The sequence below is a fragment of the Spermophilus citellus genome, assembly GCF_964194105.1.
Source record: "Spermophilus citellus genome assembly, chromosome: 9".
NCBI classification, from domain to species: domain Eukaryota; kingdom Metazoa; phylum Chordata; class Mammalia; order Rodentia; family Sciuridae; genus Spermophilus; species Spermophilus citellus.
Window position 1 is genome coordinate 8,569,726 of NC_138191.1, and position 144,179 is coordinate 8,713,904.

Here is a 144,179-nt window from a genome sequence, read left to right on the forward strand (position 1 = left end):
AGTCTGCGACTCTCCAAATCAGAAGGAACAGGATTTTAAAGGAACTTCAAGGGTTACATTCCAGGTGTATTCTAGTAGGGGGACCCCAGGGTGCCCTGATGGCTGTTAGGATTCACTTTTTAATTTGGGAGATATTCACTTCCCAGATCCTCAGCAGGCATCTCCTTCCTGTAGTGGGTGTGTTCAAGGGCAATTAACTAGGGGAAGAAAAGGTAGCACTGTCTCCCCAATCTTGTTAGGGAGGGGAGAGGGGAGAAGAGAGAAAAAAAAACCATTTTTTTTTTTTTTTAAAACAGGCCTTAGAGCAATGAGGAAGGTGAAGGCACATCCAGAAGGTGAAGGCACCACTGTTCCTCCCAACTTCCCAGTGGCCCAAGCCTGCTCCCAGGCTTGTATTACTTCTCAGGGGATCCAAATCTCAGACCCAAATAATTCTCTTTTTAATCAAGAACTTAGATCGCCTACACCAGGTTCCCAGCCTAGGCTTCTCCTCTGGGCTCATGCTGCCCTTGGGCTTGGCTCCCAGTCACTGTGGGTACATCTGACCTGCCGCCCCAGTTATCGACCTGCCATCCTTCCCAGGTTCTCTGGCTTTACCACTCTCATCTTCCCCTGCGGGCACACCGCGAGCGGAAAAAAGAGAATCCTGCGCTGCTGGGGTGCCACCTGCCGCCCGCAGGCCGCTCCTGCCCACTATTGCCACCTGGCGGCTGAAGACCAAACTGCCGGTAGGGATTTCCCGACCTTCCTCCATCGGGGCCACCAACTCCGACAAACTGTCATGAGCCCAGACTGCATGCTGGCGCCTCTGGAGCACAGTGACAGAAGCAGAAATCCCATCGGTGCCGGGTGTGAGCGCTACTCTACAGGAGGCATTTGCCTTCGGAGAGCAGCCCCCGTGAAACCTAAATAAGGCAGGAGGGAGTCCTGGAGGAGGAGGCAGGGGGCTGCAGAGGGCAGGAGCAGAACCACCAGGAGGTGAGGGGGCTGCAGGGAAGGGAAGGGAAGGGAGTAGCTGGGAGCCCTGAGGCCAGGTCTCTGCCCCTGACGGAGACTGTAGCAGAGGGGGCTGGAGGAGGCTGAGCCTCCCCTGACCCCGAGTGTCCTGAGGACGTGAAAGGCTGGCCAGGACAATGACCTTGAAATTGATAAAGAGAAAAAAGGGCAAATATGAGCTCGTTCTGGCTTTAAAAAAATGCCAGCTTCATACCCATCTGATGGGAAGGACAAAGAGGAAGTCACTGATCCCGTGGCCTGCCTGGCACGTCACAGATCCATCTTCACACAATCCCAGGGAGTCACACAAGGCTGGGGTCTCAGCACAAGGGATAGAAGCAAGCAGGGATGTTGAGAGAACAACCAACTCCCTCCACAGCCCCTCTCAGGTTTGCTTCAGCATCCACAGGGCTGATGGGAGCTGGGGGGACACGGGCCTCAACACCAGGAGCTGAGGGGCCGGGGCTTGGCAGCAAGGCCTGATGGAAGCAGCAGTGTCCACCCAGGGCAGACCCAGCTAGGAGGAGGGTGAGCAAGAGGGAGGAGAGCCCAGGCAGCAGGGCACCGAGCTACAGCCAAGCAGCCCGGGGTGAAGGCCAGCGGGGGCAGGATGGGACGGAGGCCCATGTCACAGGCCAGGTCAGCACCATGAAGACAGAAGAGCCAGGACGAACCCCTTCCCCCTCCTCTCAAGGACTCGGGGTCCAGGCCAGGCTGCAGGGGTGTGAGGCCTGTCCAGGGAACGAAACCCTGAGGTCAAGTTTCCCATTGGCCCTTCAGGTGGTGGGGGCCAAACACACTCATGCAGGGTGTGGGGACGATTCAGCCCCCGAAAACCTGAGGACTGAGAGGAGTGTCCTCTAGAGAAGAAGCTCCCGAGAGGGGACCAGCCCTGCGCAGGCAGGGGACTCCTGCAGCAGCGCTCACTGCAGATGGAAGGCCCAGGCTCCGGTAGCTCTTTTGAGGAGATTCCAGGCTGCAGTCCATGCGCAGAGCTCCGTCTGCTTAGAACATCTGCTCCTCTGTCTTCCAGCCGCTGCTCACAGAGGCCCACCTCTGCCCAGCCTGAGCCTTACAGAGGAGGCGCCCCACCAGCCCAGCCTGACCCCCCAGCACCTGACCCCTGCCCCATCACACTGAGACCAAGACAGGAGTCCAGGCTCAGGACTGAACAGGGGCCATGGGCCAGGGCCGTGGAGTCTCTCTCAAACCCGAGGCCACAGACTCACCCAAAACTCAGTGAACGGGCTCCCCCATCTCCCAGGCCTCCCGGGGAGCCAGGAGCAGAACTGGGCATAGATGGCACTGGAGCTCAGTCTGGTTCCCCAGCACAGTCCAACTGGTGCTGGAGTCCTTCTTCCTCCTGGGACAGTTTGCTCCCCTGGGACCATCACCTCTATCCTCTGGGCCAGAAGACTTACAGATGCCCCAAGGCCCCAGGTGCCTGGTGCTGGGCATTTGCCTCTCCCAGAGGCCTCATAAACTGCTGGCACCCAACCTGGACACTTGAGGCCAATGATCTGCCTGGTCCCTCATCGTCCGGCCTTGTCCTACAAGAAGGAGAAAGACCTGGGCAGAGGGTCCCTTCTCTGTCCACAGCCCATGCTGTGAGTGTTCAGTGAACCATGCCAGCCCAGCCCTGCCTGTCCAGGGGTGATGAGGGCCTGGATCACAGTCCTCTCCTCTTCCCGTCAATTTCTCCTGCTAAGCTTCCCTACTGAAGCCTGTTCCTGAGCCCTTAAGAGTTTTTAGGACCATTCTTGTGACTTTGGACACAATGTGACTGTTACAAAAAGACCCACTTGCAAAATGGCACAAGACACTGCAGCTGAGGACTGGGGACACAAAGGTGACTTTTGAAAGGACAGAGCATAGAAGAGAAGGGGGTTAAGTCACCCAGGCTGTTTCTCCAGGCCCCGCCCTGTCCACCTCCTGGCCCCGGGACAGCTCACCTGGCTCCACTTTCCAAATTTCATTCTCTCACCTCAACTTCTTCGAAAAAATGCCCAGAAAACCCTGAGTGTTCCTTTTTCTCTGAAATGCTGACTGAAGACGGCTGGGTATTTTAATGCAGGTCACAGACACCCCCTGAATGCTCTTCACAGCCAGAACCTCTTGAAGGCTGGGGAGGTGGGTGGTGGCGGAGGGGGCTCAGCCTGGGACAACTTTTTAATGTTCCTGGAAGAAAACCTCAGGCCCCTCCCAGGAGCAGGGCCACCGTGTGGACAGGAGAGGATGAAATGCCTACACTCTGTCCTCAGGGCCCAGGGCACCCATGCTGGTGGCAGGAAGTGCAGGGAGCAGGAAGGGAAGCTGGTGGGTGCTGGGACGGGAGTGGGGAGAATCCTGCCCCAGGAATGGAGCTGGGTCCACCCACAGAGGGAGGGCAAAGACGAGACCTGAGCTAGTGCCCACCTCGGCTGCACCCAGTGCTGGGGCTTATACTCGTGTCTAGTGCAATCCTGTGACTCAGCCACTCTGCCCCACCTGCCTCAGCCTCAGAGATGCTCCTGTGCTCAGCACCCCTGGAATAGGCTGCTGTAATGTTGAATGAAAGGAGACAGGGACAGGGACACCAATCTGGGACCAGGGATGCCGCTCAGTGGGAGAGCATTAGCCCAGCAAGCTCAAGGCCCTGGGTCCAATCCCCAGCCCCACAAAAAATAAAAAATAACACACACCAATCACACATGTGTGAGTCCCAGACTCAAGACGAACCCAGACCTTCATGCTTGTGGATGCCACGCTGAGAGGTCAAACTGTGGGAAAAACGAGGAAGTGGTTATCTCAGTGGGGAGGGGGAGGCACTTGTTTGCTGGGGACACAGATTCTCAGAGTGATGGTGCTGTTCCATCTTGTGTCATGTGGTACTTTGGTTGATTTTGCTTTATAATAATTCCTTTAGCCTGTACATGGATTTTTAAGTACTTTTCTGTTGTGTTATTTTCACAATTAAAAATGCTTTAAAAATACTGTTGAGGACTTTTATTTATTTATGTTTCAAGACGTGGTCTCTCTAAGTTGCCCGGGTTGGCCTTGAACTTGCGATCCTCTGCCTCAGCCTCTCTTGTAGTTGGGATTACAGGTGCATACCACCACAACCAGCTGTGTTGATAACTTTTGAGCATAAGTGTTTTGAAGATTTTTGTTTTCTTCCTCAGGACTTATCACAGATGTGGGTAACTAGGCACACAGTATGAATATTTTACAGTTCTTGAGACGCATTATACACAATATTGTATCTCACCATTCAGTTTGCATTTCAGTGACTGCTAGGAAGTTAGAACATTTTCCCAGGTGTCTGTTATTTTCTACTGTCTACCATTGGAGAGCCAGTCATGTCAGTAAGGTGCCTCCTCAGCATTTCGAAGGAGCAGAAAGATCCATGCAAAGGAAGATGTTAAAGATATCCAGGAAGGCCGGGTGTGGTGGCACACACCTGTAATCCCAGAGACCAGGGAGGCTGAGGCAGGAGGACTGCAAATTCAAGGTCAGCCTTAGCAATTCAGCGAAGCCCTAAGCAACTCAGTGAGACCTTGTCTGTAAATAAAATATAAAAAGGGCTGGGATGTGTCTCAGTGGTTAAGCATCCCTGGGTTCAATCCCCCATACCAATAAAACAAAACAAAACAAAAAAAGAATACAAAACCCAACAACCCAAGGAGGGCCAGGGGTAAGAGAAGGAGGCAGCCAGGCCCGGCTTCTGGAACCTGGGATCTGACCAGCTGGTATCCCTTCCCCCTCTGCAGCCACAGTGCTGTGCCCGTCTTTTCCACTGGGCTCCCTTCATCCTGGGTCAGCTGGAGCAGCAGGAGGGGCAGGCTGGAGAGGCAGAGTGAGCTGACTTCACCCCTGCTGCGGGGAGCTGGTCCAGGACCTGCAGACACAGGGTGGGGATGAAGAGCACAGCACTCAGGCCAGCTGGGGAGGGGGCCTTCAGCTGGAGCAGGGAGGAGGTTTGGGAAGGGGGGCGAGGTGTACAGAGTGAAGGAAACTGAGCAGGGAATTGCAGGGGATGCATGAAACACTGGGCAGGTCTGAAACTATCCTGGAGGGACTGGAAGAGACCAGAAGGCCCTTGAACAGCCAGGAGTTGAGCCTTATCTTCAAAATCTGTGCTGATTCAGAACACTAATTTAGCAGGACCTCGGTGGAGCTTTGGGGTAAAAAGGGAAAAGGGACATGGGATCTCATGGTCATGTGTTGTGAAACACCAGAGCAGAATTCAAGCTGGTGTCCTGCTGCATGAGGGACTCTGAGAAACTCAGAAGGAATCTGGTCTGAAGCATTTCCCAGATATATCTGACCTTTTCCCTGTCCTCCATTTTCTTCTTTTGGCACTAGGGACTGAACCCAGGGGTGCTTACCCCTGAACCACATCCTCAGCCCTTTTTATGTTTTATTTTGAGACAGCGTCTCACTAAGTTGCTTAGGACCTTGCTAAATTGCTGAGGGTGGCTTTGAACTTGCTGTCTTCCTGCTTCCGTCTCCAGAGCCCCGTCCTCCTTGTTTAAGAAGTATCTCCCAGAACTGATGTTCCATGGATTTTGCTGGAAGTTTCTCATGTAGGTAAACTGGACGGCAGTTTGTTGACATGGTGGGTGACGGGAGCTAAGCTATGCCCTGCTCTCCCCTGAGAGCCCCTTGTCTTTTCAACTCTCTTCCCCTGTGATCGCCGATTAATAATGTGGTCACCTTCAATGAGACCCTATTTCAGTCCCAAGGGCTCAGCCACATCTCCATGGGAAATAAGAGCTCCGAGGGTGAAGCTCCCTGCTCCCAGCCCAGACCCTGGCCAGTGGTTCACACACACACACACACACACACACAGCCTCCCTGTCCTCCTCGTTCTACAGTGATGAAGGCACCTCACAGTGACCACAGTGCAGAAGGAATGGTGTGGCATTTTAGGAGACAAGGGCTCTTGGAAAGGAGCAGGGAATGCAGTAGAAGGACCAGAGTTGGGGGGCTTCAGTTTTACGCTGGGGGATCAGAACTGGCTCCGTGGAGAAGGAGAACTTGAAGAGAAGAAAGGGGGGTGAAGGAGTGGCCACGCAGACATCCGGGGAACAGCTTTTCAGGTGGAGGATCCTGCCTGGCTGATGACCCTCAGTGGGGACGTACCTGGTATGTCCCAGGAAGAGGAGGCCAGTGTGATTGGAACAGATGTGAGCCCAGGAAGAGGGAAGGAAATTCTGAGGCCAGAGAGGAAATGGGAGCCAGATCAGCTCCCTCTTGATCTAGAACCTGGGGTTGCCAGAGGAGCAAAGTATATATGAAAATGGATTTTAAGTTTGGGTGATTTTATGTAAACCACATGTTAGAGAGACCAGACAGGACTTTTTTTTTTTTTTTCTCTCTGTTATGTCTTGTTAAAGTTCTACACAAGTAAAAGGCAAATCTCTAATCTTTAGAGATTAAATTTGACAGTGACTATCTATTTACCTTTGACTTTGTCTCATTTCTTTAAACTTAATAGCTGAGTCCCATCTGAATAAATATTTAAAAATTCTTAATTATTAAAGCAAGCTTCCTAGGTGCACTGACAGGCTATATAAAAACTTTACCCCACTAATATCATCAACACTAAGGTTACTGCAATCAAGTTCATTTTATAAGCATTAATTAAATTTGCCATCACAATACCACTTGATTACAATGACAGAGAATGAGTCGTTTCACTTCTAGAAAAATGACACTGAAATTTTCTTTGGAAAATTTTAGTAGTGGGATGAAATTTCTAAACATTTAAAAATGTATCCTTAAACAGAACAAAATATCCAGGATGCAATATAAATAAAAATGATAAGAATGTATCAGTAAATAGGATACCACCTTGGTCTATGAGTGATATTCTCCACATCAATTTTTAAGTTTCAGAATACCACTAAGAGGACACTGGTTGAAGTTTATCTCTGACCTATTTCTAAAAAGCCTGGCAGTACACTTATTCTTAAAATTGATTTAAGGTACTTGTGTTTTCAGTAGCATTTAGAACAATTTAGCACTTGGTAGCAATACTCCGATTGGCACACTGCACTGAAACATAATTGTGTAACATTTTGTAAACTCGCTGCAATTTTTAGTAGCTATGTTCACACACGGTGCAACAGAATTATATAATGTTCTCCTAATCCATATGCATGTCTCATAAGCACAAGTATTAATGGTTGTTTGGAATATTCTTTGCCATCTACAATAGCAGGAGAATCTGCCTGCATTATCTCTATTGGTGTTTGTAAAATGTGAGACTGAGCTCTTAGCTCCAGTTGGTCTCCCCCTGCAGCTGTGCTTACAATATCATCACAGTACTTTTCAAACTCTTCTGGAGTATGCATATTTCCTGAATTAGGATTCGTTAAAAATGGCAAAAAGTCTCCCACGTGGCTTCGCATGTATTCAGCTGTTTGACTTCTTAAGGCAGCCACAGTCCTGTTCTTTCAGTTGATCCTCTTACTCTGTGTTTGATTTCACTTGTCTTCACAGAGTTTTCTGTAAATTCAACAACTCAGTTTGCAGAGTTTTAGTCATTCTTTAACAATGTTTAAAAATTTAGTTTGTACATTACATTTTGTAAGGGAATTGATGTCAGAAGGAATATTAAGACGTCATAATAGGAAAAGAGATCCGCTAGGAGAGCTTTGGTTATTAGGTTTGGGCTACTTTGATTCATGAAATAATCTTCTGTATTTGTGTAAGATTGGATGAATGACATTAGCTGTATGAATGTCTAACAGCCTGCAAACATTTTGCATTCTTTTTGTGACCTAACTTACAAATATTCAAAGTTGTTTTGCAATTCTACTTTGCTACTTAAAAACAGCTGCTATAGAAAGACAAATGAACAAGCGACTGATCATTTTGTCAAAAGACGAGTTGCAAAGAAGCACATAAAAAGTGCTTAATCCCATTAATCATTAGAGAAATGCCAAATTAAAATCATAGTGACGTAGCGTTGTACCATCTCAGAATAACTAGCATAAGGAAACCGAAAACACCAAATGTTGGGAGAGGATTTGGAGGAACCGGAATTTTTGTGCACTGCTGGAGGTAATGTAAAATGAAACAGTTATTTTGGGAAGTTGTTTGACAGTTTCTTGTAATTTTAAGCCTACATTTGCCACATGATTTGGCAGTTCCAATCTTAGATATTGACTCAATAATCCCATTCCTAAAGAAATGAAAACCAGGGCTGGGCTTAGGTGAGGCAAGAGAACTACCCAGAGTGCAAAATTTAAGGAGGCATTCAGTCCCAGGGCTGCACTTGCAAAACCCTTAGAATAATCACTCATTTAAATTTCTATTCTAGATGCTGACCTGAGAAAACATGTCTACACAAAAACATGCATATTCATAGTTGGCTTTCTTTGCAGTTTCCAAAATGCCTATGAACTGGTAAAAGAATGATCCTATGGTGGTACATCCATGCAACAGAATAGTACTCAGCCAACAAAAGGGAATGAACTGACAATATACTTATTAGCATGAAGGACTCAAAGGAACTATGCTAAGTAAAAAAAGTCAGAGAATACATAAGTCAAAAGAATACATAATGCGTGATTCACTTGTATGGATTTCTACAAAAGGCAAAACACTAGTGTCAGAAAGCAGATCAATATTGCCTGAATTCAGGGGGATTCAAAGGGAAAGGGATTAATTACAAAGGGATACAAGGGAATTTTTTTGTAGTGAAGGAAATGTATGTATATCTATATCTTGATCATGTGGTTTTTGAATGATGTAGAAAAGAATATATCCTTCGAAGGCAAACAGAATTTGTCAGATTCCTGAGACAGACTAGAGACCCCGGTGGTTCAGAACAATATAGATTCTGATGGGAACAGACTCTGGATGCCAGGGTCTTCTTAGGGAGTGCCTCTGTTTTGTGAAATCTGAAGATTGGGTGGGAGGTAACAGTTTCTGTCCTGTGCTCAGCTAAGACAACCGTTTTCATGGAACATACCTTTAAAGAGAGAAGCACATGTAAAGAAACATGATCCTTAACTGCAAATAATAAATGCCTCAAAAGCAAGTCAATTGCTGGAGACCAGATCTAGAAGGAAGCAGCTGGGAGTCGGGAGGTGAAGGACATGACAGTCCAGGCAGAAGGAGTGACCTGTGAAAAGCCCTGAGGGACGAGGGAACAAGAGCCAGGATTCAGGGACGGACTGTTTTTTAAATTGAGGTTTAATTTACATGGAGGATAACTCAACTTTTTGAAGTATACAAGTATTTTCTTGCACTTTTTAGAGAATTTTTAAAATTTTTCTATAGCTCTGTATCAGATTCATGTTGTTTTGTTACTTCTTATGTTGGAATGGGGACAATCTGATCTGTCATATTTCTTTATTTTTTGTGGTGCTGGGGATCAAACCCAGGGCCTTGTGCATGTGAGGCAAGCGCTCTAACAAGTGAGCTATATTCCCGATATTATGAGTGAAACCACATTTTCCCTTTTTTGTTTGCATCTTCTGCTTAGCTACTCAGTTGCTGAGACAAGTTTAGAGACTGGACTGTGGGTAGCTACATTCTCGAAGATTAGTCATTTGGTTTTCCTCTGGATTGTTGGAAACCTTTACGCCTCAGGACCATGCCCTGTTTTTTGGCTCTGATCATATTGCCCAGTGACAGCAGTGCCCCTTTTGACTTCGGGGTGTGTGTGCATTTTTAGTTCTGCAAAGCCCAACGCATCCTGGGAACCATTATCACTGCTATTGTTATTTCTAGGAGCAGAGACGGGAGAAAACCATGGACTGGAAAATACCACTCACTTCGAACCCTCCTGGGAGGAATTCCTGGGTGAGGATGAAGAGGTCTGCAGAGGTTACAAAGACCTGTTTTACTGGAACAAAAGGCAGAGCAGGGTATCCTGACTGTTGTGAGCCTGAGATTCGAGTTCACTAGGGATTAAGCAATTCTTGGCTCTTGAGATACACAATGCTGCCAACTGCTCTTGCAGAACATTGAAGGGAATATTGGGATTATGGCTGGATACTTAAAAAACAAAAACTCAACCAATGCTTAACTACATTCTCATGCTTCTTGTCACGTACAGCAGCACCACAGGAAAGGCCTGGTGGCTAGCATGGGTGAGCTGACAGGACTCCTACACTTTAATTTTCAGAGGCAAAGGATGGGTGGAGCCCTGGAGTGGATATCCAAATTTCTAGTTGTATTCCCAGCATGTGTTGCTACTTTGCTTAAGACCCCTCCTGGTCCTACATCCTGAGGTCCAGAGCTGAGCTGAGCTGAGCTGGGTTGAGCTGAGCTGAGAGGGGAACCTGAATATTTGGCCTCATAAATAAGATCAAGTCTCAGCAGCTCATGGGTCTGGGGTAAGTCTTTTCTGATGCAAGAGCTGGTGGAGGCAGCTATGTTGGGGCCTCAGGAGACAAGAGGAGGACCTCCAGGGCAGGGTTGAAGTAGCTGCACATCTTGGTGCAGTTTGTACCTGTGGGCAGGGGCAGGAAGAATGGAGCAGATCTGATAGCCCTGGATCTGACTGGCTTTCACTGGCTGAAGAGCACAAGATACCTATAATGTAGTTCCTGTAATGGCTTGTACTTGTATATGACTCATTAGGGAAATATTTCAAAGGCAATCAACATTATAATAAGCATTATAATAAATTAATAATGCAAGTTGTTTTGAAAAATGTGATAAGAGTGAATTGATGGGGTTGAATTCTTCAGTTTATTGGCTCATCAAAAGGATGGGGGGATGGTTGAAAAGTTATTGCTAAAACAGGAATTTTAAGATATGACTCAAAGGACGGTCTGTTGTGTATCTAGTAAATAGATTTAAGTTCTAAACCAGTGAACCAAAAAATCTGAATGCACATTAGTCCTGCTAAATTCTAAGTCACTAATTTAGCCCCAGAATAACTGTTCACATTAATGTTTATAACAACGTTTAATGCTTTGTCTCTACTTTATGCCTTTTGATTTTATTGTTTTGAGATAAGCATAAGGCATATAGATTTTTGTGTTTGTATATCTTTGACTAATGTGATCATAAAGCAACTTAAATCATAATTGAAGTTCAAAGTGTGTGTGATCTAAAAGGGAACTCATAGCTCTTAGGCAAATACCATCTGCTACGCATAGTGCCCGCACCACCTAGTGGCGAGATGCAGAACTGCAATACCACTGCCTGGTGAATTTCCATGAAAAACACGACCTTAGTAAAATTACAATTATCTTATATTAGACAAAGGCGCCAAAAACATGCATTGGAGAAAAGATAGCCTCTTCAACAAATGGTGCTGGGAAAACTGGAAATACATATGCAACAAAATGAAATTAAACCCCTATCTCTCGCCATGCATAAAACTCAACTCAAAATGGATCAAGGAATAAGACCCCAACTTCCTTAATAAGACTCACAAGAATTCGAATCAAGAATCAATAAAACTAAAAAGTTTCTTCTCAGCAAAAGAAACAATCTGTAAGGTGAATAGAGAGCCTACATCTTGGGAGTAAATCTTTACCCTTCACACATCAGATAGAACACTAATCTCTAGGGATTATAAAGAACTCAAAAAGCTAAGCACCAAAACACCAAATACCCCAATCAATAAATGGGCCAGGGACCTGAACAGACACTTCTCAGAAGTTGATATGCAATCAATCAACAAATATATGAAAAAAATATTCATCATTGCTAGCAAATAGATAAATGCAAATCAAAACCACTTTAAGATTTCATCTCACTCCAGTCAGAATGGCAGCTATTATGAAGACAAACAACAATAAGTGTTGGTAAGGATGTGGGGAAAAAGGTACACTCATACACTGCTGGTGGGACTGCAAATTGGTGCAACCAATATGGAAAGGTGTATGGAGATTTCTTGGAAAATTGGGAATGGAACCACCATTTGACCTAGCTATCCCTCTCCTCAGTCTATAACCAAAGGACTTAAAAACAGCATACTATGGGGACATAGCCACATCAATGTTTATATTTATAGCAGCACAATTTACAATAGCTAAACTGTGGCACCAACCTAGATGTCCTTCAATAGATGAATGGATAAAAAAAAGTGGCATATATACACACTGGAATATTACTCAGCAATAAAAGAGAGTAAAAAATCCTAGCATTTGCAGGTAAATGGATGGAGTTAGAGAAGATAATGCTAAATGAAGTTAGCCAATCCCCCCCCCAAAAAATGTCAAATGTTTTCTCTGATATAAGGAAGCTGATTCATAATGGGATAGGGAGAGGGAGCATGGGAGGAATAGAAGAACTCTAGATAGAGCAGAGGGGTGGGAGGGAAGGGAGTGGGTATGGGATTAGAAATGAGGGTGGAATATGATAATCATTATTATCCAAAGTACATGTATAAAGACATGAATTTGGTGTCAAAATACTTTATATACAAACAGAGATATGAAAATTGTGGTATATATGTGTAATAAGAATTGTAATGCATTCTGTTGTCATTTATTTTTTTAAATCAATAAAAAATTACAAGAAAAAAATAATTAAAAAATGGATTTGAACAGATGGGAAGACATTTCTTCTTGATAGGGCAATTCTAATACCAGAAAGATGTCATTCTCCCCACCGCCCTCAAAAAAAGTTACCCAGGTCCTGGGGATTGGACCCAGGGCATTGTGCATGCTAAGCAAGTGCTCTTCCACTGAGCTATATTCCCAGCCCCTCAAAACAGGATCTTAGATAAGTGTCTGTCTTCTGGTGAGGTCTTGAAATGAGGGGTCACCAAGTCCACATTCTCCATATTGACCTGTTCCACCCTGTGGCTCTTCAACTATTCTGTGGAGGAGGGAATTAGTCTTCATGTGCTGGGAACAGGATGTGGAAAAAAACTGACCACTTTTAGCTGGAGAGTTTTCAAGAAGTCACTTCTACCAATTAGAGTATGCCAACAATGTCCTTAAAGTGGCCAGAATAGCCATCTTTGGTTTTGCTTTTGTTTTTTTGGTTTCTCAAACATTTCTTGACCCCAGGCCCTGTGGGCAATGAACTCCCTTCCATCAGAAGTGTTTAAATAGCAGCTAATGCCCAGGGTCACAGATGCTATGAAAAGGCCTTCCGGGTGTAGTGGGAGGATGGACTAACAGACCTCCCGGTCTCATGATAGCCTGGTGACTCCATGAGCTCAGAATTCAGTACCAATTCTGAGGTTCCATGCAGGCAGAAGGAAGAGGAGGCTTCCCCCAGAGCCAGTGGCCAGTCTTCTCTACAGCAGGATATTGGACGCAGACCCACTCAACTTCATCCCCTTCTTGAAAGTGTCCATTCAGTGGAACTGGAGACTATCATGCTAAGTGAAATAAGCCAATCCCCCAAACCACAGGCTGAACGTTCTCTCTGGTATGCAGATGCTGACTCACAATAATCAGGGAGGAGGGAAGAACAGAAGTCCACTGGATTAGATAAAGGGGGATGAAGGGAAGGGAGGAGGGATGGGGACAGGAAAGACAGTAGAATGAATGGGACATCACTTTCCTATGTTCACATATGAACACATGACCAGTGCAACCCCACATCATGTTCAACCACAGAATGGGAAGTTATACTCCATGTACATACAACATGTGAAAATATACTCTACTGTCACGTATAGCTAAAAAGAACAACTAGAATACTTTTTAAAAAGCGTCTTCCCCGTCTCTATGTCGCTGTGCTTTTATTTGGATCAGCCGATTACAACATTGCTGCTGATTCATGGTGATCCCGAGATAGGAAGGAACTGGAGTCAAAGGAAATATTAGAAACAAAACAAAGAAACTGTCCTGTTTTCTACAGATCTGGAAAACAGAGGAGAACAGGAGGATCCTCATTAAATGAAGGAGGTGGTCTTATAAATGAAGAATACAAGGGCCTCAAGCTTCCAGGATTTACAGAATTGGGAAGAGATCAGGGGAGAAGGTTTATAGATAGCTCTTCTCAGCAATCTTCCAGGCCTTTCCTTAGAGTCAGATCTCTGGCTGCAAGGTCTCCAAGTTCCAGGTCTTGAACCTGTGCTGTGTGTGGGAGGCGCTGCCCACCCTGGACTGTGCTGGGGGACCTGACCACCCTCTCCACATTTGGTGTCTTGCCTACAAACAACCAGTTGGAGACTCTACGTGACTCTATATAGACCACACGTGATTGTAGACTACATGAGACTCCATACATGAACTGCTTGGGCTCCACAGGAGTTTCCTCAGAATCAAGGGACATTGGGACCTTCTCCATGGAGCCTGAAGACTTCCCCAGGGATTTTGACCTTTGGGTTCATGGGGGAGACCCTATATATAGGCAGGTCTGATGTTCTAGAAGGATCGATGGGACTCTGTACAGCCCGGGAACGGCACAGGCTGTGCTGCCTCTGGTGACTACGACCTGGAGAAGTTGTAAGAATAGTTTTAGCACATGGCCTCTGCAGACAGCCACCCTGTTCAGTCTCCTGGGTTGTACTGGGTGAATTTGGACAAGTAACTGAAATTCCCAGAGTCTTAGTCTCTCCTTTTCTTTCTTTCTTGAATTGAACTCAAGGCCGCACATGAGCTAGGTGACTGCTTTACTACTGAGTGACCTCCCAAGCCCAGCTGGACGACTTCAGAATGAAAGGAGGGGAGCAAGAAGAGAGAAGAGGGTAGGGAAAGGGGGGACTGGGAACTGAAATGGAGTAAGTTAAATTTCGTGTATGCGTGATAATGTCAAAAATGAACCCAACTATTATGTACAGCTGTAATGCACCAATTAAAGCAACAAAACAAGCCAGGAATAACAATATACTGATTTACCTACTCCTTTTTATGGGGAGATAGCACAAGGCAGTGAGGTGCCCGGCTCAGGGCTGGCACATGGAGGAGCCTCACAGGTGTGAGCTACAGCAGCACCTGTGGATAAGACAGCAGGGCCAGAGCACCCCATCTGGTTGTACTGGGATTTCCTGAAAGGAGTTTATGGTAGAAAGTGCTCAATGTGTTGGATTATGAAGACTGCTTGGATTTATAGAATTTGGGAAACTAACAGAGACCAATCATGTGGCAGCTGCCTCACTCCTCTTCCATCCTGGTTGCAAGGAGACAATGACAAAAGGTAGTTGCAGAGGTGTTTGCTGTCTCCTGATGCTACCGACAGCTCTCTCTCTCTCTGTGTGGCCCAAGACTTGGGTAGGAAAAGTGTGCGGTGGCCAGACATCAGCGTCAGAGGAGGGAGTGTCGTGAATACTGTGATGACGTTTTCAGACGAGAAGTGACTCTCAGGTGAGAACCTTGTTTTTTGCGCTGTGGTCAAAGACATAAAGACTGTTGGCTTACAGTGCGAGGACATTCTCAGGAAACACCTGACTTAATCAAAGTGTGGTTCTGGGGCCAGGAGGAAGCCGGCCCCACGGGTTTCCTATTTGTGAGTTTGTGGGTTTTCAAAGATGTTCAGGTAGCTTTCAGCAAATCTCCAGGGTATCGTGGCTGGTTCTTGGCCTCTGGAATGAGTGAGGCCTTCTCTGCTTAGATTTTGAGGTGGCCGCATCATGGAGGGACAGGGGATAGCTACAAACTCCCAGCTACTTTTGGAAACCCGCCCTTCAGTAAACAGGGCTTGTGGTTTATCTAGTGGCGAATGACTTCCAGGGATGACCGGTGAGACAGCTTTTTTTTTTTTTTTTTCACATGTATAGTTTCGATGGACCTCTCCTGAAACGAGATCTTGACTTAGGTGTGGACGTGATGGGTTGGTGGTAAAGAAATGGCTGTCAGGGAACCTTCCTTACGTGGTGTGACCACTTCCCTTCTTGGCCCGTCCAGTCAGCATGGCTGACAGAACAAGTGTGTTAATAAAGGGAAGCTGGGAGAAACTGAACACCCGTCTTCTCTGAAGGGCACCCCTGTTCCCACAGGCCCTTGTCCCACCAGGTTGAACATCTCTCAGCTGCTGGTGGTGGGGGGACAGATCTCAGCCCCAAACCAGGGAGACAATGAAGCTGAGAAATGCTGACCACTGGGCCTCCCCTCCTGTCACACCCTACCCAGCAGTTTGCTTTCTGGAAACTTCTAGGCTTTAAGACGGACACTTGTTCAGTCTTCTTATACTTCTTTTCCTGTGAACACTGACACGCTTATACGGTGTGGACGAGTTGGTCACAGCCCCGCCTGGTACAGCTAGCGCTTGGCAGGGTGCAAGCGGACGCTCTCCTAGACATTGATACTGACGCTGAAGTCCTCACCCGGCATCGTCCTGTGGTTTTACCCAGGGATCTTTTGCGGTCACTTGTGGCTGGCCAGGCTGGAGCGATGGCCTCGTTGTTGGGGAGGAAGGGTGTAAATTCTCTACAGAGAAGCCGCAAGCCTGTTCGTGGCTCTGTGGATGTCCTCGGTCTTGAGGTCTATCTGTCAGGCTGAGGGCATTTCTCTCGTTTGTCCTGAGTTTGTGGCATGTGTGTGTGTAGAAAGAACTCATCCCTTAGATTGAAGAAATTCCCCCCCCCCCCCAGTACTGTGGCATAGGAGGATTGCAGGTTCAAGGCCAGTCTGGGCAACTTAGTGAAAATTTTTTCTTTCTTTCCTTCCTTCCTTCTTTCTTTTGCTCACCTGCCCACCTCTCTCTATCTCCCCCCACTCCCCCACCGCCGCTCTTTTTCTTTTTTAAACAAAACAAGGGATAGGACACAGGTGTTACTCCAGAAAGTATATTGAAAAAACCTTTTATAGCCAAACTGGGAGTTCAAGAGGCTTCTTATATTTAGGTCCTCAATAATAAAAAAGTTGGCATTTTCTTCTGTAAAATAGTTATTATCTCCACAATGACAGAGTAGGTGCCCCCCACAGGGGACCTTGGAGAACTGTGATGTGCATCTTTACCCAGCTGTACCGAGGGCTGCAGCATCAAGTCCACCTGACAGTATTACCATTTTTGAAGTTTGGGGTTTTAATTCTCAGTTTGTCTTTTTTTCCAAAATAGCTTCTGATGAGAGCAGGTAGAGGGGGTTGGGGTGGGGAGGGCCTGGGGCAACTGAAACCTCTGAGAAGGGTCATCATCTGTTGGGGGTCAGTACCAGGCAAGTTTTGAGATGATTGGTTGTGTGTCTCTCAGGCTTTCTTCCTTTCCTTTAGCAACTTCCTGACATGGAGAGTTCTCTCTGACGTGTACCAGCTGTCATTTGAGAGGATGCTGGATGACGAGGCCTGCTTCCAGGGCCCTCTTGGCCCCACCTTGCTCACTGCCTCCCTGCTGCCCTAAGTCCTGTATCACTTGAGTCCAGCACGGGTTGTACTTCTGTCCCTGTCTTGGTGGCCTCTGCCACTCATACTCCACTACACAAGGCTACTAACTCTCAAGGGCCTTGGATGGGGGCCCATCCTGAGGACTCTTTCCTGCTGGTCAGGGCTAGTGACCTCATGAATCTGCTCCCAGTCCCCCTGCAGATCCTCTTATTGGCATTTGGGATTGAACACACGGAGGCTTTACCCCTGAGCTACATTACTAGACTTTTTTTTTTTTTTAATTTTTAATTGTAAGACAGGGTCGTGTCTGGCCTTGCACTTGCCTCACCTCCTGGGTCACTGGGATCACAGGTCTGAGCCACTGGGCCACGCTTGCTGCGGATCCTGAGGTCCCTCCACCATCCCGCAGGGAGGACTCCCAGCCTCCCTCACTCCTTCTCTTCCCTCGCACAGGGCCCAGCTGCTCAGTTTTCTTTCCCTTTCCAGCTCTCACTGTGCATGTTAACTGAGTTTCCTTTCCCCTTGATCCTGATTTCAGACTCAGTTTCCTTATGCCTACCTATTCCCGGCCCCTTTTCAGGATTTTACGGTCTTTGCTTTGCAGATACAGACTAGGGATACGAGAATAGGCAGGTTACCCACTTGTGAGAATTCAAGATGTAATCTGAGGTTCGATAGCTGCTAAGTTTATTTCTTGCATGTGTAAAAAGGTGTCATGGGCTGCTAGGCCAGGGTTAGCTGCCCATGTGAAGAAGCCTGTGGGGGCAGGGTGAGAGGTCATGGCCAGGTCATAGGGGTACCCGTCCACTCACAGTGGGCGCTGGGAAAGGGCACAGTTTGCTTTCAATGTGGAAGACAGCAATTGTCAGAACAAGATCGCTGTCTTCAGTTTGGGTTTGAATAAAAATTAATAAATTGCTTACAAGCTTTTTATTGGAAAAGTGAAATCATTCCTTTGACACAACAATGAATTTTGCAGCATGAAAGACAAGTCCTTGAATGCTATTCCTGTTTTTAAAAGTTTGCTGTGAAATCACTTGCATCAGCATACATGATTTTTAAAATTACCATTAACTTTGCTCTATTCTCTTATGACCTAAGTAACTTATCTAAACAATGTTTCAGTCCTTCATACAAATGGAGCATAAATGGTTTGATGTGTATTATTTGGAAAAAAAATACCATGTTTCATTGGATTAGGGGAGTTCTATGTAACAAGTTTTGTTACAACTTTAAGAAGAGTAACTGTAGCAAAAGAAAGAACAAAAAATGACATAAATAATGACAAAAAGCTTTTGCTTTGAAACTTTTTCTGTAAATCTCATTACAAGAACTTTACTGGTTAGAAGTCAGCTTCATGCTTTCAAGAGAAAAGGAATTTTTTTCAGCTCTCATATTTTTTTTCTAAAGAAGGGTGCTGCTGATTTTTCTTCCAAAGGGAACCTGAGAAATAAGATTCTCTCCTTGCTGTGCCACAGGTGGAGATCTGTAGGGAGGTGTCCCAGCTGGAGGACACGGAGAGGCAGCACCAGGGACCTGAGCTCACTAGACTCTGGGTGTCCCCTGCCACTGCCTTCAAACGAGGGGAGCTGGGTGCCTCCTGTCTCTTCCTTGCACCCTGTAGCTGGAGGTGAGGAGGCCCGCGGAGGGGACATTCTGTTGACCATTGCTGGTTGAGGCTAGTAGCAGTGCCCTCAGCCAGAGGCAGAAATGGACACCTGCATGCTGATTAGTTCCTTCCCCATTTCCCAACATCTGGGTGTGGCAAGAGGAAGCTCCAGTTTGGACCAAGAAAAGTCCTGGGCTGATGGGCAGCAGCATCCATGAAAGGACAGTGGGCTAGTGGGGTTCCGTGGGAGGGAGCCCAGCAAGCTTTCCTGTCACTTTACCCCCTCAGGTTTCCTTCTGTGAAGCTGGTTACGCAGAATTCTCTCATCCTGTTCTGGCACGGTCACCATCAAAGCCTGCTCCCTCAGGCCCACTTCTGTGAGCCACCTGATCCTCTCCAGGTGACCACTGTCACCAGAGAGGGGGTGTGAATCAAATCTCAGGCAGAAGTTCTGGAACTCTGGACTTCTTCCTTCCTCTAGCTCATTGATCCTGAGTCGGATGGGCTCTTGGCTTTTGTGGCAGGTAGGGGTCAGTTCCTGAGCTGCTGTTGGGACACTCAGACGCCCTGTGCATGGTGGAGCTAGTACCCACCCACGGGCGTGACCAGTGGAAACACTGGTCCAATGGAAAAAGAGACACAGTAGGTTTTTAGAGCTGTTATTGTCACCAGAGGGAGTCCAAGGAGGTCCTAAGTAAAGGGGCCTTCATCTTGGAACCGTACAGGCTCTTGAAATTTGCTGCAGAAAGAATTGTGCATGCACCAGTAAGCAAGGCACAGGTAAAAATTTATTTAAAAAAATTTTTTAACAGTAAAGAAATTCTCTCTCAAAAGGAGTATGGGTGCACCTCACCTCTCAAAGAAGACAGAACAAGGGACATGTCCAGGTGTTCATCAGCTGTTTATTGCTGTGACCAAAATACCTGACCAGAACAACCTAGCAGAGGAAAAGGTTATTTGGGACTCATGGTTCTGCCCGTGGTCAGTGACTCCATTGCTCATCATGGTCAAGGTCATAGTGGAGGAACTCTGCTCAACTATGCAGCCAGGAAGAGGAGAGAGAGACAAGATATAATCCCCAAAGCCACACCCCAGTGACCTGCCTCCTCCAGCCATGCCCCACCTGCCTACAGTGATCCATTTTAATTATTAGTCCATCAAAGTGAGGTTGCGACTCTCAGAATCCAGTCATTTCACCACTGAACATTTCTGCCCTGGGGATCATACTTTCCAAACATGAACTTTTCCAGAGATATTTCTAGATCTGAGCCATATACCAGGGTTATAAATACATCTTGTATTTATAACACCACACACACACACACACACACACACACACACACATGATATCTTGTATATATATATATATGTTATAGACATGATTTTTAAGAATGGAGGTGTGGGATTCTAACAGGTGAGCCGTTGTTGTTAGATTTTGCTGATTTGGAAAATGTTTACAAACTCTCTCAGAGATCAAGTCTCATGGTGACCAAGTCCCATGGTGGCCACCCCATGCTTGGAGCTCAGAATATTCCTCTTTGGTCAAGCTTAGTCTAGCCATTCATTGAACACTCATGGACACATAGTGCAGGATCCTTAGGTGGGTGACATTCTAATTAATAATATTTCTCATCTCTTACAAGCACACATTGAATTTTCTGTTTAGCTTTTACAAATGGAGCAAGCTTTGTCATGTTTTGAGAGGTCTCCATTTACTAAGGATCTCTCCCCATGGACCCACTTTAGTTTACAGGACTCACTATCACAAAGTACCCATCAGCCAGGTGTGGTGGTGCCTGCTGTAATCCCAGCACCTCAGGAGGCAGAGGCAGGAGGGTTGCAAGTTCAAAGCCAGCCACAGCAACTTAGCAAGGCCCTAAGTGGCTCAGCGAGACCCTGTCTCTAAGTAACAAAAAAGGGCTAGGATGTGGCTCAATGGTTAAGTGCTACTGAGTTTAATCTCTGGTTTAAAAAACAGAAAAAAAAAAGAGGGAGGAGAGTGAAGAAGGATGGGGAGAGGACATTTTGGGCAGGGGAACTTTAAGTGAGAAAGAAAAGCTGGAGACGCTAGGAAAGGAAATATTAGAGGAAGATAGGCCAGAAGCCAGGTTGGCAAATGCAGTGTTCGTAATCATTATTCAGTGGGTTATCTGCTGAAAAGATACCAGTTATCTCATTACATGAGCCATAAGGTTCTTGTTTCACCTCAAAATATTTTGGGTAAGAGGTGGTATTTTCGTTTAAGCCTCCTTAGAGTTATAACCATTTCCTTTGCATTATTTCTCAAAACATAACTTCATTTAATCAGTTGACTTTAGCATAAGCCACAGACAATAAACTAGAACATTAAAAAAAAAATCCAACATCGGAGGTATTACTTAGTATGGGTGCAGGCTGTTTCTACCTTTTGGGATTAGAACTCTTACCTGCCATGCATGGGTATGTGTGGGTGTGGTGTGCACGTGTGTGGGTGAGGTGTGTGCACGTGTGTGGGTGAGAGGTGTGTAGAAGTTGAGGATGGACAGAAAGACCTCTGGGGCTCTGAGGCTGGAGTCAGGGCAAGAGATGAGAGCAAAGAATCAGGAGATCTAATTGCCCCATTAGGACCCTGTCCCCTCTTGGCATGGCTGAACTCTCAGTACCCAAGCAATGTCCCACTTCACAGGAGGATGGTAAGAGTTGCCCAGGATGGCGTGATGGTTTTTATAGCAACTTCTCTTGCCCTGGCTGACTAGAAAAATATGACCCATCTTTGGCTGGGCCTTTGAGACCTGTGTGGTCCTTCAGTTGGTGAAGAAAAGTCCACTGACATTATTATCTCTGTTTTGGGAAGATCTGGTGTATAAGAACAGGCCACCAGAGGAGGATGGTGCTGACAGACCAAAGGACAATGGGGAAAATCCAGGATTGCAAAAAAGGGAAATTAGGGGCTTACTGACAGAGCATGTCTTGGGTGGCAACAAGAGAGGAGGATTCTTGCACCCCAAAGCAGAAAGAGGGTGTTTTCTCCCTGAACTAGACAGAGGTGGTCCTTGGCCAACCAGAATACATCTGGGGTTTCCCAAAGACTATTAACAGTCAGAACATCAGTGGAGAAACAGCCCAGGTATCAGTGCCCAGTACGAAAGGCTCAACCAACTATCTTATAATTAAAAAAAAAACTGGTGTATAATAATTATACAGAATAGTGGGTTTTATTGTGGCATATTTATTTGAACATGTACATAACAGTTTGATCAGTTTTGGTCCCCAGTATCCTTCATTTCTCTCCCTTCCTCCTCCCCCTAATACCTTTCCTCTACCCTATTAATTTACCATCTGTTTTCAGAAGATCCTTTTTTCCCCTCTTTTTTTCTCCCTACCTTCCACTTACGAGAGAAAGCACAGGACCCCTGATTTTCTGAATCTTGTTTTACTTAACACGATGCTCTCCAGTCCCATTCATTTTCCTGCAAATGACATAATTTTGTTCTTTCCTGTGGCGGAGTAAAACTCTGTTGTGTTTATATACCACATTTTAAATACATTTATCTGTGGATGGACACCTTGGCTGGTTCTCTAACTTGGCTATGGTGAATTGTGCTGCTATGAACATGGATATACGTGTTTCTCTACAGTATGATGACTTTAATTCGTTTGTATAAATATGAAGGAGTAGCATAGATGGACCCATATAAGGTGATTCTATTCCAAGTCTTTTGAGGAACCCCACACTGATCTCCACAGTGGATGTGCTAATTTACATTTCTACAACAGCATATAAGAGTTCCTTTTCTTCCACAGCTTCTCGAGCATTATTAGTGTTTGCATTCTCAACAGCTGCTATTCTAACTGGGGTGAGATGAAATCTCAGTGTAGTTTGATTTGCATTTCCCATTTCCCTGATTGCTAAGGATGTGGACCATTTTCTCAAGTATTTATTTGAATAGGTTATTATTTTTTTCATTATTAAGTTGTTTCATGTTCTGTGTATATTCTGGCTATTAGTCACCTGTTGGAAGAGTAGCTGGCAAAGATTTCGTTCCATTCTGTAGATTCTCTCTTCGCACTCTAGTTTCCTTTGCTGTGCCGAAGAAGTTGTCCCACTTATTAGTTTTTGGTATTATTTCCTGAGCTTTGGGGAAGCTTTGAGTCCTACTGAGGAAATGGTTGCCTGCTTGACTGTTGTGACTTTATGTGTCTTAGAGGGTTTGAAACGTGTGCCAGTGTCCCCTGGTGGGCACGATGGTGGACTCAGATCAACCTGGATCCCTTCAGTCCCCAGTGCTCTTTGTCATTTTAACAAAGCATATACTATAACTCCTACCACAGTGATACATGTATGTGCTGGTGATATAGAGTGACAGAAATAGCAGTGACTATGGTTAAATGAGTTCCTTTCTTGTGTTGGCATTGGTCTAAGCATTTTATTCATTCACCATCTAGAAAATACTTTATGAGAACTGACTGTGTTACACCAAGAGGGGACGGTGCAGAGAAGGAGACAGACTCAGCCCCAGGTCGACAGCAGATAAACAAGACGCAAATCTTCATGGGGTGAGGCCATGCAGTGTCAGGTCCATGAGGAACTAAAGGCACAATAAAGGGACAGCGAGTGGAGTGCTGGCCAGTGTGTGACTGTGGGGCTGTGAGAGAACATGGCCCCTCCCTCCCTCTCTCTCTCTCTCTCTCTCTCTCTCTCTCTCTCTCTCTCTCTCTCGGAAATGGCTTCTGAGTAGAAAATTGAGTATAGCCCAGAAATGTGTTTGCAAAGCTCCAGGGAAGGAATGTTGCAGCCGAGGTCACAGCAAGGGCATAGGCCCCTGCCAGTAATAAACTTGGCTGAGAGGCAGCTCTCTCCCTATTTACAAATTTGCATTCTTTTTAGTATGGGGTCAGTGAACTCTGACAAATACACACATTCATATAACCAGCTGCGTATAGGACATCCCTCACCCCCAAGCATTCTTCTGTGTTCCTTGGTTGTGAATCTCTTCTCCCACCATAGTCTCTGGTGGCCTCTGATGTATGGCTGTTCCTGCAGTTTTGTCTTGTAAAAAAAAATCATAAAAATGGAACCACGCAAAGGGAAGGTACTAGAGAATGAGATTGATAAATTATGTTATGTACATGTAAAAATATGGCATAATGAAACTTACTATTATGTATAATCATAATGGACCAATAAAATCCCAGAATCATGCAGTTTGTAGTATTTTGAGAATGAACTCTTTCACCTAGTATAATGCACTTGAAATTCATTCATGTTGTGTGTTTCCGAATAGGACCGTTGAATAGGATTCCATTTATAGAATTTGTCCATTTTGTTCATTCATTTCCCAGTGAAGGTATATTTGGGTTGTTCCCAGTTTGGGGTGACTAAAAACAAAAAACTGCTAAAACCATACAGATATAGGTTTTTATATAAATCCAGGTTTTCGTTTCACTTGGGTAAATAACTTGGGTGGTGTTGCTGGCTGGTATAGTAAGTGTGTGCTTAACTTTACAGGAAACTGCCAACCTAGGGAAGCTACTCTTATCATTTCACCTTCAAGGTGAGGGTACTGAGCTCTCTTGGGCTAAGCAGCTTGCCAGAGGTCACAAAGCTGCTAAATGTAGATCATTTTAAGTTTTCTTTTTCCTGTAGTAATGGAAATTTGAACCTAGGGCTGCCTTACCACTGAGCTACATGATCCTGCTGCTTCAGCCTCCGGGGTCGCGGGATGACAGACTGGCGCCACCACCAGGGCGAGCAGGCACAGATCTAAAGAACTTGAGCTTCCTGAGTCTCGCTTCGTGCAATGACTTTTCTAGGACCCTCGGTTTCCGGTTGTTCCCTGCCCTTACCGACTCCATCAGGCAGTTTCTCTCCTGGTGATGCCATCTGGTGTTGCCCAGGCAGTTTTGCCTCCTGCACTTTCCGCTGTTTACCCCGAGATGACACAGGTCTGGGTGTGTGCAGAATGCCAGCTCCTGCTGCCAGCAAGCCACCCAAGAGCCCCTGTTCCCCGGTTGTCAAGGCTCCGATGAGACCGCTCTGCTCTCACGCTTGGCCCCAGGACGATGAGACAGTGACACCTCGTGGCCATTACTTAGAACTTCAGCTTTAACTTGAAGCTTTTTTGTTTTTAGGTTTTTTTTTTTTTAATTGTACATTTATTTTTATTTTTTTTTTATTGTTGGTCGTTCAAAACATTACATAGTTCTTGATATATCATATTTCACAGTTTGATTCAAGTGGGTTATGAACTCCCATTTTTACCCGGTATACAGATTGCTGAATCACATCAGTTACACTTCCATTGATTTACACATTGCCATTCTAGTGTCTGTTGTATTCTGCTGCCTTTCCTGTCCTCTACTATCCCCCCCTCCCCTCCCCTCCCCTCCCCTCTTCTCTCTCTACCCCCTCTACTGTAAATCATTTCTTCCACTTGTATTATTCTTCCCTTACCCCTCACTTCCTCTTGTATGTAATTTTGTATAACCCTGAGGATCACCTTCCATTTCCATGCAATTTCCCTTCTCTCTCCCTTTCCCTCCCACCTCTCATCCCTGTTTAATGTTAATCTTCTTCTCATACTCCTCGTCCCTACCCTGTCCTTAGTTACTCCCCTTATATCAAAGAAGACATTTGGCATTTGTTTTTTAGGGATTGGCTAGCTTCACTTAGCATAATCTGCTCTAATGCCATCCATTTCCCTCCAAATTCTATGATTTTGTCGTTTTTTAATGCAGAGTAATACTCCATTGTGTATAAATGCCACATTTTTTTATCCATTCATCTATTGAAGGGCATCTAGGTTGGTTTTTGTATTCAAAATTGAACCCCAGGGCGCTTAACCACTAAGCCACATCCCCGCAGCTCTTTATTTTGAGACAGGATCTCTCTGAATTGTTTAGGGTCTTGCTAAATGGCTGAGGCTGGCTTTGAACCTGCGATCCTCCTGCCTCCGGCACCGCTCTGGACTTGGGTTTTTCAAGTGCTGTAGTTGTATGGATTCACCTACATACTAAATCCTGTAGGCACATGTGTGTGTATAAAGGATACATGCTCATGTTTAAAAATTCAAACAGCTGATAAATACATATACTAGGAGTAAAGTTTCTCCTCCATATCTCTCCCTAAAATTCCACTTTTTATCATCCAGCCATTAGCACAGTTATAACATGATAATGTAGGTAAACTTTCAATTTATTCACTTTTGATGGTATTATTAACTACATGTGGGAAAGATAAATGACTTAGAACTTTTCCACCTTCCTGGTTTTAATCTGTAATATTACTAGGTTTCCCTAGTAGTTAGACTTATGTTTAAAAGTAATGTACTTCTGGGGATTAAAATGGAGCAAATTATGTTCTATGCTTTTATAAATAGGTCAAAATGCCTGCTACAATTACATATAACTATAATGCACTATTACTAATAAAAAATTTAAAAGTAATATACTTAAATCTCCTTCTTGATTACCATTGTTAGACAAGATCTATTGATTCTCCACTACACAAAACAAGGAAAGTATTATACGTAGACTTCGTTCCACTTTCTGCCTCCAGATTTCTGTCAGTCATATTATCACTTTCATATTGAGCATGTTTATGGTAATTAAGTGTTTTGTGCTTGGGGTTGATTTGAAAAACTGAAAACCCTTAAATGGTATTTAAGGCATTATGATTAAGTAAACACGATTCACTGAAGAACCAAGTACTGTGATTAGGCCCACAGAAAAGGAAATAAAATGCTGTGTAATTAAACCTTGGGCACTCGAAGGAGAATGTTCTATGAATGAAGGTCTCTTTTCTCCACTCCATCAATTATTCACAATTACCCCACACTTTAGTTCGCATCCAATTTGAACCACCTCTTTCTTACACTGTCTTGTTTTTCCCAGGGTCTCTACTTAACATTTTTCTTCTTATTAAAGTCTGTATTAAAATTCATATATCTTCATCTGATCACTTAGAATTGATAAGCAACAGCTTAGGATCTTTATTTTGAGTGCCTGTTTGTATAGTTCCTGTAGTGGCAGTGGTTCACCTGAACACAACCTTTAGAGTCCCCTGATTTTCTGAGGACACCTTGCTGTCTAGGGCTGCTGTGTGGCTATCACCTTGGAAGGTTTTTCACCCACATTTTTAGGGGTCTTGTGTATTTTCCTCTTAGGAATGTTATTTTATTTTGCTAAAGTTTAAATTTGCTAGAATGCAGGCTCTGTCTGTATAACAATGTGGCTGAGAGCCAGCCTCCTGGGGCTGGGGCTGTAGCTCAGTGGTAGAGAGCTTGCCTAGCACAGGTGAGGCACCAAGTTTGATCCTCAGCACCACATAAAAATAAATAGATAAATAAAGGTATAAAAAAATATTTTTAAAAAAGAAGGCTGACCTCTTGAGTTTGAAACCTAGCTTCACCCTTGATCTTTGACAAAAATGTGAACTTAGCACCATGCCATCTGAAACATGGGCATAATGTCACTCCCTCAGGGATAATTTCAGGGATCTATTGAGATAATGCATACAGTATTGTAGGACAGAGACCAGTAAATGATCAAATAATATTGTGCTGGCTTTTGAGAGGAGTAAATTGGAGTGTTCCTTTGACCCTGTTGAATTGGCAGCCAACACATGTTTCTGAAGTGGTCACAAAGGCTACCTCGGCCACTGTACCCACCATGCCTCCCTTGATGATCTCATGCTGTTTTTATGCCAGTGACTGACAGATGCATCCCCAGGCCTTTCTCCTGGACCCGGACTTAAGTGATGGACTGTCTGCTTGACAGCTCCACCTGCATGTTGTGCCTCTCCAGTGGAACTTGTTGAAAATGAACTCTGATCCTCTCTCCCAGATTTGTTCCACTCAGGCTGTTTAGCATGTTAAGATAGACTTTCCATCCTTCTAACAATAGGCCACAGAGTACTTCCCTTATCTACAACTGCTCCCCTACCTGCCTTCCTGCCCTGCCTTAAAAGAGTCCACCATCAGTGACCAACAAACTTCCTCCCTTTCTTTGTCCCTGCTACACCCTATAAAACTCAGACCCTGGGGTTGGGACTGTGGCTCAGTGGTAGAGTACTCACCTAGCATGCACCAGGCACTGGGTTTGATCTTTAGCTCACATAAATGTAAAATAAAGATATTATGTCCACCTAAAACTTAAGAATAAATATTTTTTTAAAAAATAATTTCCATCCTTCTAGGGGCCCAGGTTAAATATTTTGGAGTCATGTTGATTCTTTTTTTTCTCATGTACTTGTCATCTCATCCACCAGGAAATTCCAGTTAAAATATGGCCGGTATCCCACCCTTGCTGACTACCATCAGCGTTTTCATCTCATCTCGACCATCATCATCTCTGTCTTGGATCTCATGGTGGTTTCCTGGATGGTCTGTCTGCTTCCACTCTGTTGCTCTCTGTTGTCTGTCCTCAAACGTGTCAGGTGTGATCCTGTCTTATGGCTTGTGCCCTCTTCCCTGGGCATCCTCCCTCCGAGGCCACAGCCATCTGCAATTATAAATAAGGTAGTCAGGGAAGTGCTCACTGGGAAGTCAGCCAAGGCAAAGGTGTGAAGGGCTCAGCTGTATACATTGAGCACACAACCAGAGAACAGGCCAGCAGTGACCCTGAGGACAGAGCAGGTTCTCCCCCGCACTGGATTGCTCCCCTGGTCCAGCTGTTTGAAGAGGCCTTTTGATGAATAAGTCCAGGGAGCAGGATCTTTTTTTTTTTTTTTTACTTTTTAAATTTATTTATTTATTTATTTATTTATTTTTATTGTTGGTCGTTCAAACCATTACAAAGTTCTTAATATATCATATTTCACAGTTTGATTCAAGTGGGTTATGAACTCCCATTTTTACCCCATATACAGATTGCTGTATCACATCAGTTACACTTCCATTGATTTACATATCGCCATTCTAGTGTCTGATGTATTCTGCTGTCTATCCTATTCTCTACTATCCCCCTTCCCCTCCCCTCCCCTCCCCTCCCCTTTTCTCTCTCTACCCCCTCTACTGTAAATCATTTCTTCCACTTGTATTATTCTTCTCTTACCCCTCATTTCCTCTTATATGTAATTTTGTAAAACCCTGAGGATCACCTTCCATTTCCATGCGATTTCCCTTCTCACTCCCTTTCCCTCCCACCTCTCATGCCTGTTTAATGTTAATCTTCTTCTCAAGCTCTTCGTCCCTACCCTGTCCTTGGTTACTCCCCTTATATCAAAGCAGCCATTTGGCATTTGTTTTTTAAGGATTGGCTAGCTTCACTTAGCATAATCTGCTCTAATGCCATCCATTTCCCTCCAAATTCTATGATTTTGTCATTTTTTAATGCAGAGTAATACTCCATTGTGTATAAATGCCACATTTTTTTTATCCATTCATCTATTGAAGGGCTTCTTAATGCAGATAGACTTCAGGGTTCAAAGAGGGTAACAGGAAGTGTAAAGACTTCCCCCTCCAGCATGCACTAAAGCTGTGTCAGGGGTGTCCTTCAACTCTCACTTCCTGTGATTCCAGGCTTTTGGGGTGCTCCGGGGCTGAGGATTCCAGCACAGGCTGAGTGATGTCTCAAGGTCTCCTCTGATCATGAGAATTAAATAGCTGGCCTCTGCCTGACCATTCCTCCTCTCAAAGCCCGAGTCTCCGTCCTGGGATCCCTGACCCTGCAGGTGGGATGCAGCTGGGCTTCTCTCAGCACCTCCCCACACCCAGTCCTTTATCCTGTTTTTGGTCAGGCGAGGTGACAGTTCCTTCACTGAGAGAGGGCACCCTGGGCACATGGAAAGAGGGAGAGGCACCTGCTCTCAGGAGCAAACAACACGTTCTTTTGTCAACAAAACACCCGAAGAGTGCTCTAGGGAAGTCACCCATCTCGTCTTTAATTCCCTGGACGGTGGTCAAATAACACCCAAATCACAAAAGGTCATCTCTGAAATGCTGGGTATTCCCACACTTCCCGCCTCATTATCCCATTCCCTTCATGTTAAAAAGGATACCAGATTATTTCCTCTCATTTTCTTCCAAAGCATTTTTTTTGGGGGGGGGGCAATTAAGCAGCTGCTTCACTATAATAATGGGGGAGGGACAAATAAAGTCAAACAGAAGCCGAAGTGAACTTTGTGATAATTACCAGCACCTCTCCACCTGCTTCTGTGAACGTCTGCAGGTGTTTGCACAAACCTCCTCTCCTTGCCTATGGAGTTCAGTCAGCAGCTGTTCTTATTTTCCTTGTATTACAGGTGAGGTAATCAGAGATCAGAGAGGGTAAATAGCGAGTGGAACCAAAGCCAGACTTCCTGACTCCAAGTCTCATGTTTTTCTACTTCTTCACAAATGCTTCTGCCCCGATGGGACCCAGAAAACCCATCCAGGAACATTTGGTGAAGTAACTAAGAGCAGGTGCTGGACATTGGTGCTGGACAGTGGTAGGTCCAACTTACTCAAATGTGGCCTTGGGTTAAAACTAATTTCCTTAAGCCTCAGTTTCCTCATCTGTAAAATAGGGACTGTAATGAATTATTGCATAGGCTGGTTGTGGTAACCATTATCTATGATTTGTACAGAAAACTTAGCGTGGTGTCTGATGTTCATTAATTTTTAAAAGATACCTAGTAGCTGTTTTTAAGAGTTAGGTCTCTGTTGTATACGCTGCAGTGACCAGAAGGTATCAGAGGAGGCCAGACTGTAAGGTTGGCTAGCTGGAGTAAAATTAAATTAGGAAACATTGTGTCAGAGTCGAAAGAGAAAGACGGACTTCCAGGAGGGACAAAAGACAAATCAGGCCTAATTTTGTTAGTGGTTTTTAACCACAAAAGTGAGGGAAACAGCTCCTTACCTTTTTAATGAGCCCCCTCCCCAATAACCGCCCTCTTCCTATCAGAGTCCTGACCTAAATGAGAAACAAGCAAGAAAGATAGCAGAGTCAACAGAACACCTTGGTGATCAGGATGGTGCCTTTCAAGTTCAGCTTGACTGGGCCATGGGGCATCTCCAGGGAATCAAATATTCTGGGTGTTTCTGTGAAGACAAATCCAGATGAAATTAACGTAGGGATCCATAGACTAAATCAAGTGATTGCCCTCTGTGATGTGAGTGGGCCCCATGCAATCTGTAGAAGGTCTCAGTAGAACCAAGGACTGACCTCCTTCGAGTAAGGGGACTGACTCCTCCTGCCAGAGTGCAGGCCTTCCTGCCTTCAGACACAAACTGAAAAACGGCTCCTCTTGGTTCTTCAGCTTGCTGGCATTGGAACGGGGATCACACAATGGGCTGCCTGGGTCTCTAGTTTTCTGACTGTGGATCTTGGGGCTTGTCAATCAAAAGACCTAATCAAAAGGCCTACTTACTTCTAATGAATAGACGCTCTGTGGTTCTGTTTCTCTAGAGAACCCTGGTGAATGTGGTGGTTAACAAAGCTGAACTCTAAGAGCCAAATGGGCCCGCTAAGTGCCTACTCTCCTGGATAAAACTTGAGATAGGCGGCTTCTGGGAAGGTTCCACCTGAGGGAAGGTCTCCCCTGAGGGAGGTGCCACCTGAGTGAAAGTCCATCTGAGAGAAGGTTCTCTGGGGAGCTGGGGAACAGTAAGACGATTTTAAAGGAAAACTTCTACATTCCCCATCTTTTGGTTCTTTTGACCACGGGTACATACTACCCAGTGAGCCTGTGGCCTACCAGGGCTGTGGTGGGTAGGAAGACTCTGTACTGCTTCTCTGTCATGGAGAGCCTCCTGAGACCACTACCAGGCAGGGGACAGTTTGTCCCTTGAGAACTCTGAAATGGGTTAAAACGGAGAACCAACTCATGACAGGCCACCCAGGTCACCCCATACTCATGGCCAGAGTTTTCCCTTTGTTGTGTTATCCATTCCCAAATATTTCACCAATATTTCCTAACAGTCTATCAGAGATTCTGCAACGAGATCCAACCATTGAGTACTCCAATCATAACTCGACAATACCAAGGTACTCTGAAATAAACCTCATTCCATCATGCAATTCCCCAGGGAAGAATTGCATTTCCAAGATTAAATTCCCAAGGACATTAAAGTAAAATATTTCAAATAAAATAAACACACACACACAAAAAAACTCCAGTTATTGTCCTCAGTGTCTTGTTTGGTTCTGTCTTGGCCTGGAAGCCCATAACTGCCCAGGCCAGGGGTGGGGTGTTCTTTCCACACTCTCAGTGGACAGGGAGGGTGAAGTTCTACCAGCACCTCTGAGACTCCTAATTCAAAGCCTAGTGTCTGATGTTCTCCATTCTTCAACATCTAATATTTTATTTTAGAAAATTTGAAATCTCTCCAAAACTGAAAGAATAGCTACCATATGCCCTCTCAGTATTTACCAATTAGTGACATTTTTTTAGGGTCACATTTGCTTTTTCTTACTTTCTCTCACCCCCCTATGCACACACATGTTCATGCACAACACACACACACACACACACACACACTTTAAAAAATTTTATGTATACCACATTTTTTTATCCATTCATCTATTTAGGGATACCTAGGTAATTATGGCATTTTCCAGAAAATGGTTGGAGTTGGAGAATATCATGTTAAGCGAAATAAGCCAATCCCACAAAACCGAAGTCTGAATGTTTTCTCTAATATGTGGCTGCTAATTCACAATAAGGTGGAGGCACTAGGGAAGAATAGCATTACATTAAATTAGATAGAGGGAAGTGATGGGAGGGGAGGGAGGGGATGTGGGGATAGGAAAGACAGTAGAATGAAACAGACGTTATTATTGTATGGATATATGTGACTACATGACCAATATGATTCTGTAACATGTACACTCAGAAAAATGAGAAGTTATACCCCGTCTATGTATAATATATCAAAGTGCATAAATGTATTCATGTGTAACTAATTAAAACAAATTTTAAAAATTAAAAAAAAACATTTTTATGGGACCACTTGAAAGTATTTAAAATATTATCAAAAGTTTTTTTAAAAGTAATATGGGATTATTGACTCAATAGTACCAATATTACATAGTCCATATTTAATTTTCCTTAATTGTCGCAAAAAATTTCTTCAGTGGCTTTTTCCCCCTTGGATCCAGATCCAGTGAAGGTTCGTATTTTGTTGCCAGATCTCTTTAGGCTCCCCGAGTCTCAGTGCCTTTTTGTTTCCACCTTTCATGACATTGACAGTTTTGAGATATCTTCGAGGGGCAGGTCTTGGATTAGTTTCCTCTCAAACAATGATCCCAAGAAAATTACGTCATCAGAGTCCCATATGTGGCATTGCCAGAGACTTGAATCAGGAAGGGTGAATGGAAAAGATCTTTTTTAATGTTAGTCTGATTAGAAGGACATTGATCTGGAGTCTGTGCCCCATAACTTTAACCCGAGTGGTAGAAATCTTCCCCCAAGTTTGTTTTGCACCTGTACACTTATCATTTTGGAGACAGGGAGTAGAAGTCCACAGAGGAGGTATCTTTCTTTCCTAATGAGGGATTTTTAAATTTCCTCTCTGGAGCCTGGTGCAAAAGTCTTCTCAGCACTGTATTGGGTGTGAGCTATTTGGTGACAAGGCCTTCAGAAGAGATGGTGAGCAGATAAGTTTTTAGTCTTGAACTGCCCTTACTCTGTCCTCTCTGGGTTTTCATTTAGACCTAAGAACCCTGCCCTTTTGGAAAAAATTTCTCATGCTCCACCTTTATGGCAAACTACATTTCTGCAATCAAGACAATTGTCTCTGCTTCCTGCTCTACAAGGCACAGGCCTGTGACATGATGTGGCTTCCTTTGGAAAGGCTCAGCTTAGCTTGGGTTGGCAGACCTGGCCCTGCTGATCCAGGCCAGGCCCTTGCACCAGAAAGCTTGAACACCATGTGGCACACATGGGACTCATCTGTATTACATTGAAAGCAGGAAATACTGCTCTGAATTCCACCAGGTCAAAGACTTTAATGACAAAATTTTTTTAAATAGTTGAACCTTTGCAACAGCCTTGACTGTTTAGGGAAGCAACATCTGTTTAAGAAGTGGGCGTCTTTTCAAGACTCTTGGCTCTGCCAAGGCGTTTTCCATCTGCTCCCACTTTCTGTGGCTGCATATCTGGTTGTGACTGCTGGGCTCCATGTGACTGCCACCTGGCTGTAACTCTGTGGCTCGAAGCTGCTGTTTTAGCTCCTGATCCCTAGAAAATAGCATGAAGCAGAAGTTCATGTGTTAACCACATGATGGATGAGCCTAATCCCAGGGAGCAGGAATGAGAGAATGGGAGAGGCTAGGAAGTAAGGAAAACACATCTAAAGGTGTGTCATCCCAACTTGATCACAGCTATACCACAAGTTGATTGCCTGGTCTCAGGATGTTTCCATATCAAGCTTTTCCATCTTTGAGCAGTGCATTTGGTGGTGGTAAAGGATAGAAATCCATCTGCTGGCTCTACTATCCCATTGTCAAGATCAACCTCCAGCAGGTGGCCCAGAGTGGAGGTAGGGGCACATGGTATACATGAGGGAAGTGCCATTGGGTCATGCTCCCACGTGCCAAGAGAAACTGGGATCCTTGCCTGGCAGATGCAGCAGCCTGAATACACAGTAGCAGAACTAGTGCGACCTGTGGCTACAGTGACTCCAGCCTGAGCAGTCCAGCACCCCTGCCCAGCATTGCTTAATGGTCAGTGTGTGCATTCTCAGCACCAAAGCCCTGGGACAAAGTCTTAGTGACCTGCCAAAAACCAGTGCAGCCAGAGCCTTAGAGGCCTTCAGTAGCCAAAATCAAATTCAGCTCCAGATGACAGTTCCAAATAAATTATTGCAAATAATCATGGTAAAAACCCCACGTGGTCTATGCCAGGTAAATACCACTGATGCATAAAGCATCCGCCATGGCTGTAGCAGAAACGTCTATCCTTCCTGTGCATTTGCTCTTCTGAAGTCTCCCCTGTTTCTTAAGGTTTGAAGTCTTGCAGGCACCTATCTGTAGAGGTGGGTCCTTTCAATATTTTTTTTTTTTTGGATGGGGAGGGTGTCCAGGGATCTGACCCAGGGCCTCACTTATGCTAGGCAAGCACTCTACCACTGAGCTATATCTGCAGCCAAAAGTGGTCCTTTGGAACTTAGGACAGAGGAGAACAGAAACTCCTGTGAGATGCCCTTGGCCATGACACAGGGGGAGACAAGACTGGCCGGTCCACACATGCCCACACTCTCTTTCCAGACTCTTCAGGGAGCTAAGTAGCTGTTCCTTATCGGGGGAGTAAGGCAGAGAGGGACCAGGGGTATGGAATAATGGGCTCCCTCCCCACGGCAGGGTGGGGACATCAGGAGTGGTGAGAAATGCTTCTCCCTCAGACACCCAACTCCAGGGCACTCGTGTCAAGATCTCCTGAAAGCTCAGTGGGCAGGGCTCAGGGGCAAGCCTGTGGATTCCTGAGCTGAGTGGTGAAGGACCCTCTTCATTTCTCTAAGCAGTTATCCACGAGTCTTGTCTTCCCTGGCTGGGTCAGGAGGGCAGGTGCCCAGCACCCTCACTGGGTCACCATCTCCTTAATGAACCCTACAGGTCAGCTGATCTGGAAGTGCCGAGGGTGGGTGTGCCGTTTGTTGGTCCCGTGGGTGTGTCTAGAAGCTCCTCTTCAGAACATGGTGGGTAACTGTCAACTGCAGACCTCAGCCTTGGGGCTACGGGAGTTATTCTGAGAAAACAGGCAAAGTCCCATTCTATACATTTATCCACTAAGAGCTGAGCATCTGACTGACCAAGTCCTGTGCTGTGGGTTGCGGTGATGTGAGAATTGAGGAGGGTTTCTCTCTCTGTGTCTCTCTGTCTCTGTCTCTGCGCCCGTCTGTCTGTCTGTCACTCTCCCTTGTAAGGATGATAAGAAACATAGATGCAAAAGAGACCCAGAGGAAGAAAGTGAAGCTTCCCTGAGAGGGGAATTAGGTCTTGGAGGACAAGTGTCTTTGACAGATAAGACAAAGAGGGAGCAGTTACTGGGACAGATGTGGAAAGGTATGGCCACTTGAAATCAGGTGTGTGTGTGTGTGTGGCAGGAGTGTGGGGTGCCTGTTCCTGTGGTGATGGGGAAGGATTGGAGATGAAGCTGGAAGTTTAGGTTGGAACTAAACTGCAAAGAGGAAAGAGTGAGCTCTCTGGAAAACAAGGGAATCCCAGCAGAGGGATCAACAGGCTGGAAAATTCATCCTGATGATCCAACTGGGAATGAATGGGGGTGGAAGAGTCTGGAGGTAGGGACACCACTCTCAGGTGACTGCAATAGTCCTTGTGGTTGTTGACAAGAGCCGGTACCAAGGCAGGGGCAGAGGGAACACGATTTATGAGATACGTAAGACAAACAGCAGAATGGATTGGACTGGGTGACCAATTCAGTGTAGAGAGCTAGAGACAGCTGTGTGTCTCCTGGCTGGGGTGACTGGGACAGAGGTGTGGCTTCAGCTAAAAAAAGGAGATGAAAGGGGAAAAGGAAGGGAGGGGAGGGAAGGAGTAAGGAGAGAGAGAAAAAAAAATTTTGTGGTTCATCTGATTGGTTTTTTTCCTTGAGTTTCAGATACCTGCAGGCAATGCTGGTTTTGTTAAAAACAGTTAAAAAGTCCACTCCAGACTGACAGGTTGGTCTGATAGAAATTATTTTATTGGTATCCCCAAACATTCTGAGATCTGAGGACATGAATTGCATTCCCCTGGAATAAGAGTTAATCAGTAAAGATATGGATAAATTTGTGGAGATGATGCGGATTCATTGGGAGACTTACCCAACATTCAATTTGACAATGATTTATTGAAAGCCAGCCGTATGCCAGGCACCATGCTGGGCTCTGTGTGTACATCAACTGGAGTTGGGTTTTGCTTTTATGGCCTCTCGAAGTTGTTGGAGAACCAGAAATGCCCCCAGCCCCATGTTTCTGCAACAGAAGAGAGATGTGGAGGAAAGAATATGGTCTTGGGGGTCGGGAGTCCTGGGTTTACTTTAGTTTGGGCTTTGCTAGTACCTGGCTATGTGGTCGTCATCATCTGGTTTCCTTCCCAATTCTCAATTTCTTGCTGCAATATTAGGGTTGTCCTAATCAACTTTCAGTCCTCTCCCCACATTGACAATGGTAATTACAAATCTGTCCAAGTGCCATAGGTGCCCAAAGGAGAGACGGTGGGGTGGATACTGGTGGGGCTTAGGGAAAGGGCAGAATTACAGTAGATGGAGATGATGGGAAAGGCCTTTCAGGAGAAGGAATTGCAGAAGGGCTGAGCTAGGAAATGGAGAAGAGCACCTCCCAACTAGGGGCAGGGTCTGGAGGGCTTATTGATGCATAGGGTGTTCATTCACTCTTCACGGGAAAGTGTGGGGAAACAAAGATGGCGGCAGCCACCTTCCCCCACCCAGGGTGGCTGATGAGACCCAATATGCTGCAAGGAATTTCTGTATGCCACAGCAGCTGGCAGTGCTCTGGCTGAATGATAGCTTCAGGAACAGTGTGATCTGTGTGCAGCTGGCGGTGCTCTGGCTGAATGATAGCTTCAGGAACAGTGTGATCTGTGTGCAAGCCCCCCGTGGAGTTACATGGAGGGCAGCCAGGCCTCCTGCACCTCAGCAATCAGTATGGTTCCTGGACCTGTGGCATCAGCATCACCTGGAAGTTTGTTACAAATGGAGAATTCTAGAATCCACCCAGCCTCACGGAGCCAGGATCTGCAATTTCATAAGATCCTCAGGTATTCCGGAGGCACATTAAAGTCTGAGAAACCCTCTTTCTTGATAAGCCAAATTCCTCACCCCAGCTGCTTCCCTTTTATTTCTTGCTCAGAGGAAACAGAAGTACCTCCTGAATTTTCTCGGGAGCATGCTAGAGCTGGATCAGATGCCAGTTTGATTATCCATAGTTTCTTCTTCAGTCATTCAGTCAAATAGTAATTTGCATATATTCCAATATGCATTATAGCAGTGTCCTTGGGCATCCTGGGCTTGATTTTATGGCCTTACTTCTGGAAGATTGGGGAAGACCTGGGAACCGGAGTGCAAAGTCCACTCACTTAGATGAATAGATGTTGGCACAGGTGCAGGAGAGGAGTTAGTCTCAAGTCAGCTGCCCTTGGAGATTCAGACAGGTTGAAAAGCATGAAGTGCAGTCCCACTAGAAGGACATCCACATGGCGTCCATCATCCTTGGGGCGTGTCCTTCCCATCTGGCAGGCTACTGAGTAGTCCCAGGAGGCTGATAGCAATTGAGAAGTGTACCCACGAGGGCAGGACCTCCCTGCCGGAATTGAGGACTGTCAGGACCCCCCTCCCGAGCTGACACTCACTAAGGAAGCCTGGAGATGCAATGGGCCCCAAGTTGGGAGCAACTTATCACTAGATTAAAAAAGGAGCCACGAGGGCAACGCTGTAACCTAGGAAATAAGTGGGAATCCAGCAGGACTCTGGGCTCAGTGCAGACAGAGAGCATTTGACACAAAAGCTGCTGGATGTGGCCTGGGGTGGCTTCAATCTTCCCATTTCAATGCTCCTTCTTCCCCACGGAGAACACTGGGATTCAGAGGCTGAGACAGCAGTTGGGGAGATGTGTGGACTCATCTGTGAGGAGCTGGAGAGGCCAGCTGGTGGGGCCCGGAGGCTGGGGTGCATGCCTTCTTCACCTTGGCGTAGATGACAGAGGAGTCCTAGGAGGAAGGAACACTTAGGTGGGGGCCAGAGCTGTTGGGCCCCCAGGCGAGGCAACACAGGTCAGGAGACTCACCGTCTGATTGCTGAGGCTGTGTGCAGAGGCCGCTGTGGAAAGAAGGGGAGTGCTCAGCTGTGGAGGCCCACTCAGAGCTGTTCCTGTGCCCTGTGCTATAAGGCCAGTCCTTTCTGCCCTAGGACCTCTTCTGTCCAGCAACTGCCCATTCTGTCCTCAGCCTTGGAGCGCTGACCAGCCCCCTCCTCAGCACCACCTCACACTTTGCTCCCCACTCTGAGCTTCCAGAAGCTCTCAAAAGAAGGGCTTCACCTTTGACCTTGGTAGTCCCTTGACCCTGGAGTCATGTTACATATGATGGAGCATTGTCTGAAGCAGGCTTTAGAGAGAAGATTCCGAGTCCTGTCTCCCTGGGATGGAGCCCTGGTTCTGCCTTGCCACCCCGGTGGTCTGGGGCTAGTCACTCAACTTCTCCTGCCTCAGTTGTCACGTCTAGATGATGGGAATCGGCATGTCATCTGCCTCTGGGCTTATGGCAGAGATGTGTGCATCTATATGATACAGGCACATACTGTGCACCTGGTTTTAGATGGATAATTTCTATCATCTGTCATGTGCTGAGCAGTTTCTGTGTGCCAGGTACAGTTCTGAGTGCTCTAAAGAAAATAAACTCGGGGCTGGGGTTGTGGCTCAGTGGTAGAGTGCTCTCCTAGCACGCATGAAGCACTGGGGTCGATCCTCAGCACCACATAAAAAGGAATTAAAGATATTGTATCCACCTACAACTAAAAAAAATAAATATTGAAAAAAAAAGAAAAACTCTCTATCATATGCAAGTATACTACAGTTATGTCTTTCTATATCTATATATGCTACAGGTACAGTTCTAAGGGATATCTAAGATATTTATACATATGATAAATATATATTTATAGATATTTATTTGTATCCTAGTTCTAAGGAAATATATAGCTGAGATCTTAGATATAAATATATATCTTAGATCATATATATGTATCTCTCTCTAAGATCTCTTTCTATATATACACAATTTGTATTTACACCCCTTTAGATCCCTGTTCTAAGGGATTGATCTATCTACCAACCAATCTATCAATCATCAATCTATATCTTAAATATATGTTAGAGCATTTGTATACACACACACACACACACATATGTATCTTAGATGTATCTTAGATCTACAATGATGGGATTGGTATCCTTAGAAAATGAGACACAAGAAAGATGGTCTCTCCATCATGAGAGGATATAGCAAGAAAGCTCTTGTTTGCAAACCAGGAAGAGGAAGAGGGGAATCTGACCATGTTGGGAACTGTGAGCCATAAATGCTTATTTTGTAGGCCAACCAGTCTATAGTATTCTTATAGGAGCCCAAAATACGACAGCAGAGAATAATAGTCCTGCTCCATTTTATAAACAAACGGCTTTACAGAGGGGTTCAGTGACAACCCAAGGTGATGGTTTTATACGGAGTTAGGTTGTACTGAGGCCATCAGTTGAGGACAGAGAAAGCAGTACCATATGATGGGCTTGGGCTAACCCCAAACAGTGTAGGCACAAGTTGAGAAGCCCCAGTGAACTAGGCTGGGGGGCAGCTGGCTCTGTGTCTGGCTGGCCCAGACCTTCTGGGGAGGAGGAGATGGAGCAGTAGGCTGTCGACGTTGAAGGTTGGCCAGAACAGGTGCTTCCTCTGGTCTTACCTGAATTTCTGCTTTCCTTCTGGAGGCACGACACTTGGGTGTAAACCACGTCTTCTCCTCTAGAATTTACTTAGAGAGAAGTTGAAGTGTCAGAGGACAGGAAGGAGCTTGCCTCTTATCTGAGCCCTGTCCTCCTCCCCAGCCTGTTTATTGTTCGAAAGGACGAAACCTTCTGGGTCTGTGGGCTGTCCCTCCTCACCTCCGGTCCCAGCTCTTTCCCACACCGACCCTGCAGCCCAGCCCAAACGGCGTGTCCCTGGTCCTCACTGTTCATGTACACCGGCTGCAGCTCTATCCATCCTGGCACATTGTGGTAGGTGGGGTCCTGGGGGTTGGAGTCTGAAGAGCGCCTGTGAGACACAGGAACACTGGTATTTCCCAGGGGCCTGACACAGTGGCTATGGTGATCCCTCTCAGTGAGTTTTTACCCCAGATGGGCAGTCAAGCCTGGAATCATATTCGTGACTACGAATCATGAGGGATTCATACTATATGTTTTTTCCAGACTTTACGGCCACCAGGTATGTAACAGGCACTGTACTTGGAGCAATAGAAAGTTAGTTCTATTTTATCTCCATTCTACAGGTAAAAAAATAATGGAGGTTTTACAAGGTGAAGTGACTGACCATGACCATGTGACCAGAAAGGGGAAAAACCAAAATTCAAACCAGGCTCCAGAACCTCTACTTTCACAGAGATCAGAATCAGAAAAGGTCTTAGGAACTCTGGATGGTTTAGATACTACTCCCACTGCTACCAGGGGCTTGCCCAGGGATAGTGTTGAGCCACGGTGTGGCTACTGAAGTCAGCCTGAAAGATCCAAGACAGTGGCCCTGGCAGAATGACTTCACTGGGTGACCAAGTTATGTGGCTCTATCTTCTTGGCTGTCATCACAACAGGTCTTGATTATGTTGGCCAATTCCAGAGCTTTCCAGGTTAATTAAGCTAAGTCATCTCAAGACATGGATGGACTCAGGGGTCATAGTGGTCACTCAGACAAACAAGCCAAGAGCTAGGTGTGATTGTATAAGGATGTGAGCTGAGAAACAAAAAGAAATGGATACTTGATGTGAGAAGAAGGCCTATACAGTTAAAGTGGTGGATGGGAAGGTCCTGGGAATTGCCTTGAGGTATCCCAACAGAAGTGGCGACGTGAAGCAGGTACCACCCATCTCAGCATCATACAACAGAAATTGGGCTCTTGGTGATAATCAGGTTCGATTCCATTTATACCCCATGGGAATTTCATTAACTACATGGAAACACAGCCCATGTCTTACCTGGAGGGGTCAGAGGTGGTCCGCCCCCCTGTGAAAGAAAGCACAGAGGTATTTGATTTAGGAAAAGAGGACCTTCTTAGGGGGCCCAGTCGCAGGAGACTTACATAGAAATCACCAGGCATTGCTGTCAATAAAGTCTGAATCCTTCCCAAGGGAGGTGATATATGGGGCCCAAACTACTAAACAACTGACCCTGGCCTCCAAAGGAGTATGGTTATAATGTGAAATAGGAGTCCACAAACTGTAGACCTTTAACCTGGAGTTTTTAAAGAGTGATCTTTAAAAATGGCAGGCAGTGTAATAGCTGCAAGCAGGAAAATAGACTTTATCATCTATAAACATACTGTGCATTTAAAAAAAATCAACAAGTTACCAACTCCTATTTGGCTTCTGTTTTTCACTTCTGTTTCTCAGAGTTGATGTCCTCCTCTTCCCATCACTTAGGGGTCTTTGTAGAAACCGAGGGAGGCATGTTGCAATTTTGGGGGGTTGGATAAGCTGCATGTCACCCAGGCTTGCTCCACTAATATGGCTCTTTCAGCAGTTTCAGATTAGGTAAAGAGGACTTTGGGGGACCCAGTGGGAAAGGTGAAGAGGGATTGTGGGGTAGAAGGAGAGGGATTGCGCAGAGAAAGAAGAGGACGTTTTGAAAGCCTGGGGTACGGTCACACTGTCGGCATGAGGTTGAAGGAAGACAGAGGAGGTATGGGCTCCAGCAGAGATGAGCCAGGAGCTTCTTACCTGCTTTCCTTGAAAGCCAATGGTAGAAGAGCAGTGCGCCAGCAGCAAGGACCACCGTCCCCAGCAGCCCCCCAGTGACTCCTGGGGCCACAGGACCATTTTGGCTCTCCGTTAGCCCTGACGGGGAGACCCCATGAGTGAGCCCAAGACAGAGGCTTGTGGCCTTCAGCTGCTCTGACCCCTGAAGCTGGTGCGTGGCCTGAGAGACAGGACGAGCCTAGAGGCCCAGAATCCCTGAGGCCAAGCGGGTGTTGGTGCGGCACAGGACATGGTTCCTGGCTTTGTGAGGCAGTGCGTTACCATGATTGAGACAGGGCTGAGGGTCAGGATGGACAGTGGCCAGTGAGAGAAGAGCCAGCAGGTAAACCCTGAATTCGATGATGCTCTTTGTCCCTGCCCCCACCACAAGTGCCATCACTGGAGACACATTTGGAAATAGATCAGTTTATAGAGAGCTCCCAGCTTAGTGTCCCTGGGACGCACCCTCTTGGTAAAGCCCATGAGAATGACCAGAGGGTCCTTGGAGGAAATTTTTGGCTCACACCCGTGCCCTGGGCAAAAGAAACTTACCTGGGATGAAAAGTGCCACCGCCTCACTGCGCTGGGCCCCCAGGCTATTGTCGGCCTTGCAGGAGTAGTTTCCAGAATGTTCTGCAGTCAGGGAGAGGTTGAAGGATGCTCCTCCCCCAGAGGGCGCGGAGCTGTTCCCCAGGGTGACGTCCTCGTGATAAAACTGGTACAGGATCGGGGGAGAGCCCCTCAGGGCCTCGCAGTGAAGCTCCACCACGTCCCCCACCTCAGCCTGGGCCCTGGGAGCCCTGAGGGTGAGCACAGGGCGGGACACTGGAACTGAGACAAAACAAAATGTCCATGGCAAAAGAAAAGTGTTATAAACAAAAAAAAGTCAGAGCTCAGACTCTGAAAATGGATTAAAACAAACCATAGTTAATGACTTTGATGCATAAATACCTTTTCATGTACAGTAATATTCAACAGAAAATGTAGAAAGTGATGAAAACTTCAAATAGTCAGTAAATATAAAAAGACTTTTACCTTCATTATTAATACATTACATGTATGCAAGTAAAAACAACCTGAATACAATACAATTCCTTTTCCTTCTCACCCGATTGGCACAGCCCAAATGGATGGATAATACCTACAAGGTAAACAGGCACCTTGTTATTGACTAGGTGAGAAAGAAAATTCAAGACACTTCTTTGACAATTTGAAAATATCTACCAAATTTAAAACACTTTGAAAGCTTGGCCCAGCAAAACTACATCTAGGACCATCTCCTTTAGGGATACTGACATAATGTAGATCAAAATGGTTTGTATAAGGATTTCTACAATAGCTAAATATCAGAAATGACCCAGTGGACCAAGTAATGCAATAACGAAAGATAGCTAAGATGCATAGGTGTATTTTTAAGTGAAAAATGGAAGTTGGGTAACTATATGTGTAATATGATCCTACTTGGGTAAACAAATTCTGTGCCTCAATGTTCATAGAATATTTATGGAAAATACTCATGAAACAGTTAACAGGTAGTTATGTATAGGAAGAGAAGTTAGAAAGAGACCTTTGTGTTCACTTATACATTGCTGTTGGAACTACAAATTGGTACCACCACTCCAGAAAAAGTATGAAGATTCCTTAGGAAACTTGGGATGGAACCACTATTTGACCCAGTTATCCCACTCTTGGGTTTATATCCAAAGGACTTAAAGTCAGCATACTATAGCGATGCTGCCACACCAATGTTTACAGCAGCTCAATTCAGAATAGCCAGGCTATGGAACCAACCTAGGTTCCCTATAACAGATGAATGGATTAAAAAAACAAGTGGTATATATACACAATGGAATATTACTCAGTCATAAAGAAGAATGAAATTATGGCATATGGTAAATAGATGGAACTGGAGAATATTATGCTAAGTGAAATAAGCTGGTCCCCCCTCTCCAAAAAAAAAAAAAAAGACAGAATGTTTTCTCTGATATATGGATGCTAAGTCACAACAAGGAAGGGGAAGATTAGAAGTTCCTTGGACAGACAAAGGGGAATGAAGGGAAGGGAGGCGAGATGGGAATGGAAAAGACAATAGGATGAATCAGACTTTATCTGATTAAGTTATACTAATTCTATGTACGTATAATATGCCAAAATACACTCTACTACCATGTATATCTAGAAAGAACAAATAAATTTAAAAAGAAAGAAAGAAAGAAAGAAAGAAGTAGACCTTTGCAACGTTGGTCCTTTTGTAATACTGGATTTTTTTAACATTCAGATAAAATTTCATGATATGGATCTTGAAACTAGGACACACGTCACAGAGAAGAGAAACTGCCTCCCGATCTGCTCCTTTGGGTGGTTGCTGTTCTCCGTGACTTGGGTCCTAGCTCTGGAACTCAGACACAATATATCCAGGATGTTCAGGAAACTCTTTAGCTAGGTTGATAATAGCAGCAGAATAACAGATATTTGTGCCGGGGAATCATAGGAGCAAGGGGAGAAGGATGATCAACAGTCCCAGTTCAGAGGAAAACTGTCTGAGGCAGGTGCTACTGGGACAGGAGGTCATAGAGCAGAGAGCAAATGAACTGGCTGAACGGGAGAAACCACACCTCAAATCAGCTCACCTCCCGGTGACTTAGAGATCACTGCACTGGCTACCTCCAGTAGAGACTGGATCCTGAGCTAGCAGTCCCGAATTATCCTGTTTATTTAACTTTGTCTCTCCTCCTCAAGATACTTAGTGATTCAGCCAAGAAAGACCAAGAGTGTAGACCTATGTGTGGCTTTACCTGACTCTGGGGGTAATCGTACACCATAGCATAGTCTCCCGTTCCTGGGACGTATCCCGGAGGTAGGGACAACCCTCTTCTCCTTTTGCATGAATCTTCTAGGAAACTTTTGTGTCTTTATGTTCTATATTCCCTGTCCAGGAAATTATGGGAAATGATGACACGATTTCCATCTAGCCGGATTTCCCACTTTACGGGTGAGGAAACTGAGGTCAGTATAGGAAAGATGCTTGGTAAAGGTCATATAGGCAGTTAATCTTTAAAGCCAAGTCTGGAACATTCATCGTAACAGCCCTAAGCAGACTTTTTCTTTACCCTAGGTCTCCCTAAACAAGGTTTTAAAGGTCATCGCCAAACAGATTAAAAGCTCAAAAGAAGCAGTTTTCCTTTGGTTATTACACTTAATGGCGAGGGGTGAAAGGACAGCTTAGAGAAGACAAATTTAATTGATGGGGGCGATTTTTATCCCATGTCACCCTGTTGTCCCCTCCTCTGCCCCTGTCACCTGTGCCCTTCCTTTAAGGACCCAAAGGCTGAGAGGCTGTGCTAATGTGAGCAGAGGATTTTAATATGGAATATGGATAAAATTTCTATGCCTGGGAATGAAGTGAACTCATGAGTAGAAGCTTCTTGGAAGTCAAGGAGACAAGAACCCAGGCAAGGAAGGGTCTAATATTTGGGGGGGAGCAGAGAAACCCATCCTCAGAATTCTTGGGCATTTCCTTCGTATCATAATTTCAGGTCAGGATGGGGTCTGTGTTGTAAAAATGTCTTCTCAGGATTTTCAGAGAGAGCTTTAATCACACTGAAGGAGAACTGTGCTGTTGGGAAGGTCGGGCTTCTGGAAACTCTACCTCAGGACGGACCTCAGATGTTCAAACAGGGGCTCTGCAGGCGGGAAGAGGCTGGGAAGGCAACCAGAAAGGGGCCCGAGGTGCCAGGGACCAAAAGGGAGTTCTCCTTCAAAGAAGAGCCTGACAGTTACAAGAAACAGCCCCCTAGGAGACATCTCGCCTGGGAGACACCCTGCAGCCATCCATCTCCCTGAGACATCCTGTGGCCCTCTGTCTTCCTGAAACATCCTGTGCTATGTCACCTGGTGAAGACTTCCAGCAACTGCCCATAAGAGAGCTCCCCCATCCCCAGCCCATAAATACCCCTGTGTGAACAATAAAAGTTTGCAGCTTGATCAGAACTTTTGTCTCGCTATCACCCTTCGTGTCCCATGTCCCTTCATTCCTCCCCATCTAGGTTCGCTGCCCACGTTGATGTGTCCTGCCGGACGGGACACGGAGGAACGCTGCACCTTCATATGGTGCTGTTGGAAGGGAAGGCACCGGCAGGTCTGGCTTGTGCTGCTGGTGGGCACAGCCGGCTCACCTGTGACGATGACAGTCACCAATTCACTGCGCTGGATCTCCAGGTCATTCTCAGCCTCACAGGAGTAGTTTCCAGAATGTTTCTCCATCAAGGAGAGGTTGAAGGAGGCTCCTCCGCCAGAGGGGGCCACTGTGCTCCACAGGGTGACATCCTCATGATAAAACTTGTACAGGATCGGAGGAGAGCCGCTCAGGGCCTCACAGTGAAGTTCCATCATTTCGCCCATCACAGGCTGGACGCTGGCATCCCTGAGGGTGAGGACAGGGCGGGACACTGGAACTGAGGGAGGAAAAACAGCCATCAGCTCTTTCTGATTGAATATATTCTTCCACACTAAAGACATTTAGTGAAAGTGATTTTCTTATTTTTTAATGACCTTGAGACACGAATGAGAGCTCATCCTTCACACATTCTCAGAACCTTATTCAGACCTCAGGAAACACTGACATGTGTGCAGTTCTTACCTGTGGTTTGGAGCACTGAGATGTACAAACCCAACCATATTTGAGGAATCTGAAAACAGATGAAATTGAAACCTGTGCATCTGATAAGCATGAAGTGGGGAAGGAGAAACGACTCCAACAGAAAACGAAGGAGAGGAGAGAGCTGTTGCATATATAACCAGGGATGGAATTGAGTCTGGGCTACATTAGAAACAGGACTCACAAGAGGATGGGCATTGCAGTGTATTTGCTCATTTTTATATTTAATTATTCAGAAATTACTGAATACAGGATATCCATAAGTTCCACAATGGCTGTATCTAATGGATATTCAATGGTGAGAAAGACATAGACCCTGCTCTCAGAGCTTCCATTGCAGGGGAAATGGTAGGCAGAAACTGAACAAAACAGAAATTTAGAGTCAAAGCATTGATAATTGAGACCAAAGATCAGGTGCTAAGAAAGGATGAATACTGGGACTGGATCTAGCACAGTTGAGTCAGGGGAAGGTTCTCATGGCTTTTAAAATTAACCATGGAAAGAGGGAGGAAAGAGGAAAGAGGAAAGATGAAGCAGGTAGACAGTATGTGCAAAGGTCCTGGGTTGGGAAGAAGGTGGGCATAGGTGGGAGTCGCACTGAGGGAAGGCTGGAGAGCCAGGCAGGGCTTCCCAGGCCATGCTGAGGATTTTGATCCTTCTTCACTAAGCAATGGTATGAGAATTCTGATCTGGTTATGCAAAATGGACTGTAGTGGGGGCAGAAGTGAAATTGAGGGGTAGTTAAATGTCATTGAAGTATTTGAAATGATGAAGGCTCTTACTAGGATGGGGGCAAGAGAGATAGAGAGGATTCAAGGAACACCCCTCAGTTTCTGCCTTGTGGATTTGGATGAAGGAGGTGTGATGAGCAGTGGATGGAGCAGGATCAAGCAATGGTGTTTCTAGATGTGAGAGAAATGGAGCAAGTCAAATGCCCACGGAAGGAGCCTATGAGGAGAGATGCTGAGAGTCATGAGTGAGAAAGGGATAGTTGGTTTCATGAAGGTTCTGAGGATGCATGAGAGGATGGAATGTAGAAATCAAATGGAAATGTTCACTGACACCGGGAGAAGAATCCCCTGCTCCATGCCTGAGGGAAAGGGGGCATAGTTACTGACTGGTGGAGAGATAGACAAATACTCAATTTGATGGTAGGAGTCAGAGGTGTTCTTGGCAGATGGATGAGGGAGGGAGAAGGAGAGTGATTGAACTGGGAGTTCTGTTGAGGTCTGAGGACAGTAGTGACAGAGGAGTTGCTGGAAGGGCAGGAGGTCACGGTGAGTAGTAAGTGCTTAAAATGGTCTTTTAGGGTTGGAGGCCTGTGTTTATGTGGGGTGGATGATGGACGTGGGAAAAGGACAGGCCAAGGTGTTGGTCATGGACACAGACATGTGGTCATTAGAGTCATGGAAGGATGGTGGGATGTAAATGGCCAAGGGATCAAAATACATGGAGGTCTTTGGTGATCTTTGTGATACAACCTGGTAGCTGAGTCTTTTCTCAAATTTAGTGATGGTGAAGCAATGGGTGGAGGTGGATCAGTGAGATGTGCCCAGATGCTCAGCTCATGACAGTGGGACTTGGTGATATTGCTGAATGGAAAGGGGCATGTAAAAAAGCAAGAGTGGGAAAGTTGGGAAATTTCCTAGCAGGTGTCTTGGATGGGAGCCAAAGTTTTTCTGGCAGAAAACAGGAGAAGCTAGGGAGAAATATGTGAGGTTTTATTACAATGGCTGCAGATCATTGCTAGTAAGAAAAGTACAGCTAGAGAAAGGAAGGTACAGCTAGAGAAAGGAAAGTACAGTGAGAGAAAGGAAAGTACAGCTGGAGAAAGGAAGGTACAGTGAGAGAAAGGAAGGTACACCTGGAGAAAGGAAAGTACAGATACAGAAAGGAAAGGACAGCTGGAGAAGGAAAGTACAGCTGGAGAAAGGAAGGTACAGTGAGAAAGGAAGGTGCACACTCCTCCACCTGTAGAATCCAGGCACACCTGCTCTCCATGTGGCTGTGCAGGCAGCAGGCCTGCCATGACAGCCCCCAGGGGGTGCTTCTGTGGAAACTGAGCTCCAGTCTCGCCTACTGGGGCTGGTGGGGCAATGGTCTGTCCCTTCTGCTGCTGTTAGTGGGAAAGGCCAACTTACTTTTGACAGTGAGTGTCATTGTGTCACTGCGTTGTGTCTGAGCACTATTTCTGGCTTCACAGAAGTAGTTTCCAGAATGTTCTGGAGTCACAGAGAGACTGAGGGATGCTCCTCCTGTAGAATGGGCCTTTCTGCTCCCCAGGGTGACATCCTCATGATAAAACGTGTATGTGATTGGGAGGGAGCCTCTCAGGGCCTCGCAATGAAGCTCCATCATTTCGCCCACCACAGGCTGGACGCTGGCATCCTTGAGGGTGAGGACAGGGCGGGAAACTGGAACTGAGGGAGGAAAAATAGCCATCAGCTCTTTCTGATTGAATATATTCTTACACACTAAAGGCATTTCAAACAGGAGAGTGATTTTCTTGTTTTTTAATGACTTTATGACACAAATGAGAGCTCATCCTTCACACATTCTCAGAACCTTATTCAGACCTCAGGAAACACTGACATGTGTGCAGTTCTTACCTGTGGTTTGGAGCACTGAGATGTACAAACCCAAGCATATTTGAGGGATCTGAAGGGATGAAATTGAAACCTGTGCATCTGATAAGTCAAAGGATGAAGGGGGGAAGGAGAAACCAGCTCAACAGAAAGTGAAGGAGAGGAGAGAGCTGTTGCATATATAACCAGGGATGGAATTGAGTCTGGGCTACATTAGAAACAGGACTCACAAGAGGATGGGCATTGCAGTGTATTTGCTCATTTTTATATTTAATTATTCAGAAATTACTGAATACAGGATATCCATAAGTTCCACAATGGCTGTATCTAATGGATATTCAATGATGAGAAAGACACAGACCCTGCTCTCAGAGCTTCCATTGCAGGGGAAATGGTAGGCAGAAACTGAACAAAACAGAAATTTAGAGCCAAAGCATTGATAATTGACACCAAAGATCAGGTGCTAAGAAAGGTTTAATACTGGGACTGGATCTAGCACAGATGAGTCAGGGGAAGCTTCTCATGGCTTTTAAAATTAACCATGGGAAGAGGGAGGAAAGAGGAAAGAGGAAAGATGAAGCAGGTAGACAGTATGTGCAAAGGTCCTGGGTTGGGAAGAAGGTGGGCATAGGTGGGAGTAGCACTGAGGGAAGGCTGGAGAGCCAGGCAGGGCTTCCCAGGCCATGCTGAGGATTTTGATCCTTCTTCACTAAGCAATGGTATGAGAATTCTGATCTGGTTATGCAAAAAGGACAGTAGTGGGGGCAGAAGTGAAATTGAGGGGTAGTTAAATGTCATTGAATGACGAAGGCTCTGACTAGGATGGTGGCAAGAGAGATAGAGAGGATTCAAGGAACACCCTCAGTTTCTGCCTTGTGGATTTGGATGAAGGAGGTGTGATGAGCAGTGGATGGAGCAGGATCAAGCAATGGTGTTTCTAGATGTGAGAGAAATGGAGCAAGTCAAATGCCCACGGAAGGAGCCTATGAGGAGAGATGCTGAGAGTCATGAGTGAGAAAGGGATAGTTGGTTTCATGAAGGTTCTGAGGATGCATGAGAGGATGGAATGTAGAGATCAAACGGAAATGTTCACTGACACCGGGAGAAGAATCCCCTGCTCCATGCCTGAGGGAAAGGGGACATAGTTACTGACTGGTGGAGAGATAGACAAATACTCAATTTGATGGTAGGAGTCAGAGGTGTTCTTGGCAGATGGATGAGGGAGGGAGTAGGAGAGTGATTGAACTGGGAGTTCTGTTGAGGTCTGAGGACAGTAGTGACAGAAGGAGTTGCTGGAAGGGCAGGAGGTCACAGTGAGTAGTTTGTGCTTAAAATGGTCTTTTAGGGTTAGAGGCCTGTGTATATGTGGGGTGGATGATGGTTGTGGGAAAAGCACAGGCCACGGTGTTGGTCATGGACATAGACATGTGATCATTAGAGTCATAAAATGATGGTGGCATGAATATGGTTAAGAGATCTAAGTACGTGGAGGTCTTTGGTGATCTTTGTGATACAACCTGGTAGCTGAGTCTTTTCTCAAATTTAGCTATGGTGAAGCAATGGGTGGAGTTGGATCAAGTGAGATGTGCTCAGGTGGTCAGCTCCAGACAAGTGGGACTTGTGACATTGCTGAATGGATTGGGGCATGTAAAACAGGAAAAGTAAGAAAATTGGGAAATTTCCTAGCAAGGGTCCTGGATGAGAGCCAGGTTACTTTGGCAGAACACAAGAAAAGCTAGGGAGAAATTTGTGGGTTTTCATAACAATGGCTTCAGAGCACTGCTAGTATGAAAAAGTACAGCTAGAGAAAGAAAGGTAGAGCTGGAGAAAGGAAAGTACAGCTGGAGAAAGGACAGTACAGATAGAGAAAGGAGAATACAGGTAGAGAAAGGAGAGTATAGCTGGAGAAAGTAAAGTACAGCTAGAGAAAGGAAGGTACAGTGAGAAAGGAAGGCACACTCCTCCACCTGTAGAATCCAGGCACACCTGCTCTCCATGTGGCTGTGCAGGCAGCAGGCCTGCCATGACAGCCCCCAGGGGGTGCTTCTGTGGAAACTGAGCTCCAGTCTCACCTACTGGGGCTGGTGGGGCAATGGTCTGTCCCTTCTGCTGCTGTTAGTGGGAAAGGCCAACTTACTTTTGACAGTGAGTGTCATTGTGTCACTGCGTTGTGTCTGAGCACTATTTCTGGCTTCACAGAAGTAGTTTCCAGAATGTTCTGGAGTCACAGAGAGACTGAGGGATGCTCCTCCTGTAGAATGGGCCTTTCTGCTCCCCAGGGTGACATCCTCATGATAAAACGTGTATGTGATTGGGAGGGAGCCTCTCAGGGCCTCGCAGTGAAGCTCCATCACGTCCCCCACCACAGGCTGGACGCTGGCATCCTTGAGGGTGAGGACAGGGCGGGACAATGAAACTGGGGGAGGAAGAACAGCCATTAGCCTTTCTGATTGAATATATTCTTACACACTAAAGAAATTTCAAACAGGAGAGTGATTTTCTTGTTTTCTAATGACCTTGAGACACAAATGAGAGCTCATCCTTCACACATTCTCAGAACCTTATTCAGACCTCAGGAAACACTGACATGTGTGCAGTTCTTACCTGTGGTTTGGAGCACTGAGATGTACAAACCCAAGCATATTTGAGGGATCTGAAGGGATGAAATTGAAACCTGTGCATCTGATAAGTCAAATGATGAAGGGGGTAAGGAGAAACCAGCTCAACGGAAAGTGAAGGAGAGGAGAGAGCTGTTGCATATATAACCAGGGATGGAATTGAGTCTGGGCTACATTAGAAACAGGACTCACAAGAGGATGGGCATTGCAGTGTATTTGCTCATTTTTATATTTAATTATTCAGAAATTACTGAATACAGGATATCCATAAGTTCCACAATGGCTGTATCTAATGGATATTCAATGATGAGAAAGACACAGACCCTGCTCTCAGAGCTTCCATTGCAGGGGAAATGGTAGGCAGAAACTGAACAAAACAGAAATTTAGAGTCAAAGCATTGATAATTGAGACCAAAGATCAGGTGCTAAGAAAGGATGAATACTGGGACTGGATCTAGCACAGATGAGTCAGGGGAAGCTTCTCATGGCTTTTAAAATTAACCATGGGAAGAGGGAGGAAAGAGGAAAGAGGAAAGATGAAGCAGGTAGACAGTATGTGCAAAGGTCCTGGGTTGGGAAGAAGGTGGGCATAGGTGGGAGTAGCACTGAGGGAAGGCTGGAGAGCCAGGCAGGGCTTCCCAGGCCATGCTGAGGATTTTGATCCTTCTTCACTAAGCAATGGTATGAGAATTCTGATCTGGTTATGCAAAATGGACTGTAGTGGGGGCAGAAGTGAAATTGAGGATTAGCTAAATGTCATTGAATGACGAAGGCTCTGAGTAGGATGGTGGCAATAGAGATAGAGAGGATTCAAGGAACACCCTCAGTTTCTGCCTTGTGGATTTGGATGAAGGAGGTGTCATGAGCAGTGGATGGAGCAGGATCAAGCAATGGTGTTTCTAGATGTGAGAGAAATGGAGCAAGTCAAATGCCCACTGAAGGAGCCTATGAGGAGAGATGCTGAGAGTCATGAGTGAGAAAGGGATAGTTGGTTTCATGAAGGTTCTGAGGATGCATGAGAGGATGGAATGTAGAGATCAAATGGAAATGTTCACTGACACCGGGAGAAGAATCCCCTGCTCCATGCCTGAGGGAAAGGGGGCATAGTTACTGACTGGTGGAGAGATAGACAAATACTCAATTTGATGGTAGGAGTCAGAGGTGTTCTTGGCAGATGGATGAGGGAGGGAGAAGGAGAGTGATTGAACTGGGAGTTCTGTTGAGGTCCGAGGACAGTAGTGACAGAAGGAGTTGCTGGAAGGGCAGGAGGTCATGGTGAGTAGTAAGTGTTAAAATGGTCTTTTAGGGTTGGAGGCCTGTGTATATGTGAGGTGGATGATGGATGTGGGAAAAGGACAGGCCAAGGTGTTGGTCATGGACATAGACATGTGATCATTAGAGTCATAAAATGATGGTGGGATGGAAATGTTTAAGGGATCTAAGAACATGGATGTCTTTAGTGATCTTTGTGATACAGCCCGGTAGCTGAGTCTTTTCTCAGATTTAGCTATGGTGAAGCAATGGGTGGAGGTGGATCAGTGAGATGTGACCAGATGCTCAGCTCATGACAGTGGGACTTGGTGATATTGCTGAATGGAAAGGGGCATGTAAAAAAGCAAGAGTAGGAAAGTTGGGAAATTTCCTAGCAGGGGTCTTGGATGGGACCCAGGTTGCTCTGGCAGAGGTGCAGGAGAAGCAAGGGAGAAATTTGTGGGTTTTCATAACAATGGCTTCAGAGCACTGCTAGTAAGAAAAAGTACAGCTAGATTAAGAAAAGTATAGCTGGAGAAAATAAAGTACAGCTGGGGCAAGGAAAGTACAGATAGAGAAAGGAGAGTACAGCTGGAGAAAAAAAAGTACAACTGGAGAAAGTAAAGTACACCTGGAGAAAGTAAAGTACAGCTGGAGAAAGGAAGGTACAGCTAGAGAATAAAAGTACAGCTGGAGAAAGGGAAGAACACCTATAGCAAGTATAGTAGTGCTTCAGAAATAATTCTTCAACTAGAAAAAGGAAAGAACAGCTCGGGTAAGGAAAGTACAGCTAGAGAAAGGGAAGTAGAGGTGGAGAAAGGAAAGTATAGCTAGAGATAGAAAGGTACAGCTGGAGAAATCAAAGAACAGCTGGAGAAAGGAAAGTCCAGCTGGGAAAGGAAGGTGCACACTCCTCCACCTGTAGAATCCAGGCACACCTGCTCTCCATGTGGCTGTGAGGCAGCAGGCCTGCCATGACAGCCCCCAGTCTCGCCTACATGGTCTGGTGGGCTATGGTCTGCTGCTTCTGCTGCTGTTAGTGGGAAAGGTCAACTTACTGACAGTGAGTGTCATTGTGTCACTGTGTTGGGTCTGAGCACGATTTCTGGCTTCACAGAAGTAGTTTCCAGAATGTTGTGCAGTCACAGAGAGACTGAAAGACACTCCTCCTCTAGTGTGGGCCACTCTTCTCCCCAGGGTGATATCGTCATGGTAAAATGTGTATGTGATTGGGAGGAAGCCGCTCAGGGCCTCGCAGTGAAGCTCCATCACGTCCCCCACCACAGGCTGTGACATGGGAGCTCTGCGTGTGAGGACAGGGCGGGACAATGGAACTGAGGAGAGAAAACATGTTAGCTGACATTAGTGTCTTCTTAAAAAAAATTTCAAGCAGTTCCCCATTAAAATAATGTTAAATTCATAGAATTATATAAAATAAATAAGAAACATTCTATCGTTTATCTTATTTTTATTTTTCAGAGATTTCCTCAGTTGCGTATGTGTTAATAACTTTCTAAGCCGTTTCTATGTACAAATATACTTACATCAACACATAAATACAGTGAAAACCACAGGCAGGGGATCACAATACACACTCTTCCACAACCTGCTTTCTGCCTTAGCATCCTACCCTGAGCCTCTTTCTGTGGTATTTACCAACGATCTGCACCATTCACTTAAAAGAACCAAGTTTACATATATGTATATATTTTTTAAGAATTTTTTTAAAGGTGGACACATATCTTTACTTATTTTATTTATTTATTTTTTATGTGGTGCTGAGAATCAAACCTAGTACCTCACAAGTGCAAGGCAAGTACTCTACTGCTGAGCTATAACCCCAGCCTCAAGGTATATTTCTTTATATACATTAAAGTGCAACTCTTACGTATGTACAATTTTGTACAGATATTACCTACTTTACAAACCTCAGAATATTCCATTGTGTTTATTTACTATAATATACTTAAGCAATTCTTTCTGAATGAATGTTTAGTCATAATTTTAAAATGTTTGTGTAGTACTGCATTAAATGATCCTGTAGATATATCATTATATATTTGTGCATACATTAGGATAAATTCTTAGAAGTAGAATTTCTTGGAGGAGGTATATGAACAGTTCAAATAATGATAAATTATTCTTTAAAACGTTGGACCAATTAACACCTGCACTAGGGGCAAATAAGTATCTGTTTCCTCATACCTTTTTCAGTTAGGTTTATATTTATTATTTATTCTCTTTTTCTAGTCACTCCACTTGAATAATTCACTCATTCTCTCCTGTGTGACTCTACAGGTTGCTAGTTGGTTTTCCATGTAACTTTACTAACCCATTAATGAATTTCTAAAAATACTCAGAAATGATTTATAAAATGGAAATTTTGAAATTTGTTATTAATTTTATAAAACGTTTTCCATTTTAACTGACATACAGTAATTGTGCATATTTATGGGTACAGTGTGACATTTTGATATTGTATACAATGTATAATGATCAGATCAGGGCAATTGGTATGTTTGTCGCCTTAGATGATTATTTGTTTGGAAGCAACATTAATTTTTTAAAAAAAATTGTCAAGTCAATTCTTTTTTGTTGCCCATTATGAAATAATAGTGATCACAAGAAAATAATTGTTATTTTACTTCCTCTCCTGCTTCTGACCAGATGATTTTTCTTCATTACACATATATTTTTTAAATTTTCAGTGTTTGTAATGGTTTTCTTTCTTTTAATGGATTTTTTAGTTGTAGATGAACACAATACCTTTATCTTATTTATTTATTTTTATGTGGTGCTGAGTTTTGCCCAGTGCCTCACACGTGCTAGGCGAGCGCTCTACCACCGAGTTACAGCCCCAACCCTGGTTTTCTATTCATAACCATAGTTTTCACAATTGGTTGGCCACTGTTTCTGTATCGAAATATGTGGTTTTCAACTTTCTTGGTACAATATTCTCACCTGAATATGTGTTAAAAAATATTGTTTCTCAAGTCTTACTTGAGAAATTCTGAATTTAATATTTTTGGAGAGGAGCTTAATGAGAGGTATTTTTGCCAAGTTCCCAGGTGATTCTCATGTGGAGCCAGGGTTGGGAAACTCTGATCTACTAGGTTCAGTCTGTATTTTCATATCACGTTTCCCTCATTATATGTCCTTTATGTTGATTCACATCTTGAGGGGCTGGATTTTCTCAAGAAGTAATTTTTTTTTCAAGAATGGTTAAAGGGCACTAAATTCCCTGAGTTTCTGCATTTTTTGACAGTGACTTTTCAGTTTGATATAAAATTCTCCGTTCTCATGCCTCTCCTCGAGGCACAAGTCTGGACACCACACTTCTCTCTTTGGCATCGACTATTGTGCAAAGTCAAGGACCCACTGGATATTTTTCTTTCTGAGATGACTGCTCATTTTTTCCAAAAACCCTCTCTCTTGCTCCACCCCGCTTCCTTTCCCCTCTGCTTCTCCTCTCTCTCTCTCTTTCACACACACGTGCGAGCGCACACACACATGTGCGAGCGCACACACACACTTTAATTCTGAAGTTCAAAACCTTAATTGAGATAATCTTATGTACATGCTAATGTTTTCTTCATTTGGGGAAATTTTCAAATTACATCTTTGAGTTGTGTTTTTCTCTTCAGTTTGGTTTTCTAATCTGTTTTTGAAATCTGTTATTTATTTTTAAAAATGTTTTTAAAATGTTTTTCCACTAGAAGCATTTAATTATCCAAACATGGGGTATCTATTGTCTGATTTCCATATTATATTTTTGCCTCTTTTTCTGTTTTGCATTCTGTATTGTTTTCTCATAATGATTCTTCATTCAATTAACATTTTTTAGGGGTATCTCTTCTATTCTTATTGCCTTACATTTGGATTTTATTTCTAAAACATCTTTGTAATTTTCTTTGTTTCTCCCGAGTTCTGCTGAATGGTTTTCTTATCTCTTCTTATTATTTTATCGTCTTATCATCTCTTCTTTGACCTCTTTAATTTATTTTTTGAACTTTTTTTGAGTCCATATTTTCTCTAATTATATTGAGACTATCTAGAAGAATTTGAGAGTTTTTTTCCCTGTTTTCTGTAGCAATTCTTCTTCATAAAAGTACTATGTCATCTTCTTTTCTCCTTATAATTTTTAAAATTTTAATTGACATAGTAATCATATCTATATTTGGGGCATAGTGTGCTATTTTGATACATGTATACGGTCAGGATCATTAGTTAATCCATTACCTCAAACATTCATTATTTCTTTGTGTTAGGAACATTAAAATCTTCTCTGCTAATTATTTTGAAGTAGACAATTAGTTGTTGTCAATCATAGGTACCCTCCCAATGTGCTATAGAACATTAGAAATATCCCCCCTTTCCAAGTGCACCCCTATTAACCATCTTCTCCCCCAACCACTTCCCAGCCTCTGATAAACACTATTCTATTCTTGCACAAGAATAGAAGAGTTCCAAATGCCCAGTGTCACACACTGTTAGGCTCAGGGAGGTAGGGAAGACCTATACCATGAGGTCCTGTACTCTTAGAGCTTATATCCCATTGACATTGAGGGAGACAGACAAGGAACAGGAAGTAGAGAGGATTTAGATATTGCTAAGTGTGAGGACATAATAAAACATTATAATGGGTTAGTGGATGCATTAAGGCTGGGGGCTCTGGTTTTGGAATCGTCATATTCTTTCCTTTCACATCCAGTCCTCTGCAGACCTACTGTGAGAGCTGTAACTGCTTGAGACTTCTTTGGAGAAATTATGGTGTTGCCCAATATTTGCCCGCATGGCGGTGCTTGCAGCTGAACTACGTGTGTTAGGGAGAAACAGGTGAAGCATCTGTGCATCAAGTGAAGAAAAATTGGCTCAGAAGACGGAGGGCACAAAGTGATGATTTGTGAAAAGAAATGTGTTGGGTAAAAGCTGGGGGGGGGGTCTCTGAGCTGTCATGGGGTCAGGTTGAGCCAGGGATGGATAAGCTCTGAGGCCTAGGTTTGCTGAGAGTCGAGAAGGGTGTTAGGCTGATTGTGATAGGAAGCAGGAAGGTTCCCGCAGACTTGTGAAGGGGCCTGAGAGAGAGGGCCCTGACCGGGGATGGTCTTAGCAGGAACTCAGGGCTTACCCAAGACGGAGAGACTCACAGCCTCACTGTGCTGAGGGCCGAATCCGTTATCAGCAGTGCAGTAGTAGTTCCCAGAATGCTTTGTGGTCAGAGAGACGCCCAAGGATGCTCTTCCTGTAGAGGGGGTTGAGCTGCTCCCCAGGGAGACAGACTCATGATAAAACGTGTACAGGATCGGAGGAGAACCTCTCTGGACTTCACAGTGAAGTGTCAACCAGGTTCCTTCAAGGAGCCAGTTCTTAGCAGGGCTGAGGGTGAGGACAGGCCGAGACACAGCGGCTGAGGGAGAGAAAATGAGTCAACCGTTACTTCTGCCTCTTCCCTGTAATTCCCATCTGTGGCCAGAGAAAATGGCCAGACTCTAGTCTCTCCTGGCCCTCAGGGTGGTCCAGCAACCTCCCAGGCTTCTCTCCCCATCCCTCCCCATCCTCCATCTGGTCTGCTCCCGTCTATTCCTTCTCGGTCAGACCCCTGTCTCTTCCCTCCTGCCCCCCTTACCAGGTGACCTGTCCCCCTTTTGCAGAGATGAAGCCCTTGGGGAAGAAGTCGCTTATCTTGCTGCCACCAGACTCACATCCTTACCCCCAGCAGCTCTTGGCTTCTCCCCTCTGCTCTGTGACCTTGGAAGAGTTATTCCTTGGGTCAATCCAAATAACAGAGAGAGATTCTCTAGAGATGAAGTGTATGGGAGACCAGCAGAGCACAGCAAGGGGATACACAGGCATGAAAACTAGGAACCTATCCAAGGAGGCTGAGGCAAAGGGGAGTTTTTAGGGGTGAAAGGAGGAGAATTACACAAGATGGTTCTGAAACAGTAATCCTTGACTATACAAATGAATAATAAGGGTGGTGTCTGTCCAAGATAAAATAGTTGTTGGGCAAATGCTCACACAAAAATATTTTTTTGTGCAAGGGTACTGTGATCTTTATGCAAGGCTGTGTTTCTGGAGTCATTTTATGAATAGTTGTTGTTATCAGGCGGGCATGCATGAGTTCCCCCTCCTCATAACTTCCTGGCTTAGTTTGTTTTGCCTAGGACTTGACGAAAGTGACTCCATTTTGATTCTGACTGCCCAAGGTGGGTTCTCCTGTTTCTTGACCCTATGCACACCTGTCTCTATCCTAGATATAAATTCTCTGCCTGTATCGGCTTTCTCCAAACCTCATTTGGAGTTGTTTAATCTTGTTGGACCCTCTTCATGTTAGAAAAACAACAAAACAATATAATAGCAACCTTGCTTGCACTTAGTGTTTTCTCTCTCTTCTTTCCTGTGGACAGGCTTCTAGAAGAGATGACCTACATTTACTGGCTTTCTGCTGTACCTCAAACTCATTTCTTGTTTATTACCACTGGTGTTTATGCCAAATCTACTAAAGTTGAGGTTTCCTGTTTATGAATATAACAATAATGATGCTATTCATAATAACAAAAGATACTTGCTATTATGACAGTAGAGTTCTTTTAACTATAGATCTGGCATATATGTGTCTCTGTCATGTGTAATATGTAGATATTTACATGTGTGAAGACATTAACCATCAAAACCATTCCCTGAGGTAAGCACTGTAGCTGTTCCTATTTTACAGATGAGGAAACTGAGGCTCAACGAGGTTGTCATACAGGTAATAAGTGGTGAGGCAACAGTCAAACCCTGGTACTCCAGTTATAGCCTCTGTTCTACCAAATAGGACTCTGTGGCTAAATGCAGAGCCTGAGACTGGATTCTTGTCTTCCATCACCTCCAGCTTGGCCTCATCTGAATTGGCCCACTATCTTTTGCTTAAAGCAGGATCTTGGTTTAGTGTCTGTGTGAACCCTCTCCTAGCATCTCGTCCCTCAGCTGGGGCCCTTTTGGTGTCCTTTCTCCTCAGCTGAGACCGGCCTGGGGATTCTGCTCAACAGTACCTTCTCTTCTTGGCTTCTTACATCTGCTCCCCGTTGGTCCCCAAACTGGCTGTTCTACCATCCATTCTTCATCCTACAGCTGCGGTGATTTTGCCCAGCACTAAAACTCCTCCTGCATCCCAGGTCACCCTTTTGCATAAAGCCCACAGGCTTTCCTAGTGTGTGGGGCCAGGCGGGCCCAGCTGCCCTCCCTTCCTCATCCTCGCTCCCAGTCTTCACTCCATCCTGTGGCTAATGGGTCTGACCTCCTGCTGGCTCCCTGAGTATTGGTTCTTTAGCACATGCCTTTGCCTGGAACACAGCCTCTCACTTCTCCTCCCGCCCTCCCTTTCTTTTCCTGAAATGTTCTCTTTCATCTTAGGGTCTCAACTCACATAGAAGGGGTTTTCAAGTTGCCATAGTTCTCCTAAGAAAATGCCTCTCGTCTCCGAAGTCAGATTGGTGGGCCTTGCAGGTTTGCTTCTGCCACCTCCAGGTATTTCTGTCCCTCAGGTTGACGTTTGTCCTAGGACTCATCTGCAACTGCTATTAGACCCCAAGATGCGTCCACGTGGCACAGTCTGATGTATCCTTAGATATCAGTGCAACACACCCACAGGCAATATGAGGTGAACATATGGGCCACCACAGAGCACTTCAAACATCTCTAAACACCTTTGATAATGATATCACTGTCTCCAGTTTCCTGGTCTCTGAATGTCAAGGACACAGACTCTTTATCTCTGCCATGTGAAATCTCTCTGCAGGGTTCCCTGGTCCTTTCTTTCATAACTTGCACATCTACTGTGAGAGGGACTGGATTCTGCCTTCTCTTCCAGAATGGGTCTGTTGAATTAGAGGAGGTCAAACCGAGGCTGATTCCAGATTTCACCAAAAGTGGACTCTCTGCTATCAGTACAGTCCCAAAATCACACTGTCTCCCTAAAAATGGGGCCTGGAATTTTGTCATGTGGATGGCACAAAACTGACATTCAAGTCTTAATAGGGTCCATTTGAATTATATGAGAACTACCTTTAAGAGCCTTCAGGTCATTCGACCAAAAAAACCAAGGTCACGCTGTCTCCTGACCTGTGTCCAGCCCCTCCCTTGACTCTGCCTCCTCATACCACTGCCTAACCAACTCTTAAAAATGCTCCAACAAGAGGGACATTTTGAATAACAGGGATCCTGCCTATATCTTATGCTGCTTGATACACTGTTTGAAAAAATGTCTGATAGTAAACTAACAAGAGATACTTCTGGGCTCTGGAAACTGATTTTAGAACAACTGTCTGATTTTCCTCCCTGAGGATCCACAGGACAAGTAGAAAGAAAGGGAGAATTGGGGGTTCTTCCTGGTTAGGGGCCAGGAGAGAGAAAGCTGTGTGACATCCAGAGGTGTGATGTCACCCAGGCTGCACAAGCAGCAGCGGGGATGGCTGGTTTGGAGAGGGGAGTGGAGAGTACATCGGCTTTTCCCAAGGAAAAAGCAGAGGACACTGGGAAGTGGGAGCACATTTGTGGAGGGGTCAGAGAGAGGGGGGGGTGAATGGAGGAAACTACGGCTTACTGACGACCGACAGGCTCACAGCCTCACTGCGCTGGGGACCATATCCGTTATCAGCAGTGCAGTAGTAGTTCCCAGAATGCTTTGTGGTCAGAGAGATGCCCAAGGATGCTCTTCCTGTAGAGGGGGTTGAGCTTCTCCCCAGGGAGACAGACTCATGATAAAACTTGTACAGGATCGGAGGAGAACCTCTCTGGACTTCACAGTGAAGTGTCAACCAGGTTCCCTCACGAACTTGATTGTTAGAAGGGCTGAGGGTGAGGACAGGCCGAGACACAGCGGCTGAGGGAGAGAAAATGAGTCAACTGTTACTTCTGCCTCTTCCCTGTAATTCCCATCTGTGGCCAGAGAAAATGGCCAGACTCTAGTCTCTCCTGGCCCTCAGGGTGGTCCAGCAACCTCCCAGGCTTCTCTCCCCATCCCTCCCCATCCTCCATCTGGTCTGCTCCCGTCTATTCCTTCTCGGTCAGACCCCTGCCTCTTCCCTCCTGCCCCCTTTGTCAGGTGACCTGTCCCCCTTTTGCAGAGGAGATGATGTCCTTGGGGGCACTTCATTAGGGTTGGGCTCAGGGCTTTGCCTGTGGCCATTCTCTGACCATCTCTGTTTACATGTGTGCAGGGAGGGTCCCTGAAGATCCGTAAGTCAAGGGCCTTGTCAAGAGACGTGGCCCTAGATCAGTCCTGACTCTAACATCCTAATTGTTCTGCTTTTCATTCTTCAGAGGCACTGAACGTTGCTTAAACTGCAAAGGGATTGGTAAATTTGAAGGGTGCAGACATATTCCTCATCACTGAACGTTTTCTTTAATCTCTATGTCTGAGAGTTTCCAAAACTTCCCATGGCCCACAGCCCTTTCTGTCCTTAGCTCTTTCCTCCTAGACTCTGACTAACTCCTGGAAGGCTTCTCAGAGCATTGGATGTCAATGTCCCACCCGACTGCCTGTGGTCTGCACAGAGGCCCCCTGTGTGCAGTTTGGTAATCCATTCCTTGGAAGACACTCAGCAGCACTCACCTTTCCATGGCTTGATGGTGACCGGCCTGCTGGTAAAACTTTTGTGACTACTGTTGACTTTACAGTAATAGTCCCCAGCGTCACTGTCTTTCACCATGGAGATCTTGAATTCTGCTTCTGAGGATGTGTGAATCTTTGTTTCCTTCCCCAGCTTGACTTTATACCAGGAGAACCTGATGGGCCCCGGGAGCCTGTCTACTGAGCAGATGAGCGTCAACTTCTTCCCTTCAAACACTGGTCCTAAGGCTGGGTCAGTGCGAATTTGGACCTTGACAGTAACTCCTAAGTAAATTAAAAATGTATATACGTGAGCCTCATAGCAGTGGGGTGCTCGTGGACAGAGGAGAGTCACAGGCTGGAAATGGCAGAATCCGCTGATTCCCTATATGAGGTTAGCCTGGAGTGGAGTTACCTTGTCCTGGGGAACAGAGAGACGGTGGGAGAGGCTGTGGTCCCTGCTTGGCTAGGGAGGACCTCTACTTCCTAATGTTCTTGTGGAGAGTTCAGCCTAGGAATAGAGTTAGCCCCATCTTCTATCCTGCTCTCATGTCCACCCACACCTTGATAGAACATGGTCAGTCATCCCAGAGGTGATATCTGCTGCCAAAACAACCGAGTAAAATGACCAGGGTGTGCAGGGGGCAGGGAGAGTTGGCATCAAAGGAGATTGCCCTGGGGATTCAGTGACAGCAACAGCTGATTGGAAAGGAACACTGTTGACATGTTTAGTAGGTTTGCCCTTGAGCACACCCTTCTTAACCTGTCTAGCATGTGACACATGAGGTCAAAGGACTGGGGGCCAGGACAGTCCCGTCCAGTAGGCTCATCTGTGATGGGCTTTCGGTAGTGATGTCGGCTGAGGGCAGTGCTTTTTGAGTTATCCTCAGGGCTTTAAGAACAAAGGAAGATCATTAAACTGAGGGGGAGAAGAACCTGAGGTTGGGGAAAAACTTTGTCAGGAATTATTGTTAGACCATAAATTATTAGACCATAAATCCCCTCTCCACCTTTGCTGGACTGTTTGTCCTTAAACTAGTGACCCTAAAAAATTCTGCTTCCGGGAACTGCAAGATTAATAGGATTTAGTCAGTTCAGAAGAAAGTATCATTGAACTTTTGTTTTTCTTAGGAACAGGGATGAATTTACGGGAAATGCTATCACTTTGGTTCCCGGCTCACTCAGGAAATTGGGCACCACAGACCACGTGTCCCTTCCTAATGCTTAAATATATTTTCCATGAGACAGACCAAATTTCATAAAGGGAACCATTTGGCCATTGGATGAGAGTCATGCTTGAAAATGTCTACGATTTTAGAAACTTGGGAAAAAATGAAAATGGGCACACCACCTTTCCTAGGGACATCAAATTGGAACCGTTTATTCCCCAACCTTTTGTCCTTGGATTTCCCTGTCTTTCAGCACTCTGCTCCAGGCACCTAGTGTTCCAGGTCTGTCCATTTGGTTGAGCAGAGTCCAGTCAGCCCAGCCATCGCTTATGACTATAGACCTAGCAGGAAATACAGGGCATCAGGGAAGAGAGCTTTCAAAGAAGAGTTGTATCTAAAGGCAGCGAAAGAAAAAATGAGCCCTGTCTCTTTTCCTGAGCTTTTTTTTTTTTTCTCTAAACTCTTCTAAGATGTCCACAAGAGTTGAGGTCCTTCTGTCACACAGCTCCCATTCTCACACGGGGAAGAAGCACGTTCCACACGAACCAAACTGATGTGCGATTGCACACAACTCTCCCAGTCCCGTCCCCTGTCCATCCCAGGACCCACTGAGACTCACCCCTCACGGGGATGGAGATCTTCTGACTCTCTTTCAGAACGTGGGAATTCACTCTCTTTGCCTGGCACCAGTAGGACCCTGAGTCCTCTGTCCCCAGGGCGGGAATCTGGAGCTCTGGGGAGCTGCTCCAGCCTGACCCCAGAACCTGACCGTCTCTGAAGAAGCAGAACTGGAGCTGGGCGTCTGACCTCTCTGGAGGGAGCTGAGTCTGACAGGTCAGGGTCACTGGACTTCCCTCCGTGGGCTCAGAGGAGCTGCTGCTCAGCTCGGGACGTGGAAATAGCACTAGAAAGAAAGATCACAGCAGTCCCCAGAAGAGTGAGGCTTGGAAAGGCACTGGAGGGAAAAGTGCCTCTGTGGCACCACCACTTCTGAGTTCTGCCGTCCATCAGCACAAACAGCACAGTCGCACTTTCTCTCACGGGCACCCCAGCCCACCCTCTTCTTCCTAGTCTACCTCTGCAACCTCAGGTGCCCTCCTTCTCACCAACCCACTTACAAAACAATGAAAGCCTTACCTCGCACTTGGATGCTGACACTATTGGAAGAAGCTGTACAGCACGCGTGAGTATAGTCACCACAGTGATAGTGACCAATGTGCGCCAGATCAGCACCATCAATGTGCAGATCAGAACTATTATTAGGTAATATCAGGCGTTCACCATTCTTAAAAAATGCTACAGTATTCAGTTCAATTTTTGCTTTTGTCCGACACCTTAGAAGCACGGAGTCTCCTTCGAACACATAAGGTGGACCCTGTAGGATCAGTGGAGCTGGAGGAAAAATAAGACCAGTTATTTGGTTCAACCCACTGTTTCCTCTTTCTTTTCATTATTATTCCAAGGATTCTTAAAATTCTTATCATTTCCCCCCTGGATTTTAAAATGAACATATGCAATTGAGAAAAGCTGGAAAGTAGAAATGTAAGTAAAAAGTATCTACCATCTCACTGCCCGGAGATGCTTCCAATTGTTTTTCTTCCATGTTGAAATATGTGAGCGTCTCTGGGTATTTTTTTCTTCTTTATTGAATTGGAATAATATTTATATATTTGATAACTTGCCCTTTATTTACGAGGTCAGAATATTTTTCCCTCAGTAATTCATTACTGAGCTTGATTTTCAATGGGGGACAGTTTTCTTTTAGGGGCAGCATTGTAATTCATTTAATGAATCTTCATCTCTTGATCATTTAGGGTCTTTCATTTTGGGGGGATGTATATTTATGATCCCTTTAATAGGTAAATGTTTAAGAGGGGAATTGCTATGTTACTACACTGTTTCCTTTTTCCCTAAATTAAAGGGCATTGTAACTGGGATGATATGACTTCAACTTTATAACAGGTGGTCTTAGGACAAACAGGAAATTCTTCATCTGTAGCTATAAATGTGACAAATCATTATGCCACTTATTATTTCAAGTAAGTAATATGGCTTAAAACTACACACCTTAGTGTGTAGGAACTGTTCAAATGAATTTCAACCCAAATTTCCTTTCACCTGAGCAGCTTATAAAACATAATAATTCTTGGACTGCACTCCCATAAGTTATTTCTTTTGAAACACTGAGGAATAAACGCAGATCCCTGTACATTCTAGATAAGCACTCTACCACTGAGCAACATCCTCAGCACTTTTAAATTTTATTTTGAGACAGGATCTTGCTAAGTTTCCCAGACTGGCCTTGAATTTATGATCTTCCTGCCTCATTTTTCCAAGTAGCTGTGATTGCAGGCATGGGCCCCTGTGCCCTGCAAGTCTATACATATTGATTCAGTAAATATAAGGTAGGGCCTGAGTATGATTAAAGACCTTCCCAGACCCCAGCATGGTGGTGCATGCCTGTAATCCCAGTGGCTCTGAAGGCTGAGGCAGGAGGACTGAGAGTTCAAAGCCAGTCCTGGAAATGGTGAGGTGCTAAGCAACTCAGTGAGGCCCTGTCTCTAAATAAAATACAAAATAGAGCTGAGGATGTGGCTCAGTGGTCTAATGCCCCTGAATTCAATTCTCAGTACCGACTCCCTACGAAAACAAAGCAAAACAACACCAAAAAAAAAAAAAAAAAACACCCCAAACCCAAAACCTTCCCAGGCTTTCTGACTGAGGTCAAATTTTGAAAACCACAGGATTAGCTGGGCATGGTGGTGTATGTCTGTAATCTCAATGAATCAAGAGACCAAGGCAGGGGGAATGCAAGTTCAAGGCCAGCCGGAGCAATTCAGCAAGACACTGTCTCAAAATTAAAAATAAAAAAAAAGGATAGGGATGTGGCTCAGTAGTAGAGGGCCCTGGATTCCATTCCCTCATACCCCAAACAAACAATCCTCCCACAAAACCATGAAACCACAACACCCCCTTTCCACATCCTGCCTGGGTGTGAAGACATTAATTCACTCTGAAGAAATGGTAGTGTTTGGGTCATCCATAACCTTTAGCTGTTATGTGGCAATGATATCCTTCTGGATATACTACTCGGAGTCTCGGCCCATTGGGCTACATGAATTTTATCTGGATAGTATCAATTTTCTTAATTTTTAGGTTCAAACTTAAGAAGCTAATTCTGTTCCCTGTCTGGTTACACACAGAGCCTGTGAACGCTCTCCTTGTTTTACTATAATGTGGAACAAAAATGTCCATTCAAGAGTCCACCCAAGTGAATGGTATCAGCAGCCTGAGAGAAAATGGTCTGAAATAATATCTAAGGTTTTTATTTCTTTTACTTCTGTCTCACCTGCAGAGAATTCCAAGTGCACAGGGTCGCTTACAGGCAAGTCATCAGCCTGGCATTTGTAGTCTCCAGATTCACGAACCCTTAGGGTGCTTTTGGGGGTATTTCTTAATTCTTTTTCCTGAAAGTACCATTTTGTTGTCCTTGGGGAGTGGGAACTAGATCCTTTGCAGGTCAGATCCACGCTCTCTCCTTGGAAGAAAACGGTCCATGGAAATTGAAGGGAAATTATGGATTTGGATGGAGTTACTGAGGAGGAGGAGAGAGAAAATGAGTCTGAGGTGGCAGTGCCCACAGTCCCAGCAGCAGAGGTTCTTGTGGGATAGACGGGAGGACCTAGCTTTGGACAGCACCTAAGAGGTTCCCTGAGAGGGTCGCTGATCATTCAAAGGTGCACATCAACCCGAAGCACTCACCTCCCCAGGGGAAGAGAGAGTAGCAAGGAATAATGTGAGTTCAAGAGGATTCACTGCGATGTCTGTGGTTAGTTACCTGTGGTGGAAGTGGGTCATGGGAAAATGAACACACACACACACACACACACGCACACACCACACAGGTTTAGAGACATTAATTCACTCTGAAGAAATTGTAGTGTTTGTGTCATCTGTAGCCTTTAGCTGTTATGTGACAATTACATCCTCTGGATATGCTACTTGGAGTCACTGCCTGATGGGCTGAATGAGTTTTTATGTAGATAATTTCATTTGTCTTAATCTTAAGTTCAAAACTCAGCTAATTCCCGTTCCCTATCTGATTACAGACAGAGCTTACACAGGCATTGTTAAAATCACAATTTTGCACTTTTCCTTAAAAGAATAGATAATTCTATCGAGGGATTTTTGCTACCGAGAAAAGCTTAAGAGATCAAGTTGCCTAACAGCTTCATTTTATAAATGATAACTCAAATGTCCAGAAAACCTCCAGCATAGCTAATTATGGAAGGACAAGAAATGGATAAATTATCTATTGGAATCCAGAGATGACCTAGGGTACAGTTGAAGCAGCTGATTTGGGATGAGGAGAGGAAATGTAGGGAGTTCTTGCTATTCATGGATTCTCAAATATCCAAGACACCCTCTGGCCCCAAGAGTGATATGAGTCACAACTAAAGTAAATGTATGATGCAGGAAGTCTGTCTTCAGCCCTGGCCTGGTCCCCACACATTTCCTGGAGGACTGACTTCCAGAGCTGTGAAGGTTAGGGTATTCCTGCTGGCATCTCATAGTGGGATGTTTTCAGAGGATTTCTCCTGACTTGCTGATTAGAGAAGATCCTATCCCCAGCCCTGCATGTTGACCATGGAGTTGAAGGAGTGCCTCATGGATAAGTGGGGTCCAGCTCTAGTAGGAATAAAATCAGGGCCCAGCCGAGGTCAGTGACTGTGGATCTAACACTTCACCCAGGGAGGGGCAGAGGGTGACCATGAAGATATGCTAACCCTGGCGCAATGCCAAGAGACCAGGTGTCATTTTTTACATCTTTGCCGGCCTTGGCAAAGAAATGGAAAAGAGGAGGGGTTTTTAGGCAAATGTTTTATGTTAGAGAGGCACTCTTATCCAGACACACTGAGGAGCAAAAGAGAGAACTCACCAAGTTGTTCACTGACAGGAGCTGCAATAAATGAATAAACACATAAACACATAAGTAAGTAAGTAAATAAATAAACAATAAAAATAAAGAGCCAGAGATGAGCATAGAGCATGGATTCTTCAGTTTTTCAAGGATAATACATTTCCCCAATCCATTTATTATTTCTTCAATTAAAAGAAAATTATGTCTAAAATATTGTTATTTTTCAAATGTCTTCATATACAACATAGTGCTCAGACTTCTAACACAAATTTAAAAACGGTATCTGAGACTATCACGTTAGTGACATAAGCCAATCCCCCCAAACCAAAGGCCAGGTGTTCCCTCTGATATGAGGGTGCACATGAAGGGAGGAGAGCAGGGAAGAATAGAAATACTTTGGACTAGACAAGGGGGAATGAAAGGAAGGGAGGGGGCTGGAAGAGGAAAGACAGGACAATGAATCAATCGGGTATCACTTTCCTATGTGCGTATATGATTTCACAACCAATGTAATTCTAAGTCATGCACAACCAGAAGAATGAGAAGTTATACTCCATATATGCATAATATGTCAAAATAACATTCTACTGTCATGCATAACTAATAAGAGCAAATAAAAATGGTATCTGCTAGCAAAACGTTGAGCAGTGGGAGAAACAGAATCGTGATGCTGGGTGATATAACCCAGGGTCAAAGTACAACAACAGAATTACACGGGAGGTATTGGAGGATGGAAGGCTACCCAGCCCGGTGCGGAGAGTGTGTGTGTGTGTGTGTGTGTGTGTGTGTGTGTGTGTGTGTGTGTTGAAGAGGGTGAGTGGATCATGGAAGCGCCTGGAGGAGGAGAAAACTATGAATGAGAACGTAGGGATCAGCCAGGGGTGGGAAGAGTAATCAAAACAGGAAGGGCACAGGAGTGAAGAGTGACACTGGTCCAGGAGTTGCGGGGTAGTTGGGGAGGGACGGGGGGTGGTGGTGTCTGGAAGGCACCATGGGGAAAATAAGATTAAAAAGGAATGCAGGGCCTGAGAAGGCAGGTCCATTTTTATGACAGAAGCCACGGGAAGCCATGGAAAGTTTTCAAGGAGGATTGTGAAGGTAGAATTGGACACTTAGATGGAGCACTCTGACAGAGGGTATCCTTTGATGGGACAAGTTGTGCAGCACCTTAGAAGGCAGGGCGAGAGTGCTGATGTTTAATGTTGCCAGATTGCTTATCCAGTAAGGGACCTTTCTCTTGATTATTCAAGATTTTACAGGCCAGAAAGCTTAGCAGCTAATAGGCGACAGTATGGTGTTTTGAACCCAAAGTGCATGCCCCTGGCCATTCTCCTGTTCTATCCCTCTGTGTGGTGCCACACCAGGATGTGCTTCTGTCTCTGGAACATTCCAGCATCCCACGCACCTTCTAGCTGTAGGGTCCTCTTTTCCTCCATCATATCCACTCTGTCCCTCCTGCCTCCCCCTCCTCGTCCTGCTGTCCCTCTGAGTCTCATGAAGTCTTTATCAGCATTTGTTGTGTAGTTTATAATCTGCCTGCACCATCAGTTGGAAACTCTGCCTGCACAGTGATTTCACTGGGATCCTGTTCCGTAGCTATTTCTTGCACACTGGTTATGCTGAGAGCCCATCTAAAGCCGAGCTTCCTGAGCTCAGAAATGGTACCTCCCATGTCCTCTCCTCATTCCCCAGTACCTGGGATAGTGCTATCCACAGACAATAACTGAAATTTTGTTTTGCCAAACAAATTTATAAACATTTAATTCTGACCTTTAAACCTTGGCAAAAAAAAAAAAAAAACTACCCACTTCGTAGCTATGACTTCACAGAGACTTATGCACACGCACAATGAGAATGTCATGTGTCTGAAGTTTTGTCTACCCCTGTCCCTATTGTGTTCTTAATCTGTCAATCACTGCTGTGACTTGCCCTCTCATGCCCAGCACCACAATCTGACCTTGTCATACAAGGAACAAATGCATCTCCTTTGCAGAAAGAGGGTAGACTGTTCCCAGAATCAAACACTAAGAACAAGCAGACACAACATATCTTTCTAAGGCTTTGTGAAGTGTCTGTTTAAGAGAAATGTAAGTGAAACCTTCATAGAGCGCTATGGGTTCCTTCTCTGTAAGAGTGAAGGACTTATTTTCCATCCATGACCACTTTCTTTGAATTCACTAGAGGAAACCCTGAGCTGTACAGTAAAACATTAAAATACAGTATCTTTATGTGGGAAAGACTGAGCAGGTGCTGGGCCCCAAGAAAGGGCCAGGGCCAGGTGGAAAGAGGAGCTCCCCAGACCCCAACCCAGACTCAGGTTGAGTCATCTACTCACCCAGAACCAGTAGAGTCACCCACAGCAGCATGAAGACCGGAACCACCAAGACCTGAGAACCAAAGACAAGTTTTCTCATAAATAGCAGGTTTGGTCTTGATCTTACAGTCAGTACACTGTTCACATCAGCCTCAAGTAGCACATCTGAGAAAATGCTTTTTTGAAAAGAGCAAAATGCATTAGTAAATTAGAAACAAGGAAGTGGGAGTACCCATGGTTAACTACCAATCAGGATTTCCTGTCCTCTGATCAAATTGAGAAAATAAAGATTAGGGTTCTTAAAAAAAACCACATGCCATTGACCCCATATTTCCCTTGTTGGGAAATTACCTTAAGGAAAGTATGTGAAGATAGTTCTATAAAAAATGTTTATTGTAACATCATTCATTATTACCTGCACACTGGAAGCATGGGGCTGTTTAAGAATATTCCAATCCATCTATACAATGACAAACTATTAAGAATGAGGCAAACCTAGCTGGTGTGGTGGCTCACCTCTATAATCCCAGCAGCTTGGGAGGCTGAGGCAGGAGGATCTCAAGTTCAAAGCCAGCCTCAGCAAAAGTGAGAAGCTAAGCAACTCAGTGAGACCCTGTCTCTAAGTAAAATAATAACAAAATAGAGCCGTCCCTGCATCATGGCTTTCGTAACCAGGCAGTTCCTGCGCTCCTTGTCTTCTTCGTCCAGCGCTTCGGCCTCGGCGAAGAAAATTATCGTCCAGCATGTGACGGTCATCGGTGGTGGGCTGATGGGCGCCGGCATAGCCCAGGTTGCTGCAGCAAGTGGCCACACAGTAGTGTTGGTGGACCAAACAGAGGACATCCTGGCAAAATCCAAAAAAGTATTGAGGAAAACCTTAGGATAGTTAGTCTCTTTAATTCCCATAGCCTCAGTTTCTTCCCTTCAAGTGGGAATAGCAATAGGATTTCTGTTTATATTGCATAAAATAACCCCTTTAAAGTTTTCAACATATCACCTTGGCACATAGAAAATGTTAATTAAATACATGAATGATAATTTCTACAGATACTCCTTACATTTTGATGGAATTACCTACTCCTGAACTGATCATGAGCTGATAATATAAATAAAAGTGAAATTACTATACTTAAAAAACAATCTTAGGAAAATGTCAAAGAAGAAGTTTGCAGAAAATCCTAAGGCTGGTGATGAGTTTGTGGAGAAGACCCTGAGCAGCATATCAACCTGCACAGATGCAGCATCTGTCGTCCACAGCACAGACCTGGTGGTGGAGGCCATCGTGGAGAACCTGAAGGTGAAGAACGAGCTCTTCCAAAGGCTGGACAAGTTTGCTGCTGAACATACAATTTTTGCCAGCAACACTTCCTCTTTGCAGATCACAAGCATAGCCAATGCCACCACCAGACAAGACCGATTTGCCGGCCTTCATTTCTTCAACCCGGTGCCCCTGATGAAACTCGTAGAGGTCATTAAAATGACAAGCCAGAAGACATTTGAATCTCTGGTGGACTTGAGCAAAGCCTTGGGAAAACATCCTGTTTCTTGCAAGGACACTCCTGGGTTTATTGTGAACCGTCTCCTGGTGCCATACCTTATAGAAGCGATCAGGATGCATGAACGAGGAGATGCATCCAAGGAAGACATTGACACTGCAGTGAAGTTGGGAGCTGGATACCCTAGGGGTCCATTTGAGCTTCTTGATTATGTTGGACTGGATACTACAAAGTTCATTCTGGATGGGTGGCATGAAATGGATGCCAAGAATCCACTGTTTCAGCCCAGCACGTCACTAAATAAGCTGGTAGCAGAGAAGAAGCTGGGCAAGAAGACTGGAGAAGGATATTACAAATACAAACGATGCACAGCTTCTCTGGCTTCAGGAAGAAGTTTCGTGAGTGTGCTCTAACCAGCCCCGAGAGCCATGGGGATGCGCTTTGGTCAGGCAATCCCTCTCTGTACAGTCTGTTCAATGTGCATTTCAATGATAATCTATCTGAGGCAATTATTTCACTAGTCACAGTAATGATAGATTCTTCCATTGATAATTAACTTCTTTTTTTAGTCTGTTCATTTTTATGTATTTTCTAAAAAAACTTTACACCCTCAGTGCCTTGGAGCAAATGTTTCTTTCGAACCTTGTCTTTTATGTAATGCATTGATTGAGTCACTGAGAAAGGAGAGGCCCTTCCTCCCAGAGTGAGCTGCTGGCTTCATGTTGCTGTGCACTCCTATGAGGAGCCAGCAACGCACAGTGGGCATCTGTGAGGGACAGCAGTCTGTGATGCCTGCATCTTGCCTTTCTGAGAATATTTTGCTGCCTGCAGCTTTGAGCCTTATCCTGCATCTGGGTGTGACCTAAGATGTTATGTCTTTATTCAGCTCATCATCAAGACACTGTTGCTGGATGGGTGGGAATATCTGTGTATGTTTGGTTTCCAGGAAGACGTCTTTTCATGATCATTCATATCTACAAATCCTAATCATCAAATCCTAATCATTACTCTCTCTTTTTTTTAATAAGAAATCAGTGCTGCAAACTCCTGTAAATTGTCTTCTAAGAAAATGCAATCTATTAATCTGTGAAAATTTGGAAATAAACATGTAATTTAAAATTTTTTAAAAAAATACAAAATAGGGCAGGGATGTGGCTCAGTGGTTAAGTGTCCTGAGTTCAGTCCCTGGTTAACACCTCTCCCCCAAATGAGGCAAACCTCCACATGCTAAGATTAGACCACTCTGATTAATGGGAGAGGACAAAACATGAGGTGCTGATTGGCATTTGCAGTATTATTTCTTTGTTATAGATGGAAAAAATTGAACACATGTGTATAAATGTATTTTTATAAGTATAAATATACCTTTTCATGGAAAGCACTAATAAATGGTTATATTTGATGTATTATTGGTGGGAAAGAGCCACTTCATTGTGTGTATCTATCCTGTTTTACATGCATCATGTGTATGAATTGCTTCTATAATTTTTTAAAAGTCAGGTTTCTGTGCTGGTGCACAGGTCAACCAAGTCCCCTAAGACATTAGATGCCATAAGGAATGTCAGTTTCTCTCTTTGAAATATTTGTTTCCCCACCTTTTCTCTCTGGACTCACACCTTGATCCTCCTAAAGGGACATTTAACTTTGTATCTACTAATGCACATTGCCTTTGGCATATGATGTCACATTTAGAACTACCGTGCCCTGAGGAAAACATACAGGGTAAACAGAGACGAATCCATCTCAGTTCAGTAGGGGACCCTCAAGGGGAACAGAGTCTCTGCCTGCATTTGGAGCTAAAACAAATAGAACAGTTGTGAATATTCCTCTATAGATCTCAGTGCACGTGCATGGATTTCTATGGGGTAAATACCTGGAGTGGAATTACCGGCTCATCAGGCATGCCTAGACAGTCTTCAGGTTGGAAAATGTGGCCAGGCTATTTTCCAAAGCGATTGTGTCAATTCACACTCCACCAAGCAACATGAGAGTTCTCGATGCTCTAGTCTTTGCTAATGCAAGTATTGCCATCGTATGAATTTTAGCAATTTTGTTGGATTCATCTTAATAAGATTTTAATTTTCATGTCCCTGGTGATTTAGATATCTGTTCTCTATGTGAAATGTTTGCTCAAATATCTACCTATTTTTGGTCTTTATGTTTTATGGTTCTTTTAAACTCTAGATATGGATCCTTTGTTGGATATTGCAAATGTCTTTCTTCAGTCTGGGCTTTTATTCTTGCTCATTGATAGATCCTTCTGATTAATGATCATTCTAAACTTTTGATGGAGCCTAATTCATCAATCTTTTCCTTTATGGTTAGATATTTTTATAATCCCTTCTGATTTTGTCTACTCTAAGACCATGAAGATATTTTTGTAGATTATCATCTAGAAATATATATATATATATATATATATATATATATATATATATATATATATATATATAACTTTTTAGTGTTAAATAATTTTTCCTCTGAATTACTACACTGGCTAGAATATTCAACATAATCCTGAATGAAGTGGTGATAACAGGTATCCTTCCAGTCACACAGGGAAAGTTCTCAATATTTACCATTAAATTGTATATTTTTTTAGGTGGTTTTGGTAGAAAGTCTTCATTAGATTAAGTAAGTTTACTTCCATATTTAGTTTGTTAAGAATTTTTCTTTTTTCCTATATGATGGACATTGAGTCATAGTAAATACCTATTTTGCATTTATTGAAATGATTGTGTTTTTCTTTTTTTATGGTCAATCACATTGATGATTACAAATGTAAAATCATCTCTGCATTCAACTGGGCCATGATGAGTTGTTCTTTTTTTATGAATTACTGGATTTGACTTTTAATTCGGTTTTGGATTTTAGTATTTGTGTTCATGAGAAATGTGGATCTATACTTTTTCTTTCTTGACAAATTTTAGTATCAAAATTATGTTGGTTTCATAAAACAAGTTCCTTCATTCTCTATTGTCCTAAAGAATTTGTGTTAAGATTATTGTTATTTTTTTCCTTACCCATTTGAAGATTTTAGTGGTAAAGCTGATTGGGCATGAATTTTCTCTGGGGAATGTTTGTGTGTGTGAATGTGTGTTTAATGACAGATTTGACTTTGAAATCCAAACCGGTTTATTCAGATACTTTCTGTTTGTGCTAGTTTACATAGGTTGTATATTTCCAGGAATGTGTTCAATTACATTTCCAAACATAATGACATTACTTATAATGTCCTTCATGTTATTTTTTAATAGTTCTGAGATCTGTAGTGACATTCCCTTTTTCATTCCTAATATTGATAACTGTGCTTTTTCTTTCATCTTTTTTAAAAATTATTATTCTTGATCAGTCTTTGAAGGGATTTATCAGGGGAACTAGTCTTTTCAAAGAATTGTTGGTCTTACAGACTTTTTTTCTGCTATAGGTTTATTTTTCTGTTTCAATAATTTCTGCTCTTTTCTTTTATATTTTCTCCATTCTACCATTTTGGATTTAACTTGTCTTTAAAAAACTTATTACAGAGATATTTAGCTATTTGATTTTTATAGTTTTTTCTTTATATATATATATATATTTTTTAACCTAAATGTGGGTTTAGCTACAATATGCAGGTTTTGATATGTCATATTTCTGTGATGATTTTGTTCAAAATGATTAAATATTTTATTAGGATTTCTTTTTTGACCCATGGATTATTTTGAAATGTATTGTTTCACTTCCTAACACTTAGTGATTTCTTTTTCTTTTATCATTGATCTCTAGTTCAATCTCTCTGTAGTTCAATCTGTCTTTGAAATTTGCTTTATAGATTAGTGTCTGAAAAGTTTTACAAATATTCTACATTTTCTTTAAAAAAGAATTTGCATTATGCAAGTGTTGCTGCAGTATGTCCTTTGTCATTTAGAGTGTTCTATATTCTATACTGAATTGTTCAAATATTCTATACTCTTAATATTTCTTTATGATTTTCTATCAATTACCAAAGGAATTATGTTAACGCTTTCCATCATAATTCTGGATTTTTCTGTTTGTTCATTTTTTCTGTCAATTTTTTTTTGTTTTTATATTTTTGAAGTTATTTTATGAGATGCATTCTCCTTTAGAATTGTTACCTCTTCGTGGCAGTGTGACTCACCATTATTAAAAGTCTCTGTGTTTTTTCCCAGGAGTCACCTTGGAGGAGTCTCATCTACATTTGGGCTTTATTTAGATGGTTGGATGCTCTCCTTTAAATCTGAAACTGATGCTGGATTGAATGAGTCTGGGTATCTCTAGAGGTGATAAGTCCATTGTTTTTATAGAAGAGAATGTAAACGTTTGTGGCCAGAGAATGCACTGTCTCCTAAGATGATTAGTAACAACTCCTGTCATACTTGTGTGTGCATATTGTTTCCCTCATCAAGAAGGAAGGCTGTATCCATCGCCCTTAGATCTAGCTGGGCTTATGATTCGCTTGACCAATGGGATGTGGCAGAAATGAAGCTGGGCAAATTTCAAACCTAATTCTTCAGAAGCTTGGCAGAGTGTTTGTGTTTTCTTGGAACCCCAGATTATCATGTAAGAAATCTAATTGCCACGTCGGAGAGTCCCAGCCAGCCCCAGCTGGTGCAGCCAACTCAGATAAGACACTGACCATGTGACTTAAGCTATTTTGGATTCTCCTACACCCCGTTATATTCCCTGATGAACATAGCCACATTCATGACCCCCAGATAAGCCAGGTGCCTGGCTGAGCATGACCTATTATAGAACCATTGCTTTAAGTCACCTGGCTTTTGTGTGGTTTTTAGGCAGCAAGAGCTAACTGGGATGGGTTTGTTCTATCTTTCTTAAGAAGGTCCTTTTTATCATTAAGAAATAACCCAGCCAGGAGCAGTGGTACATGCCTGTAATCCCAATGGCTTGGAAGGCCAAGGTAGGAGGATAGTGAGTTCAAAGCCAGCCTCAGCAATTTAGTGAGGCTGTAAGCAACTCAGCAAGACCCTGTCTCTAAATAAAATACAAAAAAGGCTGAGGATGAGGCTCAGTGGTTAAATTCCCCTGGGTTCAATCCCCAGTACCCCTACCCCCAATGAACTTATTCTCTATAATGATTTTTCTCTTAAAGTCATTTTCTTCAGCTCAAGTTTGTTAATCATGTTTTTCAAATCTATATCCTTATGGATTTAGTTTACCTCAGCTATCAATTTCTTGTATGCCTTTTATGTCTCCTGGTTTTTATGCATGTATGTTTTAATTTGAGTGCATTAACAATTTTTATGATGTTTTATTTCTCCTGATGATTATTCATTGGCTGGTACTATATGGCAGAGGCATTTACTGCTCGTGGAATAGCCGTATTCTCACCGTTTCCCAGCTCCCTAATAATAGAGAACCACATGATTTGTGTGTCCAATAAACTGTGGGTGAAAGTGGTACATCCTGATTCCAGGATGAAATATACAAGAACAGGTAGGAAATGTTCATCAGCCCTTCCCTGGCTACTGGACCACAGCGTGCGCGTTTCAGAGAGTGGACTTATAAAAGGGTGAAGCCTCTCGCCGCCTGGGTCTGCTGCTGAGGCACATTGGACATGAAACTGAGATTAAAGTCAGCTTTTATGTGTTGATTCACTCAATTTTGGGGGTCGATTATTATTAACATTACACAAACTGTCCTTTCCTCAAACATACTATCAGAACAATTCTAAACTATCATACATTTCCCAGCCTTACTGGAAATTATTTTAGTATTCTTCATTCAAAGTGAATCTGACTTTTATTAAGGAAGAATCCTTCTAGTTTTATTTTTTATGTGCTCCAGGACTGCTTAAGTATCTTTGCAATTATCTTAGAATTTTAGAGCCAGAAGAATACTAGAGTTATAAAGTCAACATAGTTAATAAGTGACCACACTGAATGTGTGTTAAATTCTTCTATCCTGAAGCTAAATAAATAACACACTGTCAACTTCATTCTTCTCTTGGTTTCGTTTGAATTTCCCTCTGGTTCTTCAGAGTAAGTAGGTTGGGGATGTGGCTTTTAAAAAGTTTCATTGAAGATAAAGTTTCATTTTTCTTTTTTTGTCGTTTGTGGTTGGTTTCAGAAAAATAAAATGTGGTAGATATGCGTTTATTCTGAACTGAAAGATTCTTAGTCCAATAATAGGTACGTTGATTGGATGATTACTGTAACCACATTGGATATTTTGTAAAATTACCTTTTGAAATCTTTGCCTCCACACTAAAAAAGTTAAACAGCAAAATAACCCAGGCAGTGTTCTTTCAGGCAGATATTGCTATCCACATCTTATAAATGTATAATATATTCTTATTCTTAATAATGATTTTTTCTTAAAGTCTTTTTCTTCAGCTCAAGTTTGTTAATCATGTTATTCAAATCTATATCCTTATGATTTTTATTTACCTCAGCTCTCAATTTCTGGCTTTGTAAGACAAAGACTTGTGGACTATAATGGCAAAGCCAAGACCAGAATCCAGATCTGCCCGAGCCTTAACAAATTCAATAAAAAGATACAACAGTCACAGGCATTTGAACAGGAACTCAGATGCAATGCAAGTCCTAAAGCCGGCTATAGCGGGGACAGTTTTCATGGCTGAAGAGTTACCTCTCAAGAGCAATTGTTAAGGGCTATTTTGGTGACAGGAAATGGAAACTCAGTGTTCTGAAGTTTAAAAATGGACACTGAACTATTTACAAAACATACAGATAATACTCAAAGATGTCTGGAGGGCATATTTAAAGCAAGAGGTAGGAAATTAGCTATAGAAATCTCATAATCATTGGGTGGGGCTGGGATATCTCTTAGGGTTCTGTTCATCAATTTGGAGAAGGGCCAGAACTTCTTAGGAGCTCTTTGAGTGATGAGGAGAATTTTAAATGTTGACAAAGAAGATGCTCTGGCATAGTGGCTAGGAGACAAGTGTCATATAATACAGTGAGGGAGAGAGAGTCGATACAGAAGAGAAAATCCAGGCAGCAAAACCAAATCAGAACAAAGAAAAGGCTTTATTTCTTAAATGATGTTGCATCATTTTCTGGAGGAAAAATCTTACAGACAATGTACTATCATGGCAGAGGGGCGAAGGAACACAGGCTCCGTCACCAGGTTCTGCCACCAACCAGCTGGGTGACCTTGGACAAATTATTACAGTAATTGTCTTCATTTTAAAACAGGTGCCACATACCTACCCTCCTTGGGTAGATATGAAAATCAAAACTGGTAATGTTTTCCTTGCCTATTCGGAACCTGAATGTAGGTGACACAAAATCTGTTGCCCTTTCAAAGATCTATTTACATTTTCCTCTCTAACCTCTTTCTCTCTACCAAGTTGCCTTTACCTGGTGGTGATGGATGCTTTGTTAAAAGATAACTGGGTGAATGAATATATATTTAACAGCTCTATTGAGGTATAATTTTTAATGAGAAAAATCACTTGTTTGGGGATAGGAATGCAGCTCATCAGTGGAGCACTAGCCTAGCATGTATGCATGATGCCCTGTGTTTGATGTCCAGCATTACAAAAATAAATTAATTAATTAAAATACAGCCCCTTGATTTTATCAACACAAACCAATTTCAATTCAATTTTATTTTATTTTTCATTTTTATGTTTTTATGGTGCTGGGGATTGAACCCAAGGCCATACGCAATGCTATGAAAATGCTATACCACGGAGTTATCCCCCAGCCTACAATAATTTAATTTTAGAACATTTTTCTCTACCCCAAAAAGAACCTAGTACCCATTTGCAATCACTTTCAACCCCCACCCACAGATCCAGGAAATTAGTTACTAATAATTTACTTTCTTTCTCTGTAGATTTGCCTATTATGAGCATAGAAACGGGTTGGTACAGTATATGATTCTCTTGGGTCTGTCTTCTTTCACTTGGTGAAATGTTCCTTACTCTGTTCACGTCGGAGCAAGCCTCGGTGCTTTGTTGATGTGTATGTCGTAGTTTGAATCTTCTTGAGCAGTACAACAAGATTTATTAAAGACTAGTGGAATTGTCTTTAGGGTACTGCCCACCTCAATCGAAGGTTCATAAATAACGATAACAGAGAAAAGGAAGAAAGAAAATGTCTGATAGCCACCATCAGCAGCTGCTCTTTCCGGGCAAGCTAACTATGCTTTTGGGTCACTTTGCATTCTGGCTACTGTTTCCCTAATGACATCCAGAGGGATATTACGTCAGATTAATCTGACCCTTGACTTTTATCTCTGAATACTGGACCTGTTTTTTGTGTACTCCATCCTTGCTTAATTGCATGGGTCTCCAGGGCCCATAAGTCTCCAGCCTTCAAATTCTTTGCTAGTTCTCTGATCTGTACCCATTCCCCCACCTAAGCCAACCCCTGGATATCACCCATCACTCTGTTTGTATACAATTTTCTTCCTTATTAATTTAGCTACCTGGACTGGGCATGTAGCTCAGTTGTAGAGCACTTGCCTAGCATGTGCAAGGCCCTGGGTTCAATCCCTAGCACTGAAACCAACAAACAAAAAGATAATTTGGCTACCTGGCTGTACTTAGAAAAAAAAATTGACCCAGGCACCTATCATTAGGTTTCTCAGGCAGATTTCCCCTCCTCTTAGAATACATGCTGGACCTGCCAAGGTGGATCTCACCTAGAATCTCTAAGACCCTTCTTTTTGTAGTACTTTTGCAATTCAGCCTTTTAAGATCAGACTCTGATTCTTTGAACAAACCAGTGAGGAAGCTTGTTGTATAGGAATAACTTGGATACTTGAATTATTCAGATATGAAATAGTCTTAGCTCTGTTGCTTATCATTCTAATGACTCGGAGCAAATTTTGCAAGATTTTGAGCCCCAGTTTCCTCATTTATAAAATTGGCATTATACTTGCCTAGAGGATTAAATAATATGTGCATAAAATATACCCCAAAGAGCTGCCTAAGAGGCAGTTATGAAGTTTGTTAGCCTGCCAACACTGCTTTTAGCTGTTCTCATTCACATGACTGTTTAGTCAAAACTGCTTCTAGTCTGGGTTTTTTTGGGTCCAGTTAGCCTTCCAAACCCAGAACTAGCATACTTAAATATTCCAATGTAGGTTCAGTTAGTTATAGAATTTGTAGAGAGTGACTTTTTTGTTTGAGGGTAGATAATGCTGTGTAGAGCCTGTTGGATTCCAGAACAGTTCTCTGTTGGAGAGGCTTCTGACCAGCCTTTCATGACTTGATGAAAATGTCTAACTACAGCTAGTTTCATGGGATATGGCATGTCCCATAGGACCCCATGCTCAGGAGGACCGCAAGCTTGGTTTAATACTCTGCTGCTGCCATCTTGAAATTACTAATAGTTTTAACTTCGAAAACTTGTGTTTTGTAAATGAAATCTGCCGGGACCAGGCTGAGCGTGTGCTGAGGAGGTGCCTGCAGTATGCCTGTCTGCCTCCCCTGCTGCCAGTTTGTAAATGACATGAGTGATACTCTGTGGCCACAGAATCCCAGGTGGACCCAGCTTGCGTGGGAGTTCAAGGAGCCTCAAAACTATTCTTTGTGGAATGTGGATGATTGACAGCCCGGGGAAGTCGAACTCTCCATTGGAACTAGAACTAGCTCACCACAGAGCAAGAAGGACATGGTATTCTAGAAAACAATGAAAGATCAATTTCCTGTCCCTTTTTATGTTGCCTCTCTGCATTGGTTAATTGCTTATGACGAAAATAACACAGAAGGAAAACAGGGCAACCTGGAGTGGCTTTGCCTTTCAGTTCTTACTCATCAGAAAACTCAAGGCAAAAAGTGCTCATAGCTGTAGCTCAGTGGCAGAGCGCTTGCCTAGCATGCGTGAGGCAGTGGGTTCGATCCTCAGCACCACCTAAAAATTAACAAATAAAATAAAGACATTCTGTTCAACTACAACAAAAAAAAAAGCATTTTTAAAAAAAGTCTGGTGGGGGGAATAGGAAATATAATTTAAAAAGAAAAATGTTTCTTAACATCTTAAAGAAATGGAATATAAACAGTTGAGTATTTTTTTTTAAATCTGCAGCATTTCTACCTTTCTGATGAGAACAAAATGCGTTTTGTCTGTACAAAGTATAAAATAAGAACTAATTTTGGTGATTCCACTGCTTTGGTCTGTTTACGAGGTGCCCTCCCAAAGCTCCGGTGTTGATGCAGGAATATTCAGAGGTGACAGGACTGAACTATGAGAGCAGTAAACTAATCAGTCCCTTCTAGTTGGAGTGGACTAACTGGGTGGTTACCTGTAGGCAGTTCACGGGGGGCAGGGCTGGAGGAGGTATGTCACTGGGGCATGTCCTGGGAAGGTACATCTCCACTGTGGCTCCCCGCCCCCTGCTTCCTGGCCAGGCATGAATGGAGCAGTGCCCCTCCACCAGGCCCTTCCACCAGGGGTCTCTGAAACCATGAGCCAAAATAAACTTTTCTTCCTCTAAATTGTTCTTGTCAGGTTTTGGTCAAAGCAACTAACACATCGAACACCACTAACACAAAGCTGACTAACACATCTACATATTAATTAAAAGCTCTTATATTGGCAGGTAAAATTGGCATTGAAGGAACATTCCTGCTGATGACTTATAATTTTATTTTTTCTTTTCATAGGATGACATTAGATAGGAAATAAAAGGATTATGACAAGTCAAGGGAGGGTCTATGAAAGAAAAGGAAAAAGCTTCATATTTTATTACTTTTGTGAGTGTACAGTACTGGAGCTAGAGCCTCGTACCCCAAAGCTGCATCCTCCACCCTTTCTATTTTTTTTTACTTTGAGATAGGGTTTCACTAAGTTGACCTCAAACATGGGTTCAAGTAGCTGTTATTACAGGCATGTACCACCAGGCCCTGTTATATTTTAGTGCCTTCAATGGTACATTTATTTTCTTGCCTTTTAAACGAGGGAGTTTGCATTTTAATTTCACACCAGGCCCCATAAATTACGTAACCAGTTTTGCATCTAATTTTGTTATCTTTTCTGTAGTCCCTGGGCAGCTTCCTGGGAGGAATTGAAAGGAGGACCCTGTGCAGGTGAGCCAATCTCCTTTTCTAATGAAAATCCTGATTTTGAAACCAGAAAGTAATAGAAGCCCGTGGGTTTGAGGCTTTCCACTAAACCCTCCAGCTTATGTAAATGTTTGCGGTATTATTTTTCCATGCCTCTGGGAAGTCCGATGACCCAACACATGTTTGCATAAACATGAATGATATATTTATCTTGGGGTTCCTCTTTCTGTGGCTCTTGAACCGACGTTTGGGTGGGGGCTGTTTTTATATCTTACCTCAAGTTCATACTTGAGTTTAGAGATTTTATTAAACAGGACCAGCAAGAGTTGGGATGGAGTTTCTGGGTACAGAGGAAGGTCGTGATAAAAGGGGACCATGAAACCTAGGAACTAAAAGGATCGTAGAAATTATACAGGGAAACTTTCTACCTTGGCTCAAGAGTAAAAGGCAAGGAATTGTCAGAAGCATCCGAAAGTCTTTAAAAATTTCTCATGTGAAAGCTAGAGAGAGAAAAGGAATTAAATAAAAGGGGATCTCACAAAAACAGAAGTGAGATAACCGAGCAAAGGAAAGGGATCTAGAGGAAGGTTGAGGGTGGAAACTGGGAAGTACTGCGGGACAAAAATCTACCAAGATATGTTACATCTGGGTACGAGTACATCGCAACGAATCTCGCTTTTGTATGTGATTATAATGCACCCATTAAAACTATAATAATAGTTTGGGCGCAGGGTGCATTCCACTAATCCCAGTGACTCAGGAGGCTGAGGCGGGAGGATTGCAAGTTTAAAGCCAGCCTCAGCAACTTAGGGAGGCCCTAAGCAATTTAGTGAGACCCTGTCTCTAAATAAAAAAAATAATAAAAATAAAAAGAGCTGGGGATGTGGCTCAGTGGTTAAGTACCCCTGGGTTGGTACAAAAAAAAAAAAACTAATAGAAAGGGATCAGTAAAGAAAGTGAATCAAGGAAGAAAGGAGGAGAGGGAAATAGAAAGGGGGAATGAAATTGATCAAACGACAGTGGGTGCATGTACAAATACAGCATAATAAACCCCACTATTATGTATAATATTATGTACAAAGCACACACAAAAAAAATGAGGCCACAAAGTAACGTGCCGGGTGAAAGAAAGCTGAAGGGCATCTCAAAATTGTTGTGGGAGCTGATTGGGAAAATCTGAACCAAGCGCAAGGGCAGGGTGGCCGGTGGGTTTGGATTCTGCTTGTCTCTTTGTGTTCCCTCATTTTCCTGGTCACTCAAGACCTAGTCCAGGGAGTCATTCTAAACCCCCTCTTTCACCTCCAATCAACCAACTGCTTTTCCTGAGTTTCCCACAAAACAAGTTTTGCACCCGACCTTTCTAACAAGTCTCTGGCTCTGGTCCCCTTCAGCTAACCTGATGATAGTAATCTCTCCCTGTCACCAGCAGGTCTACCCACCCCCTTACAGTTATCTCTTACACAGCCACCAGGAGGGCCTGTCTGAAGGGCTAATCTGAATGTTGATTGACTTTAAAACTCCAGTGGCCCTGGGTAGTTACAAGCCAAAGTCCTGAATACAGCAGTATATTATGCAACTCTGCTACTCAACTGCACTGTCCTGAACACATTTTGCTCTTTTATGCCTTGATGCATTATCTATTTCACACATTTATTAAATACTGTGTTCCAGACACTGTTCTTAAAATTTCATGTGTTTCTGAGTCCACATCAATTAAATTTCTATCGTTCTTTCCATTTTTTCTGAGCTAGAAAGTAGGTCAGAATTTGAGTAACTTCAGCAAGGTCACATAGCCACTAACCAAGATTGTAGAGCTACTAACTGTGACCTAGCTTTGAACTCATATTTTCCTGTCTCCACAAGTCAGTGATTTCGGTGTCTGCTGCCTCCCCCAGGAAAATGTCCTTGAGTATTTCCCTTGGCTGAATGTGGAAACGACTAACTAGGGTGCTGATCATATCTGTATCTTCATTAGGCAGGGAATTGTGGCTAAGTTCTGGCAGAGGGAATGTGGGAGGAAGGAATGCATACCATTTTCAGGGCTGACCTGTAAAGTCCACATACTCTTTCCTTTTGCAGAGAATTTGGAACCCAGAACAGAGTGGTTCTGTGAGATACAAGGACCCTGGTTTCCAAGATGATGGTATAGAGCAGAACCATCTCCTTCAGCCTGGATGCAGAAAAAGTTGGTATTTTGTTTTAGAGAGCTCCTGAGATGTCTGAAGTCATCAGTTATAACTATTAATGTTATTTTCCCTAAATCACAGGCTAAGTACACACTAATATTACTTCTATGTTATGTGAAACTTTTTTAAAAAAATATATCTATCTCTTTCAGTACATTACTTTGGAAACTTCTTAAGAGGAGACACTTTTTCTGACCAATCTTTGTGTTTGATGCCTACTAAGTGCTAAATAAATATTTGTTGAGTTACAAAATGCGAGTGCGATAATAGTAATACTATCAATTCACATGTATTGAGTACTTATATGAGAGAAGTTCCCTATCAGGCACTTGCATTTATTGCTTTATATAATCCTCATAATTCACAAATGTTACCTAAGAGCTCGCTGTGTGTTGGTTTCTGAGAAGATGCACTGGGAATACAACAGGGAACAAAACAGATCAAAGTCCCTTTCCTTTTAGAGCACCAGTTGGTGGAGAAATCAGATAAAGAAGAAAAAAATAGAATATCAGAAGTTGAAATGTACTTGGAGAAATACGAATATGGATGAGAGGTATTGATGGGAGTTGGGCAGGTTGCTAACTAAACAGGAGGTCACAGAAGACCTCATAGAAAAGGAACAGTAGGTGCGAAAGCCTGAATGGGGCTTGTTCCCCCAAGAACTCCATGAGGCAGACATGACCTTCATTTTGCAGAGAAAGAAATGGACCCCAGAAAATTAACCTGTAACTTGTCTAAGAGCTTAAAGCGAACATGCAACACGTTATGGACTTGGAATATCTTGACTCGAAAAACTCCTGCTCGTTGAGAGGTTCATGTTAAATGAAATAAGCAAGACTCTGAGAAGTGAAGAATTATATGTTTTCTCTCATCTGTGGGAGTCAGAAAAAGGGAACAAGTGGATCTCATAAAAATCTAAGGGAGATCAGAAGGCAGAGGAAAGTCACCGCAGGAGGCAGGAGGGGATAGCTAGGGGAGATACTGGGGAGTGAAATTAATCAAATTATATTATGTGGAGGTGTGCATATGTTACAATGAATCTCACCATCATGTACCAATAAAAAATTGTAAAACAATAACTTATACAAAACAGGTGAATGGATAAAGAAAATATGGCCTGTATACATACTGGAATACTATTTACCCATACAAAGGAGAGAATCCTGTGGTTTGTAGCAACATGGGTGAGCTTGAAGGACATGGTTTTAAATGAAATATGTCAAGGCACAGAAAGAAAAATGCTGTATATTTTCCTATGTGGAAGCTAAAATAGTGATGTCCTAGAAGCAGAGAGCAGAATAGTGTTTATCAGAGGCTGGGAAGGGTGAGGGTTGGAGAGAGGATTGTTAGTGGGTACACAAGGTCTTTGGAAGGAGCATCATAACGCCATGCGCCCTAGATGCTGGCCATGAATCCACAGGACTTGTTTGCCCAACTGGACTTCAGTCTTATTCTGATCCCATCCCTTCTTTCTATGCCCCTCTTTCTCCTTTTGGAAATGGAAACGTTTACCCGTTGCCATTAAATATTAGCTATATGCAAATTGCTTTTAATCTTTTTACTTTTGTAGCTAAGAGTTTTCCTTGAGTCTCTGATGAGATCTTGGACTTTTGGGCAATGCTGGAACTGTTAAGACTATGGAGACTCTTGGAAATGGACTAATGTACTTTGCATTGTGAGATGGGCATAACTTTGGGGGGGCCAGGAGCAGAATGCTATGGTTTAGTTATGAGGGATCCTCCCAGAGCTCATGCGTGAGACAAGGCAGGAATTTTTCAGATGTGAAATGAGTGGGTTACGAGGGCCTTAAACTAATCAGTGGATTAATCCACTGATATGGATTAACTGGGTGGTATTTGTAGACATATGGGGTATGACTGGAGGAGGTAGAGAACTAGGGGTGTGTGCCTCTGGGGTTTATATTTTGTCCCTGGTGAGTGGAACGCTCTCTCTGCTTCTTGGTTGCCATGTCTTGGCTGCTTTTCTGGGCCATATCCTTCCACCATGATGTTCAGCCTCATCTCAGGTCTAGAGCTATGGAGTTGGCCATCTGTGGATGGAGACCTCTGAAACCACGAACTCCAAAAAACTTTTCCTCCTCTAAATTGTTCTTGTCAGATTTCTTGGTCACAGCTACAAAAAAGCTAACTGAAACTGTGAGTATAGGGAACCGCTGGTTAGGTGGAATAACTTGCAATGTTCAACAGCCCAGCAGGGTAGCTGTGGCTGACAACAATTCATTATCTATTTCTACAGAATGAGCAGGGAGGATTTTTAATGTGCCCAACACATAGAAATGATGAATTTTGGGGAGGAGGGGTGATAGATAGGACAATTACCTTGATTGAATCATATTACACATTTTATCCATGCATTCAATGTACAATTATTATGTGTTAACCAAAAATAATAGTAAAAATAAAAGACCATCTTGTACTTCTAAAAATTTTTATTGATGTCTTATAGTTATACATAACAGTGGGATTCGTTATGCCATATGTGTACACGGATGCATAATTCAATCAATCTTATTCCCCAGGACCTTCAATGTTCTATCTTGATATGTTTCCCTCGGTCTGCATTTTTTATTAGTCACTCCATTCTAAAAGAATCATTGTGAATTATAACTGAGGAATGGCTTTCTAAAGACCAACCCAGCCTCTTTCTAGAGTGGCTTCTTATTCAGTGGGGACTGGAAGGGTACATTCAGGGTTCCTGCATGTCTCCTCTCTTCCACTAAAGAGACCATCTACAAGACTGAGAGCCACTTTGAATATGATGTTTTGACCCAGTGGGTCTTCTGGAAGCTGGGTGATAGATGTGGGTATTTTGATTCCTCTGAGCTAATTCCTTGGTCCATCTCTAATCTTGAGGTGCTGAGCGGCAGCAGCAGCAGCAGCTTCCTGATCTGGGGACGTTCCTAGTGGCAGCAGAGGCTCTGTGGATCTTGAGTCAGCTGGTGACAGTGTCTGCTCTCTTGCCAGCCCAGTTTGGCAGTTTGTTTCTGGGAGTTTTTCTTGAGGCTCATTCAGCCTAGGACTCCACCCTCCAGCCTTTTCCTCAATGTCCCGCATTAAATCTTTTTCCTCCTCAGTCAGCTGGACTGGATTCCATTGTCTGCTGTGAACCGTGACTCATACTAATTGCCACAAAAGTGGGGTGGTCATGACTTTGATGATTCGAGCCGGGCTTTGAGTTGGTTTCCATTTATACAGATAAGACCTGCTGGTCCCTGTTGATCCCGTCATCCGACATCCTTGTCTGTCCAGTATTCTGATTGCCATCTGGGCCTTGTTTCCTATTATGGTAGCTATGCCTTGGGCCCCCTAGTCCATTTTAGTAGCAGCATCTTTAATTTTATTCCTGACCTGTTTCTGTTTTGCTTTTCAAAGAGGCTGGTATTTGATTTCTTCATCACCAAAGTATTTTTCGGGGTTGTATGGAAAGTAATGTACTCTTAGGGAACACAGGGTGTACATGAATGGGTCCTAGGTGATGGATTCACTTCAATAATCTCATCTCTATGCCAAGGAATTAGTATCTCCGCTGAATTCATCTCAGGCCACCATTGAGTACAGGTTTTGATCCACCAAGAAAGCAACTAATTAAGGTTTCTCCTAGATGCTTGAACCAGTACTAGCATTCAGAATCTTTTCCAAGTATATTGATTTATTTAACCTCAAACAGAGTTCTATTCTTCCATCCTTGGTATTTTATTCTTAGCAAAATATCCAGATTCTTGCTGCTATAAGTTAGCAAATTATTTTTTATTTCTATGTCTATTTAACCCCTTTTCTCTTAGGTTTTACTATGTAGTTGGCTCTCTACACCAGGTAGGAAAAGTGCTTTCAAAGAAAATTAAGTTGTTGTTGCCATTTTACCAAGAAAGAAACCCTACATTTGAAAGGTCTCTGGGTAACATTTGGTTGCCCTGTTCAGTCTCAACAATTGAATAACCCATAAAACTACTGTCTCTGAGTGGGCCCTTGAGCAAACAAGAGGTCTTTAGCTTGTCTAGACTACTGTGCTGCCACTTCTGTTCTTGGTTTTTATAATCTAGCATACTGAAAAGACCCAGGAGTGCAATGGCTATTCAGGATGTTGTGCAAAGTCTGCAGCAAGCTTTGAGAGGAGACCCTATAGTTTTGAAGCAAAACTGTGCCCTCTTAAAATAACTGTCTTTATTTTTTTTAAGAGAGAGTGAGAGAGAGAATTTTTTAATATTTATTTTTTAGTTTTTCGGCGGACACAAGATCTTTGTTGGTATGTGGTGCTGAGGATCGAACCCGGGCCGCAAGCATGCCAGGCGAGCGCGCTACCGCTTGAGCCACATCCCCAGTCCCAACTGTCTTTATTTTTATTTAAAAAAAGAAAGCTATTGGCTAGAATTGGGTTGTCATGATCACTGAATGCTTCACCATGATTCACCAGAGATCTGACCTGCTCATTTCAAACTGGAAGTTTCTTATCTAAAAAACAAAAAGTCACACATGTTCAAGATCATTCCATCCTTATGTGGACATAATGGGCCGGGTTCTGACATGACCCGAAAGCAACAGTAAATTGAATAAACAAATACTGGCTCATATTGTGCTGATCTCTAACCCCATAACCATGGCTTGGTGATAAATTTCCCGTGATCAGTTGACAGAGGGAAAAATATCTATCCTGGTTTAGATATGCCAGGATCAGCTGGAGGTCACCATGCAGCCCTGTGGCCCCATGCAAGGAGTCCCTGGAGGACTGTGGGGATGAGGGATGAGTCAATAAACCCTGGGGGAGGAAAGGAACAAAGAGAGGAGACCCTCACTCTTGCAGTAGAAGTGAGGGTTGCCTCAGTCAGGGATCGAATCAGGGAGTGACAAAGGAGGTGCCGTTCTGGGCATAGAGATTTTAACATTTTATTGTGGAAAATTAAAAACACAAAAAGAATGGAATAGTCTAAGTAGTAATAATAATAGTATAAACCCCACTTCCTCCCACACACAAGGGACCCATCACTCAGCTTCAGAGATGGGGCACGCATGACCGATCCTCTATCCCTGCCCTCTTCTCCCCACCCTCCCCCATCGATTCCTTCAAGTCAAATCTGTCATTTAATCCACTTCCTTAATGTGCATTGAACTTATGCTAACACCTTTCATTCAGTACTTCAACATAAGCTCTAAAAACGAGTGCCTTTTGTTTTTATAAGAATATAACCATACTATCACTTCTATCCAAAACACATGAATTTCTTAATATTAGCATCCAATTTTCTCTTCGTATTTCATAAGTGGGTTTTTTTCCCCCTTTCTTCCCTGGATTTGTTTGAATCAGGTTCCAGACAGGGCCTGCTCATTCTTTCTGGTTGATAGGTCTCAAGTCCCATTTAATTTATGTCTTTCTCCCTTTTCTCTTTATCTTGCTCTTCTTTTTCTCCTGTTCCCTCTTTTCTTCTTCCCTCCCACCCTCCCTCCCTTCCTTCCCATTTTTAGTGAGAAAACCAGGTCATTGGTCCTGTAGAATTCTCCCACAGTTTGCATTTTGTTGGTTGCAATCCCCTGATGCTATTCTAACCCGTTCCTTCGTTTCATGTATTTCCTATAAACTAGTAATTAGGTATAAAGACTTGATGGGATTCATTTTTTTTTTTTTTTTTTTGGTGCTGGGGATTGAACCCAGGTCCTTGTGCATGAGACATGAGAGGCCAGCCCTCTACCAACTGAGCTACATCCCCAACCCTGGGATTCAGTTTTGATATTTGGGGCATCGGTACTTCGTAGGTGGTACTGTACTGTATTTTTCCACCAGAAGCCACTTGATGTTTGGCTGTGGTTTTTCTTTTTCATGTTAACCAGTAGGGGCAGCATGAAACATCCACGAGAAATAGTGATTTCCTTTTTCTTTCATTGTTTTCTTAATTTTTGGAAGAATTATTCTCTCAGTAACTATTTGATAACTCAAAAACAAAACTCCTACAAGAAAGGCAGCCCTATTTTCACTTGAGGAGGAAAGGGTGTTTAGAGACTATAACCTTTGCAAGGGGTGCTTATCGCTGTTTAACTGATGATTATGTCTTTTCAGTGGATGAACCTAGAAGTGCACATTTTTTTAAAAAAATGCGGAGTTTATCATGAATTCATATTGATATTTCAAATTCAAATTTAGGTTTGCAAAGTTGCTTTTTAATTTTCTATTATATCTTTTTCTCTCTAATGTTATAAGGTTTTGTTGCAAGTGATAGTAACATAAATCCCTTTTGCTTTGGGAAGTTTAGCCTAGAGCCTGCTTCTCTAGCTCTCCTGAAGATTTTGTAAGTGTTTAAAATCTTGGGGAAAAAAATCCTTTCTCCATAAACCATTTGAAGTGGATCTTTTCATCTTCAACTGAATCCTGACAGGGCAAACTGCAGGCAGGTGGGGAGGGGCTGTTCCGGTCCCTGTAATGCAATTGCTCACAGCTACACCAAAGGACGTCAAGGGTTCTCTGCTGAAGGAATCACAAAGGCATTAAAAGGAGAACCACATTGCTCAGTCTTTTCTATCTTTGTACAAGTCCTAATTCACTAAAATGTATGTTTCTATTTTTCAAAAGCATTCCTTCTCTCTCTCTCCTTATTCTCCTTCCCAAAATCAGATTCTGGAGAACACATTAGGTCAGGCCCGGAGCAAGTGTACAGAGTCTTCTTCTAGCTCTGGACAAGAACCAGACATTTTAGCAAAGGCTGCCAGAGGCCATCCCATCATCGCTTCAGGGTGGATAATGAGGAGTCTTGGGGGTGAGTGCATGTGGTGTAAGTGTCGGAAAGCTGCATCTGTTGCTTGCTCCGAGGGCCTGGAGGAATGCACTGGGCCTGGGGCTTTGGATAGGGTCAAGTCACATGAGTACGACATTTTCATAATATCCTTCTGCATCTTCATCATTGGAACCGACTTTTCCATCTGAGTTAACTGGCAGCTGTGTCTTCACCTCAGAGTAGACAATCAAGGCATGCTGGGACGGAAAGAAGACAGCGGAGGAACTTGAAAGGGTGAGAAGGAAAGGGCTGGAGGTGGTGGTGACAGAGGGAAATGAGGCTCACCTTGTCCTCTGGAGGCATCCAGGGGGTATTACCTGTGGGGGACAAGAGAACCATAAGAATTCCCTGAGAACCCAGTCTGCCAACGTATTTCCTAGATCAGGGCGTCACTGGGCCCTCCCCATCAATGTCGTGTCTTCCCCACCCCAACATATCCTTTGATTTTCTATTTCACCTTTCTTTTTCTTTCTTTCTTTTCTTATTGGCTCATATCCTATTAGCTATGCATAGCATTAGGTATTTTACCATTTCTTTTTTTAATTTACCATTTCTCAACTAAGCCCTCTGCAAGTTCTTCTCAAGCTTCATTGATCTGTAAAACTCTTCCTCATCACATGAAGAAACTTCACTTCTTCTTCTATCAGATGTTGAGAGAATATTTTTCTCCTTGTTTAATTTGTTGTACTTTTAATTTAGAGTACATCCACCACACTGTCCTGGATGGTTTGGCAAGTTCTCATAAAACTTTCCATATGTGTTGCCCGGTGAGGAAAACTCTCACGGTAGCATGTTCTAGTTCTTGATTTTATTGCCATATTTTTTTTAGAGGTGGAGTCACAGAGAAAGAAAGTTTAGCAGATGTGATTTCTTGGATCACGGATATTGGGATTTAAGAGTCTCGGGGAAAAAAGTAGAATTGTTAAAGCACCATAATAATTTTATGGAGAACTAGAACCTGAAAAGGAGCTATATCTTGGGGCACCTGAAGTTTCTGTTTCACCGTGTTCTTACCCATACACTTTTGGGATTACAGACATTGTTAGTAAAGTGATAAAAGTGGTGCACACTTTCCTCCTGCAAATGGACAGAGCTTTGCTTATGATCTCAGGGCCTTTATGAAAATCTGAAGGAACAAGTAAAAAGGGTTTTCTACAGCTCATTAATACATCAAGTGCCTGAAATATAACCAATCCATTAATAAAAATGGTGTTTGGGCCAATATGTTAAGGATAGAGTGGAAAGATGATTGAGGAAACTGTATAAGATAGATGTACTCAACCAACCCAAACAAACTGATAGTGGTTCTAATTCTACTATTCAGAGGGTCCTGGCCAATGGCTGGCTCAGGAAGCAAAGAGACAAAGCAGATGATCAGGTGATACATTATTGGTCAAGCAGGAATTGGTTATACAAGCAGCAAATATTTAATCAAGACAGAAGACTTTGTCTTATCTTTGTGTTTCACAGGCTTTGTGACCTTGGGAAAGGACTTAACCACCACTTCATTTGCAAAACAGGTTCAGTGTTAGTTTATGAATGAAATTCCCACAAGGCACAAAGATACTAGATGAGATGAGATACCATATTTAGATTTATTAAAAAATAATAGTTTGTTTCTTTGACTCTAAGAGTCTGGGTTAATCAACCAAATTAACGAAATATGGAGAGAGATTTTTTTAAAAAAAATTGTTGAACAGATTTCTTTAGAAGGAGAGATTAGTTTCTGTGCAATGAGTTTCTACCCAGAAGCTTTATTGGGAGTGTGTGTGTGTGTGTGTGTGTGTGTGTGTGTGTGTTTAGGGAATGGGGAAATGATACTTTATAAGCCCCCAGCGTGGTGAAGGAGCCTTCAGAGATTCATCTTAGAAACTGAAAAGTGATTTCCCTGATTTGGAAAATAAATAGCGTATACCAAAAAACAAACCCAAAGTGGACTACAGGTTACAACTGACCACAGTAATGTCTAACAGCAGGTCTCCACTCATTTGAGGGTCTTGAAATGGGATCTGAATGAGATTCAAGGAAATGAAGAAGGACTGCTCATTCTGGCCAAAAGGGACTAATAGGACTGGATTCACCTTTCCATTTTCAACCACCAGAACACAAACAAACAGATAATGCAATGTTTTTCAGGCATTTGACAACAGGCAGTCCAGGACCCAGAGCCAGAAAAGAAAGCCAGTAGACAGCGGAGCCTTGCAGTTGCACAGTCTTGCCACTTGGGGGCAGTTTCTACCCTGCAGCACAGGTTGGAGAGCCCTAATAGAGACTGGTCTGCTCTCTTTGACTTCAAGTGACAGAGACCAACAGTCCTGTTAAACTTAGTAGCTAGAATTTCTAGGACAGAGTACTAGAGAGACAGCAAGCAGCAAGGCAGATCAAAAGCTCCAGAGATCTCCAGACAGGTATGTAGCCTCAAGTCTTTGGCTGAATATTAATACTACATATGAGAGAGGAAACTATCTTGGGCTGGGTAAGAACCATCAGAAAGGAACGGGCAAAATAACCCCAGATGCTCGTACAGATCTTGTGATAGATGGGGAAACTGGTGTAGAATCCTCAGAAATGTTGCTTTGGTATTAGGGATAGATTAGCCCTCCTCTAAAGGTTGTTCGGGACCTGCCATAATGAAGCTTAAAAGCAAGCCTTGAGACTGCATGACCAATGTGATTCTGCAACCTGTACACTCAGACAAATGAGAAATTATACCCCGTCTGATTCAAATGTATGATATGTCAAGATCATTGTACTGTCATGTGTAACTAATTAAAACAAATTAAAAAAAAACAAACCTTGAAAGGATCCAGTTAGTACCAAGTAACTTAACTTTGTCCAGAACAAAATTCCAAGTTCAATAGTAAATTAAGGAATATTAAATGGTAAAATTCACATTTTCAGCATCCTATAAAAAATTGCCTTCTATCTGTCATCATCTATGGGGAGGGAGGGAGGGAGGGAGGGAGAGAGAGAGAGAGAGAGAGAGAGAGAGAGAGAGACTCCTACTTACAATCATTTGACCTTACAATTGTGCACAAACCGCAGGAGAAACCATTCTTCAGATTTAAAATTTTTACCTTTTCCTGGGCTAGTGATGGTTGGTATGATACTCTCTTGTCAGCACTGGGAATTGAACCCATAGCCTTATCCATGCTAGGCAAACACTCTTCCACTGAGCCAAGACAGTTTCACCCATGATACTATCTTGTGAGGCTGGTCAGTAACAGGAAGCCACAGCTCCCATCCAGCGACGAAATCAGGAGGGTAAACAATGGGTACTTTATGGTGCACCATAGAATGATTGCTAAACTTGAGGTTTGGTAGGGTAATATTAAATAGACTTTCAACTTAAAATATTCTCCATTTATGACAGGCTTATTAGGACATAACTCCATTGTAAATTTGTATCCAATATTTTATATTTAAATGTTCTCAATGCAATGCCTATCATAGTAGTACATATGTTGCAAATATTCATTCATTCAGACCTATAGGCAACCTTAGTACACAAATCATCAAGATCACAATATTTATCAGAAGGATGCTGAATTTTTGTTCTGATCATCAGCAAAGATATAGTATGTATTTTTTAAAATTTTCTTTCAGTTGTCTATGGACCTTTGTTTTATTTATTCATTTTTATGTGGTACTGAGAATTGAACCCAGTACCTCACAGATGCTAGGCAAGTGCTCTGCCACTGAGCCACAACCTCAGCTATAGTATGTATTTTTTCATGTCTATCTTCCGTCTTTAGAATCTAAGCTCCATACTGTGGGCAATTGTTTGCTGAGCGACTCTCCACACTTATAATAGCACCTAGCACATGGGTGATGCTCCATAAATATTTGCTGAATGAATGAGTATAGTTTGTAGCTGTAATCGTTTAAAAACATACCTTCTCCTTCTTCTCCCAGGTCAGTAGTCTGTATCTCAGCATATACCAAATCTCCTTCTTTGGGGTGCATTGGAAAGAAAAGACAATATTACCAGTCTGTCTCTGTCTGTTATGTTCTGCAGATGCCTCTTCCCAAGCATTCCCTCCACTCTCTTTAGACACACAATGAAGTGATTATTCTTTGAGAATATCTGACTCCAGAGTACTGTAGGGAGATGAGTGGCGTTTCCCAGGGGACTCAAAGCCATTTATCTTTCCCTGGTGGAGTCTTAGGAGCAGCTTCTTATAGGGGAAACCTCACCATTGTCACAGGAGATGTGTGGTTCCACCTGGGCAGAGCAGATGTAATGAAAGGACTGTCCCAGGCTGGGGGTGTGAGGACTCCTATGAGACAGAAATAGGTGATAATCCTTGGAGCATTCCAACATGCCTGAGGGTGAGATGTTTAGGCAGAGAAAGTGGAGAAAGTGGGTTGGAGGGAAATCAGCAGTCCGTAGGGAACTGGGAACCCTGAAGAGTTTAATTGAAACTTCAATGGGTCCATATTAAGTTGGATTGTTGTTTTGAAAGAAACTGGGGAGCTTTGGTATGGAAGGCTACCTTGGGACAAGACCAAAGTCTTTGATATCACAGTAACAATCATTGTCTCATAGACAGGATGGAAGTAGTGGCCAAATGTCTTCACATTGTTATGTTGGGAAATTTAAGAAGGAATTAGACATGATCCTCACTCCAGTTCCTGGGTGCAACCTAAGACTGAGATACTGACAGAAGAGGACCATATTTCTCAAACTGAAATTAAGAACACGGTCTAATTAATATATTTGTATGTCTGGGAGAAAAATAAGATTAATAAAAGCATATACCTCCAGAAAATCTAGAACGTTTATAAAAAATCTAGAATCTAACCCTTGGACATATATTTAATAACGTATGGTCTAACTCTGGAGCTATTGGTACAGAAGTATTTTGTACCCACCCAAGAAAATCTATAACCTTTGGTATCATCCGTTTAAATGAATGTGTCAATTTCAAATAAGAAACCAATCCAAGTATACATAAAATCTATAATAATAACTTTTAGCTGACAGAATGGCTTTAGGAAGCTCATTTTTTACTGATTCAAGGAACATGAAAATGGAAGCATTTAGCCACAAGGTCTAAGAAAAATAACTTGACCTAATTTTGCAACCACACAGTTTTGCATATTGTGTACTTGGGAAGCAAAAAAGGCACTTGCAGAAGCTGAGGTCTCACCTGGTTTCAGCTGTCCAGAAACCACCTCCTGCAAAATAAAGCAAAGGCACATTCATGTCAGCAGAGGGAGCTCTTTCTCAAAGACTTCACATACCTGAGCTACTGCAGGGCGGCGGGTGGGGGGAGCTGTGGGGAGAGGGGAGGAGGTGTGGGGGGGAGGGGGGAGGTGTGGGGGGAGGGGGGAGGTGTGGGGAGAGGGGGAGAGGTGTGGGGGGAGGGGGGAGGTGTGGGGAGAGGGGGAGAGGTGGGGGGAGGGGGAGGGGAGGGGGAGGTGTGTAGGAGGCACCATTTAAACACCAGCCGAGTCCTGATTCTCATCAATATACTTTGAAAAAGGATGAGAATAGAGCATCAAAGGATGGAACTTGCTGGGGCCAGTACTACACATTCCTGGGTTACATTATATGAGACTTTATTAGGGTTCAAGGCTGTGTTACTGTAACTCAAGAAATATTAAATGTGACCAAATCATCACCCTCGTAGAGAAGTGGCTGAGGGTAGACTTCAAGGAACATCTGTGGCTGTGTCCAGAGGAACCTCGGGCTCTGCCTCAAGCATATTAAGGAGACTCATCAGAGGTCCAACGTTCCCCACCTCCAGCTCAATACATGGTATGTGGAAGGGCTCCCAAGGATCTGGAGAGCTCAATTGAATTAAATGAATTAAGAAAAAGAGTTGTAGAGTATGGGTAGTTTTCTAGAACTGAAAGCCTCTCTATTCTTTTTTTTTTCTTTTTGTACTGGGGATTGAACCCAGGAGGCTTTACCACTGAGCTACATCCCCAGCTCTTTTTTATTTTTTATTTTGGGACAGGGTTTCACTAAGTGCTAGGACCTTGCTAAGTTGCTGAGGCTGGCCTTGAATATGTAATCCTCCTGCCTCAGCCTCCTGAGTCCCTGTGCCCCGCTTTGCACCTATCTTTTACACCATGTTTTCTGTCATCTGAAACTAGTTTGACCTGGTCTTGAGCAAGAAGGCTTTGGGAGCACATGGTCGACAGTGCTTGGGAGAGACCTTCTCCCAAGGTAGGGGAGGCTGACCCATGGAGAGCAAGGCCAGGGCAGGTTCAAGCCAATAAGGCCCAGGAAACCTTCACAAACATTTCTCCAGAGCCTTTCAGTTTAGTTTGAAGATCCATTTATAGATTTGGGTTGGGCTGAATGATCTAGTTGGTCGACCTGTATGAACCAAAGAAACTGCCCCCCAGAGCTGTTAAGGTAGTGTTTGAAACTTTATTCATTAAAGATTCTCTCTTTTTCCTTCCTTCCACTTGACACTTAGTGAACTAGACTAGGTCTAAGCAGCCCTCACACACTGGTCTGTTTGGGGAACTGCACTGTAAGGAAGAGACCTGCAGAGTGGCTTGGTGGTTACTGAAGCTGACCAAAGCTGGGGTGTCTGATGCAAGAACAGGGAAGGGACCCTGGCAAAGGCAAGAGAAGGACACAAACCTGATTTTGTCCTGTGCCAGTGGAAAAACAGCAGGGCCCCAAGCAGGAAAAGAAAGCTGAGCAGTCCCCCAGCGGCTCCTCCGGCAATGAGGGCATTTCTGTTGCTGGGAATCACTAAGGGGAGAGAGGCTGTGTGAGCCGGGGCAGGAGAGGCTTAGGGTTTGGAATCACCACGCATTCCAATCCTGGAAACTTTCCTCAACTCGTCTGGGAGGGGAAGAGGGACGAGAAATTATGGGTCTCAAAAGTGGGGGTGGGGGAGAGAAATTATGGGCCAAGATAAGGCCAGAAAAATTCTCCCTGTGTGGTCCAGGGTGGAGTAACCCAGAAAATATGGAATTTTTCCATATTTCCATATGCAACAAAGTGAGTTGTTGGACGTTTCTGATTTTTCCTTAGGGCCCACTCTCCTACCCTGTCATCCACAGCGAGAGAGATTTCCACTCAGTTCTTCCACTCACCCAACGAACGTGCCCAGCACACGCCAGGCACTGATCTAAACCTCGAAGATACAGCAGTGAAAAAATGATAGGAAAGGTCCTGCCTCTTGGAGCTGTGGTCTAGTGAGGGAGACAGACAATAAACAAATTTATAAAGGCCACAGAACTAATGCAGGATGGAAGGACAGGAGTGGGTGGGGCTTTTCACACAGATTCTAGGTCTCTGGGGAAGTCAACTTCAGACAAGTGTCTCAGATTCAAACAGAGGACACCCTGATGTCACAACAATAGCAATGCTAATGGTAATTTCCAATTATTTCATTTATGATTCTTGGAACAAAATAAATGGCTGGCGGCCAGTGAGGGAAAATTCTGTCTCTATTTTTCCATCCTGACAAATCTAACAAACCTGCCATTGGACCGATGAGCAGTGTTCAGGGGGCAGCCAGCCCAGCCTCCTCATCCCGACCGCTAAAGATGGCTGGAGAGTGGAAGAAAGAATCTTTCCTCATTTGCCTGCCAGGGCATCTACTTGAGCAAAATCAGAATTTCAACCATACCCAGGCCTAGGATTTCAGATTTAATGGGTAGAAAGCAAATTATCCCTCCTTTCTGGTAACCCAGTTTCCTTGAAGACATGGCTACTCTTTTTTTTTTTTTTTAGTTCTCGGCGGACACAACATCTTTGTTGGTATGTGGTGCTGAGGATCGAACCCGGGCCGCACGCATGCCAGGCGAGCGCGCTACCGCCTGAGCCACATCCCCAGCCCGACATGGCTACTCTTGAGGATGTAGTTGAAATTTGTCTTAGAAAGGCACAGGATTCTAAAACCAGATTATTGGGTTAGGATTCCAGCTTTTCCATTTACCAACGGTGTGGCCAGGGAATATAATTTAATCTTCCTGCACTTCCGTTTTCTCCTTTGAAAAGATGGGGACCCTAACATCTATTTACTGTTGTTGGCGGATTAAGTGAGTTAATATTGTTGAGTGCTTTGAACAAACAGTGCCTACGATGTAAGTGCTATGTCTACCTCAGTATGAGCTCTTAACCCCACAGGTTAAGCTTACTCCCCTGTAGCACCACAGCAGCCAACCTCAATCCTTGCAGTATGTCCCCTCAAAGTTCATAGGTTGAAGCTCTAACCCCAAGGTGGTCATATTTGAACATGGGCCTTTGGAAGGTAGTTAACTTCAATGAAGTCATGTGGGTGGGGAGCCTCATGATGAATTAATACCTTTCTAAGAAGAGACATTAGAAAACTTGCTCTTGTCTCCCTCCCTCCCTCCCTCCCTCCCTCTTTCTTTGCCACTTGAGGACACAGCAAGAAGGCAGCCATCTGCAAATCAGCAATGGAACCCTCACCAGAACCCAACCCTGTTGATGCCCTCATTTCAAACTTCCAGCCTCTAAACCAGTGAGAAAATAACTTTCTGTGGTTGAAGTCACTTATGACGGGATGTTGAGTAGTAAGATCTGAACCCAGGGGCTCATGCATGTTAGGCTACTTACCACACAGACAGTTAGTAGAAAAGCTACACTGAGCTACAACCCCAGCCTCAGTGGATGGAATTTTATTATGGTGACCCGAGCTGCCCCTAGACAGCCTACCTTAAGCCTACTGAAGAATTAATGTCTTGTTATAAATTTGCCCATTTCTGAGCACAGAGATTTTTGTATTAAGTCCACAAATTTAGAAGGAAATCTCACTCCATCGAACATCAACTGCATCCTTGCCATCTGTCTAACTCTCTGAGATGATGTTTCCCTAGTATATGAAAAAGTAGCCAAGCCCACATATGCAGGGAAGCTGAGAGAGGAAAATGAAATTACCTGTGTGAAGTGACCAGCTCACTCCCTGGAGCAGAGAACCCTAATCCATCCCATTACCTTAATCCCCCAAGCAAGAAGAGTAATTTTACACTTGAGTGTCAATCGCCAAGAGATTGACGTCTACCCTCCACAGGGATCACAACCTCAGCTCCCTGGGCAAACTTTTCAGGACAGGTGGCTTCCTGGAGAAGTGGCACCTCCTGCCTTCAGAGCCACTCTGGATTTCAGGGTACCTAGGATTCTTTCGAGTGTGATCTGGTGGCTTTCGGTTTTCCTGACCTCTCTTTCCTTCTCCCAAGCTGATTCTTGAAATGCCACCTACTCCGTCTCGATCCTTTTCTGCAAGGAATTACACCCAGTGTTTCACGTCCTGAAGGTGTTCTAAGACAGAGATGCAGCTCCTTCTGTTCTGGGAAGACATCAGTCCCCTACCTGGGAGGACCCCTGCTTCATCTCAGGACTTGCCTCAAGGGAATTGCAGAGAAAACTGAGCAGCAGCTGAGCCATTAGCATAGCCACCCTTTCCTGCAGCCTGTGTCAGGTTCACGGCTCTGACTATCAGAGCTGACTGCTTATGGAGCATGGTTGACAGTGTAGGAACTCCACAGCGTGGCCTCGGGAGAACACTGATGTTGCTGTCGTCTCTCTGACAGCAGAGGTTCAAATCTGGGCTGCCAGGTCTAAACCCTGTGACTATGCACACGACAAGACCTCTCTGAGCTCCACCTTCCTTGTCGGTAGAATGCAGATGGTCATGTCTTTATTTCCTAGGACTCTTAGTACAATCAACAGAGAGGATGGATGAGAAATTCATTCATTCAGCAAGCATTTATGGAATGGCTGAGTTACCTGGCACTGTTTCCGGCATCTGGGATACTATAGTGGTCATCGGAACATGGATCTGCTGTCCTGAGGCTAAGGCCAGAGGAGGGGAGAGGACAGCAAAGAAGCGCATGATAGCTGGTGATGAGTGTGTCGGGGGAGACTCAAGAGGGACTGGAGGAGGGAGTGCTGCGGTGAAGGGCTCCCTGTTATAAAGGATGGTGGGGGAAGGACTCCTTGAGAGGACCAGAGCCCTGGAACAAATGAGGGAGCGAGCCGAGGATATCAAGGAAGAGCATTGCACAAGGCCTGAGCGGGGAGTGTTCCTGGAAAATCTGAGGAAGAAACAGAGGGTCAGGGTGGCCAGAGTGAAGGAGATGGGAGAGTATTGGGAGATGAGCTCAAAATGACAGGAAGGATAGATCATGGAGGGCCTGGGGAGTCTTTGGGATATGTTGGCTGTCATCCTGAAAGAGATGGGAAGCCAGAGGAGGATTTTGAACAGAAGAGTAATGTGATCTGATTTAAGTTCTCCTCCTGATGCTATAGACAGAATTAGACTGGACAGCAGTGACTGAAGTGGAAGAGCAATTAGAATGTTATTGCAAGAATCCAGGCTAGTGGCCTGGCCCTGGTGGTGACCACAGAAGTAGTAATAGAGTTTGTCCATATTTTGAAGGTAAAGCTTTTAAAACTTGTAGGTAGAGTACATGGAAGGGTGAAATAAAAAGAAGAGTCAAGCATGATGTCTGGATTTTTGACCTGAGAAACTAGGAGAGGAAGCTTCATGTGTCGCAGGAGGATGCTCTAAGCAGGAACCTGTTTCAGGTGAAAATCAAGAGTTTGGTTTCAGGGGTAAGTTTTTGGGTTTTGAGTTAAGTTTGAGATGCTAATTGGAACTGTGAAGTGCATGGTTTAAGTACTTGGGTAGATGGATCTTGAGGTCAGACTGAAGGTCTAGCTAAAGGTTGAGTCTGGGAGTCCTCAGTACCTGGAAGTCATAAGTGCATTTAAAGCCATGAGACTGGGTGAGATGATGGAGAGTCTGGGCACAGAGTGTCTGAGAACAGAGCCCCAGGAGGAGTCTCCAGAATGGACAAGTTGGAAATATGATGAGGCTCTGAAAAGCAATCTAAAAGGAGTGTCCGATAAAAAGCCAAGAGTTGTGCCCCAGAAGTTAAGGACAGTATTTCAAGAAAGTGGGATCATTTGAGTCAAGAGCTGGAAGAAGATCAAGTAAAATGGAAGCCGAGCGTCGCCCGGCCTCAGCATTATGGAGGTCATTGGAGGTCATTGGTGACCTTTACAAGAGTAACTCAGTGGAGTGAGCCAAGCCTGAGAGCGGAGGGTTTGAGAGAAATGGAAGAAGTGAGGAGAGCCAGTAGAGAAAACTCCTTTTGAGGAGTTTTACTGGAAAGGAAAGCAAGGAAATCGAGTTTTCCAGTAGCTTCTCGATGGATGGACGATTTATTGAAAGCCTAGGGAGGCACTGAGCCCCGGGTGGGAGAGGAGCTGAAGCCCAGGAGAAACCACATCCTTAGTGCCGAGTGTTGACCTAGGACATGGCTTGGCCCATTGTGGCTTCTTGGGCACACAAGACGACATGAACCAGACCTGGAGGATCCCAAAGCAAGGCTCGTCTGCCTAGGGGACAAGGCTGGGCTCTGGATCTGCTCACCGTACTTAGGTGTTTCCTGCATGTAATTGTGAAGCTGGGAATCCCTCAGGCCTGCGGTACAAAGCAGAGGGCTGCCTTATGACTTTGGTTCTGTCTACCTCCAGGACACGGATCGGATGTGCAATGAATCATTTACTGAAAGGAGAGGTATAGGTGACACTTAGGTGACAGAGCTACAACGCTGCCAGTGAGGTAAGGCTACTCTTTGAGATCAGCGCACAGAGGATCAGAGAACAGACACACAAAATCAGCTCCAAGAGGCAAAGATGGCTTCTGGCCAGCTTTTTACCTCACCGGATTACTTTCCACTGACCCGATTGGTTTGTTAACATTCTGATGGAAGAGATTGTCTGTCATGGGGAGACGGAAAAAGAAGTCAGATAAAGATGAGTCAGAAAGTTAATGTTGGTGAGGCCCACGCCTAGTTTGAGGAAATACGCTCAGAATAAATAGGATCAGTGGTGATTAAGACTCACCCCTCACAGTGACGTTCACCACCTGGCTCTGGACGGGGCCGTAGCTGTTGTCGGCTGTGCAGTAGAATCCCCCACCGTGGCTCCCCGTGACGACTGGGATCTCCAGCTCTGCTCTCTGGGAACGCTGAGTCTTCCTCCCCAGACTCTCCGATGTGTTCTCTCTGTGCCAGGAGAATGTGGTGACCCCTGTGCCTTCAGCCACGGAGCAGACAAGGACCAGCATCTCCCCCTCAATTGCCTGGCCTCCTGGGGGCTGGGTCTCCAAGGAGACCTGAGACACAGGGACCCCTGCGGGAACAGGAGCAGAAGCTGAGGGCCAGGTGTGGGAAGGCAGGACTGGTTTCAGACAGAGTCACTTTTCACGTGACTTAAGGTATCCTCCTTAGCGGATACTAGTGCTGTGATCAATGGACTATGGATTTTGAATCTAGAACATCACTAAATGCGCTAACCCTTCCGGCCTAACACACAAAGCCCCAGGAGAGAAAAACCGACCATTCCTCGAGAAGCATTTGAGCTCTGTCTGACCTAGCTGGTGGTCTGAATTGTTTCGAGAGATAGGTAATAGAAATAGTGGTTGTTATGGGACTCAGCTGGGCCACACCTGATTCCTGAAGTCCTGCGTTGGTACCTAAGACAAGATGATATTTTTCCTTTTGGGCTGATTGACAATTTTTATTTAATATTAGGAAAAATATAGGCCACCAATGTAAGGGATATATAAGTTTTTGGTCCCTTAAGAGAAAATTTCTTTGAGAAGGCAATGTTTAATGAAACTGGCCCTCTCATTTCTGGGTACAGTGGCACATGCCTGTAATCCCAGAAACTCAGGAGGCTGAGGCAGGAGGATTGCAAGTTCTAGCCAGCCTGGGAAACTTAGCAAGACCCTGCCTTAGAAACAAACAAAAGAACAACAACAACAAAAAAATCCTGGCCCTTTTTTTCATTCTGGCTTACTAACTCTTCTAAAGAAATACAAGTCCAATTCCAATCACCTGTAAACATAGACAAGATGGTATTTAGTGTATTTCCCTTTGTATGCATATGTCTCCCTCACCTCTGCCACACACCTCACGGACAGTATATTGTTTTTGCTATTGATTAGGAAGAGGTGGGTATTTGTCTTCTAAATAGTTTGCCCTGGGTTCTGGCACGCTGGATCTGCCAACTCAATAACAGGGAACCTCATTTTCTTGTTTTTTAACCCCAGATCTTGAATCTAACTCCATGCATCAGCTCTATCACTCCAACATAAAAGAGTTTGAAAGGAAGACTAAGTTGTTAGGGAAAAGAAGGTAGAAATGAAATCCCCTATTTCTTTTATTATATAGTTCCTCGCTTCTTAGTTTAAGCCTGATGCCCCTATCAGAATGACAAAACTAATCTCTTTTGGATAGTCCCTATACCCATGGGCCAGAAAGATGCCTCAGTCCCACCCAGCCCCCTGGCCCTGCCTACTTACTCTGTACCAGGATCTCCCGGGGGGAGCTGAGCTTCTGGATGCTGCTTGTCACAGTTGCAGCCCCACATCTATACCATCCCGAGTCTTCTCTCCAGATGGTGGGGATCTGGAGCCCTGAGAAGTTGCTCCAACTTGACAGGACAATTCTGTCATCTCTGAAGAAGATGAAATGAAGAGGGGTGTCCAATCTCTCTGGAGGAAGATGCGTTTCACAGCGCAGGTTTACAGAGTTCCCTTCTGTAGGCTGAAGGGCTGTGACTTTCAGGTTTGGACGTGGAAATAATTCTAGAGAGAAAAGGAAAATCAAGTTCTGAGCAGGAGGGTATTTAGCACTCTGGGAGGAACAGGCTTGGATTCTCTGTCCCCGGAAACTTCAGACATACAAGATTAAATGTATCAAGCTCTCGATTATGTTTTTCTTTCCTAGGATAATTCAAGTCCAATCACTCCACTTTCTCTGCCTCCGGGAGGGACTCATAAGTCTCCAGTATTCAGGGTTCCAATATTCACATATAAATCCCTCCTGACAGGCCCAGTTTCGCCACCCTGACATTACTAAATGAATCTATAGGAAATGAAGGATTTACCTTTAATTCCAATATATTCGGTAGCTGACTTATCTGCCAATTTTTGGTTCCTAAATCCAATGCATTGATAAAAGCCACTGTTATTTAAACCTGCTCTTGGGATAAAAAGATCCAAGCTTTTGTTAGAAACGAGAAGGACTTTTCTATTCCAAGTGTATTTCACGGAGGTCAGCTTCTCTTTTCCCCTTTGCTGGCATCTCAGAACCAATATGTCTCCTTCAAACACAGAATAAGGAGCCTGTAGGATTAAGGAGCCTGGAAACAACACAGAGATAAGATACCATCATTCAGGACACTGCCTCCTTTCTCCATGTCCCTTCAATTACAAAGGCTTTATTTTTTTCTTTCTGCCCCCATCAGAAGTTAATCTCTTGACCGAAGTCTATTCATTTCCTCCCAACTCAGTGAGGCATTCTTCAGATACAACTCCTAAACAAATTCTAAACACATGTATTCAATCATTTAAGGACAGATTCAAAATGTAAGGACTTTAATATGGAGAAGAAAAGCCAAAGAAGTCATTTCTTCCACTTGTATTATTCTTCTCTTACCCCTCATTTCCTCTTATATGTAATTTTGTATAACCCTGAGGATCACCTTCCATTTCCATGCAATTTCCCTTCTCTAAAAATGGGAGTTCATAACCCACTTGAATCAAATTGTGAAATATGATATATTAAGAACTATGTAATGTTTTGAACGACCAACAATAAAAAAATAAATAAAAAATAAAAAGTCTCATAACCATAAAAAAAAGCCAAAGAAGGTATGATCAAAATCTCTGACGTCATATAATAGAGCAAAAATCAACACCAGTCTGCTCACTGAATCTCCTAGCAGGTGCTATCAAAGAGGAAGCCTTTGGAGAAATACACAAGGAATCATGGCAGTGCATTGGGGAATGCTAGAGAGAAGAACTATTTTCAGAGACACAAGGTTAGGTTCAATTGAATGTGAATGTGGTCCTCTGTGGAAATTTTCCTGCTGTGCAGGCTGTGACTTGAGGTTAGCTGTATCAATTCCGACTTAGATCCTGAATACCTCCTCCTAGAGAGCCACATCTGTGAAGGGGATCCAGAACATTATGTCTAAATGAGGTAAAATTGCACGGGAAGGGATATGGGCATTTTGCAAATTAGAGATGAAAAATAGAAAGGAAGAAGAGTCAGATACCAGGACAGGCAGGGATGAAAGGCCAGAGGTTTGAAATTTCTGACTTTCTCCTTCATGCTCAGCATGTTCGTGTGTGTGATTTCTCCCCTGTGAGGCTGTGAAGTTCCACAGGATAGCATCTCAGACAGCTTCCTCTTTGTATTGACTAAACAAACGAATTTCCTGGACAATGTCAATGTGTGAGAATGTATGCTGATTAATATTAAGCATTTCAATTCGAATTTCAAGTGAAAAACATTTGCAGACATCGAGGAAGAGTGTAAAACTGAAAGCAGCTGAGGCTGAGGGACAGAGAAGAAGGAAGGACCCCAGTGCTTAAAAACTGCAGAGAGCTACAAGCTTAACCAATTCACCTTCTCTCTCACCTGTAGAAAAGGTCAAGGATACAGGGTCACTTAGAAGTGAGCCCTGGACCTTGCATCTGTAAGTTCCCGATTCACGGACTTGCAGGTTATCTCCTGGGGTTTCTCTTCCTGTTTTGTATCCATATTTCCCGTACCATTCTGTTTTCTCTGGTGCATGGAAATGAAATCTATTGCAAGTCAGATTCACTGTCTCTCCTTGAAAAACTGTGGTCCATGGAGGTTGGAGGGAAATCACAGGTCTGGGTGCAGCTGCTGAGAAGAAGAGAAATGAGTCTGAGGTGGTGGTCCCTGCAATCCCTGCCACGGAGGTTCCTGTGGGGACGACAAGAGGACCTGGATCTGAAGAATCCCCTGGGTCCTCGGGAGAGCTACTGCTTCCCCAAATTGCAGGTTCTCCAGTTGGGCTCACCTTACTGCCAGGTACCGTGGCTGCTCCGGGGTTTCCAGGAGCAGACTGACCTTTCAGAGGGCAACCCCAGCGGGATCCATTCATGATTGATCAGTGATGGGAGGTTTACAAATCCTCTTGCCTTCTCAGGTGAAGCAGATCCTCAGGGACATAACTGAGCATTGCATTTCTCCAGCATGTATTCCTTCCTCCAGGGAACTGCATGTTACAGCTCCTCTCTAAGATGAGTGTGTGTGTGTGTGTGTGTGTGTGTGTGTGTGAAGGGTACCAGCACATGCCATCCCCAAATATGTTTCTTTCGTATATGAATTATTTTGAACCAAAAGACCATTGGGAACTACCAGAAAAAAGGAAAAATCTAAAAATAGGGCATATATTTTCTTTTCCTAAAGAAAATTTGCTTTGATAAAGGCATCTCCTTCTGTCGGACCTTCTCAGTAGAGAAGATATTGGCTTAGATCTGCACAACAAATCATACTAAACAACCCTTGTTACCATGCTTTTCCTTGTCACCGCCCCATAACTCGCTTCTCCCTCTCCAGAATCCTCAAACCCCTCAATGTTGTTTAGCCTAAGATGATATGTAAACCTCAATTATCTGCCTGCCTCCTTGAGCCACATTTGACTTTGTGATCTTCCATGTGTACATGTGTAATTAAAGCTTACTTTTTCTCCTGTTAATCTTTTACCAGTTTGATTCATCAGCCCCAGCTAGTGAGCCTAAGATGAGACGAAGCAAAAATAATTGTTTTTCCCTCCCTTACATGCGGCATGAGCCTATATTGGGACTGGACTTAAAGATGGAAGAAATACAGAAATTTGGAGATTAATTATGCTGGTATTTAAAAAGTCCAAATCGTATTTTTACTCATATTCTAACAAGGACTTAACTCTTCACTTCTGCCTGCAAATGTTTGATGGATGGCTAAGAGCAAGATTAGAGACTTGGCATTCTCACCTCCATTTTACATCTATTCCCTTTGCTCCAAGTCACCTTTGATTCCAGGAATGGGATCTGATCCAGTAAACATCTTGTGATGAGTTGAAGCTACCTGCCAGGCAATAGTAATTTAAAAAAAAAAAAAAAAACCTGACCTGGTCAGACCTGACCAATCTTGAAATAATGAGATAATATGGAGACAGACCTCTCCTGATCAGGATCACCTGCTTTGGTATCTTTGCAAACTTTCTAGTTATGCAAACCCCCACCTGTGCCTTTGTTCTTTTCTTCTTTTTCTTAAAGAGAGAGGAGAGAGAGAGAACTTTTGATATTTATTTTTCAGTTTTTGGCGGTCACAACATCTTTGTTTGTATGTGGTGCTGAGGATCGAACCCGGGCCACACGCATGCCAGGCGAGCGCGCTACCTCTTGAGCCACATCCCCAGCCCCTTCTCTTCTTCTTTTTTAAAGAGAGGGGAACTAGGTGCCTTTACTTTAGGCGGTGCTGAGGATCGAACCCAGTGCCTCACAGGTACTAGGTAAATGCTCTGCCACTGAGCTACAGCCCCAGCCTCTCATTCTCCTCTTTAAAAACCTCAAAGTCATTGTCAGTCTCTTGAAGATGGGGCTAAAGGGATGGACCACTTCTCTTCCCAGCAGAGTTACACTGATTAAAATTCCTTTCATGCTTTCTATCATTTCCTTTTCTATTTGTTTTTAGGGTGAGCGGTTGGACCTAATTTTGGGGGGTCTCCCAAGTCAGGCCTCTGGCCTAGGACTCAAGTAATAATATCAATTAGAAGCAGGTGTGGGAGAGGGGCGCAAGCTGCTGTCTGAGGTGTGAAGTATGTCTAGACAGCCACAAAGGGTAAGACTGCAGGGAGACAGGTGATCCCAATACTCTAAACCTCAAAGACACTCTCAGGGCGAGAAAATATTGACCTTGCATGAAACTGGACCCTGAGATCTTTGAAACATGAGTGGACAGAGCTGGAGAATCCAGGACAAAAACAAGTTAAAAAAAAAAAAAAAAAAAAAAAAAAAAAAAAAAAAAAAAAAAAAAAAACATTAGCATTAGCTCCCTGTGGAAAATAAGGGAAGAGATTTCTGTTTTCTTTCAGAATTTCTTTTTCTGTCCCTTTTAAATGTTTATAAATTTTATAATGGCTAAACAAGAGTCTGGCTAGTCTCCAAACCCAGGATAGTCCTGGGTGCCATGTGTTATCCTTAAAAAAAAAAAAAGGTGGGGGACAGTAAAACATCATCCCCAGATGCCCCCTTCTTTTTCCAAAAGCTCAGCCAAGGCAAGGGAGCAATAACACCCTTGGGCTGCAAAGTGCAGATACCTACGATCTTAGAGGACCTGGCTTTCTCTTTAGCATACTGGAAACCAGGGAAATTTAGTGCCATCTGTCAGAAGCTCCTTTCTTCCGTACATGCTGGGAAAGTTGCTCCTTGATATGCTGCTCATACAAGCAAACTAAAGCCGCTGATGTCACTGCTGCTGCAACCTGATGTATAAAACCTCCCTCTGCACAGGGACAGTTGTGGAACTGAGAGCCCCATGGAAAGAATACAGACCACTCCCGAGCCAGGCACCACTGGACAAAACAGCAAGAGGGAGGGACGAAGGAGGCGCTTGCTTGAGGGAGGGCCTGTCTGTTCAGCCTGTCACCACTGAACTCTTCTTGGAGCAGTCACTTATCCCCCCGCAACCCCTGATACTGGTGATTAAACTCAGGGTGATTTACCACTGAATTAATCCACAGCCCTTTTTATTTTTTACTTTGAGATGCGATCTCACTACTTGTGGAGGCCGGCCTCAAACTTGCAAGTCTGCTGCCTCAGCCTCCTGAACTGTCACTGATCATATGTCTCACATGCCATCTCTGGACATCTTCTTTGCCCCGCGGCCCTGACACAACGGGGTCATGAACTTAACATGCTATCTTCTTGGTTTGGGGGAGATGGGCATATGGAAAGATGCTCCTCTGTCTCCTGGTTCCTGTAGTTGGCTGAGTCTGACTTTGCTGGGCCTCCCTGACTCCAACATGCAAAACTACCTGTTGTTATAAAAATGTGAGAAGTTTGTTTCTCCTATGATAAAAGCAATCCGCTAACACGGGTGGTCCTCCCAATTATCATAGTTAAGACAAACTACGTGTCAGGTTATTTTATTGGAAGACCAATTATTATTTATGTTGAAAACACGTATGTTTGGATTATCAGCTTGACTAAATAGAGGAATGGAATTTCTTTCTGTCTTTGCTCTTCTAGTGGTTTTCCTATGAGGTGCATTCCATTCTGGCTTAACACTTATTCAATAATAAAGTGTTTCCCTTTATCTATTACCATTTATGTAGAAGATTTCTGGGTTGGGAGGAGATTTTATTTTTTAATGCTAATTCCCTGACAAGAAATTATTACTGAGGCTTCCTGGTTTTTTTTTTTTTTTGAACCTGTATGTTTATTTTCTGAGTCCTATAGTTTTGAGGTGGTGAAGCTAACAACAAAATTATCCATTATTAGAAACATCCTTCCGGATGTAATGCTATTCTCTGGCTTGCTTAAAGATGAGTGGTTTGGTGAGCTAATCTTTCAATGGGTATAAAGTGAAAAATGGATCGCTATTGCAGATTCTGCTTAAGATGCAGTATTTCATGAAGTTGGAAAAGTTATGTGGAACCACTGTTCTGATGGCTGGCAACACAGAGGTGAAAAGCAGATCTGTTAACAATGAAAAAGGAGAAATGCATCACAAGGAAAGCAGTGGTCTGGTTCCTGGAGGTGGGTCCCGATGCCCCCACTAGACTGCTGCCCACCCGTGGGCTTGGAAAAGTGAAGCAGCTGGCTTTCCTTACCACACCATCCAGGTCTGGGGGAAAAGCTGTCAGAGGAATAAAACTAAGGGACACCGGGGACTGTGGGTTCCGGGGGAAGTCTGCCTTTACGCTGAAGGAAGGGAGGCACGTGGGGATCCTCTGACAGCTTCAGTCCCCTCCTCTGCTGCCTCTCCCCCCTTCCTGTTTCCAACACAGCCTCGATGCCACATTTGAAAACCCAATACTAGGTCCAGGCTTCGCTCTACACAGGGCCTGTGATAGTCTAACTTCTGTGAAGTAGAAAATAAAACAAATTATAGTGGGATTATTTTGTTTTTCAAAAATAAAAAAAAAAAAATCTCAATTTTGGGGTGCCGCTAATTACTATCCAATTTGCAGTGGAATCGCTTTACATGGATTTTCGTCTTGTTACCTTTTCATGCACAGATAAGAGGGAAGTGTCTAGAGTTAAGGGCTTAGAAGCAATTGCTTTTTTAAAGCTGGAGATATTAAGTATTATTAACCTTTTTTTTTTCCTAGAAGAACATCCCAAATAAGTCTTTTAATGATATCCAAATGGAACAAAAAGGCCTTTCTTGTGTTTAGGGGGGGGAAATAACCTGTAAGGTCACTTGAATGCCTGTTTTAGAGGAAGAGGTTAAATGTTTCTGTTTGGTAATGTGAAACATTCGAGAATTTTTGCAGACTTTGAAAAAAAAAGTTTCTCAGCCAGGCACAGGAGCATGCTCCTGTAATCCCAGGAGGCTGAGGCAGGAAGAGAGAGAGTTCAAAACCAGCCTCAGCAACTTAGTGAGGCCCTATTTCAAAATAATAAAATAAAATAAAAGGGCTGGGAATGTAGCTCAGTGGTTAAGTACCCCAAGTTCATGTCCTGGTACAAAAAAAAAAAAAAAATTCTCTGAAGGGAAAGTACCAGGGAATAAAATTGATCAAATTATGTAAAATGCATGTAAAATGCATACAAATGCACCATAATGAATTCCACTATTATGCACGGATAGAAAAAAAAGATAAAATGTTTTCTCTTAAATATTTGGGCAGAGTGCCCTGTGTGCTCAATGGGAATGTGTTGTGTTTCTCCTGAAGGGAATAGAAATGTTCTATTTCTAGGGGATATTTTGGAAAGGACTAGATTGTAGTTCAGTGGTACAGCATTTGTCTAGCATTCATAAACCTCTGGATTCAATCCCCAGCATAAAAGAAAGAAAAAAAGAAAGAGAGAGAAAGGAAAGAAAGACAGACAGACTTGGCTTTCTGCTGAACAGCAGATGGATGGGAGCTCAGAGTTATCATAATTTGAGCTGTTACTAGAAAAAAGTGTCCACAGAAAGTTAGTTACACATGGGTAGGGACAGAGTTGGAGCTCCAGCCTCCCACTTTGTAATAATGGCTTTTAAAAATCTTTCCCTCTCAAAATTCTATGCATTCCAACATCAGCCTTGGCCAGAATCCCACATCAGGTGACGTGATGCCTCCACCTCCTGTGAACTCCGGTGACACGTGCCCCAACCCTCCACATTCATCCAACATGTGGCAGGTTTGGATGGGGAAAGGTACTTCCAAATAGTCTAATGCTTAGCATCAGAATCACCAGAACAACTGGTATTTTTATGTCCCTGCAGTGCTCAGAGAAGAAAGGAAGAAGACAAGGTGGTCTTTCTTACAAGAGTTAGAGGCTAGTTATTAGAGTATCTGCAGATATGAAAGAGAAAAGAAACGGGGGACTTACCAAATTGTCCATGGACTGGAGCTGCAAGAGAGTAAAAAGCCAGGTATCAATAAAGGCAGGGTGTTCCCAACCATGTCTCCCTGAGAACCCGCACGCCACATTCTATTACAAAACAAGAGGAAGGGAAACACGTGCAGTTCCACGTAACATGGTGGCCAAAATCTCACGTTACGGACTCAGACAACCTGGTTTCCATTTTAGCCATGTAAACCCTGGGCAAACCACATAAACTTCCAAATCTCAGTTTCCTCTTTTGAAAAATGAGGACCATAAAAGTGACTTCATGGTGTTATTGTAATGAATTGAATTAGTAAGTCCTCAATTAATGGCTGCTGTCATTTTTTTTTTTTTTTTAAGTATGGGGCTACTGCTGAACTTGACTCCTGGAGTATTCTTCTCCTTCAGTACCAAGTTAAGTCAAGTCACATCCGTGCATTAGGGTCCAAATGAAACCTTCCCTCCTCCATGAAGCCTTATCAGGTGTCTCGAGGCTGAAGCAAGCTCTCTCTTCTCTTGACTCAGGATGCTGACAATCGTAGCTTATTGAAGCTCAGAACTGAACATGCAGTATGGGGTGACGGTTAAATGCATAGTCTCCGAAGTCAGATGATGGGTTTGAATCCTGACACCACCACTAATTCTAGCTGCATGAATCTAAGTATTGAGACCACAGTTTCTGTGCCTTAGTTTCCTCATTTGTAAATTTGAGTTATAATAGTTCCAAGCTATGGGTCGTTAAAGAATTGGATAGATTAATAACATGGGGGTATTCCTAGAAGGGTGTCTGAGACACAGGGGTTAGCAAGAAGCAATCGTCATCATCACCCATCATCCCGTGACCCAGTATGTAATACTTCTCTGATATTGGCAAGTCAAAGGTTCTTGCATTGGAACTTTGATGCTCTAATCAGTGTCAGCTCTTGAGGGCAGAGGCTGTGATCTCCAGGCCTCTCTACTCTCTGAGGTGCTCCGCTCTGTGCTGTGCTGACACCATCCATCCATTCTTTATTTGCTGATCCCATGAGGTGAATATCACACTAATAATAAATCTTCCCCAAGTTAGAGTCAGGGGATCCAAGTTGGAGCAAGACAAATACACTTAACAAATACACAAGACTGACTTTTAAAATTCCCAAGTGTGAACTACTAGGAATTCAGTGTCTCGTGTGGACAAATATTGTCAAATAACACAGAAGCAGGGGCGGGGGGTCGGGGCAGTCCAAGGGAAACCATTTTATTTTTTTCTTTTCTCATGGTTTGATTGTAGGATACAGAGAAGGAAATAGCTATTCTCAGCAAAGCATCAATTGCCCCAGCTCACAATTAGAATATATATGGTCCTTAGAATCTCAGATTGTATTTTTCTCTGGGTTTTCATGAGCTGCATGGGAAGGGGGTAACCAAATCTAGTTATTTTGTTTGTTTGTTTGTTTTCATTTGAAAACAAAAATGGGGAGGGATTTCCCACAGGCAACTAAAAGCCAAAGTGGATGAAGATCACATCTCTGGAAATCAATTTCTGTTTATTTCCCTCATAGCATTAAATCAATAGCTTCCCTTTTGTTCATTTTCTGCAGTTTTCACTAGCCAGGAGGGGGGGGGGCCCTTTGCTTGGGATGAGGCTCAGGCCAGGCACCTGTTCATTACTCACCGAGGACCAGCAGGGACACCCACAGCAGCATGGAGTCCTGCCCCAGCAGCTGGACAAGGAGCAGATCTCAGGAGACACGCCAGGTTAGCCCAGACGGTCAAAGCAGCGTGTATCCACACTGTGCGCTCCCAGAAGCGAGTTCAGGAGTTCAGCATGTATCCACACTGTGTGCTCCCAGAAGCGAGTTCAGGAGTGGTTCTCTGAGTAGAGCTAGTTGCATAATGAAGTGAAAAACAGAAGTGGAGCGATCTTTCTTAAAATACCATGTTGCCCAGTGCAAGAGAACCCAGAAAGTGAAAGTCAGTATTTGACAGGAGGATTGAAGCTTTGCTCTGACATCTTGGTGTGAGGAGTTTGCTGTCACTCACATCCTGGTAGGGGGGGGTTTCTCCAGCTGCAGCTGTCACATTTCCAAAACTTTCTGGCTCTGTCTTTCCAGGAGATAGATCACAGGTGGATCCTCTCTGATACCAGAAACCAGACAAGACCGAAGTCCTCCTGAGCTTCGCATAATCCAAGGATGTACCAGAAACACCCCGAGATGGAGAACGTTCCATTTGGACCCTTACTGCCTCTGCTGGCCCCACCCCTTCAGCTGGCCGTCTAGACACATAGTGAATTTCTCGGTCACAAGACAACTCTAACCTCTAACATGTATGAAAATATCCTGACTCATTTCTCCCAGAGGAAGCCACAACCTGTGATCTGAGTAAGAGATGAACTGAAAAGGAAATTCACCCCCATCTTGCTCTTCTTAGATAACGAGACTGTGAATTTCCACTTAAGGTCCTAGAATCTGAGTTTTGCTCCAGGAATATCTTGACCGATACGTTGTTTATAAAAGTGTATTCCAGCTATAGTGCCAGGTGCCGGGAGCAGAGTAGAAATCTGGACTCAACAAGCTTTTTATTCTAGTGGGGGAGACAGACTGTCAATAGGGAATGAGACACAGAGTGAAAGTGCTCTGATGGGAGGGAAATTGACTTGGGATGGGGAATCAGGAGAGCTTCCTAGTGGAAGTGGCATTCAACTTGAAGGCATGTCATTCTTGAACTGGGAGTTAGCATGGGTGAAGGAGGAAGGCAGTCACCGTCACCATTACCATCATCCTACATGTCTCCAAATAAATGACCCTTGGCCTTCTTGTAAGGAAGGATAATGGACCTAGAAGCAAATGAGGAGCATTCTGTATTTTTCTAATAGAACTATGAAATTATAGCCATATATACTGTCACACACATATGTATACACATCCATTTTTACTCTTGCCCTGGCCCCTTTCAAAAGTTAGGGAGGCACATAACACTTACAGGAAAGCAAAGAGGTGATACTGATTTTCCATGAACTTCATTTAATGGGGCAACTGACTTTCTTACTACTTCACTTCCGTTGGCTAAAAGATAAGTTTTGAAAAAGGATCACCAAAATAAAACATTTAAAACTATAACCTTCATTAGATTTTATGATTTACCAAATCAGGTAATTTGTTGGAAAACCGAATATAAAAGAACTTAAAATTTTAGAGACTGAAGTAAAATCACCAATTCACCAGGACACAACATTAAACTGTGCATTAAATGACTTCTGAAGGCTGTCTGTGACAACCCATTTTTAGCTTGAACTGCACACCACAAAAAAAAAAAAAATATTTAACAAAAAGCCCGTTTTAGAAAGGCCTATTTTAAAAGATTACACTGGAGGGTCCTCTTTACTTTATGGGAGTGGAGTGAGTTCACATTTTACCGATTTATTCTGGTTTGATTGCTTTTCATAGATTGGTGCCCCTGGCATTTGTTTTAATCTGACTTAGTCTATTTCAAATAGGCTTTGCAAATTCAAAGCCTGTGGGAGCCGGATCAGCAATGTAGAGAGAAGGGAATGACATGTTAGAATAATCAACTTCCAGAATGCAATGAAATTCAATTATTTTTTACTGAACTATTGGATATGCTTGTAACAATATAAGAATGTATTAGAGACTATATTTTCAATCCAAACTTGAAAAGTACAGGTTGTCATGCAGACATAAAGTTTTTCCTTCAGTAGTCATTATTTTTTTAGCCAGGAACTGGAAACCTGACATGGCTTCTTCTGCACCAAGGAATTAGTGTGAGTGAGAACTCACATTTCATATTGCATATGCAACGTAGGATTCAGCTTTGTGTTCTTTAAACGGTTGCCATATTTAGTTTTATTGTTTTATAAAGGCAAACAATTATTTGCAAATGTAGGCACTTCTGACCATGGGAAGGAACTGTGCACAATCGTTTTTATATTTGGGAGGACTTCTTCTTTGTAGAATCCTGGCAGTCCTCCATTGCCATATTGTTCCTCAGTGTTGCCTTACTCCTCAATTATTTCTATTTGTGACTCTTCAGGCTCACTATCAATATTAATTGATTAAAAAAAAAAAGCAAATTCAATCATACTGGTTTATTTTCAGATCTTTCCTTTCTGAACTCACTTTTCGATTCCACAATTTGGGATACGTAGTTCAATCCTTTCCTTTTATTTCTGGAAACTGATTTCAATGAAGAGGATCATAATTTGGGGTAATTGTAAATGCTTATCTCAGAAGTAGTCAACGTGCCGAAAGGGGAGGCACTGTCCGATAAAAGTCCCACTATTTGGTCTTTGGTAAGAAGATTGCTCAGTGAATGACATAAACCATTTATTTCCTTTTAATTCACCCTGCTGCAAGTAAGCCGCCTGTACTACAAAGAAATACACAAGGCAACTAACTTGTAAAGGAAAGATTTGTTTATCTCACAGTTTTTAGAGGTTCAAAGGCACAGCACCTCACTGGCTTGCTTGTGGTCAGGGCGGCAGAGGACAACAACAGGGACAGCTGTGTCAGAATGAAAGGTTACACCTTAAGCCCGGAACTGAGAGAGGAAGAAGGGCAGAGCCAAACTTGGGCTTTTATATCAGTCCTCTCATGAGAACTACCAATGTGTTCCATGAAAACTGTCTTCCAAGGGTACTTCCTTAGTGACCTAAGGACCTCCCACTTGGAGAGACCTGCCTCCCAGTACAGCACTTGCCAATATCTCCACCCTGGAGACCAAGCCCATATATATACCTTTGTGATTGGTTGATTGATTGATACTGCAGATCGAATCCCGAGCCTCTCCCATGCTGAGCAGGTGCTGAGCTATATCCCCAGTCCTCCAAACCTGCGCCTGTGGAAGACACTTCTTGTGGCTTGGATCTGGAATGTCTCATGTGCTCTGAGGTGGGGCTTTTGGGTAGCGACTGGATCATGAGGGCTTTGGGCTCCTCAATGGATTCATTTATTGATGGTTGAATGGACTTCTAACAGATGGAAACTCGTTGAGAGAAAAACTCACTGGGGGCGGTCCCTAGAAGGGTTGGTCGTCTTTCTGGCCCTTCCCTGCTCTCTCTTTGCTTTCTGGCTGCTGCGAGCTGAAAGCATATTTCCACTGTGCCCTTTCACCATGATGCTCTGCCTCACCTCAGAGTCAAAGCAATGCATCATGGGCTGACACCCATTAACCAGGAGCCAAAATAAATCTTTCCTCCTCTAAGTTGTTTTGTGCAGGTATCACAGCCATAAAAAGCTGACTAACCTCAAATTATAGCCATAGTGACATAGTACCTCCTAAACTCCCTGTGTGGCTGATCTCCATATTCTACGTCTTATTCATCACATAAAGTGTTAATCTCTCTGTGACCGTAACATCGAGAACTTATCTAGCCCATGCTCCCCTTTTTATTGCTGAGTTTGAGATATATTTATTCTATATCTAAAGTGTTAGCACAGAGTGATCGCTTTGGATGATGTGACGATGGATTTAAATTCTCTGTCATTGCCATCTTGAATTTAAATTTCCTAACATGTTCAGTGTTAATACAGATCATGGTAGGGGTACATCTAGATTCTGCCATAAGTTATTTCCCTCCCCGTATCCATATGCTTACAGTGTAATTTTGCAGCTTCTCCCAAAAAGTTGAATTCATTTTTATAGTTCTTAAACATGGTTTGACCTTGTGTTTTTGTGACATGATAAATATACTTTGGTTTCTGGTACACAGCTTATGAAACTCATAATTTCCTGAATGACATGGGAGCTAGGAATATCTTTTATTCTAATATTTGTTCTTTAACTACAGCTCACAACACCAAAGTCTTAAATCTTTTGAAATTTCCTAGACACTAGGACCACCTTTTGTTCTGGGAAGGTGGCTCTTGATGGGTTCTTGGATGGTATCTAGAAAGGATCTAGTTAGAAGCCTTGAAAGACTAAGTCATGAATCGAAGTCTAAAATGTTCAATTCTACCTTCCCAAGCATACACAACCTAGTAGTCCAGGAAAGGAAGAGGGTGTGGAAATTAAGTTAATAATAGACCACGTGATGTGGTGAGGCCTCCATAAATCCCCTTGATACAGGGTGATGGGAGGGTGGCCCATCTCCACTCCACGGGGACAAAAGCTCCTGTGCTCTGACTTCTTCCAGACCTCACCCTAGGTGCCTCTTCATCTGGATGTCCATCTGTATTCTTTATCATATGCTTTATAATAAGCTTGTGAAGGTAAATTAAGTGCTTCCCTGACTGACTTCTACGAGCCATTTTAGCAAATTATCAAATCTTATGAGGAGCTTGTGGAAATCTGACATGGTTTGAATATGCAGGATTCCCCAAAGGCTCATGTGTGAGATAATGCAAGAGCATTCAGATACGAGAAGATTAGATTATGAGAGTTGCAACCTAATCAGTGGATTGATGCACTGACAAGGATTAACTGGATGGTGACTGTAGCAAAGTGGGGAGTGGCTGGAGGAGGTAGCTCACAGGGAGGTATGCCATTGGTTGGCGAGCAGAGCTCTTTCTTGGCTTCCTTGTTACCAAGTCCTAAACTACTTCCCTCCACCACACCTCTCTGCCAAGATGTCTGCCCACCTCAGGCCCAGAGCTACAAAGTCAGCTGACCAGAAACTGAACTTCTGAAACTATGACTCAACATATACTTTCCCTCCTCCTATAAGATCTGTTGGTCACAGAGATGAAAAGCTGATTTGTAGCCATGTTGGACAGAAGTGTGGACAACTAATATAGGTGAGTAGCATTGGATGTACGGAACATTCTCGTGGGACAGAACTATTAACCTGGGTAGATTAAATTGTAGGACTATTAACTCTAGGTAGATTAAATTGTAGGACACCCAGTTTGTTTCTGTGGAGAACTAGAAGCTTGCTTGGTGTAGAAACCCACACAATTGGGGTAAGAAGAGCGTGAACGGAACAGTTTTCTCCAGTCTTGCTTCCGCCAATAGAAGTGGCAGAAGCAATGTGGTGAAAGTTCTGAATGTGGTGCTCAGGGGGGCTCGCATGCCTCCCTTTCACTATTTGGAAGACACTGACTACTATGTGAATAAAGCTGGGTTAGCATGCTGAAGGATGAAAGATCTTGGAGAGAGGACCCAATCACCTCAGCCAATCCAAAGGAAGCCATCACAAGCAAGATGGCCTGAACCTGTAAGCTGACGACATAAATGCATGAGTGAGTCCAGGAGAGACCAGTTAACTGTCCAGCTGAGCCCCACCCACATTGCCAAATGGCTGAATCATGAGATAAACAAATGGCTGTTGTTGAAAGCCACTAAGTTTTGGTGTGGTTATACACAGTTATTAACGGGAAAGACTTACCTTAATATGCTATGGTCACCAGGAGCAAAGTATTCAGTCCCATCTTGAGTGTTAATGATATTGAGATAAACATAGTTAACCTAAGCATTATTGTTTATATTTATATTCTAATAAATTGCAATAGAAAGATGAAATGAGTTACTTTAAAATTTTCACACACTTAGCCTTTCAGTTCTATAGTCATATTTTCAATTTCCTGAGTATCAGCCAATGGTTGATTCTCTCCTGGAATCATAATTCTGCTGATAGACATTCTTTAGTACAGTCATGGTAGAAACACAATGTGCAGATTTTTAGAAAAATTTAAAATAGAATGACCCTGTGACCCAGCAGTCTCCCTCCTGGGTGTGTGGCCAAGGACGTGAAGTAAGCCTGTTGAAGGGAGATCTGCATTCTCATGTTCATTTCAGCATCGTTTGCAACAGCCAAGCTGTGGAATCAATCTGTCTGTGTGTCCATGGAGAGACAGGTGAAGGAAATGTAGTAAAAACACACGATGGAGAACTATTTGGCATTTTATTGAAAAAATAAGGAAATCCTGTCATTTTTGTGACAACCTGGATAAACCTGGAGGACATTATGTTAAGTGAAACAAGCGAGGCACAGAAAGACAGATCCTGCATGGACTCACCCATATATGGACTCTAAACATTCAAGCTCATAGGAGGAGGAGAGAGTGGGAAGATGGTACCAGTATGGGGTGGAGACGGTAGAAGATGTTGCTGAAAGGCTTCACCATTTCACAATAGGATAAATGAATTCTGGAGATTTACAGTACATCGTGGTGACTGTTAGTAATGATACATTGTATACTTGAAAATTTGTTTTTCATTTATCCATTCTGTTTAGTCATATATAACAACAGAGTCCATTCTGATATATTTATACAAGTATGGAATATATCTTTTTCTATTTAGGACTCCATTCTTATGGATGTACACAATGGTGGGATTTACTGTGTTGTTTTCATTAGGAGAATAGGTTTTGAGGGTTCTCACTATAAAAAAGTTAAATATAAGAGATAATGCCCATGTTAACTAGCTTGTTTTAGCCACTTCAAAATGCATACATATATTAAAGCATAATCTTATGTGTCATAAATAAACACTAAAAATAAAAAAGACATAGATTATAGATTTATCTTCTGTGGAATTTTTTTTTACTTAATACATAAATCCACTTTATCATAGCTATATTTAATATATAAACACTTTATAGAAACCCAGTTCAAAGTTTAGTTCTTTATTTTTTTTAGTTCATGAAGCTCTTCAACAGTCATTTTCTCTAGTCATAATTCTTTAACAATAATCGCTTTATATATATATTGGAACTTTTTTTCTGCTTTCACAAAGAAACAATCTCTTCCCTTCTTTTCATGAAACCACAAATTCTTCTCTTTTGTTTTATTCTCTCACAGGTACAGATAAAAGCTCATTATCTTCTTCAATCTATTGAAAGTCAAACACTTGGACATTTGTGAGAATAAGCGGTAATTGTCACTTGTCTTTAGTGTTGGGAGACAATAGGGAGTGGCAGACAGTATGACCAATTGGAGAACGTGTGCATCTGTGATTTGGCTTCCGAGTATTGCTATCCATAGCTGATAATAGCACATGTTCTGAAGATCAGCTATTACCTGATTTTTCCAATTTTTAAGAGAAGTTCAAAGGATGTATTTTTATGTTAAACCTCTTCACTTTTAACTTGTAAATAATTTATGCATTATCATATGAGCCAGCAATGTGGTCATTTGTGAAAATGTGCATAGTAGGAATTTAATATTTTCTCCAGAGTCAATACAGAGTAATAAGCAAAGTGGCCCAAATGCAGACAAGTTGAGTGAATGCTTGAATAAATGACAGAGTAGAATTCTTAATAGGGGCATAGGTAGGGAAGGACAAGACCCTTCCATGTCTCGCCTTTGGCCCAGCTTCAGGATTTGTGGAATATGTCAGGGAAGAAAAGGAGAAGACAGATGGCAGAAAGGCCAGAGGCAGAGGTGTTCTGAAGGAGATTTTCAAAAGAGTGCTCTCTCCAAAGCTTCCTCAGCCCAGCATGATGAGCTATTCTCCCTCTTGAATAGAGAATCTCTTTGCCACCAGACCCTAAAGTTTTGGACTGTCTCCCCTTTTTTGGTACTGAAGACTTGGGCACTTCACCACTGAGCTATATCCCCAGCCCTTTCTGTATTCTACTTATTTATTTATTTTATTCTATTTTTTAGAATAGTGGTGGCAGCAACATGGTTAAAGTTATTAGCAATCTCCTGCTAATTATACATGACAGCAGAATGCATTTCGATACATTTTACACAAATGAAGCACAACTTCTCATTCCTCTGGCTGTACGCAAGGCAGAGTCACACGGATCTTGCAATCGTATATGTATTTAGGGTAATAATGTCCATCTCACCTCATCATCCTTCCCACCCCCTCACCCCCTTCCCTTCCCTTACTTCCCTCCGCCCAATCCAAAGTTCCTACATTCTTCCCTAACCACCCCCATTATGGATCAGCATCTGCTTATCAGAGAAAACATTCAGCCTTTTGTTTGGGGTGGGGGGGTTGACTTATTTTGCTTAACATGATATTCTCCAGCTCCATCCATTTACCTGCAAATGCCATAATTTCATTCTTCATTAAGGCTGAATAATATTCCATTGTGTATATGTACCACATTTTCCTTATCCATTCATCTGTTGAAGGGCATCTAGGTTGGTTCCATAGTTTAGCTATTGTGAATTGAGCTGCTATAAACATTGATATGGCTATGTCACTATAGTCTGCTGATTTTAAGTCCTTTGGGAATAAACCGAGGCTGGGTCAAAGGGTGTTTCCATTCCAAGTTTTCTGAGGAATCTCCAGACTGCTTTCCAGTGTGGTTGCACCAATTTGCAGTCCCACCAGCAATGTATGAGTGAACCTTTCCCCCCACACCCTCGTTGACACTTACTGCTCTTGTCTTCTTGATAATTGCCATTCTGACTGAAGTGAGATGAAATCTCAGAGTAGTTTTTGATTTGCATTTTTCTAATCACTAGAGATGTTGAACATTTTTTCATATATTTGTTGATCAATTGTATTTCTTCTTCTGTGAATCGTCTGTTCAGTTCTTTAGCTCATTATTGGGTTTTTTTGTTATTGTTGTTAAGTTTTTTGATTTCTTTATATAAATCCTGAAGATTAGTGCCCTGAGGTGTGTGTGGTAAAGATTTTCTCCCATTCTGTAGGCTCTTTCTTCTTGTTATTGATTGTGTTTTATTTTGATACAGAATCTTGCTAAGTTGCTCAGGGCCTCACTAAATTCCTAAGGCTGGCCTTGAACTTGGGATCCTCCTGCCTCAGTCTCCCAAGCTGCTTTTTGTAATAACCTCTCCTGAAGCATCATCTCCACATCATGGAATGGGTGGGTTACTGTGGATTAAAAAAAAAAAAAGTTTGGTAACTAAAACTAGCCATAGTTTAGCACTTTCATTAAGATGCCCAGGGATAGAAGAAGAATATAATTAAAACTACTGATTTACTTAGAGTCTTAGATGCCCAGGTCACTGTCTTTAGCAGATTCTTGTCATTTACTTACTCCATGTCTTGGGAACAAAACAGCCCTCCAATTAGCACTTCTATTTGTTTTCAGGTGGTATCACCTTGCTTGTGGACTCGGTGAAAAATAGCGTAGCCTGTAAGATTCTTCCACTCCCCACCCAAATGCTGTCAAAGCCTGGGCATGGAAACTTGGCTCAGCCAGTTAGATTTTTATCCCAGGACTTTGCAGCTTGAGCTGGTGACATCAGGGTGTGGCGCCTCTGTGGTGCATGGCTCTGCACGATGTGGAGAACAACTTTCTGCAGCATGACACTTGCAGGGTTCCTGCAATCTGGGCTGTCAACTCCCTCTGGGTTCTACTCACTTTAAAAGCTTATTTTTCTTCCAATTTTCTGAGTCCTTGAGGTCCTTCCAGTAAATTATCCCCCTTTTAAAAAGACAGCCAAAATTGGTTTCTCTTGCTAGACCCAAGAAACCCGACTAAAATATCCTGAAGTTTTGAAGATCTGCAGAGTCTGCGCCCCTGATTAGGACTATGAGTGCATATGAGGACCCCACCTGTGTTTCTGTGTTTGGAGATTCAGTTTGGGGAAATGTGGTGGCAGCAATATGGTTAAAGTCATTAGCAACCTCCTGCTAAGTTGATTTTTAAAAATTCTATAAGGAACAGTACTTTCCATTATAATGATTGGATATCACAGATACCATTTATTATTTACTAGTTGTGCAACAGGCATGTTTTGGAGGGTCCCATGTAATCTTTCAACAACCTGATGAGAGGAGCAATTACTCCCAATTTACAGATAAGACAACTGAGGTTCAGAGAGACAATTAGCTTCCAAGATCAAACAACTAGTAAGCAACAGTTGGCATTTTGCTGGTCCAAATCCTGTTTTCTTTTTGTTCTGCCACATCTTGACTCTTCTGAAAACAGAGAGGGGAAAAATCTATCCCTAAGTACACACCACAGACCTCATGATATCTTCAAGACTCTGTGGTGTCTTTCCTAACGCTGTACCCGTAACTAGCTGTTCTCAGCCCCTCATCTTGTTTTCATGACTTATTGGTTTGGAGCTGAAGAGTATGTCAGGATCGCTAAGTTCAAAGCACAGAGACAAACTCTGCTGGATGGAATGTGGATGCAAAGAAAGAAAAATATTCAGGCCCACATTGCCTAAGAAAGTCAAATGCTCATTTTTTTCTTTTAAGTTGATGTCAAGTTGAAAGTTAATCTAGAAGCTGTATTAAGAATCAACTTATCCTGCTTGGTGCAGTGGCCCACACCTGTGATCCCAGTGACCCGGGAGGCTGAAGCAGGAGGAAGAACTCAAGTTCAGAGCTAGAGTAGGCAACTTAGCAAGACTCTGTCTCACAATGAGAAATAAAAAGGACTGGAGACATAAAGTGCCCTTGGGTTTGATTCCTAATACAAACAAGCAAACAACAACAACAACATAAGATTATTTTTTTCCAGGAATGGGAAGCAGAGGGTGCAGAATGAGGAAGGGAAACCCTTTAACCAGGATCCCAAAGGCTTTGAGTAATCCTTCATGTAATCAAGCTATGTTGATGTAGTACAGCACATGTCATTCCATGATTATAGCATAAGTGGATGGATATAAAAGGCCACTGTGGACGTGGAGTGTGGCCTCAACTGTTTACTCTTCACGACTAGTTTTCCGATTCCAGTTAGAAACTACTTACACCACATTATTATGTTTAGTGTATTTATTATGTTTAGTGTATCTCATGAGGGGTGTGAGAGTTGTCAAAATCAAAAATGGAGTTGCTTATGCCAAATGCTAACTAACTAACTAAAGCTGGGAGGTTATAAAGGAGAAGACCTTATTTATACACATATGAAGTAACAGAGATCACAGAAGACCCTCCTAGAACCCTAGCCCTGCACAAAGGCCACTTCAATCTTACACAGAAATTATTTCTGCAAGGACATCTGACTAGCAAAGGCCTGTTCAACCTTACATGCACATTACCCTTGTTATTGATCCTCATAGCCAAGGATCGTTATTTCAAAACAATTTATGTAACAGTCCCCATTTTACCTTTAAAAGTTCCCCCCACTTCAACTTTCTTGAATGTGCTCATAGTAAACTACATTGTGTGTATTCCCATTGCAATGTGTATTCCTAAAAATAAACAAAGATGTTTATTCCTAATTAAACTTAGTAATATTTGGAATAAATCTCTGTTCTCACCTTCCAAGCAAAGAAAGAACTAACATCCAAGTGATAGCCCTGCTCTATTCTTCTCTTTCTAGTCTCAATGTCTTTTCACATCAGACTCCTTCTGCACAAGAATTCAGGCTCTCTGATATGTTTCCAGACATGGAAGTTGCTCAGCCTCATACCCTTGGGACCCTGAGTCTTCACCCGATTTAGTGATGACCTGCAGCACCAGGGAGTTATTTCAGCTTGATCCCAGGGCTCAGGCATCGCCGAAGAAGTGGGATTGGAGCTGGATATCTTGATCTACAGAGAAAAACAAATCTCATGTTCAGGGTCACGTTGGGCTCCCCATGGTAGACCTGAGTACTGGCATCAGGACTGGAGGTGGAAACAGCTCAAGAGAGAAGAAAGAAGAAACAATCCCTAGACACTGAGGCTCAGAATTCCTTGAAGGAAGCCTGGTGCAGTCAGCATCAGCAAGAAGGTCATTTAGAAACAAAGCAATGTGCCATTGATGTGGCCCAACTGGACAGTCAGAGACTTTGATGGGCACACTGTTGTCCAACCCTCTACAGGCTTTGTTTGCATCTAATGTGGTCACCTAGCGGGTAGCCATTGCCTTGAACTTGGATCTGTGTAGATCTGAACTTCTGCTCCATACAGAAACCTGCCCAAGAAGCAGTGCACACACACAAGTCACTGTTGGGAGGCCACTACGTTGCTTGAGGATGCTATTGGTAGGTTGAAACTTGAGTTTCTTATAAAAAACATCATTTCTCCCTTTCTTGAAATAATAGTTCATTCATTTTCTCTTTCTCTCTTGCCTGGCATCTCAGAATCGCTCTGTCTCCTTCAGAGTTAGGAAGGGGGACTTGGAGAACCAGCAGGTGTGTAACGGAGGACACTTAATTCTCTCCCTGATTTTCCCCTGCTTGATGAAACCTTGCACAGAAGCAGGGGACAGCTGATGGATACTTCCCCAGTCCATCAGCAGGACTGCTAGGCTCCCCAGATTTCCCTCTCTTGGTCCCCAGCACTGATGTGGAATAGCACAGAAATAGGAAGACAATGGAGAGTGAAGTCTAGTCCTTCGCCTTTCTTGGCAGGTGATCTTCCCTCACTGCTGGTTGGATTTACTGTCCAAAGGAGGGTTTGACAGATGTCCGGTCTCACCAAAATCTTACCTGGGGTACAGCAACTTTGCAAGAGCACTCAGTGGAGACAATTTTCATGTTTTTTCATTCTTTAACAAATAGAACAATGAATACTTACTGTGCCATCCTGGGTTTGAATATCGTAGTTACCAAGAAGAATGAACCACTGTCCCTACCCTCAAGAATCCTACTTTCTAACAAAGGAAATTCAAAGTAAGAAACCAATTATAATCCAGTGTGATAGAATGACAGCAGTGGGAAACAGGGGGTTTCAAGAGCACTGAAAAGAATACACAACTGCTCTTTTACTGTTTAAGAAAAGACCATTTGTGCAGCCTGGATATTACAGGCATAGAGTCCAAATGTTAAACCTAATATGATGAAATTTGAGACCATTTTTTTGTACATTAAATATTAGTTACATTTAAAAAGTAAAACAGTCTCAATTTTGTAGCTCATCTTGTTTCATGAACTGTTTTGCTATTTGTATATGTATGATTTTTAACCCAGATTATTTGTATTTTTTTGCAGTGCTGGGGTTTGAACCCAAGTCCTCACACACACTAGGCAAGTACCCTGCTACTCAACCATATCTCTATCCCTATAAACTAGTTTTCTTAAAAATTTTTATTTGTCCTAATCTCGTTTTAAGGAGTGTTAAGATACAGGATTCTGCTTTTATTTCCTTGGAATTATCATAATGACTATAATGAACATCCTTATGTACATTGTTTTCTCCACACTTATTTTAGATTCTCGGTATGGAGATTACTGTGTGAAAATACAGGCCAGTTTTTGCCCACTGGCTTTCCAAATGAGCTTTACCGTTTGCTCTGCCAGCAGCAATGTCGCAATCTGCCAGTCTCAGCCAATCTCCCTACACTGGTTAAATAGCACTTAGCCTTTTGGAGTGGTTGCTGATGCTGTAAATTTAATGACTGTAGATTGCACCTCCATTCCTATTTCTTGAATGGATTCATTCATTCATATAAGAAATATTTATTGACCGTAAGGTATGTGCTAGATGCTTTGATAGGTTTGGGGGATAAAAAATGGTTCGTGTGAAGCTCATTGTCAGCTCAGAGCAGCTGGCAGGAGTGTTTTGTATTATATAATCATGTTCTTTATCCATTTACTCAGTAACACTTTCAAGTTGTTCTTACCAGTTTATATGAATTATTTATATTCTCTATCTCAACTCTTTGATTTATTTGCTGTAAATGTTTTTTTTCCAACACAAAAATTAGTTTCTACTTTAGTTCTGTTATTTTAATACATAACTTTTTGGTTTTTATATTATAGAATCTCTGGTTTTTCTATAACATCAATATTTATCAAGATAATCTATTTTAAAGTAGCCTTAATTTTCCATCAGGTTTTAGAAAATTAAAAAAGAATTTACTTATCTTATAATCTTCCAAAGATTATCTTTAAATTTATAGTAGAGCCTGAAAATATATGTTTGGTGATGTTTATTTATCATGCATTAAGGAATACATAATTAGATTTATTTCTAGATTTATATTATTCATATATATATATATATATGTGTGTGTTTTTAGTTGTAGTTGGACACAATACCTTTATTTTTATTTATTTATTTATAAGTGGTGCTGAGGATCGAACCCAGCACCTCACACACGCTAGGCAAGCACTGTACTGCTGAGCCACAACCACAGCCTAGAATGCATATTTTTTATCATGTTAAGTAAATATTCTTCCAAATTATGAGATGATTACTTTAGGAATAGATACTGATTTTTTTTATTTTTAATTTTTTTAGTTCTATTTGGACACAATATCCTTATTTATTCATTTTTATGTGGTGCTGAGACTCAAATCCAGTGCCTCATACATGCAAGGCAAGTGCTCTCCACTGAGCCACAACCCCAGCCCCTAGATACTGATTTTTTAATAACTATTCCAATGTCTTTTGCACCTGTTGACATCGTACAATTTCTTTTATCCAGCATTTTGATGTGGGCTTTTATAGAATAACAGTAGATCTCCATATATTCTTCAATTCTAGTATGAATGTTACTTGGTGGTAGTTAGCATAGAGATTAAAATGATTAACTCATGTCTTTGCTAGTGAGCCTTCAATAAATGTTAGTATTTTTATTATCATTATTATTTTTACTCTTATGTGCTGCTAATTTTTTTTATTTAAGAGGTTAGGAGCTCATCATCTAAGGAAAGCTTGCCCAGTTCCCACCTCCCCAAGCCTAAAGATGCCCTGAGGGCAAGATTCAGAGGAGGGAAGCTTTCATGAGCATCTGAGACTCTGGGGAAGGCAGAGGGTCCACCCAATCCAGGTCCTGCTCCCTGGCATCTGCTCACCTAGAACCAGCACCCCCACCCCCCAAAAATACAGTGGCATGGTGTTCTGCTTCAGGAGACTCCAAGCAAGCTTCTTTTGGTAATTACCATACAATTCAAGTCTGAGGACAGAAGCTATCCTCTGTGGGACCGATGGACATTGCCAGAAATTTTTTAAAAGAGAAGTCAAGGATTGGGTATTTGCTAATTGCCACTTCCTCTATTATGGCTCCTAAGGATAGGAAATATTTTCAGATCTGCTTAAATACAGGGCAATGTTATGGCTAACCTGGGACTTTAAGATTTGCTATTCTATTAACAGTTCCAGTCTCAGCTTCTGTGTCTGAAAGACATCGTTCATTTATTAGTTGTCTATTGAGTATTTCCTGTGTCTCATGTGCTGGGCTATTTAGTTGAGTTTCACTTCACTGGTTGTATAGTGTTGTCCAAAGTTTACTTGATTTCTGCTCTCACCTACTGATTGAAGAAAGACTTCTAAAGAACGGCTTGCCCTCTGCAGTCTCGTTAGCATCCAAAACCTTAACACCATATATTTTGGCAGAGTATTTCTTATCTGCCATTGTCTGTTCTCTATAGTTTGTACTTTGCCCCTACCTTGCAAACACACTTACTTATATGTTCTAAAGCCCATTGGCTTTCCCCTTGAGCAGAAATCTTAACCTTTTCATCATTATTAATTGAGTTAATATTTGAAATGCTTAAAATGGTGACTGGTACATATAAGTAATAAAAAGATGAAAAGACATGCCCACCCGTCTCAAACTCAGCATGCACTAAATTATTCTAATCCACTTCCAGAGTATATGCACTTAGCTCCTTGTCTACCTAGTGGGTCTCAGTGATCCCATAGGTCTCATGAGTATCCCAGGGTGCATCCTGTGTCAGTTCGACAGTAAATGAGTGTTCCATACCCGAAGCCTGTAAATGACACTGATCCCAGTCAGTATCAGGGGAGCTTCCTTGGGAATAAGTGCCCCTGGGTGGGTCCTCTGCTTAGGCATACTGCTGGATGTACAACACCCTTCCCAGTAGTGGAGTCCACAGTCAACTCATTCTAGAACTTTCTGGGACACAGGTGGGTCTTTAGAAACAGGGTCAGGAGGACACTGAAGAGTTCTATCTATTCAGGAGCAGATGATCACATCCCTCCTTGACCTAAAGCCTCCCTTTCTTTTCCTTATTCTCATTCCAGATCCTTCCACCACTGCCTTTGCCCTCTGAACTTGAGATCTTCATTCCCTTCTCCGAATTTGAGTTTATCTCTTAAGGAGAGCTGCTCAGCTCAAGGCAGTCAGGAGTCAGAGAAAGCGAGAGAGCGAGAGAGAGAGAGAGAGAGAGAGAGAGAAGGAGCCAGGGACAGACAGTCCCCAAGGCCATGGCCCCCCAATGATCCATTCTCCACAGCGACACCCTACCTGCTCAGTAGTTCATTCAACCAATGGATTAATCCACCAATAAGGTTGGAGCTCTAATCCCCAAATCCTACCTCTGAGCCTTGCTGCATTGGGGGTTATGCCCTCAACATATGAGCCTTTTGGAGAACCTTCTAGATCCACACCATAACAGAGGGACTAATTCAAAGAAACCCAAGAGCCCTGTCTGTTCTTTCTCGGATCAGGAAGGGTTCAGTCCTAGGAACCCCAAAGCCTGTATTCCTTCCTGAAAATCACTACTCCCCCTTCCTTTCCCTCACAGCCTGGCCCCACATTCACACGCATGGATGCAGCAGGTATGGACTGAGGATGTTTCCTGTCGGATTCTTGTAGAAACCATAAAGCAGTCTAGGGCTTCCCTGGAACAGATTGCTACATTTAAAACGATGCAGACACCTAAGAGCTGTTTGCACAGGTATGAGCTGGCTTCTTGAATTTGAAGACTGCTTTTTATGAAGAGATATGGATGCAGTTATCTGTAAATTGGATGTTAGGTCTGTTCTTCTATGACTTTGCTAATTATAGTCAGGATCGAGGGGGAGGAAGGGAGATTTTGAAGGTCTGAGGACTTTCTGAAGAACCCACTAACCACTATTTCCTCTTTTGGTGACTACTTCCCTCGGTTCCTTTTTGACTCTTCATACCCTATGTAAAGCAACCCTGTCCTACTGGTAGGCTGGGGAATAAGAGTTGCTGAAGAAGAATCCTGTTCATTGCCCATTGACAGGGAAGAGGCGACATTTTCATGTCAAGAGCAGTTTGCACAGAGAGGCCCATTCAACTTCCTTCAGTCCAAGGACGGGAGAGTGAAGAATTTACATTTGTCAAGAGAAAAAAAAAATAGTGTGCAAATAGTATTTCACTGACAAAAAAAGGACAGTAGGGACAGGAAGTGGAGACTCGCGGGGACCTGAAAGAGGGTCCAGCATTGTCATTAATGTCTCCATGTGCCTGTCTCTTTATGAATCAGCAAGGCACTGCTTTGACCATGTACATCAAGAGGTTTTCTCCTCTAAGTGTACAGTACATTAAAATAAACTGTGGGTGTTTTAATCTATATTCCATTATACTCACTTTTGGAAAAATGAAGCTGTCTCTAGACTGAAGCAGCCAAGGTTTATGGTTTTCTTAAACAATGACCTTAGTCTGTGGTTCTGAAATGGTCCTTTGCTGTTAGCAATCCCTACCTTTGATCCATTCTCTCCAACACCTAATATTAGGCTGTTCTGACCATCAGAATACTCTGCTTCTGAGAGCACAACTGACAAGTGACTTGTCTTCCATGATACTCGATGGGGATATCCTCTCCTCTCAGATACAGATGGAGACTTAGTTTCATGTTTAGAGAAGTCTTGGTTGACATCCATGTGTCCCTTAACTAAGAGAGGAGAGCTAGGAGAGCTGTCTTAGTGCATGAACACAAATTTGTGATCTACTGGATATCATCAGCAAAAAAAAAAGATATCATCAGCAAAATGGAAAATAAGACACAGTGCCTAACAGATAAAGGGTTAATGTCCTAAGTTCATAAAGAACTCATGTAATTCTTTAGGAAAAGAATATTTCACTTATTTGAAATATGAAAAATTCTTATGCTGAACTATTGATTTAATAAAGTACATTGCCTTAAATGCATATAATTATCTTAAACTTTACTAACCACCAAATAAATTAAAATTTAAGCAATTAAATTTAATTTCTGTCAACACCACACAGTGTTGGAAATTTCAAAAATATTTTTGGGACTACATAGTGTAAAAGTTTTCTGGATTAAAGGTATTTAAACAACCAGAGAAATGAAAAATTGGGCTCTTTATGTGTACTATGAATTGAAATGCATTCTGCTATCATGTATAGTAAATTAGAATAAATAAATTTTTTAAAAAGGAAAGGAAGAAAAAAAAACAATCTTTAAAATTCCTTGTAATTTGTTTCTCAATAAAATTTTATTGTGAGGAAGTGAAGAGATGCAAAGATTTCATCTTAAACTTTTTATAAAAATAGAAAATAAAATATACAAAAGAAGGAGAATGGTAAATTGGGGTACATCTATATGATATAGTATTATAAAACTATTGTTTATGTTTTAGAAAATGATTTGAAAAGCATGAAACATGTCCAGACACATTAAATGAACAAGTATTTAACACAGTTGAAGTCCAAGTGGGTATGTAAATATATATCCTGAATCACCACTTTATTAACCAGAGAGTAGAAATATATTCATTTATATTCAAGCTGGAATCCCATTTCTGATATGATATTTGTCAAATAACTATAGATAAGCCCAACAGCTGGTAACAATTATTAATTGGATAAACAGAAAACACCTGGGGATTCTGCAGAATTAAAAAGAGCAGCCAGACTGTGGAGAGGAATTGAATTTTGGAGAAGTGACTGGCACACAGATGAGTTTTACGGTTTCTAGTGGGTTTCACCTGCGTACAGGTTGTAGCATGAAGAAGCACACTGTAGGTGAGTAACACTTTACTAGAAATCCCACCATCTTTCTAGCTGCAGGAACGAAGGAAAGGAGGCTTGTCAACTGCAGATACTGGGAAGTGAGGGTAGGACTCTGGAAAAGGGAGAAGCCGAGGAAGCCCTATAATTCTCTGTACGAACAGTGCTGAAGTCCAGGCTGACTCCATGTGCAGGTGAAGGACAGTCTCAGAGCCCCAATACAGCAAAGAATGAAAAGAACAGAATTAAGCTTTGAGCTACTACCAACAGAAGGAAAGACAGAGTCTAACTAGACTAAATGGTGGCTAACACAACAACACCAACATTCTTCTGATGAAGGTAACAGAACACAGAAGCCACACAACCTAACGTTTGTAACATCCAAGATGTAATAAAAAATTATACAATGTAGAAGGAACACGGAAAATGTGATCGATTTTCTAGGATAAAGATGACTTGTAACAACAACGTCAAATGCCTCTGAGGTCAAAATGATTTGACAAGAATTTAATAACAGCCACTCAGTGGGGTGAAAGAAAATACACACAGAATGAATGAAAAGGCAGAAAATCTTGGTAGAGATACACAAATTTTAGAGAAACAGATTTTACAAATATAGTTATTATTTTAAAAAATAATCAAATAGGGTGTACAACAGAATGGGTAGGTCAGAGGAAAGAACCAGTGAAATGGCAAATGTATTGATAAAAATTATTTGATCTGAGGGCTGGGGATGTAGCTCAGTTGGCAGAGTGCTTGCCTCACAGGCACAAGGCCCAGCACCACCCCTAAAAAAAATTATTTGATCTGAAAGAAAGTCGAAAAAATTGACAGAAACTTAGGGATATGTGGGACAATATAAAAAAGTATAACATATACATATTGGAATTGAAGCAGGAGGCAAGAGAGACATAAAATAGGGAAGGGGAATAGGAAAAGGAAAGACATTGGAATAAATGTAACATAATTTTCATATATATATATTAAAATATCACAGTGAATCTCACCATCATGTACATCCACAAGAATGGAGTCCTACCTAGAATAAGATCTATCTCATGCTTGTATAATTATATCAAAGTGGCTTCTGCTGTCATGTATAATTTTTTAAAAAACCAACAAATTTAAAACATTACAATTGAACTATTCTCAAATTTTGTGGAAAACATCAATTTGCCAATTTGGAAAGGTTAATGAACTCCAAAGAAGATAAATTCAAACACCACCAAGCCAAGACAATAATAATCAGACTTCTGAAAGCTAAATACAAAATCTTAAAAGTAGATAAAAATGCTGTATTATTTTTAGAGCAATGATTTGAATAACACAAACTTCTCTTGGAAAACATTGGCACAATAAGATAGTGGAACAACATCTTAAAGCATTGAAAGAAAAAAATTTCAAACCAGTTTTCTATACACAGCAAAAACAACATCTTCAGCTGGGCTCAGTGGCTGCACACCTGTAATCTCAGCTGTTTGGGGGGGGGGGGGGGCTGAGACAGTAGGATCCCAAGTTCAAAGCCAGCCTTAGCAATTTAGCTAGGCCCTAAACCACTCAGGGAGACCCTGTAAAATACAATAGAGGGCTGGGAATGTGGCTCAGTGGTTAAACACCCTGAATTTAATCCCCAGTACATAATAATAATAATAATAGCAGCAACAAAATCTTCAAACATAGAATAGTATCATCCAGCCTGGTGTGCTGGTGCAGCCTGTAATCCCAGCAGCTCGGGAGGCTGAGGCAGGAGGATTGCAAGTTCAAAGCCAGCCTTGGCCAAAGCGAGACACTAAGCAACTCAGTGAGACCCTGTCTCTAAATAAAATACAAAAACATGGCTGGGGATGTGCCTCAGTGGTCGAGTGCCCTTGAATTCAATCCTTAGTACCCCAAAACAAAACACCAAATACAAATGCAGAAAACTAAAAACAAAACAAAACCCTTAGAGACTCATTGCCAAAAAACTATAAGAAATTGTAAATGGAGTCTTTCTGCCTGAAATATTCCATTATGTTTCACAGTGTAAGCTTAGTTTTTTTTTAATTCTTTTAATTTCTGCTTATCATGGAATGTTTTATTTCATTCTAAATTCTGAAGGATAATTTAGATGGGCACAGTAATATTGGTTGGCACCCATTTAATATTGGTTGGTATGGCACATATTATTCTAAGCCCTCCTGGCTTTGAAGGTCTAGATTAAGATATCAGTTGAAATCTGAATTGATTTGCCTCTAAACATGCAGCTATTAAAATTTTATTCTTATTCTGTATGTTAGGTATTTTCTTTATAATGTGTCTTAGAGAGGATTTCTTTTGAACTTGCATATTTGGAGTTCTATATGCTTTTATATTTGAATTTTCATCTCATTTCTAAAATTTGGAAAATTTTTCTGATATTATATCATTGAAAAGATTGTGCATTCCTTTAGTTTGTTTTTCAAAGCTTTGTTCTGATCCATTTAATGGTGCTTAAATTTGGTCTCTGAATATTATCTTAGATATCTTGAATATTCTGGTCATGGTCTCTTAACATCTTTTCTTTATTGCTGACTTTGTTTTCAACATTATATATCTTGTCTTCTAGGCCTGGGAATCTGTCTTCAAGGTAGTCTAATCCATTGATGATGCTTTCCATTAAATTTTGTATTTGATTTATTGGCTCTTTCATTCCCAGAATTTCTACTTGATTCCTTCTCAGAATCTCTTTCTCTTCATTGAAATGATCTTTCACTCCTGCATTTCCTTGCTAAGTTCATTCCTTGAATGAAATGTTTAACTTGTTAAACATTTCAACTGTGAACTTTCTAAATTCTTCCTCTGACATTTCCTCCCCTGTGGTGTCCCTGGGTTCAGTTGTTGAAGTGTTGTGTGCAATATTTTTGGTGTGCTTTCTTTGTGACTATTACTTGTTGCATGAGATCAAGATATGAAATTTTCCATTTGTTGGAGCTCAAAAAGTTTTAGATTTGGGGAGCATTTTAGATTTCAGATTAGGGATGCTCCACTTGTAGTAGTATATCTATTAAGAGCTTGCATTCATAATCAAAAAAAATTTTATTAGTTGCTCAAGACAATACAATGATCTTGACATATCATACGTTTGATTCAAATGAGGTATGAATTCTTATTTTTCCACGTGTACAGATTGCAGGATCACATTGGTTATACAGCCACGTTTATACATACAGCAATCCTAGTGTCTGTTGTATTCTGCTGCCCTTCCTATCCCCCCTCCCCTCCCCTCCCCTCCTCTCACCTCTCTCTACCCAATCTACTGTGACACATTTCTCTCTCTTTTTTTCTCTTCCCCCTCACACCATCATATCAAATTTTTTTTCACAAAGAAAAAAATTAAGTTCAAACAGCGTCATTGGTTTATTTTATCAAATATTTATTTTATCAAATATTCAAGAAAGATATCAATCCTATGCAAATTCTCTCAAAAAATTTAGAGAAGTTATCAAATTACACTAACAATAAGCAATTAAAAATGAACTAAAATCTGCACTTATAATACCAAACAACATAAAATCATTAGAAATAAATTTAATGAAAGATATGTGAAAGAGAATTAAATAAGACCTAATGAAATGGAAAGGTCATGTGAAATTCATGGATTGAAAGCTTCAGTCTTGTTAAGATGGAAATTCTCCCCAAATTGATGTAGAAATTCAGTGTAATGCTAATCAAAAATTTTTTAAAATAAATTGACAAGTCAATGTAAAAATGTATATGGAAAGGCAAGAGACCCAGATTACCCAAAATCATTTTGGGAAAAACAAAAGAACAAAATCGGTGATTTATACCAAGTGATTTCAAGCTTCACATGTAGCAACTGTAATCAAGAAATTGTGTGTTTTGGCTTAAGGAGAGAGCCTTATGATCTAATCCAAGATAAAATAAATAAAGCAAAATAGTCTAGAAGTAGGCTCACACCTATATTATCAATAGGTTGTTGCCAAAGGTGGCAAGATAATTCAAAGGGAAAATGATATGCTCTTCAAGGAGACTCCTGTAACAATGGATATCTGAATAGGAAAAAAATTAGTATCAACCTTGATCTCAAGCTGCATACAGAAAATATCTTGAAATGTGTCACATATAAACACAAGAGATAAAAATATTAAATTTCTAGAAGAAAATCTTTTTTTAATATTTATTTTTTAGGTGTAGATGGACACAACACAATGCCTTTATTTTTATGTGGTGCTGAGGATCGAACCCCGGTCCCGCCCATGCTAGGCGAGTGCTCTACCGCTGAGCCACAATCCCAGCCTCGAAGAAAATCTTTATGGCATTTGGGCAGATAAGTATTTCTTAACAGGATATACAAAATATGAACTATAAGTGAAAAAATGGTAAATTCAATCAAATTTAGTACTTTGAAAGTCACAAACTGAGAGAAAATACTTGATAAGCATGGATCTGATACAATTATAATGCATTCTAAATTTTAAAAATATGCATTTGCTATTCCCTCAAACCTCACACACACACACAAAAAGCTATGAACACCTACCAAGGCAAGTGGTGGAAACTTCTAAGAAAAAAAAATGAATAATTTTCCTTGCATTGCACACAACACATACACACAAAAATAATCACTATATAGAGATCTTAGACCTAAATGTAAAAGTGAAAATGAAAAATTTCTAGAAAGAGTCTTTTGATTTGGAGCTTAACAAATTTTCTCACATTGGAGACACAAAGCATAACTCATAAAAGACAAGATTCATAAACTTTATGACATCAAAACTAAACACATCTGCTCATCAAAAGACACCATTAGGAAAATAAAGATCAAGCTATAGACAAATATGTAAATCAGACCAGAATACATAAAGAATTCACCCAACTCAAATAATAAAAAAAGGGGCTGGGGTTGTGGCTCAGAGGTAGATCACTTGCCTGCCATGCGTGAGGTCCTGGGTTCAATCCTCAGCACCACATAAAAATAAAATAAAGATAATAATAATAATAATAATAATAATAATAATAATAATAATAATAATAATAAAGACTACCAAAAAAGAAGTGATGAAAGATTTTAACAGAAAAATCACAAAAGATCTACAGAAAGTCAATAAGGACTTGGGAGATGCTCAACATCAGGGAAAAGAGAATTTAAATCATAATGTCACCTTATACTGTATTCCATACTCCTTAGAATGACTGAATTTAAAGACTGAAAATTTCAAGTATTGACAGAGATGTGGAATAACTGAGCCTATGCACTATTCATGGGAATGTATAATTGTGCAGCCATTTAGGAAAACAACATGCAGCCTTGAAAATTAAACATGAATCTACTATGTGACCCAGCAGTTATACTCCACAGGATCTGCCAAAGGGCAATGGAAACATGTTCACAAAATGACTTATATATATCAAGCTTTATTTTTAACAATGACAAATGGAATCACCCAAACGTCCATCAACAGGTAAATACATTGTCAAATATGTCTATACAATGGAATATTACTCAGGAATTAAAAATAAATAATGAAACAACATGAATGAACCTCACAATCTTTTTGCTTTGTGAGAGAAGCCAGGCACCAAAGAGTCTATCCCATATGATTCCATTTATATATATTTTTAGAAAATATAATCTATAATGACGGAAGAAAGCATGGCAGTAATTGAATGGGATGGAGGTGAAAGGGAACAATCTTTGCTCAAGGGGGAGGGGCTGTGAAGGTGATAAAAGTGTTTGGAATCTTGATTACGTTCGTGTGATTTCATCTGTCAAAACTCATCCAAGTGTACACTTTAAATACATGTAATTTATTTTGCATAAATTGTCATTCAATAAACTTATAAACAAAATAAATAGAATGCAAAGAAAGAAATTAATAATGCCCCAGATACTAAGTCTCTAATGTCACCTTGTTGACTAGCTGGAAACAGCTTCCTCTAGGGACTCTCCACTAACACTCCTTAGACTCCCCCTGACTACGTACCACTATTTGCCTTGGTTTGGGGGATCTGAATAAGGTGCTCTGGTAGGGAGGTTCCCCATTATGCTCAGAACTATTCTGTGCACAGTAGCTGCCCCCCACCACCTGTCCCCAACTCTCTCCTTTCCAAAGGCTGCTGTCCTTGGTGCTACCTGCATCACCAACACGTTCCCCTGGAGAATGTCCGTAGCACACTGCCTCTCTCCTAACTTCCTCCCCTAGACCTTTTATCTCTCAAAAGTCAATGGGAGAATTTTTCTCCTTTTATCATAGGTTTCCTGCAACAAGTGCCTAGTGACATGTCTTTTCCCCCTCAAACCAAACAATTTATCCTTCCTGGAGCCCCCAGTAGAAAGGCATTAGGAGAAAACTCAAGCACACACAGATTCCACTTGGATTATTTGATCCCCCCTACATGCCCAGCCCCTGTCCTGGATTGTGTTTTGCACCTAGTAATATGAAAAAAGACATATAAGCCCTTCTCTCATAATAAAAAATACACATTTCTTCGACAAGAAAAAAAATGGATTTTTTTTTCTTCAGTTGCTGATTGAATTCATTAGGCTAAGATTAAAAGCTTCAAATTAGATTGCATGTTATTCTTTCTATTGTCTACGTTATTGACACCTCAGGCATAAATCTGAAATACACTGTGGACTTTTATGCTTGAACTATTTCAAGGTTTTCAAAGTGCTCTTGTGTTATTTACATAAAGTGATGAACAATGGGTGGTGCAGAATCCATGATGTTGGTAAATTGATCCATTCACATGCATCAGGGAATTCACTAGGCTCTTTTTCTTAAGGCCTATTGTTTTGAAAGCTGTAGAAGTGTAATGCCAGGTGATCAAGGCTAACCATTTCAGTTACTCCTTTTCTGCCTCTGAAGAAATTTTAAGTGATTTTGTCCATTCTCCTGAAACTTAAGCACAACAGCATGTTGTTGTTTTATTCAAAGTCCATGAAAGACAATGTTTCTCAGCCAACTGGGGGACAGATGAGAAGTTCTGCTCTGAGCTTACAAGTTAATGTTTTGCAACTTCTCCTGCACTGTCAGCTCAGGTAACCAGGACTCCTGAGTGAATGGAAAGCAGTAATGGAGACTCCTCAGAAAACCTGGAATGAACCACCATTTGACCCATTATTTCACATCTTGGTTTATACCCAAAGTACTTAAAGTCAGCATACTGCACTAAAGGGGCCACATCGATGGTTTAAAGCAGCTCAATTCACAATAGCAAAGCTATGGAACCAACCAAGGTGCCCTTCAACTGATGAATGGATAAAGAAGATGTGGTATCTATAAACAATGGAATATGTCAAAATACACCCTACTGTCCTGTTTATCTAAAAAGAACAAATTAAAAAAAGAATTCCTGAGGAACATGAAGGTTGCCCTCTAGTTCTGTGAATCATTGGATTTCCTGAGATTCTGGGGTTGGCACTGATGCTTCAGTAGCTTCAAACTGTAAGTGATGCAGTTAAGTGGCACAACTGAGCTGCTACAGTCAGGCCGCATGATTGATCCTGTGACAGGAGATCAACGAATTCAGTACATTAAACACTGTCAACCAGGGTGACTGAAAACTTTGCCAATAACATTCAGATACTGACAGAAGGGAAAAAAAAATTTTGATGCAAATTGCACACAGAGTGATCACCGAGGGAAGAGAAAAAAGACCCATGAACAATGCAAAACCAAGACAATGAGAGAATAGAAGCCGAATACTCCGTGGTGGGACGGATTATAGGTTTACGGTCCATTCTGAATATCACTTATACATGCTTAAGTCACCTGTTTGGTAAATAGCATGTAGTTCACCTTCCGTATCACGTAAGATCCTTCTGAATTCTATTGTCATCCTCGTGACGAGAAAACAAGGTAGGGCAGTAGTTAAGAGCGCAGATTTCAGAGCCAATCACACCTGCATTTGGATCCTGCTTTTGTTTGCATATGACCTTGGATAGCCTCTCTGGGCCTATTTAACCTTTGTGGACCTCTGTCTCATCTGCAAAGAGTCATTATAATGCTTAAGCTTTAGAATTATTTCTGTGTATTTACTGCAATTCTATAGGTAAAGCCTTTGTGACCCTGGCTAGACGGTCCTCCTCCTCTAGTCCATGGTACACGGCTGTTCCCTGGGCTCTCTGTGGGCCACTATGGGTGAGGGGCTAGTGCTCCGAGGCTGCTGGAGCCCATGAGACATTCTCATAATTTTCTGTAATGTCCTCGTGGTCACTGCCTCTTCGGCTGGCCGGTCCTGCAGAGTCCTCCGGGTGTGCCTTCTTCAATTCTGAATAAATGACCACAGGTTCCTGGTGGAAAACCCACAAATTTTAAGTACCTAAATACAGATGAGGAAGAGCAGAGAAGAGAGAGGGCCAGGAAATGTATCTCACCTTACTGTTCCTAGGCGTCTGTGGTGAATTGGCTGTTGGATGGGAATAGCAAAGAAAAGTTTTAAGTTCTACATTTCAAATTTACAGCCTATTCACAGTGCATTCTAAGTCAACTCTACCTCTCCTGCTCATCTCTTGACTGTTTTCTCTGCTGACTTTTTCTAAGTCCTCACAGAAAAAAAGCACTCTTTCCCCTCCACACACAAGATATATGCTCACTAAAAACAAGGCACCTCTGTGGCTGTATTGACCATCTGGGAGGAAGTGGCCCACAGCACTCACTTCTCTTTGCACAGGGAATTTGGAGAAGGCTCGAGGAGAGACCGGCCGTCTAAACCACACAGCAGTTCCCCAGGAAGCCAAAGATTTGCAGTGGAGCATTAAGAAAACTCACTGTGTGTTCCTCTGTCCTTCCAAAGAGTTGTTTGTGTCTCTCTTGTTTGTTTATTCAGCCAACAAGCATTCATTGAAAAGTGGCTTCTTATTAAACATTAGGTACATTACAAGGAGGCAGAGGTAACAGAAGCTCAGTCCATATGACCAAGGAGCCCATGAGTTTGAAAAGGAGAAACGGACATCGAAACCAACGCAACAGGTTCCCAGAAATGCATATTGAACTCTGCTGTTGCCACAAAGAGCGATCATGGGAAGAGATGATGAGAGTCACGTCCTGAAAGATCGGCCAGGACAGATAAGATGGACTGGGCCCCGGAGAAGCAGGCCATGTCTCCCATGTTAAGCTCACATTTGAGATGCCTCTTGGATCAAAGACCCTTGGCTGGATCTGAGAACACTGCCACCTACCACCTCGCCTCTACTTGTCTGAAAGGTATCTCACCTGAAATTCCGTTTGTATTCAGGATGCTCCTGATCTGAGAATAAATCAGGTTTCCTGGATTCACTGTGAGAAAACAGAAGATGTTACATGGGCTTCCCATCTGAGAGTCTCCTGCTATGGTTTAGTTTGGGATTTGGTTTGTTCTCCAGAGGTTCATCTATCAGAAGAGTGGCCCCCTGTGTTGTGACGTTAAGAGGCAGTGGAACCTCTAAGAGGTGGGGTCTAGTGAAAGGTCTTTATTGGCACCTCCCATCACTCTGGATTCCTATTTGCCACACGATCTCCCTGCTTATGTGCACTCCTGAAATTGTGATGCCATCTGCCATGACATCCTCGCCAGAGCCAATGCCAGTGCCATGCTCTTGAACCTCCAGAAATATGAGCTAGATAAAACTTTTTTTCTTATAAAGTACCCAGTCTCGGGTGTT

The 144,179-nt window shown here is 42.9% G+C and overlaps 4 protein-coding genes across 4 annotated transcripts in view; 1 reads left to right on the forward strand and 3 right to left on the reverse strand.

Annotated features, from left to right (window-relative positions):
• Window positions 1-38,166: 38,166 nt before the first annotated feature.
• FCRL5 (Fc receptor like 5) lies at window positions 38,167-71,434 on the reverse strand. Its single transcript, XM_081308846.1, has 19 exons — window positions 71,319-71,434; window positions 69,002-69,022; window positions 67,412-67,657; window positions 65,200-65,454; window positions 64,682-64,966; window positions 62,897-63,178; window positions 61,886-62,164; window positions 58,430-58,708; window positions 54,360-54,635; window positions 51,570-51,848; window positions 48,989-49,267; window positions 46,366-46,644; window positions 42,743-43,021; window positions 42,173-42,289; window positions 41,432-41,459; window positions 40,418-40,500; window positions 40,151-40,219; window positions 38,487-38,518; window positions 38,167-38,409 (listed from the first exon to the last, which is right to left on the reverse strand). The coding sequence occupies exons 1-19, from the start codon at window positions 71,395-71,397 to the stop codon at window positions 38,320-38,322; spliced, it is 3,537 nt and encodes a 1,178-aa protein (XP_081164972.1). The 5' UTR covers window positions 71,398-71,434; the 3' UTR covers window positions 38,167-38,319.
• Window positions 71,435-71,946: 512 nt separating this feature from the next.
• Window positions 71,947-73,278, forward strand: LOC308657292 (hydroxyacyl-coenzyme A dehydrogenase, mitochondrial-like). The gene is made up of 2 exons (XM_081308851.1): window positions 71,947-72,159; window positions 72,424-73,278. The coding sequence occupies exons 1-2, from the start codon at window positions 71,956-71,958 to the stop codon at window positions 73,204-73,206; spliced, it is 987 nt and encodes a 328-aa protein (XP_081164977.1). The 5' UTR covers window positions 71,947-71,955; the 3' UTR covers window positions 73,207-73,278.
• A 19,489-nt stretch (window positions 73,279-92,767) lies between these two features.
• FCRL4 (Fc receptor like 4) lies at window positions 92,768-108,690 on the reverse strand (the record flags this gene model as incomplete). Its single annotated transcript, XM_081308848.1, has 10 exons — window positions 92,768-92,953; window positions 93,042-93,073; window positions 96,653-96,709; window positions 96,954-97,036; window positions 97,910-97,937; window positions 99,361-99,474; window positions 104,611-104,898; window positions 106,073-106,357; window positions 106,660-106,914; window positions 108,198-108,690. The coding sequence occupies 10 exons, from the start codon at window positions 108,688-108,690 to the stop codon at window positions 92,837-92,839; spliced, it is 1,752 nt and encodes a 583-aa protein (XP_081164974.1). The 3' UTR covers window positions 92,768-92,836.
• A 33,995-nt stretch (window positions 108,691-142,685) lies between these two features.
• The window catches only part of FCRL3 (Fc receptor like 3), a gene marked incomplete at both ends in the record, with an annotated part of 20,731 nt that continues 19,237 nt past the window's right edge, over window positions 142,686-144,179 (reverse strand). Inside the window, 3 exons of the mRNA XM_081308847.1 lie at window positions 142,686-142,829; window positions 142,914-142,945; window positions 143,752-143,814. Of these exons, the coding sequence (XP_081164973.1) occupies window positions 142,686-142,829; window positions 142,914-142,945; window positions 143,752-143,814 (239 nt within the window). The remainder of the gene's footprint in view (window positions 142,830-142,913; window positions 142,946-143,751; window positions 143,815-144,179) is intronic.

Bases quoted from the DNA above. Each gene is read 5' to 3' on its own strand.
- LOC308657292 (XM_081308851.1), top strand. From the start codon at position 71,956: ATGGCTTTCGTAACCAGGCAGTTCCTGCGCTCCTTGTCTTCTTCGTCC. The intron at 72,160-72,423 runs GTATTGAGGAAA...GTGAAATTACTA, and splicing joins TCCTGGCAAAATCCAAAAAA to TACTTAAAAAACAATCTTAG.
- FCRL5 (XM_081308846.1), bottom strand. From the start codon at position 71,397: ATGAGAAAACTTGTCTTTGGTTCTCAGGTCTTGGTGGTTCCGGTCTTC. The intron at 49,268-51,569 runs GTAAGTTGGCCT...TTCCTCCCTCAG, and splicing joins AATGACACTCACTGTCAAAA to TTCCAGTTTCCCGCCCTGTC. The intron at 38,519-40,150 runs GTAAGACCAGAG...TTCTTTCCACAG, and splicing joins GAAGGAAAGCAGAAATTCAG to CGGCCTCTGCACACAGCCTC.